Source organism: Balaenoptera musculus, chromosome 21 (assembly GCF_009873245.2).
Source record: "Balaenoptera musculus isolate JJ_BM4_2016_0621 chromosome 21, mBalMus1.pri.v3, whole genome shotgun sequence".
Lineage (NCBI taxonomy): Eukaryota > Metazoa > Chordata > Mammalia > Artiodactyla > Balaenopteridae > Balaenoptera > Balaenoptera musculus.
The window spans coordinates 13,031,030-13,175,208 of NC_045805.1; the positions used below are offsets into that span (position 1 = coordinate 13,031,030).

At 41.8% G+C, this 144,179-nt stretch overlaps 1 protein-coding gene across 3 annotated transcripts; it reads left to right on the forward strand.

Moving 5' to 3' along the window:
• The first annotated feature begins 9,188 nt into the window (after nt 1-9,188).
• On the forward strand, nt 9,189-115,926 carry STOX2 (storkhead box 2). Of its 3 annotated transcripts, XM_036838803.1 has the most exons (5): nt 9,189-9,374; nt 93,517-93,669; nt 102,161-104,426; nt 104,590-104,638; nt 109,482-109,609. In XM_036838803.1, the coding sequence occupies exons 1-4, from the start codon at nt 9,209-9,211 to the stop codon at nt 104,594-104,596; spliced, it is 2,592 nt and encodes an 863-aa protein (XP_036694698.1). In that variant the 5' UTR covers nt 9,189-9,208; the 3' UTR covers nt 104,597-104,638; nt 109,482-109,609. The 3 variants fall into 3 exon arrangements, with proteins under 3 accessions (XP_036694698.1, XP_036694696.1, XP_036694697.1); XM_036838801.1 differs by lacking the exon at nt 104,590-104,638 and having other exon boundaries at nt 109,482-115,926; XM_036838802.1 differs by lacking the exons at nt 9,189-9,374; nt 104,590-104,638 and adding an exon at nt 80,092-80,171 and having other exon boundaries at nt 109,482-115,926.
• The last annotated feature ends 28,253 nt before the right edge of the window (nt 115,927-144,179 follow it).

Consider the following 144,179-nt stretch of genomic DNA (forward strand, 5'->3'; position numbering starts at 1 on the left):
TGAGGGTCCACGAGGTGGGGGCCATTTCTGTGTGGCCCTGTGTGTGTTGTGTTTTACTTTTAGGATGTTACTCCTGATAAATGTTTGTCTGTGCTCAGTGAGTGGATTTACAGATCACATGATCTTCATGATTTTGTCATGAGATGAGGAATCATGAAATATCTTCTACCTCACAAAAGTCTACTGGTTCTCTCATGGCAAAATACTTCAAGGAATTGTTCAATGTGAAGATAAGGTATTTTTCTTCATAAAATGATGAGAGTTACAATTTTGCTGACCTTTTCTGACCACACCGAGACTGAGACCAGTCACTACAATCGGAGGAACCCACTGATGCTGTGATTTTCGCTCGTCTTTTGTGATTAGTCAATTATGAGCTGAACAAAGTTCATGGAGACACCACGTTCAGTTGTGCTGAAGTCTCGGGTGGTCCAGGAGGACCTGTGTTGCCTCTGCAGGTTGACAGTAGAAGCAAAGTCGCTCACTGTTGTCTACGCAGGGCAAGTCTGAGATGCATTTGGAAAATGGAAAGATTTACTTAATGAATTGTCACAACTGTCAATCATGTCAGTCAGGCAACTAAATTTCTCCTTTTTTCCCCTCAACTTGTGAAGAGGTGTGGTGACTCCAATGGACCATTGTTTCATTCTGAAGCATGTTGGCTTTCAGTGAGAAGGTCCACTATTCATCTCTTAGGGTTTGAGAAAAATATTAGGTCTTTCTAGAGGAAGCTTGCCCTCTGTGAGAGTGTGCCTAGTGGCTCCTGGCTTTGTAAATGCTGGCATTTCGGTGCTCCCTTTAATTCCCTGAAGCTTATGAGTATAACCGCAGGTCCTTCAAATGAACAAATATAGCTGCAACGCGTGCTAATGTGCGAAGACAGGTTTCTAGTATGAGGTAGATTGAAAGAGGCCACTGGATGTAGGGGCTGCACAGGGAGAACGTGGTGAAATGGGTTCCTTTAGTTGACTGAACAACTTGTTTAAAACTCTTATCCTTTTACTGAGAATATTTTAACCATTCTGAAGAGAGACGCGAAACCCTGACAAAAGAGCCTCATGGGTATTTTCTCAAAGAAGAGGGCAGTGGATATTACTATATCCGTGGCATATGCAGAAAGAAACAGATCCCGAGGTTTACCTCAGGTAACAAAGTTTGTTGAACAGGAGTCAGGTGCTTCACCATCAGTGTCAAAATCTTGTATCAGAGAAGATGGTTAAATATTTTTATGATTTCCAGCTGCATTCACATGTGAACCGAGGCTTCTCCGTGCAAGTTAACATAAGACTGAAACACATAATTGTCTTATTGTGCAGTCTGATTTTTGCCTTAAACTATTTAATATTGATTACTGATTACAAATTGCTTATTATCAAGTTTCAGTTTTGAATGGATGAACTTATTTTTAAGTATGTATTTAAACAAATAAATTAGATATTTGATTACATATATTTAATTTTAATTTTTAATATTCAAATTTTATAACAGTCTTACTTCACTGAATTTTTTAGGGTACCCTTTCTGTATCTTAGGCACATGACACTGGCTTTCTGTGTCTGGCCTCCCTCTCCTTCCCCAGTGCCTTGACTCAGGCCTTCAGGATATAGGAAGGCAGTAGAAACACAAGAATTTGGTGACGGATTGAGTGTAGTGACGGGCATGGGATGGATGGGAGGAGAGCAGTGAGAGACAGGAAGCAGTTGATGCATCCCAGGTCCTCGCTTTGGGAGATCGAATGTCTGGGAGTGCCGTTCGCCATGTCCAGAAATGTATTCCAAGAAGCCAGAGGTTGGGAGAACGCGGATGAAGATGGTTAATTGTGTGTAATGAGCAGCTTGAGTTTGATTGTCCACGGAGTATCCGGGCAAGATACTCACTTGGCAGTAGGAAATAAGGATTTGGAGATCAGGAGAGAGGTCTGATGGAGAGTTTTTGGAAATCAATCACTTCTAGGGGTTAAGACAGAGCAGTGTCTGTCTCGGTCTACCTGATATCAGCTTTTGTTTTCAAACATTAAAAAAGGCGAGGCTGTGTGCCCCACCGTGTGTGCGGGTGAAAGGGCCAGCTCACAGCAGCCTGTCTTCCAGCCCGTCCACACAAAGCCACTTCCTGACTGTGCCTTTGCTTCTCGGACTCTATTCTTTTTTATCTTTTAAATTGCATAAAATATACGTTAACATTTACTCCTTTAATTCTTTCTGTACAGTTCAGTGGCCTTAAGTACATTCACGTTGTTGTGCAACTATCACCACCATCCATCTCCAGAACTTCATCACCGTCCCAAACTGAAACGCGATACCCATTAAACCCTAACTCCCCCTCCCCTTCCCCTGGGCCCTGACAAGGGTGACTGTACTGTCTCTGAATTTGACTGCTCTAAGGACCTCATCTAAGAGGCGTCATGCAGTGTTTGTTCTTTCGTGTCTAGCCGATTTAGCATAAGACCTTCAAGATTCATCCATGTTGTAGCCTGTGTCAGAATTTCCTCACATCTGCTCTTCCCATTTGTTGACGGACTCAGGTTGTTTCTACCTTCTCTGGACTCCGTTCGTGACCCTGGGTAACTGCTCCAGTTTGAGCGGGGTGTGCTGGGCACCACTGAATGCTGCAGCTCTTGAATACACGCTAGCTGTGCCTGGGCGTTGTCTTCTTTCTTCTTTCCTAAACCCAGTTTGTGGATGCTCTGGATCTCAGCTGTTTAACTCAGTAGCACCCACGGTATGGTATCAGTGTTCCTTGCTGGGCCCCACTGGAATTCAGCTTGTTTTGTTATTTGACGCAAAGCAGGATGCGTAGGTGAACAAAAGGATCTAGACAGGATTCAGGTTTTTTAAGTGCCCCCCCCCCCGTTAGTGATCAAGCGTAATAATAAAAGTGGCTGTTTTTTTTCTTGGTGCCTTCCGCAGTGAAATGGAACATTTATATATTTACCTCAGATCTTCACTTTGAGAGCTTATCACCGTGACAATTGAAACAATGGAACTCAAAGATGAACTTTTCCCAGGCCCCCAGCAAAGCCGGGAATGCCTGCTCGCCTTGGCATCCCCGCGCCGCACCGCCCTCTATTACTCTGACTTCGCTTAGTCTGGCCTGGAGACGGATGCCATCACCCTGCCAGCCTGCTCCAGCCTCTCCGTCCTCCCAAACCCTCAGGCCCCCCTTGAGTTACTTCTCCTCGGTGGGTTCCTCCATCCCCAAATAATTGCTTCCTTTGGGAGTAGAATTCATTGACCACCATTATCATTATAGCCCTGTCGGCAGTGGGTTATAGGTGACGCTGTACCTGAGTGGAGAGACTAAGGGAAATTCAGCTTAGATTTTGATAGGGGTGCAAAGACCAATATATACTCAGTCTCATCATTCTTAGGACTTCTCCGAAACATGTTTTACGCCATGGATTTATCACCTCCCACCACCTGTCTAGATCTGTTTGCCAAAATGTGCTCCAGCAACAGGTGGTCCTATGATTAGAGCTTGATGAGCAGTTGGTTTTTTTGTTTGTTTTTTTTTTTTGGTAGATTTACAAGGTGCGTTTGCACATGAAAGGCTCTGAGAAGTCCAGCAGGCCTGTCTTAATGTTAACACATCTTCTGAATTTATAATGGAACCCTCTTTCCAAGTCACATTTGTTAATGTATCTCAGGACAAGGGTTCCCCAGAGCACATTGTTTATTGGGAGCTGCAGACCTGCATGCCAGCAGCGTGACCACCGCCCTGGCAACCACACTGGTGGTCCACATAAGAAGAGAGCATCTTCTAAGAAAGACAGTAAATGCTCAAGCTTTCTGATAAAATTATAACTAGCAGTTTGGAGCCTGGGCAAAGGAGGACAAAGATGTATCTACCAAGTACATGGTAAGCTACCTTATTAGCTGCTTTTGGAGGCCAAACTATCCCAGGTCATATGAATGTGCATACGTACATACATGCAAATATATGAGTGTATATATGCGTCACATAAGAAATACTCCCAATCTTCCAGCTCGAAAGCCTCTGAAAAAGCCCTCGTCCTTTTGGGACACATTCATTTCCAGATTCCATTTAGCTTCTTAACCTGGGCCACACAACTGCCCAATTTTAAGGTGTGTATATGTATTTTTTTTCACTAAAAGCACATTTGTCAAATGAAACTGTTAATATCTTTTGCAAATTATGTTTCAGGACGCAGCAGCAAGATAAATGACTGTCAGACTCAGAATTTTGATTTTTATTTAACAAATATTTTAATCACAAACTTCGATGCATATATCACAGACGTACGTAAATACATAAACACCTATTTCCTTTCTGCGGACTTAGCTCTCTTACCATACCAAAGTGGGGCTTTCTGTGCACAGCAAAGATCACTTACATTTAGGCCTTTAATGAATGTTCAGTATACCAGAGATACAAATTCAAAATATCAAATTTTCCTTGATTAGAGATACAAATGGGAAAATCAAATTTCCTTCAGTTTTTTTTTTTTTTTTTTTTTTTTTTATTTATGACTGTGTTGAGTCTTCGTTTCTGCACGTGCGAGGGCTTTCTGTAGTTGCGGCAAGTGGGGACCACTCTTCATCGCGGTGCGCGGGCCTCTCACCATCGCGGCCTCCCTTGTTGCGGAGCACAGGCTCCAGACGCGCAGGCTCAGTAATTGTGGCTCACGGGCCCAGCCGCTCCGCGGCATGTGGGATCTTCCCAGACCAGGGCTCGAACCCGTGTCCCCTGCATTGGCAGGCAGACTCCCAACCACTGCGCCACCAGGGAAGCCCTTCCTTCAGTTTTTAGATTCAATGTATTCAGTTTGTAAATTTGGTATTTTAAAAATAATAAAATTAAAACTGTAACTCTCAGGGGGCCTTTGAAAAACATTTGATCAACTCAGATTGAAGACTAAAGTCGTTTTACTCAATAATTAGCCCCATTTAGAAACACAGTTATGGAAAATTTCAAACCAGATTCTTCAGAGTTCTTAATCAGGCTTCATTAGTCATCACATCTGGGCCAGTTACTGTGAGCCACTGGACACAGCTATGAACAAAGCAGAACAATGAACTGCAATGAATAAAACAGAAAACATCCCTTGCCTTCATGGAGTTTACATACTGGTAACTACTAAATTCATTCAACTCTTGTAAATCTAATAAACCAAAGTTTTAAATGAGGAGCACGTCAAAGTCAAAATTCTTCTACCTTTCAACTTAAAATTACAAGTCTAAAATCAGTTACAGTTGACCTTTGAACGACACAGGTTTGAACTACCCATTTCCACTTAAACGTGGGTATTTTTCAATAGTAAATACCACATGGTCCATCCGTGGTTGATTGAATCAGAGGAACCGTGGATGGGATGGCTGCTATAAATTATACTTGAATTAACCTGGTTGTTCAAGGGCCAACTGTATACATTTGAATTAGAATCACAAAGCAAATGTGTGTCTAATTAGTATCTCTATCTGATGTGTAAATACCAAATGTACAAATTATTCTTAAGCCTGATTAAAAAATTACAAGTACTGTGAAAGTGATTTGCTGTATCATTTTGCTATTTAATTCTAAACTTTCCTACTAGGAAAAACTGGGATTACACAACTGAGCTTGCTTGATGGACAGTTCAAGATCCAGATACTTGATTGTCTCAAGTAGGTTGAGAGATTTGAAACTAGGACTAGGGACCTAGGGGTTGAGTATGACCAGAGTGAATCTTTCCATAGGACAGATGGACACACTGAGTCTGATTTTAACAGTGGCTGTAATAACGGGATTCCACTTTCTTTACATAGGGTTGGTTTCACAGTATGCTGTTTGCTAGATTCAAGTCTTACCTTCATAACTTCTTTTGATGTTGCCACTTAATTTGGATGGATAAATTACTTAACTGTCTCTACCTCTCCTACTTTACTATGTGATTCGATTCAGCTAACCCAGCCTATTTACCGCCAGATTCTTCTGTGTCTGGCTATTTGGCTTTGGCTCCAAGAGCATTCTGTTGTGTATGGACACTGGGTGATATCACTGCTCTGCAAAGGCCAGCATTCAGAGGCAGCTGAGTGGAGCTATAGCTCTCCTCCCAAAATATCCATCAACCCACCCCCATTCCTTCAGATGCACGATGAATATTTTCTCAGTTTTAAGTCAAGTGCGATTCAAATGTACAGTTTGGAAAAGTCCTGGATGACCCCTAAACAGAATCCCTCTTCTAAGCCCCTTTTATATAGAAATTCTAAAACTATCATTGCTTCTTTGCTTAAAACCCTTCAGTGGCTCCCATAATACAATAGAATACAAAACCCTTAACATGGCCTGCAAGTCCTTGCGTGATCCGGCTCTTGGCTTCATCCGTGATCTCATCACACGCCTTCCTCTTATGCTCCAATTCCAGCCACACTGGCCGCCTTTCACTTCTTCCAACAGAAGCCAAGATTCTTTCCCACCTCAGGGCCTTTGCATGCGCTGTTCCCACTTTCTGAAACATCACTCTCCCCACTCTTTACTTGGATGACTCCACATTCTGTAGGTCTCAGATTAACTGTCGTTTTTTCATAGAGGTGATTCTTCTTTGTAGACCTTAACACAATCCGTGCATTTATTTGCTTACTACCTAGACCGTAAGTTACGTGGGGCCATGTGTGTTGTTCTGTTTGCCCAGCACCCATCACAGCATATACTAGACAGTCAAAAATCATTTGCTAAATGAATAAGTATCACAGTTGTCACAGCAATCACCATTAGCCTTCAGTCGTAACCATTATAATCATTCATATAACCACTTTTGGCTCATGGGATGCAGGGTAATTGTTGAATTGGATTGAGATATGTAAATGTCACTATCTCATGCATTCATTAATACAATTATTTTTTATTACCTTTATGGTTCTTTACACATTTAGTCTTCTTTAGCTTCTAAAGCTGGAGGCTTTCTGTTCTTAGCAGTCCTCTTACAGTAAGAAGACATTTTAGCAAAATGTGCCTTTTGGGAGACTGTCCTTTTCTAACTTTGAAAAAATGTCACTGAATATTAGCTAACTGGTTTACGGTTAGTAATAAATTTTGATTAGTGTAAATACAAGGTGCTTAGTGATTTTTGTTTGTTTACCCCCGGTTTCCCGGGAGATAGATCAGTTACACTGGCCCCAGGTTACAGAGGGCAGCCCTGAGATATTGAATGGAAGTTCTAGATTCTATAATGTTTGTTGCTGAAACCTCGCCCAACTCTGTGTTGTTCTTCGAGAACCTTGCCCCCCCCCACCCCCCCACAAAGAATTAAAGCCTTGGAAGAGCACCAAATTGTGCTAAAACTCCTGAATCTTAACCAGTTAGAACCCAGTGTGGTTTTTTTGGGGGGGTTGTTTTTGCAGTATCAGCCTGAAAAAATCATAGCTTCATAAAGATTTCGTATCCCTGTCTCTGTACCTTGGCACCTGCGAATATGTAGAACAGCATAAAACATGATTTTGAACGTTGCATCGTCACAAATGGAAAAAAGCGCAAAGACGTAAGAAGAATCGGGTTTATTTTTGTTTACAACACCTAAGCGTTATTGGAAACCCAAACGAGAAGCCAAGCTGAAAAAACGGCCGCAGCGCAGCGCGGTCGGGGTTCTCCGCAGTGTGGCCGCGCGCCTTTAACTCGCGGTGACCTCCGCGTCCCGGCCCGGCATCCCGGGCCCGGCGCCTCGGCCGGGGCGGCGCATCGCCCCCTCCTCCCCTCCCGCGCCGCGCGCATTGTTGTCCTTTAGCGATTGGTTGTTGGACCAGAAACAGCTGTGCAGAGCCGAGCCGGGTAGTGGGGCTGTGGACTTGAATGCAGGTTAGCGGGCTGGTAGTGACTGACACCGGGGGCTCGGGGGACAGCGAGGAAGAGCCGGAGCCGCCCTCGTTGCGTTCTCCAGGCGGCGTGGACCAGGTGCCCGGGCGTTTGCGGCTGTCGGCGGAGCTGCGGGTGGCGCCCCCTCCCCCGGATCTAGCTGCCTCCGGGATTGGCGCAGGTGGGCAAGGCAGGGCACCGCAGACTGCCCTGTTCCCACCGAGCGGTTTCTCTCCCTTTCTGCAAGCGGGAGGCGCCATCCTAAAAATATGTAAATATCCGAGCGCGGACTCCTGGCTGGGGCACCAGCCAAGTCCCAGAGCCGCCGCAGGGTGTTTTACATGAAAATGAGAAGCCTGACAGGATCCGTGCTCTAACTTAAGGCAGCTCGGTGATTAGCATGAGGCTGAGCGGCTTCCCGGCTTCCTGTCCTTCAATAGCCATTCTGCGCGCTCGCGACTGAGCAGCGGTGCCGCCGTGCGGGGGGCGATCGGCGGGCTCCGCATCCTTGGCAGCCATGGCTCCCGTCGCCGCCGCGGCCAGTAAGTAGGAGCATGCCCGTGTAGGGGGGCACATGCGTGTCGGCGCGCGCGCGCACACGCACACACGCACGCACACCACCCTGAGCCTTGGAAGGAGGAAGATCGACGAGGCGCTGCAGTCGCGAGGACTCTTCCTGGATTCGGCAGGAGCCCGCCGCCGCAGCTGCTGACTGCAGAGCCTGCTCGGATCCTGTGCAAACGCGCCCCCCATCCGAGCCTCTGTAATGAAGACTGCCTCCCGAGGACTGCAGGGGAGGCAGAGCCCGCCCGCGCCCGGGACTGCGGGCCGCGCGGCTGAAAGGCCCAGGGGGACACGACTTGGACGCTGTCATCCCCACGCCTCGCTCTGAGCCGCCCGGTGCGGAGAGGGTCTGCCGCCGCCCCTCCGGCTTCCCGGGCGCCCGATCCCGGGTCACCCCCGGAGGCCTGGGCTTCCTCATTTGTTTGGGTCTTTTGTGCCGTGGCTCACAGTTGGCTAAGCACTCCTGCGCTGAATCGGGCCATTGTCTGCGCTCCCATTGCTTTCACGCTGCAAGTCTCGGCGCCCTCACCCCGCCCGCCCCCTCCCCGCCTCCTCCTGGCCGGGGAGCCTCCTAACGTGCCTTTCCCCCCAGGAATCTGGAAGCTATAAGCCGGCCGGATTGCAAATGAAGTGTAATGCATTGTGGGACGTGTGTAAAATCGGAGCCTTCGCCGTGGGGGGGTGTGGGGGCGTGGGGAGGGCCGGACCCGCCGCTGGCGGTGTAGACGCCGACGAGGAGGGGCTGGGAAAATGCGCGCAGAGTCCGCCCGGGTCGTGCCCGCCGTAGACGGATGAAGCCGCGCGCTGCGCCCCGGCGCTGAGGCCCCGAGGATCGGGGCAGCGGGTCGCCCTCCCCACCATGAAGAAGACCCGGAGCACAACCTTGCGGCGAGCCTGGCCTAGCTCGGATTTCTCGGACCGGGCCTCGGACCGCATGAGGTCCCGCAGCGAGAAGGACTACCGCCTGCACAAGCGCTTCCCCGCGGCCTTCGCGCCCCAGGCTTCGCGGGGCTACATGACATCAGGTTGGTAACCGCGTTCCTGCCCCCAGGCCGGGGCCGCGGGGCGTGCTGCGGGCGCCGCGGCCGGGGTGCTTCCCCGGGAGGACGGGCGGTGATGGATGCGATAAGTTATGGGGAAAGCAGGAAAAAAATTAGCTCACATCCACCATTTTGTACCTCCGCAAGATCCACAGCAGGCCCTCTCAATATGGGGTTGGAGAGCTATTAGTTAGGTGAAATCTGGGAGGGGGACGTGCCGGGCGTTTTGGCTGCACAGATAAATGACCGCCAGCTCGGGCGCCCAGCCTCCCTGAGCTTGTGGAAGAGCCTGCGTCCGCCGTTGCCCGCAGTATCGGGCTTGCTCGCTCCCGCATTGTGGCCAGTTATTATCCTAGTGGGTATTTCAACAGCCTTTCTTTCTTAAAAGGGAACAGGTTCCATGCACAGTTCTGGATGGTTTGAGTCAGGGAAGAGGTCTCAGGCTGGTCTGCTTGCACGCAGGGAACTGTGTTGCAGCTCATTGAATGCATTCGGTGGGGTAATGGTGTGTATGCGGATTGAAGGCTCACATGATTTTGTGTGGATTTAACATATGTTGCTTTGAATCAGGTTGTATGGAAAGAATGGAGGCTGTGTCATGTATTTGCATGTCAGACAGGAAGGACAAACAAAACGGTAAACGGGAATGAAGGATTTCATCTTAAAAGGCATAGAAGAATTTCTGAAGGCGCCAGTTAGTTCCCTTTGGAAATACAGCGGATGGCTTTGCTGTGTGACTTGGAAACCCAGGGATAAAATACTTGAAACGCTGAAGGAGGAAAATCCTGAAACTCTTCTCGTTGTTTTCTCCTTACTTACTGTTGACCACTTGTATGTAATGATGTGTAAGACACCAATTTTGGTTTGTTTGTTTTTCATTCTGAATGAATTCATTTTCTTCTAAACAAAATGTCATGGGAAAACCGAGATGATATTTGAAAACACATCCTATACCAAATCACTCTAAATCCTGGGAAGATTGCTTTAAGCTTGCAGTTGGTACTCAAAGTCTAGCTCTACTATCTTTCTCCTAAAACAGCAAGGTTTTTTTAAAAAAAAAAAAAAACTGGGACCGGTATCTCATGCTTTAAAAATGTCTTGTGAGCGCATTTCCGTGAGTATAAAACCTAAATAAAATAACCGTCTTTTTTACTGCAAAATCTGGTGACATAAGGATGTACTGTTTTGGCAGTAAGCCTCCCTTGATTTTCCCTGTCATGAAAAGCCAGATTTGTAAAGGAAGTGACAACTACAGTTTATACTTCAGTAATTGAAGTCAGTCACTGCTGTGGTCGCTTTATTCTTCAGGTTGGTGGCAGTAAATTTTGAAATACACCTAAATCCAAGTGTAACCTCAAAACACGTATGTCCATAAACCCATGTCTACACTGAGTGTTCAGATAATCTCAGGTTTCATATCCTTGGGGTTTGAATGTCTTCATTCCACACTGAATAGTTTCGCCTCTGTTTTGCCCCTCTTCAGGAATCAGTACTGATACCAAGAGTGAGGCTGTAGGAGGGCAGGTGGCCATAATGTCTTCAACAGACCTGCAAGACTCTGTAATGATTTCAGGCATGTTCCCATGGAGCCTGTTTTCACCTATCTTGTCATAGCATCATTATGGTCACATTTTTATTCTTTGCTAAAGAACTTCTCTGCTATTGCCAGTTTTTCAAGGCATTTTTGAGGGCTTGAGGTAGTAGCTTTTCATTTTCTTTGATTCTCTTATTTCTTGACTTGTAAATAGTAAGCTGGTCCTATGGGGATAGTGAAGGATCAGCTCTTTCAGGTTGGTGGTTGTCTGTGCAGATTTCATGTTAGGTTACTACTGAGAAAAGAAAACCAGAAGGTGGGGGAAGAAGAGCTGTGTTATTCATTCAGCATTTTATGGAGTCTGCCCCCACCGCAAGCAAAGTGCCTTGCGAGATTCTCATGGGGCTGCAGGGTTGGATATAATATGGTTTTGTCCAAGGATGGAAGCTGTTATTTAGTCTTTATTTTAATTATTAGCCAATATGTATAATAAAAAGGGTTGGGGCTCATGGAAGGATAAAATAAATATTAAGACAAACACCTACAATGAACACTGGGAGAGTAGGTGGAATCTTTCTCATACACATCTTTTTGGGGGAGATTGAGAGTAGCTTGTCAATTTCCTTTTCAAATATGGTTCCTTTCCAAATACCAGTGTTGATAGTAATAGATGGTATATTGAGGCACTTTGAGATCATTTGGGAGAAGTTGTCTTGCCCTTAACAAATGTAAGAAAGCCCACTTATATCAAGTTAGTGACTCTGGATACAAACAGAGCCTTTGTCACATAAAATGAAATAGAAAATGAAGCAGCTTAGAAACACATGAAGCTTTTCATACTTCTTCTTTCTGTTTGTCCAGTCGTTTTGCCATAATAGCTAATAGTATTTATCATACTTATTCTCAGTAAAAAGAGTTTTTTTTTTGTTGGGTTCAAAGGACAAGATAAGCTTCTTCAGAGAAATACTAAATGACTTAAGATAACTTCAGTTGAGACTGTTTTTAGAAATCCCCTCCAACAAATATTCCTTAAAAATATGGTGAAAGAGAAATCCCCTCCAACAAATATTCCTTAAAAATATGGTGAAAATCACTTTTTTTTTAAACTTTAGGAAAGGAGAGGTCCTTGGAAATTTGAATAGCTGTCCTTTTGATCTGGCCTACTATCGCACAGTAGGTATTTCAAGTTTAACTCTGTTTATTTAAGCCAAAATTATAGGCATTCCATAATCGCTTTCTAATGAGACAGAACCTTTTCAAACAGTCTTTTTTCACTAATAAGTAACTACCAGTTTGAAATGTGATTTATAGCAACAGGCTTGACATTTAGCCTTGGCTTTTTCACGTACCTTTGGGATAAACTACACTTAAGCTCAAGAGGTTAGAATAGACACATATCAAACTTAAAGAGATCCTACAAACGGACAGTTAGATAGAGAATTCTGAAACTTTAAATTTTGAAGACCATGCCTTATATGACTATTTAAGCCCCTGATTCATGCTACCAAATTGAAAATAATCCTAAGAATTCACAGGCCTCCTGGCAACCAGCAAGTTCACAGGCCATGAGATGAGTTCATTGTTCATCTTGAATATTAATTTCCCAAAGGTAGTTTCTGAGCAGAAGGGGGGAAAATCTTGCCTTTTGTTCAAATCAAGATGAATAATAAAATGTGCATCCATGAGCTGAATAAGAAAAGGGGTTAGGCCAAATGCACGTGGGATTATTCTTCCACAGTTTCTAAAAATTTCTAGAAATTATGATATTAATTAACTAGAGAGAAAAGAAAACTCCCCACAAAGAGGGAAATAGCTGTATAATCCTTAGGGCTTTATATATGAAAATATGCTCACCTACCTTCATGAAATGATTTTCAAGGCACCAAACCTTTGTTAATGAAGGTGTTAGAACCTTCTCTGTCAGGACCTTGTGAACTGTGACCTCTTTATACAAATGATGCTACTTCACTTTCCTCTCCCCAAGCCCTGGGGATGGCCGCTTCTTTATATTTCACATGGCATGCCACCAAGTTTGGGGACATTTCATTGATCAAGATTGGAAAGTGATTTTTTTTTCCCACTATAAAGGTCCTACGGAGCATGTGCATAAAAGGTGTCCCCTGTGAACGAGACATCCCCAAAGTCATGGTACTTTTAGATGGATGTTTGTCATTTTAAGGAACAATAAGGCAGACAGTTTTAAAGGATTTGAAAAGAAAGAAAACACAAGCTGCAAACTGACATCTTAAGAAAATATAAACCAGTTTTGTCTGCCGATCTAACTAACATAAATCAGCGGGGAGGAATGGCCAGGACGCCACCTTGATGAGTTATTAGTTTTCATTTTATAGAAACTAATTCTGGGGCACAGTGGATGGTGTGTCCCAGTTCCTTACGTTCTGTTATTTTGAGAGTTTTCTGGGAGCGGTGGATGGGCACCTGAGGTTCTAATCTGGGCCTGCCCCAAACCAGCTGTGTCCCTGGCGGGTAACATGACCTCTCCCCATCTGGAACGGGCCCTCCTGGCCCGCATTTCCATTACAGAATTGGGCTCCGCAGCGCCTCTGTAATGGGCAAGCCCAGGATTTCTCAGCACTTACACAGAAATCGTTAGAAATAACCTTTGCCCTTTCTGCTTATTGGAGTCATGTGCTTCCGTATGTGGGGTGTGTGAGAATAGCGCTCATTTTGCAATGGAGTCTTATTTCCTGTCATCCCCAGATGTTACATTAAGTGGCTGCATTAGGGCTTGTCCCGGTGACCAAACTATTGGGGGTGGGGGGGGCAGGGATGAAGCCCTGGCAGGTTCTGATCACATGCAAGTTTTCATAAACAGCATCCTGTTGCCTCCTTATACCTCCTTGCAGAGATACATTTCCAGCCTCGCTGCTCCAACTGTGCTTTAATTTGAAACTACCTGTGTTGACTTCTTTCATCAGGCCTGTGGAAGTGAGGAATATTACACTTGGTGGTGAATGACTTTATTCTTTATTTCCCAGGAGAACGTGAATGTGCTTACAAAAGGTCACCTCTCTTGGTATTTCAACATCTTTTACACTCTTGCGAACGTTTTTATTTGAAAAAAGGAATATGAGTATATTGTATAAAAACCTTAGCATTTTTACACCTCCAGAGCAATTGTGGCTTAAATTCTCTATAGCCCCAGAGAGTTAGGGCAATTCAGACAATTGTATGTTCTCTGGTACAAGATTGCTTATGCTGAGTGCAGATATAACCAAGGAGCAGAGTCTGGTTGGATCCTTGCCGGTGGGATCAGATGCCGACTTTTGCATCTAGGACAGGCTTTGTAGATCAGTCACAGAAACTGCGTGATGCCTGGTCTATCAGGTTTAGAGTAGAGTTTCTTGTCGTTCGTAAGACTATAGACTATAGTCAGTGCTAACTTAACCTTCACCACAGTAACATGGGAGAGAAATGACATGGGTAATTTTTTTTTAAGTAGATAGTAAACTTTTCCTTAAGTAGTTAATCCCCAGACTATTTTTATTTGACATCGGAATGCACAACCAGTTGGCCAGAAAATCCCATTGATTTCTACCACCTAAATATTTCTAAAATCTACCCCTCCCTTTTCATCTCTGTTGTTGAAATCCTTCTGTTCTATTACAGTGTCTTCCAAACTGACCATGTCCAATTCTTGCTCTACGTGTCCCCAGAGGGGTTTTGTTTTTTATTTTTTTAATGCCTCCTAAAACAAAACTGGTCATGTTACTTTCCAACTCTTTTCAATGTTTCTCATGCCTATGGATGAAGTCTGAGACCAAGGCTCTTCATGGCGTGACCTCCCCTGCTTTTCCCACCCTCCTTCCATTCCTCCCCCACCACCCTACACTGCAGGCTCTGGAAACTCTTTACCTTCTGCAATATCTTGTTGCCATTGTGTGCCTTTTGTGATTTATGTGACATCTCTGAGAGTGTGCTCCCCGTCTTTAAAGGTCTGATATTTAGCTAATATATAAGGCTCATCCTGTTTAGCCTTCCAGAACAAGCTCATACACCCCTTCTCTTTCTAGAGCGAATCACTCGTATGACAGTTGTTTTGTACTGGTGTTGCAACAACATGGTGACATTGTGTTGTACCTCGGGTTTACTAGCCAGTGAGTTCCTCACTTACAGTATGTGTTTTATTCACATCTCTATTTTGCCAGCAACCACAGAGCTTGACACCTATGAGGGACTCAGGAAATATTTATTGGATAAATGAATAAAACATGGCTTCTCTTAAAAAACTTGGTTGAAGAAATGTCTTGAACTCCTAATGTGAGTCATCCTTCTGTAACAGAAGATTCTACTCTTCAAGGACTTCCTATTGTGGTTGGTAGGACCAGCTCTCAATGAGTCGACCATTAGAAAGCAGGAAATACTGGAATATAATCAAGAGTTAAGTGGGGCTAGTTGATAGGGTTGGTGTACGTGGAATAGGAGTTTAGAGGAGAGATGTCAATAAAAAAGGCTGCCTGGAGGGAGGACTTACTTGCTTCTCGAAGGACTGGGTAGGATTTGAAGAGCAGAGAAGGAGGACTGGGGGAAGGTTGTAGAAGCAGTATGAACCAAGGCGTTCAGCTGGCAAGGAAAGCATCAGTGTGAAATTTGCCATACTGTAACTTTGGGATGTAACTAGAAATAACGTGTAGCTAGATCGGGGGGGCTCTTGAAATGTAGGTGGAGTTTATGGGGGTAGGAATCAGATTTGTGAGTTTGGGAGAGAAATAATGAAAGGAGCATCTTAGGAAGAGGTGTCTGGCCGTGGCTTACAGGATAGATGGAAGAGATGGGAGTTGGGAGGCTAGGAGACCAGCTGGGAGGTGGTTGAGGGAACAGAGGTGATCAAGCAGTAAGGTGATGAGGGACCACCCCAGAGCAGTGTTTCGCAACACTGCTAGGCATTAGCACACCACCCTTAAGAACTTGTAAACCATGTCCATATACTATCTGTGCTATTATTTACTTAATATTTTTCTTTAACTCTACCCACTTCTATATTTAAATGGATGAAAGAGAAAAATGTTTCATTTTATATGAAATTATGGGTTTCATTAGACAATTATTTTTCTAACCCCCATTACAGTTCATATATTACTATTTCAGTAAAAAATGATTCAACCAGGTGCCACCTGAAATGCCCTCACATACCTGAGTGGTACTCATGCCTCATAGTGAAAACCCGTATCCAAGGAAGGAGGGATGGGCATGAAGGGCAAAGGGAGCATCTATGAGGACCAAGGGCCTGGCTGTCCCTCTAAGTGACTGGGTTGAAGAGGGGAGAGAAAATCAAAGGTGAATCAGAGATTTTTTTTGGAAGACTGCAGTAAGTGACCAGGAGGCTGGGGGAAATGGAGCAGATGATGAGTTCCATGTTGGACGTAATGGTTTGGTTGTCCAAGCAGAGAGGTAGGCACTCACGTGACCGGTAGAGGCTCCAGGTATAGTTTGGGGGTCAACCACTTAGCAGTGTTAGTGAGAACACGGGAATAGTTTAGCTTTTGTACTTTATGTTCCGCTTCTTAGAGGGGAACAGGTGACTTGCTTATTTTTATTTCCAGCAGATGGAGGGTCAGTTGGATTCCATTAACATTGGGTCCTACTTAGGTTTCTGAAAACCTGGAGACTCAAGGTTAGGATTGCTTGGAGATCATCTGCTCTCTTTTCCTAAAAGTAAAGAGCTTTTTAATGCTTGGATGTTTTTGATTAGTGTTTGCATTTATCCAGAAGCTATTGTAGTGTTGATAAATGGGATGTGCTTTTGGTATCTCTAGTTCTGGTTTGAAAAGAGTTCAGAGCTATGCAAGCAGCAGCACAGAAGACTAGACCAGCTATGTAAATAATGTATATTTCAAACATCTGTCATATACCGATCTAGTTGAAAATTTATGGCTTAGGTAACTCATATACACAGTTAAAATCTCCATTTATCTTCCTGCTTAAATCCATGATGGCCCCTCCAGGCCAAGTTTTCTCTTTTTGAAGATAAAAGAGAAATATCTGGCAGGTGCCTGTGGGCATTACAGGTAGCAGGCCTTAAGCCTGACCGTCTCCTTCTGATGGCCACAGTTTCAGAGGGAGGAACCTTCTAGCTTTGTAATTAACACCCTCACCTCACCCCTACTGCAAGCTCCTGTCTAGTTGATTCCCCTAAGAGAGCTCATAGACCAATTTATTGCTTTCGGCACATCCAACTTTTGCTTTGAAGTCATTTATTTCGTTATTAGATGAAATGAAGGCCCCCGCAGCAATTGAGGTTCCGTGGATACTTGTCATTTTTTTTGGCTGTTCAGCATCTGAACCCCCTTCCCCTGTCTGTGTATTTCCCCACTGTTGTGGGTTGAACGTGTCCCCCCGAAAACCCCTGGTAACCTGAATATGACCTTATTTGGAAATAGGGACTTTGTAGATGGAATTAATACATGGTCGTACTAGAGTCGGGTGGGTCCTGAATGCAATGTGACTGATGACCTTATAAGAAGAAGAAAAGAGACACAGACACAGGGGAGACGTCCATGTGAGGATGGGGGTAGAGATTTGAGTGAGAGGTCTACAAGCCAAGGCAGTACAGGGATTGTTGGCAACTGCCAGAAGCCAGTGGAAAGGCATGGAAGGGATTCTCCCCCAGAACCTCCAGATGGAAACAATCCTGCTTCTGACTCTTGGCCTCCAGAGCTGTGAGAGAATAAATTTCTCTTGTTTTAAGCCACCCAGTGTGTGGTACTTTGTTTCAGCGTCTTAGGAAACCAGTACACTCACCTTATGGACCTTGCGGGGGGAGGCAGAACCTCATTTCTCTATGTGGATGCCGAACTTGGCCATGGAATTGCTGTCCTGGCCCGCCTGCCTCACGGTCATGGTTTCACCAATTACACACTGCTTTCCAGACTCTGCATCTGGTGCTTGTGGGGCAGGGTAGGGGGGCTCTGGGGCACGTTCCTTGGCTGGCAGTGGTGTGGCAGCAAGATGGCGTTCTGCAGGCAGCGTCTCGTGTGTGGCAGTGTGGGTGGGTGCCAGCTGCAGGGTTTGTGCTTGGCGTGGCTGCTGAGTTCCAAGCCTGGATCTCCAGGCCTCCCCGCAATCCTGAGTTACTCAATACTTTTCTGTAAATTCCTTTTTGGAGAGGCCGTGTAGCAGAGTGATTTAGAGCAGACATGTAGTCCAGATGGCTTCATAATCCAGCCTTTCCAGTACTGAGCGGGTAAATTTGGATAAATTACCTATTTATTCAGGGCCTCAGTTTCCTTACCTGCAAAATGGGAATAATAATTGTATGTATCTATGAGGTTTGGGGTGAATTATGTGAATTAATATACGTTAAGCACTGCATTGGTTTCCGTGCATAAGAATGGAAGAACCCCAAAGGAAGCAAATAGACTCTCAACAGGATCTCAAAGTTGTCACTTCAAAGTATGCTGTCAAGAATAAATTGCATATAAGCTACACAAGGAAGTATAGTTGAGTTTTACTTTGCAACCACGTTGGCTTCATTTTGTAAAAGCTTCCGGGGTCCTTGTTCCCATCTCTCCAATAACACCCAGTTTCCCTCTTCCTTGCATCTAGCTACTTAGTGTTTAAAACTCAGTTCCAGGGAATTCCCTGGTGGTCCAGTGGTTAGGACTCGGCGCTTTCACTGCCGAGGGCCGGGGTTCGATCCCTGGTTGGGGAACTAAGATCCCGCAAGCCGTACAGCGTGGCCAAAAATAAAATAAAATAAAATAATAAAATAAAACTCATCTCCAGTCTTAGCTCTCGAGGAAGCCTCTTTGGCCTGGCTTGTAATTATAGTGGGGCTTCCTGTGAACCTAATGAACTCATTTGAATTTTCATTTTGATTGGTTTTAAAATAATTGAAAGGAGTGTTTGGACCATCTTTCCCCCCCACACTTGCTAAGTGGTTATTTATAATGAAGGCAATGGACAGCTGTTGATTATCTTAAAAAAAATAAAAAGTTTTGAAAAGTCCGCTTAGCCGAGGACTTGAACATGCCCGGAAGAGCCGAACAATGAAGATGGTTGTAGTGTCAGGTGGATTTTTCCACATTTGTAATAGTGGCTTCTTAGGTTCATAAAGTGCCTTTATGTAGCGGCAGAGCTTTTTGATTTAGGGCTTTGATGTCAGACAGGACATCGGTGTCCTGGCACCCACCTGCTGCCTGTGTAATCTTGGCAATGTATCCTCTGTTTCTCATTTATAAAATGAGGATACAGTAGTATCTAATTTATAGTTGCTATGTGGATTAAATGAGCAAATGCATGTAAAATAATTAGCAGAGTGCCTGACGCATAGGAAGAACTTAGTACATTTTTGCTACTGTATTATTATTTCTTTGGGGACATAACTCTACGAGAATGACCCGCTCCTAAATATTTTACACCTGAGGCTGTAGAAGAAGGGAGATGACAGGCGACTTGTCCAGGGTCGGTTAGAGTTAAAAAAATCAGAGTTCAATCTGATTCTTATACTTTGGTCCTCATTTAATCACAAATCAAATATTCCATTACCTATTGATTTGGGTATGTGGTCTTCTAAGAAATCCACAGAATTATTCATTTACCTAAGTGGGCTCCCTTGTCCTGGAGTTTCCATCTTAGGAAGCGTGGTGGAGAATCATTGTATATTCAGTATTCCTGTGAGTTAGAAATCTAAGGGAACTTGGCTTCACCTAAAATCAGGGAAATGGTGCCCCATCTAATCAGAGATATTGATTTGGACTTTTCCAAATAAGGTAAAGAGAAAAAGCCTCTTCCAAGGTGATGGTTGAGCTGTGTGTATGCGTTTGCGTTCGCAATAAAAGGAGTATCGCAGAAACGCAACGTGGGGAAGGAAAGCTGGGAGGCTAAGGTACATCTTTCAAGGGCAGCCCAGTGCCTTCTCTCTTCCAAATCAAGTGCATGTTCCTCCCTTGGTGAGTTTTAGGTAGTAGTGATGGTCCCCCGGAATCTCAGGTCAGCACGTCCCCCTGGGTTGCGGAAAGGGAGAGCCGCACTTCGGGATCCGCTTTTCACGTGTTAAGGTTTCAGCAGCTTTCCTTCTAGCAGATGGTTTGGCAGCAGGGCTCGGGGCTCTGGGATGACAGCCTGAGCTGGGGGAGGAGAGAGGGTTTTCCCTCCTCCGAAGCTTTCAAAGCTGCCACCACCTCCGCTTCACCTCACTGTAGAGACAGACGCGCCGACCCTGGCCGGCCGGGATTTGGGAATCCAGAGCTTCCCGTCTTCAACACGTTGCCCCTCCCCAGTTCTCCCTGCCCGCAAGTCCAGGTAAAATAGCTCAAGAAGAACCTCAAGTATTGATATATTAAGTAGCTTGCCTTATATGGTTGCGGCCGACTAATTGAACTTCAAAAGCCTCCCCTAATTGTAGAGCCACGGTATGACAAAAGCCTTGGCTTTTGCTGGTAAAAGCATGGTTTTGGGAGATTGCAGATCTTGTTTTCCCGTATGTTGTACCCTGCTTGGCGTGGGTGGTTTCAACATGTGGAGAATTTCAAAGGACATTTGTTCAGGATGCCAAAGGCAGAGTACGTGATGGTGTACGGTCCTGAGCTAAAGGGCCAGAAATGGAGGTTTGCACTGTCAAGTGCCAGTGAAGCCGTGCAGAGTGTCACTGGGCTGGGGCTGTGCTGAGGGCCGAGGAGAGGTGTGGTTAATCCTTACACAGTGTTGTGTAGACAGGCCCTGGAAGGTTTCTGTTGAGCCTGGTGGTGGGAAGCCGGAGGTCAAAGGTCCTGGGCCATGAGCACAGCCTTCCTCTGTTGGTCTGAGGACATGCTTCCTATCAAGATAACAGAGTTCCCGTGTGCTCCTGAAATGCAGACATGAAGAGGGAGCCTTTTTACCCCCAGTTCACTTCCCCCACAAGGAAGGGAACCAGTGTCTGTTGAGCGTGTACTTGGTACCAGCCAGCGCGTGAGAATGACCTCATGTAGTCTCAGAACAACCATTAGTGGAGGCAGCCACTAATGAATATTTGAAGCATCACAGACGACAGCACTGAGATTTTATACGTGCATGCACACTCACACACACATATGCTTTAAATCTTGTATGTACTCGACTCTTAGTCTATATGCCACCTGTTGGTAAAATTAACTTCTTATTTTTATGTAAACATTAAATATTTTCTTTCACTACCCCAGTGGTTCATCTTGCACTTGCCCTAAGGAGCTCGCTTGAGAGGCCTGGCTTGTACTGAGAGGAAAGATTTCAGAGTTCCCTGCCTATTCTAACGAGTCTCGCCTCAAATATTTGTGTATGTGATCGGAAAAGAATCTCTACTCTGCCAGCTGATGTTCTGAGAGTTACCTTGCTTTGCCCAAAGAACAGTAGAGGCTCCTAAAACCTGACAGGGCGTTGGGGGGCGCGGGGGGCTATTGCTGGAGTAGTTCTGTGCTGCTGTTTCTTACCTTTCCTCTTCTTGTCACGCTGGAGGGGGTGTCTCATCCGTCCGCTGTGAGTTCCTCGCTGTCTTAATTGGCCCGGTGTTATCGGGAACTGTCCGTCCTGCAGTGAACACCCCTGATTCTTGGAGGAGATGAAATCGTTGGGATTGCACAATTCCTAGGCACAAAAGGCACCGGACAAGAACGTTTGAAACTTCAAATGGAAACAAGTCCCCCCACGTAAACATAATTTCATTCATTTGTAAACCATTTTCTTCTGCTGACTCATTCTCTTCTGTACTTTTTCTGTTAGGAAAAACTGAAGAAACATGCGATTTCGTGCCGTCTAACTTTTGCCATCTGTTGTAAGAGTTTACACTGAGCAGTCATTCTTCGCATCCCAATAGGCCAGGGTCCAAATAATGGAATAATTTGACAGTACCCAGCACAATAATTTAAAATAATGCTATCGGGGGTCAAAGAAGGAGGAGTTATATGGGTCTGAATGGTATAAGATAGGATTAAGTCCAAGGTAGTCAAGACAATAATAAACTAGGAATTTTGGTGGATATGACTTAAAAAAAGTATCGATGGTTAAAATTGAGTAAATGAACTATATCTTTGATAAGAGTCAGTTAACTGGTTTAGAACACATCAGATGTGTTTTATAAAATCTTCGATTTGGGGGAAAAGAAAAAAACTGTCCTTGTGATTTCCCCGTAGGAGGGTCACTGAGAAAGTCCTTTACAGTTTCTCCTAGTTTTTCAGTGGTCAAGGAGGGTGAGTTCAGTAACCCATGGCAACGGAATGAATGTGAATAATATGAATGCATAATCTCCACTTAGTACTTCTGCTAGTAGGAGGACTTGCAGAATTTAGCACCTGCATAATCCTTGGAGTATGTAATATTTAAAGTAATACAAATACAGGAGCAAACTCCCATTCTTTAGAATATTTAAGAACAGTCCCAAAGCTTTATGATATACTGTGTATTTTCAAAAAAACAAAAATTGCTTTTAGACACTACGTAATAGTTAAAAATTACATCTCTTCTTAACCCACCCCCCATCTTATGGCTAGTTAACTAGTGAACGCTAAAATTCTCTATATACTAGACTTTAAAATACCAAACAAATATAACACAGAGTTGTCAGCTCTTAAATTAAAAGATGTAATTTATGGTTTCTCTGTATTTTTAACTTTAGAATCAAGGCACCAAAATAAACTCACAGAACAGAAAAGGTCAAATTTACTTGTATTCAATTTCCTAGGATTAGAATTTCTTAATATTTGTGTAACTATTGTTTTAACTTCTTGTTGCCAAGAAGGCAATCTGGGAGAGATTTGATTAGTAAACCGCTTCCTTAAAGAAAAGGGTTTTAACACTATGCAGTAAATTAAATGTATGGAAATTACATTCATCTGAGCTAGAACTTTCACAAATTCACTGTGCTCTGCTGCTGCGGGGAGATGACCCCTCAGGTACAAGAATATTTAACTCTATAGGCTCATTCTTAGTCATGTATTTTTTTAATCTTGTTTTTTCCACTGTGGTAAGATGCACATAACACAAAATTCACCATCTTAATCATTTTTCAGTGTGTAGTTCAGTGGCATTAACTACATTCATGTTGTTGGGCAACCAGCATCACCGCCATGCATCTCCAGAGCTCTTTTCATCTTGCACAAGTGAAACTCTGCGCCCATCGAACAATAACTCCCCGTTCCCTCCTCCCCCAGCCCCCAGCGACCACCATTCTATTTTTTGTCTCTGTGAATTTGACTACACTAGGTACCTCACATAAGCAGAATCATACTGTATTTGTCCTTTTGTGACTGGATTATTTCACTTAGCATCATGTCCTCAAGATTCATCCACGTTGTAGCATGTGTCAGAATTTCCTTCCTTTTAAAAGCTGACTAATATTTCATTGCACTGGTGGACTACATTTTGTTTATCCATCAGTTCATGGACACTTGAGTTTGTGAATTGTGAATAATGCTGCTATGGATATTGGTGTATACAAATATCTGTTCAGTTCCTGCTTTCAGTTCCTTTGGATGTATACCCAAAAGTGGAATTGCTGGATAACGTGATAATTTTATGTTTAATTTTTTGAGGACTCATCACGCTGTTTTCCACAGCAGTTGCATCATTTTACATTCTCACCAACAGTGCATAAGAGTTCTGATTTCTCCACATCCTTGCCAACACTTGTTCTCTGTTTTTTGTTTTCTCTTCTCTTCTTTTCCCTCCCTCCCTTCCTTTCTTCCTTCCTTCCGGCCATCCTAATGGATGTGAGATAGTCTTAGTCATGGAGTTTAGGAGGTGTAGATATTCATAGCTTCACTGGGCTCCAGACGCTCTTTCTTTTTGGGAAAGTGAAAGGAAATTGGAATGATCTCTGTGTAGTTGTCTCTCACACAGAGAAACAGGATGAGTGTTGGAGGCTTTCTTTATAGGAAGGTCTCAACCCCCTGGTTAATAAGCACAGTGGAAGGTAAAGGGTGAGCTAATACAACAAAAGGGTTCCTGTTTTTTATGTTTTTTATTTGAATACAGTGTTCTTATTTTTTCCCCCAAATGAGAGACAGACTTCACTATGGGTGAAGTTAACCACTAATTCAAATGCTATTCCTGTTTGCAGCATGTGACAGGAGACCCTGCTGTGAGATGTAAAGATGTGAGCCCTTCCCCTCGGGTTGCTTAAAACCTAGTTGAGAGCCTGGCATCTCCTTGGTGGGAAGCTGCAGAAAGCAAATGTGGGACTTGCGAAAAGTCACAAGTTCCCTCTAGGAGCTAATGAGAGGGCAGCATGAAGTTGTGGTGCATTTGGCAGTATCGGCCCTGAGTTGCTACTGTCCTTGCCTTCTAGATATCCTCACCTGATGCAGCCACGGCAGGAACAGTCTGTGTAGACTGAGGCTCCCAGACACCGCCTGTGGACCAGCGTTGAGCTGGTTCCTTCTGCAGAATCATCCAGGGAGCTTGTTAAGCGGATACACGTCTTGGCCTCATTCCTCCAGTATTCAGATTTGTAGGTGTGAGATGAGGTCCAGAGTTCTGTGTTTTTAAAAACCTCCCTAGGCAGTTCTGATGGACAGTTAGGTGTGGTAACCACTGAGGTTGCATTCCTCGCCCAGGACAGTGGGCCTTTCTGCTCATTCATTGACTTATTCACGTACTTCCTCTCAAGTATAACAAACACTACCCAGTGCTTGTGTGAGGGCCTGAACACGTGGACTTGGCTTTAGAGAATGACCATCAGTTTTTGCCTTCGCGAAGCCCACAGTTCCCTGGAGACACCTGGGAAGCAGTGGCAGGATGCTGTAACACAAGGTGGTGGAGCTGAGTCAGGGGTGCTGGGGCCCCGCAAAGCAGGAGCGCCTAATGGAAACCTAGGACCCAGGAAAGGACTTCAGGAGAGCTGCACTCAGCCCTGAGTCCCCTTAAAGCTTTGGTGGAAGTCAGCCACTCGGGGAGTGCAGCTGGGAGGAGAGAGGCTGAAGAGAGGAGGCTTCACGCAGGCAAACCTCTCCCTTCGGAGGCTAGTTGGGGGTGGTAGGAGATGACGGCAAATGGGAGTAGAGGCCACGATCTGGAAGGATCTTAAATTTCAAACTGAGGAGCTGTAGTTTCATTCTGAAGATAATGAGTCACAGAATTATTTTGGGGATGCTGGGATTTGCATCAGAGAGAGATCATCCCGGCTCAGGGGGGAGGATGGACTGAGGGACCTAGAGGAAGAAGTTGATGGGAGGAGAGTGGATACAGGTATGCTCATGAGGGTAACAGGGTTAGAATACTGAGGAACCTCAGGCTGATGGCGTCTGTCTCCTTCTGGAAGCGGGAAGTCGGCCATTGGCTATGAGAGGTGGAGGAAGTGATGGGCGAGATGGTGAAGAGTTATAATAGCTGTGTTGGTACTGGAAGAGGGACGTGTTGGGTGGACTGATGAGCAGCTTGAAGAGGCCACCTGAGGCCGAAGACCATGAATTTGTGATGGCATTTAGTTTTAAAGTTAATTTAATTTGATTGAGTGTATTTTCATGACTAGTGTTCTTTAATCTGAGTGCAGAAGTGGAAAAACCAGATATTCGGATTTTTCTAGGCTTGGCACTTTGCCAAGGAGAAGGATCAAGAGTGATAAAGAAGTTGATCCTTCTCTCCCTTTGAGTGAAGCTGGAGCCAACGTGTCATTTGGAGGTGTGGTCTTGATGGTGTTCAGGAAGGTGATCCGTGGATTCTGCTTTATCTTCTGGATAGTTGTCTGATGATGGTATTCTAAATACTCAAAAGGTGAACTCAAATTAGGCAGAAATACGATAGGCAAAAATTTGAATCTTGTTCTCAAGCTAAGTTGTCCAAAACTCACTTTTAAAGTTGTTTCAAGAATAACTGAGGGCTTCCCTGGTGGCGCAGTGGTTGAGAATCTGCCTGCTAATGCAGGGGACACGGGTTCGAGCCCTGGTCTGGGAAGATCCCACATGCCACGGAGCAGCTGGGCCCGTGAGCCACAATTACTGAGCCTGCGCGTCTGGAGCCTGTGCCCCGCAACGGGAGGGGCCGCGATAGTGAGAGGCCCGCGCACCGCGATGAAGAGCGGTCCCCGCACCGCGATGAAGAGTGGCCCCCACTTGCCGCAACTAGAGAAAGCCCTCGCGCGAACCGAAGACCCAGCACAGCCAAAAATAAATAAATAAATAAAAATTAAAAAAAAAAAAAAAAAAAAGAATAACTGAAATCTGAGTATGGTATCACTAGGAATTTTTTCTTAAGAACCGTTGGTGTTCTTTTCTAGCTCTAGTCAAGAAAAATTGATCATCTAATTAGGCCTTTGTCAGATGGAACTTGCCATGTATATAATGTTCCACACTAGACAATGTAATAAATATAACTAGGACTAGAATTGCACTAATTTGGGATAATTAGGAGGAAAACTTGTCTAAATAAGTGAAAGACTTAAATTTTATAGAATGTTTAATGAAATGGAGTCATTACTTTCATGTCCTTAGGCTATCTAACGAATGGATAAATTATTTATAATTAGCATATCAATTGTTGCCATATAAGAGATTGCTCCTTTAGTATTTGAAAGCAGGTTATTTTTCCCTTCTTCAGAAATTATATGGTCCCTTGAAACCTTATTTATGCCACTTATTTGTACAAACTAAAGATGACCTTCAGCCTAACTCTATTCCATAATCCCCAAATTCCAAATTTGTAGATTTCAAATTAAAATGAAATTTTGTCTTATGGGAGGATGAGATAATTTTGCATCCTTAAAGACATCTTTGGTCTTTTGCTTTCTTTTTAAAAAGAAATATTTCTTTTTATTTTTTTTTAACATCTTTATTAGAGTATAATTGCTTTACAATGATGTGTTAGTTTCTGCTGTATAACAAAGTGAATCAGCTATACATAAACATATATCCCCATATCTCCTCCCTTTTATGTCTCCCTCACAGAAGTTCTAAAAATTCATAAATAGTACATCAAAATACATAATACATACATATGACATAAATAGATGTTCAAGATTAATTATTCAAGATAAATTTTAAAAAATAAAATTAAAAAAGTGATATCCAAATAAAAATAAATAAACAATAAAAGTTAAAAATAAGTAAAACAAAAATGTTAAGTAAATAAATATCGCAGAAGAAATAAATAATAAACATATTGTTTTCCCTAAAGAATACTTTAGAATTCGTGATGATAATGTCCTTCATTTATTGAGGGCCTCTTAGATGCCAATTATATTCTTTCATTTAATACGACGACCCATCCTATGAGGTTGGTACTATTATTATGTCAATTTACTGATGAGGAATCTGGGGTTGAACGTTTCACGGCTGATAAGCGTCCAAGCTAAGTTTCGAATCCAGATCTAAGTTTTCTTAGTAAAAACCTTTCCTATGTTATCCTCCACCTTACAGTTAGAATAAAGAAAATGATGTTTTTAACCAGATCTGTAAGAGAATTAGGAGACGGAAACTGGGCAGTGAGTAAAATGTCAGCGTACTATGAACCGAAAGGGGAAAAGTGGTGTTAGTGCAAAAGTGGCCGCGTGGCATGAGGACCAGAACAGCACATCATGAGGAGTATTATTCATTTGACCTTGATCTTTTTTTTTTTTTCTGGCCAGTTATCGATTCTTTGCACACTGGACTTTTCAGTTTTTCTGAATGTAGAGTTGGCATCAGGTACTGGCTCCGGGCCCAGGTTTGGGGGAAGCTGCCCGGCTTTGCACATAGCCCCTGTGCAGCCTGGCCTCTCGGTGCCCCATGTGTAACATGGGGTCGTAATAGCACCTACTCATTGAATTGTTCTGAGGATTAAATGCCTTAATACATGTAAAACCTTGAGAGTAGCGCCCGGCATGTAATTTGTGCTCAGTCATAGTTAATAGTTATTATTATTAATAATAAATATATGGTCTGCGTATAGCAATAAGGAGCTTTGGGTCTCTAAAAAGGGGTCATCTATTTCTTAGAACTATACCCTTTTTCTTAGAGGTAGGAAAGGCTTCACTGCCTTGCTAGAATCCTGCTGACCCGTGGGGAGCAGTGTAACATAGTGGGTCTAGAATAGATTGGCTTTGCAGGATAGATGTGGTGCTTTTTCCAGTACATGTGTTACTGATCTGGAAGCAGCAACTAGGACTTAATAGTCACGAGGTTGCCAGCTGACATTTTTGACAAGAGGCAGGAGGGGGCGTGTGCACTGGTGCCACATCCTATTTCATTGCCTTGTTTTGCCCTTTCTGGGACTTACCCAAGACGGTGAGGAGCTGCCATCAGTCTGTTCTCTCTGCTCCCTTTGGAGAGACCCTCCCTCCTCTCTGCAGGTGAGTGAGCAGACCCCCCAGCAGGCCACGGGCTTCCCTCCACGTCGCTTAGAATCTCACTGGCCTCTGTGCCCCTCCCTGCTGTTGACGACGGTCTCACAGAGGCTGTGATGGGGCCGGCGTGGCGGTCATGGTCCTCCACAGAGAAGACGCAGTTGCAGGTGTGCTCCCAGTTGGCTAGAGGCCCTACGGAGCCGCGGTGCATTATTTCAGTGCTTCTGTTCTGCATTGTTTGCTGACCGGCTCTGTGGCAGCTTCTTTCTCCTAGATTCGTTTTCAGTTCAGGACATCTGTCTTAAGTGCATTTGTTTCTTTTACCTCGGTTAGGAAGGGGAGCAGCTCTGACCATGGGACGCTTTTGTGTCTGGTGTTGTCTCCTGTTCATCGCTGCGTCTTCCCAGAGGCGGCCACTAAATGCTCATAGCCCCAGTTGCTGCTTTTATTTGCAGAAGAGAAGCTTCTTGGGGTGAAAAACAACAGTAATAAAACACATTCACATAAGGTTACTTCAGTGCCTAAAGGAGTTTGTATTTTGCCCTAAGACCCTTGAGAATACTATGGGGAGGAAAGCCTTGTGTTCAGAGACTTAGTAGAGATTTCAGTTATTAATGGGTGATCGGGAAGGAGGTCTAGATTAAACTTGTAATTTTGCTCAGCACAAACTTTACTCATGTGTCCTGTCGATGTGGATGTGGGCCACTAACACCATGATGACCACTAAGCCTGTCACCAGCATCCAGCCCCCTGGGGCTCTTTGGTTCTATTCTCAAAGTTTCTGAGACAAGAGGGAATTAAAAACTTGGCTTCCTTTTGGAAATGGTCCTGAAAAGAACCCCAGCCACTACTTTTGGTGATAGGAATTAGGAGGAAATGAAGATGTCTGAGAAAGCTATAGTTCTTATCCAGAGAAAAACAAGCTTTGGATAAAGTGTAAAATACAGAATTTGGTGATGGTTTGGATCTGTGATGTAACTTAAGGCCAGAAAAAATAACTCCTATAACCATCTCGAGAGTGTACTCAGATGAATATATTTTAATTGCTGTCTTCAGTTTCATACACACAATCTTTGAAGACATAAAGAAGTAACTTAACGTTTTTAGTTACTGGAAAAATTACATGGAGTATAGTCATATTCAAAAATGTAGAGATTTGCTGAAGTCTTCGGACCTATTCATTACTAACGATTAGTTTCTTTTGTACAGCATATAGGGTGAGACCAAAAGACTATAGAACTGTACCCTGTATATCAAGTAACTAGCTATAATTAAATTCAATACTTCGTGCTATTTTTTGATTCTGTGGTGACATTTGCCTTCCCTCGAAAAACCCAGTACGTATTTAGATACAAATGTTTTAGGAATTCAAGGAAAAGAATGGCCCTTGGTCTGGTGGGTTTAGAAGAAGTACGTATTCTCTCCTTATACAACATTAAGTGCAAATATGTTGGGCCATTACCTATCTGAGCGTAACTTTGAGGTGGAATTTCTATCGATAACCGATTGTTGCGTATATTTCAAGTATACTAAGTGAGACTGAGAAAGTGATGGAATCTCTGGTCATAGTCACACCTGGTTCTTCTGAGTCTTTTGGAAGCATTAAAACCAAATGAACAAAGAGGCTCTTTCTAAGGATTCATAACTCTCACTTCACCGCCCTCATGTACTCCAGAAAAGGCCATTTAGCAGTGCTGGATGATGGAGGGCCGAGACATTGATGAGCTTCTAGTGAAATGCATTTCTGAGATAACAACACCTGTCTTGTTTGCATTATGGCCACTGATTATTTTTGTACATCTATTACAACTAATTATCCTAGCTACATAACTTTTGTTTTTAAGAAGGAAATTGGTTTTCAGTATTCATTTTTAAAGCTTAATAGAATAATAGAAGCTATATTTCTTTCCTTTTTCTTTTTTTGGAGGAGGAAGCTATATGTTTTTATGCCATCCATCAGTATTTCTGAAAACCTGGTTCAAATATTGACCCAGATCTACAATGTTTTCTTTCTTTCTTGCATGATAATCCAAGAAACATTTGTGGCTTCTATGGATGTCTTCAATTCAGAGAGCCTGGGCTAAAGCCACAATAGAATTTTCTGTTGGGGGATAATGAAAGTGTCTTTATTAGGATCAAAATAGCCTTTAAAATATTCAATCTAGAAACTAGAGTTTGTTGTTGAAGTGACTGTATTAAAACCAAACCCTAGCTTGTTGAGTAACTTTTTCTTTTAATTTCCTAAAAGATCTTCATTTATCATCTACTACCATATACTCCTTAGGAAGCTACCTTATTCCTGGTACTCTTCTCTTGATTTATTCAATGATCTAGTGTCTATATACAAGCAATATTTTAGGTGCCAGGAGTCTAAGAATGGTAAAAGACACAGGCTCCTGTTCTCATAGAGTCCGCAGACTATTGGGAAAGAAAGGAACTGAAAGAAATTCACTATTCCTTGGAAGGTAGTGTCCAAGGTAAGGAGAAGCAGGTACTGAGTCTGAACAGTCAGACAAATCAGAAGGGCATTGTACGATACAATTTATCATCCAAACTGGAATGCTTGGGCCAGGGAAAGGGGCACTATTAATAAATACACCAGAATAGCAGGCAGAAGCTGCAACTCTCCCATGAGACACATGGTTACCCTACTTATAGAGTTAAGGAATTTGCATGTTATTCAAGAGGCAGTCAACAAAGAGCCACGGAAGGCTTTGAATCTAGAAAGTGATGTAGTAAAACTTTGATTTGTGGAAGGCCAAAGGGGAGGCGTGGAGACCAAGTAAGGGCTGTTCCGGGGACCCAGGCCTGAGAAGGTGACCACTGGGAGCTTATGGTGACAGCAGAGAGGCAGAGTGGTGGCCAGACCTCAGATGTACTTCGGAGACCCAACCGACAGATCTTGGTGATGGATCGGATGCGGCAGCTGAGCAGGAAGGGGGGAGTCGAGGGTGGCCCCCAGGTTTCTGGGGAAGAGAGTGACGTCATTTGCTGAGATGGCAGTGGTGAGGAGCAGGGTTGGGGTAGGGGCGTTGGTGAGTTCCATTTTGGATGTGTTGTGTTTGAGGCACTTATGCAGATGGACAAGTAGAGATGTTTGATAGACATTTTTTCTCTTATACATTAACCTGAAAATCAGCCTGCCTAACATACTAATATTGTTACGTATGGTTTTGATTCCCCATCAAGACCTTGAGCCCATAGATTCGCCTTGTTTTACTCAAGGAATCGTGTCAATCTGCAATAATCTCTTCCCCATTTTGAGCCTTGGGAGAAGTAGTATGGCTAAGTATGGCTGGTCCTGTGGAAGCAACTTAAAGTTGACTATGAAAAGAGGAGCCCAGCTTCCTACAGCAGCGGTGTTTCTCAATTGCCTGTCAGAACTGTGGAAGATGTGGGTGTTTCTGCAGCTTTAGACTTAAAGAAACGTCCCACATGAGAGCTCCTCATTTGAACAATATTTATAGCCTTTTGCAGAATACTACTTCAAAAATACCTAGTATTTACAAAGCACTCATTCTAAACAGCTTGCCTATATTTTTCCATATATCCTTAGAACATACATGTGAGTTTGGCAAGAGGCAGATACACACTCTAAGTGGCAATGAAAAATATAAACATGACAATGCTTTCTGAATGTTTTCTTGGTTAATGTTTATATTATCCTAGTATGTACATTTTTAATGGGCGTCAATATAAAGGTTTCTCCTTAAGCTCGTGGAAGATTTCAGAAGCAGAATATCTGTTCTGCATGCAACATGTATTTGAATTTGTGGACAGAACTATCATACCTTTCCCCAATGTATTTTATTTTATTTATTTTTTATTTATTTTTTACTTTTATTTATTTTTGGCTGCGTTGGGTCTTTGTTGCCGCACTCGGGCTTTCTCTAGTTGTGGTGAGTGGGGGCTACTCTTCGTTGTGGTGCGTGGGCTTCTCATTGCAGTGGCTTCTCTTGTTGCGGAGCACGGGCTCTAGGCACGCAGGCTTCAGTAGTTGTGGCTCGTGGGCTCTAGAGCGCAGGCTCAGTAGTTGTGGCGCACAGGCTTAGTTGCTCCGCGGCATGTGGGATCTTCCCGGACCAGGGCTCGAACCCGTGTCTCCTGCATTGGCAGGCGGATTCTTAACCACTGCGCCACCAGGGAAGCCCTCCCCAATGTATTTTAAATGATAGTGATTAATTTTAAATTTGATACTGTACATTTAGCAAAAGACATAATTGGGGATGGTTTCTTAAGCATGTTTAATCTTACTGAAATTAAAGTGATTACATAAAAATCTATTTTAAAAAAGGGGGAGTCTTATGTCATTGTACCCAACTTGGGTATTCCTAATGATTTCAGTTTTGAACATGGTAATTAAAAATGTAGTATCTCCTCTTTGGAAAAGCATTTATTATTTATTTACACCCCAACTCATTCTCCCTCCCCCAAAAGGATTTGAAATGTCTTAGGGAGATATTTAATGTAATATGATTTTTAAAATTTAATAAACGGAAAAATTGACAAAGGGAGAAAGAATAAAAGTAGAAAAGTAAACTGAAGGTAGGGTGTCTTAATTCACAAAAAGAGGATATAGTTGCTGGAAGCGACAAGAAAGTCAAACCTGATTCCATCCTATTTAAAGATTAAATATAAATACCAAATGTAAAACAGATAGCTAGGGGGAAGTAGCTGCAAGGCACAGGGAGATCAGCTCGGTGCTTTGTGACCACCTAGAGGGGCGGGATAGGGAGGGTGGGAGGGAGACGCAAGAGGGAGGAGAGATGGGAATATATGTATATGTACAGCTGATTCACTTTGTTATACAGCAGAAACTAACACACACACCATTGTAAAGCAATTATACTCCAATAAAGATTTAAAAAATAATAATAATAAATATGATATTTAACAGAACAATCACTGCCCCTCCCTCCTGAATGCCCTGCCCCATCCCCATTCTCTTAAATCAGGATCAGACTTATTCGGCATTTTGATCTAAGTGTATAATCATCGTTCATTTTCCTATAGTCTATCTTTCATTTCTGTCTCCTTTCCTGACTTATCTAGTTATACAGCAGTTAGTGACAGAATTAATTAAAACAACTATCCAGATTCTTTTATTCAACAGTTCCTTAATTTAGAGCAGTAGTTTTCAACTCTCTTAGCCTCCACAGACCTCCTTTTTTTGGTACAATAAATACTTTGGTGATGCTTCTTTTCCTACCCAGAAATATCATCTTACCTACATACATAACTTCAAAAGAATAGATTTGTTACCTAATTGTAAAATAAGTGGGGATGAGAAGAAGGTAATTTATAATACAATAATGTTTTGTTAATTACAAAAAAAAGCAAACAATTTTTTTTAATGTGTAAATGCTTGGAGAGGGCCACACTGGAAGCTCTGATGAAGTTGTCACATGCCTGGCTCTGTCCGGGGAGTCACCACAAGTGCAAAGGCAGCTGATCCAGCTGTGCTGCACACGTGGCTGAAACCATAATCGCCATGGCCGTTGTGGACACAGTGTTCTGAAATGAGGACTAACTCAAGGCGACATTTCCAACAAAGCAGGGTTTGTTCCACGTCCACTTATAATCCTAGAAAATTCAGCGTTTATTAAAACTGCGTGAAACAGTGTTGTGTTAACACGTAGAATGGAGTTCTAAGTGCAAGTAATTACACATAAATATTTCACACAGTGGATGGTCCCGCAGGACACTGGGAGGTACACGCAGGAACACGTGTTCTGAGGGTCTGCCCTGTGCACGGCAGAACGTCCAGCATCCCGGGAAGCTCGAACACCGAAACACAGTGACACTCTCTCAAGCCTGGTGGCAGACAAAATGCCCTCGCAAATGTCCCAGACTTCTCTCATGGGTCTCACCCTGCTGAAGGAGAAGCAGAGGAAGATGAAGAAAGGCAATTACAAGTTCGTGTTTAGGGCTGTCTCTCCGTTAGGCCTGGAATGTAGCATTTGGGGATCAACTCCCTAGAGAATTGTAGGAGTGACTACATCTGTCTACCTGTTCCAGAAAAAATAGAAGGGATATTGAGGTGAGAGGCACAAAAGGTGGGGTGAGCAGTCAGAGGCAGGGCATAGGAAGGGCAGAACAGTTTGGTAGGTCAGGGAAGTCAAACCAAACCGAATCCCCAGCACTTGGTAGCTGCGCGATCTGGAAAAATCCTTTCAAACTCTCTTAGCCTCTTTCTTCACCTGCACAAGCACTTATGCCTCATTTATAGGGTTGATATGGGAATTAATGGGATGATAATATATTACGGTAATTGACATCGTGCCTGGGACCCAGCTTGTCCTTAAGATCTGCTGGTTTCCTCTGCCCCCTTCTCCTCCAGAGATTTATAATAATGCTGTTTGCCTTTCCGGGCAGGGGGGCAGGGGGGATGTACGAGTAATCTTTCGCTGCAGTTTTTTCTAGGTGCTTAATTTTTAAGTTCTTAATTTTTAAGGTAGAAAACCTGATAGATGGTGCATGATATACCCTGAAGCATCCTGAATTTTGGTTGAAACGGACCCTCTGCATTTTAGATGTGGATTTTACACTTCAAAACATATCTTGGAGAAGAAAAAGGTTATTTTTAAATCACAAAAGAAATACTTTGCCGTAGGAACTTCAAACATTACCCTTGTAAATAAACTGAAACCTGAAATCTTCATCACCCCAATGAGACTTCCCAAAGGTGGCTAACTACTATAATAGAATTTAAACTTAAGTTACTCCTTCAGTATTCCTCCTGGTTTTGGCAAAGCCTGCTCTTCCTTCTGGAGTCTTTCTGTGCCGTGTTTGTGAAACTTTCTTACCTGTCCTGTTGAAGCCGTGCTGGTATAAAATGTCACTCTGATCCCTTCAGCCCAGCTCTTCTGTGTCTATAGGGCTGTAATTGATGTATTTCTCATTGTATTTCTCCTGTAAGGGTTTTGCATACTTGTTTTCTTTCACAGTGGATCATGAGTTTATTGAGTGAACGGTTTTATTCTAGTGTACTAAGTTATTTCACTTTATTGTAAGCCCTTAGGGTGGTGGTGGTGTTTTTGCATAAGAAAGTTGTTCAAAAATGGAAAATACAGACCAAAACGTTGAAATTGTGATTACTCAGGAATATTCTGTAGGCAGAACTGTGTCAGAAGACCATAAGTGAAAAAACTAGATTGTGAGAAACCAAGAACTTTTTTTGAGTACATTTAATCATAAATAAGTTTATTTAAAGGAGAAATGCCAGGTGCATGGATCTCTTTGATATCTAGAATTTCCAGCCTGCTTGTATTCCTAGAGGTACCCTATAAACGATTGGTGCTACATGACCTTCGGTCTTATTTCAAACTTCATGCAGTATTATCTGTAGTAAACACTTATATGTGTCCTGTAAATGCTGTGTCACCTTATTTCCATTATAACTAATGATTGAAAAGAGTTTTATAAGAATGAACAATCCTTAAATGTAATTTTGTGACCGCAGGATTGATGCTTTTAGGTATGATGAGTTGTCTTTACAAAGGCATTATCTTATTAATTTTAACCAACTCTGAAATAGGCATCATAAGTAAGGAGGGAAATAATCGTGACATTATCTTGAATTTACACGTGCATATATTTTTATGGACTCCAAGTATTGCATGGGTGTCTGATGCACAGTTAAAGCATCCCTTGATGGGGACTGTGGTGATTTCTGTTCCATTTAACGGACATTCACTGGGCTTTTCTTTCCCTGGGTCATGCCCTGCCGAAGAGAAATCTTAGTAACATACAAAGAAAATCCCAAGCGCATTGAAACTGGTTAATGTGCATGATGGTTCAGTTGAGATAAAAACCTGTCATTTAAAAAAAAATTATTAACCCAGAATTCTCCTAGTTAATTTCAGTTCCCCATTTAGACATAGCTTTCTTGAAAGGCTGTAATAAATTCTTCATCTGACTTGAAGGAGAGAATTTACAGTGGAGAGAAAACTGTGTCTTCTTGCCTTACTTCAGTGCACGGGGAAGCCATAAGCCCCTTCCTTTATTTGCTTGGGGATGTCAGCATTGGTTTGAGAGCTACTCAGAGTGGGGTTGGCAGATAGGTCCAGGAGGACTTACATTCACAAACTGAGAGTAAGCATGTCAGTTATACCTCAATAAAGCTAAATTTTTTTATTTTAAAAAGAAATACTCTTCTTTTGAAGGCAGAGCTAGAAATTTTGTTAATCAAGGTAATCTGAAACATAATCTTGCCTTTTGCCATATACGTAAGTTTTTATACCTTAGTTTGTGAGATACACGCCTGGAAGACTATGTGATAAAAATATAAAAATATCCATTACCTCCAAAAGTTTCCTCCTGTCCTTTTTATTTACTGTCATTGTGTGTGTGTGTGTGAGATAAGAACACAACATAGGATCTACCCTGTTGGCAAATTTTAAGTATACAGTACAGTGTAGTTAATACTGTGGGTATTATTCTGTTCCACGGGTGTACACTTATCTCCAAAGTTATCAAGTTGTGTACATTAAACATGTACAGCCGTTTGTATGTCAATCATACCTCAGTAAAGTGGTTTAAAATATATTTTCAAAAATCGAGAGCAGCATCTAAAAGCTGATAGCAGTTTGATGTTTCGGCGACATCCAAGCACGTTATTAGCAGCCTGTCTCATGAGTCAGGCATGGTGTGAATTGCAGATGGTGTGTCCTCACTGGGACACCTCATTTTAAGATTAGCTTCTCTAACCCAAAAGGCTATAAAATCTGGAAACCATTTATTTCATTGGTAGATGATTTAAACCTAGCTCTAACTTTACTGGATAAATTGTTGGCATCGACTACTGATGGAGGATTAAAGATGAGTTTTGAAAATACGGCATCTCTGGCTTTGAGTAAAAGTTAAAAAAAAAAATCCCAAGCGTGCTGAATTGTTTTAAAATTTCCATTCCCACTAACGTACCTTTTGTGAGACTGGTTTCTCTACTATGACTGTTATTAAAACAAAAAGTTTTAATAACATTTTAGAGAAGCGTTTTAGAGACGCATTATCTCCCCCAAGTAGCACTGCCATCCATCCAGTTTAGATTAGAAAATTAACAAGCAAGCAGCAAGCTCATTTGTCACATTAAAAACTTTATAGATACACTTACTTTGTTCAGGGGGTGTGTGTAGACATTTAATATGGGGAATACTATTTCTTCCATAAATTTTGTTTCATCACAATTACAGAAAGACAGAGAATTACAAGTATAGTAGCATTTCTCTAAATTAATTGTCTATGAACACACTTTCAGCAATGTGCAATATTTGTAAGTCTTTTTTTCCTGTGATTTATTTGTTCTGACTATACTTATTGAAATGTAATTTTATGTCTGCGTATAATGATAAAAATTTGGGAAAAAAAGAAAAAATTTGGGATTGCTTTTTTTGTCTTTCATTTCATTTTTCCCCAGAAATTCATTTTTATTATATTTTGCAAAAATATCCTTTGCCACAGATAGTTTGAGAAGTGCTGGTATAATGAATCCATCTGAAGTTGAAGAAACAAGCAGACGTTTGGTTTGTAAGCTCATCTTAGAAACACTCCTTTATCTGCCAATCTTAGAAACACTCCTTTATCTAGGCGCTTCTGGTGAATGCTTGTACATTGTGATTTTCCTGTGACATGCAGGGTCCTCATCATTTTTTCTATTCTTTTAAAAGAAAGAGTGTTTTCTTTCCATTTAATTTCCCATCACTTTGTTTACAGTAGAATTTGTTTTATTACCAAAGTTTGCTCTTTCAACTGCTGTGGCTTCTGTGTGATAACTTTGGTCTCTAAAACTCATTATGACCTTGGAGACCACACTCTGCCTAATTTTAGGATGATTGTTTTGAAATGTATTTTAGATTTTTTTCTAGCCTTGAACAGTAACACCAGTTGTTCCATTATATTAGCTCTGATTTAAAATGCTCTTTTAATAGGCTACTCATAAATTTTTCAAAGGAGAGCCATGTGATAAAATTGGTCAGAGTCAGCTCCTTGGTACATACAGGGTAGAAGACTGCTTTTGGATTTTAGGCCCAAGGTACCAAACTTAATCATTTGGTACCTTGGGCCAAAGGATGGTGTATTGGTTTCCTAGGGTTGCTATAGCAACGTACCATAAACTGGGTGGCTCATGACCACAGAAATGTATTCTCTCACAGTTCTGGAGGCCAGAAGTCTGAAACCAAGGTGTTGTCAGGGCCTCACTCCTTCCTAAGACTCTAAGGGGTGAATCTTTCTTTGCCTCTTCCAGCTTCTGGTGGCTTCAGGCTGTCCTTGTCTTGTGACTCCAATCTCTGCCTCTGTCTTCACACCGCCTCTCCTCTTCTCTGTATCTTCTCTTCTGTCTCTTGTAAGGACACTTGTCATTGGATTTAGGGCCCACCCAGCTAATCCAGGATGATCTGCTCAAGATACTTAATCATATCTACAAAGACCTTTTTCTAAATAAGGACACAATCACTTGTTCTGGGGGTTGAGATTGAGATATATCCTTTTGGGGGCCACCACTCAATCCACTACAGATGATAACAGCTTTTTAAATAATTACTGAGCATCTCTTGAGTGTCATATCTAATGTGCCATAGTATTTGCTAGAGGGATGTGAGCTGTGGTAGAATGAAGGTGGCCGATTTTGGGGTAGACAGTCCTGGATTGGGGTTTGGGTTCTAGTGTTCTAGCTCTGTGACCTGAGGACATGTTTCTTAGTTTCTTTGCACCTCACCTTCCTCATCTGCAAAATGACATGGTGAGGAGACGTGATATTCCTGAAAATTCTGAACAGTGTGATAGATATGTCAGGGGTGATCATAATGAACAGTGTTCCCTTATTTGAAGATGCACATTTTTATCATTTCAAAATCAAGGTGCCCCTTGAAATCAACCACTGGTTCCCTGACTTTGTGGATTCATGGTGCCTTTCGTGCCTCAGTAATGTTTTTATGGCACTCTTGTGGCCAAAGAAATACCTCGTTGTTGTGTTTACTAATTAGTTAGGTCCAAATGACTAAAGAAGTGTTTAAACGATGTCCTAACAACAACTCCAGTAACTTCCTAAGGAGACGTGCGCACACGCCGGGCACTGCACGACTTCTCAAACCTGGGAATGAGATTGGTCATTGTCACCCTTATTCATACTCGTACCGATTTGTGCACAATACTGTACTGCCTTTTATCAGAGCCACCACCCAAAAGCCAGCTCCTTGGAGATGTTGCCTTCAGCGGGACTGTAGCACAACCTAATCTGAAACTCTAAGATAACCCCAGCTGGTTGTTGGCATGATGTCCGACAGAGGTCAAGTCACGTTTTCTAATTTGGTGATACTAAATTTACTCCCTAATCAGCGATGTAAAAGCCTGACTTTAAGAATGTCCTAGTCCTCATTATCCTATGTAATTGACATACTATATTTTATTCTAAACGTAAATTGCCTTTTCTAAATGTCCGACCCCATTTATTTTAATGCTTCAAAATTTTGTTTTCTATTTCCTGCATAAAATAATTGTTCAGTAAATGCGTGTTGATAAATACCATGTCAAAGAAACGAGTTTTCATTCAGGCTAACACCAAGATGAAACATTCAGGAGACACAGAGCTTGGTATTTTGGTTTGTTTTATTTTTGATCTACTATGGCTAACTACCCAGCCATTTTTTAGGAAGCAAACTCTGATCTAGCTTCTTTTACTTAGCCCAGAGATAAGGATGGTGAGTTAGTAAAAAAGCATTGGTCACCTTTAGTTTATATTTTCATGAACCAAACCCGTTACTCTAGGAGATGACCGTCCTGAACTCTGGGTTCAGTGTACAGATGGAGTCTTTGAGTAATATGCATTTGTTCATAATACTCATTCTCACCCATTCTTCTGGTTCTCCTCCTACTCCTCAATTCTTTCATTCATTCAAAAAATATTTCTTGAGCACCCCAGTATTTGTGTACTGGGGATCTGTACCGACTAAGCCTCCTGAGCATGTGGTGATAAGCAAGATGGATATCACGCGATACATTTAAAGTACTTAGCACAGCGCCTGGCACATAGGAAGTCACCAGCAAATGGTAGATGGAATTCATATTAATACTATTAAGTTTATGTCTTATGCATTAAAAAGCTCTACCAGGGCTTCCCTGGTGGCGCAGTGGTTGAGAATCTGCCTGCCAGTGCAGGGGACACGGGTTCGAGCCCTGGTCTGGGAAGATCCCACATGCTGCGGAGCAACTAGGCCCGTGAGCCACAATTACTGAGCCTGCGCGTCTGGAGCCTGTGCTCCGCAACAAGAGAGGCCGCGACGGTGAGAGGCCCGCGCACTGCGATGAAGACTGGCCCCCGCTCGCCGCAACTGGAGAAAGCCCTCGCGCAGAAATGAAGACCCAACACAGCCAAAAATAAATAAATAAATAAATAAATAACCAAATTTAAAAAAAAAAAAAAAAAGCTCTACCAGAGGGAACACAGGGATGACATACAAATCAATAGATTGTGAATTTTTTATTGTAAACTTTGGCTGGAGAGAGAGTGGGAGACTACTCTGTGAGAAGAGCCGTGATGGTCCCCCTGTTGACATTTGTCATATCATCATGCCTGGCAACTGACTGTTGCTCGTCAGTTATTAGATTGCACATGTGTTGAAGGATCTGTCCTCAACCCATTAAAAAATATGTATGGTCCTCAGGGGTATTTAGTACATCAAAAGTGTTTAAAACCCTCAAGGATTAGTAAGTAATTAGCCTTCATCCCTAATGTGTAAACAGCAGAGGAATCTTTGATTTTGGCTCAGTCAATGTAATTTTGATGTTAACAGATCAGCAGCCAACAGTTAAATAAACTTTGACATTGAGGGTAGACAAGCACAGCCCAATTTATTGTTGGTCGATCAACCAGCTAATTTCCTTTTAGTTTAGACATCTGTAAAGCACTTTTCTCATGCATTTATGATACACATATATGCAAATCTTCTTGCTTAAAAAAACAAAACATAAACAAAAATCCTTAGATAATTATAGAGCACTCATGACTCACCCCATTGCACCAGACTTCAAGTCTTAGATCTGGTCTCAAGCGTTCACTGAAGGATCACTAAGAGGCTTCTGATTCTTCTGAGCTCATACCTATGTGATACTTACGCTTCCTTCTTTCATTTTTATAACCTATATACAAAAACCTCTAGTTCTCCAGCTCCCCTTCAATTATATTTTTCCTTTTTTTAAAAATAAATTTATTTATTTTATTTTATAAAATAATTAAAGACCCAGGCTGCGTTGGGTCTTTGTTGCTGCGCGCGGGCTTTCTCTAGTTGGGGCGAGCAGGGGCTACTCTTCGTTGTGGTGCACAGGCTTCTCATTGCGGTCGCTTCTCTTATTGTGGAGCACGGGCTCTAGGCGCACGGGCTTCAGTAGTTGTGGCTCGCGGGCTCTAGAGTGCAGGCTCAGTAGTTGTGGCGCATGGGCTTAGTTGCTCCACGGCGTGTGGGATCTTCCCGGACCAGGACTCGAACCTGTGTCCCCTGCATTGGCAGGCGGATTCTTAACCACTGCGCCACCAGCGAAGCCCCTCTTCCTTTTCTTAAAAAAGTAATTCCATATTGCATAATATATATTGGTAAGATGACTTTTCAGGACCTCTGAAAAGAGAAGAAATAAAGTTCTTTGTTTGTAAAACATGGGCCAACTACTGTTTCAACTTGAGAAAACAGATGACAGTCAAAACCTTTGTAGAACTGCAAGGCTAGTACAGGTTCAAATGGAGAGATAGGTGACAGTTATAACGATTTTCTCTATCATGTGGGTTTTAAAAAACATCTTTTTTTTTTAAGAATTTAATTTTGAAAGCATTTCTTATTGACCTGAAGTTAGTTATTAACACTATCCTAGTCATCAAGAAATAGGCCTCTGTCTTTGTATTGCTGTTTAGTATTACAGGTCAGTTCATCTAATTGCTGGGGCTTTGAATTCCAATTCTGGCAGTAGTGAGTTAAAACTTTTCTAGAAAAACATGTGAATCTGGGATGCAGTCAGCTTTCAGAGTGGCATACAAAAGAAACGAAGAGATTCCGAATTTAATAAGGTTCACTATTCCAGATGGAAGTCTAGGCTGGAAGAGAACACTGATCCTTCGTTACTAAACACATTTAATCATTTAACTACATTAATTGTTGGTATAGGATGTTATGGGGCAATGACCTTGTGTTTGCAAAGTTGACAAGCCAGGAACACTGTCTTGAAGAGCTGGACCAGTAACTAAGTTATTCAGTTGATAAACTTAGCTAAAGCAGGGAGTCATTTTTTAAAAATCTGAAATATTTTATTTTAACTGAAAATACCTTTTTTGATGTAGGGCCAAGGACTCTCCTTTTCATATAAGTTTGCACAGTTTTTCTTGAATAAATCATCCCCATAATACACCATCTATGATTTCCAGTTTGGGTTTCTGTAAGGAAGGATGAAAATGAGTTAATTAGCGAAACTGGGTAATAGAGAGTTCAGCATAATCATCTGTCAACTTTTGAGTGTTTGGAATTTTCTGTGTTAAAAATGTTTTTAGAATAAAAATATAAAGAAATAAAGTGATCAAGAATTTAAAACATATGAGGAGAAATGGAAATGCAGAAATCATTCTTGAGTTTTATGATAGTTTAATATTCTACCCAGGAGATCCACTGTACTGCAGCTACTACTGAGCATTGACCTAAGTGCTCTGGATTCAAAGATGTCTACAAATCGGTGCCCCTCTTGAGAACCCATGGTTTGGTGTACAGAAGACAGACATGTAAACCCCCACAAATTATCAGTACATTACAGTGTCATAAATGCTCTAACAGAGTACATATATACAGAGAGGAGAGAACTAACCCTTCCTGGGAAGCTGGGACATACATCACCAAATAGGTGACAATAATAAGCCAGAAAAAAATAGTAGTTATTTATGAGTTCATTCCTATTGCAATGTGAGCGTCTTGGCCAGATTGTGCATAATGCAGATGGGAGCTCCCCTACCTCTCTTATCCTGGAAAATATGAGCATCAGTGCTGAACTGGAATAGTTCATGTGGTACTGATACGTGAGTCTTCCAATCTCCAGCGAAGACTCAAATACTGTGTTAAGGTGATCTCATGCATGCTCATTATACAGCATGCATTTATTATTTAAAAATTTATTTATTATTGAGATGTAATTGGCATAAAACATTATATTAGTTTCAGGTGCACAACATAATAATTTGATATTTGTATCTATTGGGAAATGATCCCCAGAAGCCTAGTTAACATTGGTCACCACACAGTTACAATTTTTTTTTCTTGTGATGAGGACTTTTAAGATCTACTCTCTTAGCAACTTTCAAATATGCAATATTATTAACTCTAGTCACCATGCTGTACATTATATCCCATGACTTATTTATTTTATAGCTGTAGCTTTTGTACCTTTTGACCCCTTTCAGCCATTTTGCACCCCCCCCCCCCCCGCAAGCTTTGGCAACCACCAGTCTGTTCTCTGCATCTATGAGGTTGGGGTTTTTTGTTTTTTTTTAGATTCCGTATATAAGTGAGATTATATGGTGTTTGTCTCTCTCTATTTGACTTACTTCACTCAGCATCTTAGTGACCTCAAGATCCATCCATGTTGTCAAAAATGGCAAGATTTCATTCTTTTTTATAGCTGAGCAATATTCTATTGTGTACATATACCACAACTTCTTTATCCATTTGTCTGTCATTAGGCACTTAGGTTGTTTCTATATCTTGGCTATTGTAAATAATGCTGCAATGAACATAGGGGTGCATATATCTTTTTGAATTAATGTTTTTATATTCTTTGGATAAATTCCCAGGAGTGGAATTGCTGGATCATATGGTAGTTCAATTTTTAATTTTTTGAGGAACCTCTGTACGATTTTCCATAGCGGCTGCACCAATTTACATTCCCACCAACTGTGCATCAGGGTCCCCTTTTCTCCACACCCTCACCAACACTTCTTGTTTCTTGTCTTTTTGATGCTGGCCATTCTGACAGGTGTGAAGTGATATCTCCCTGTGGTTTTCATTTGCATCTCCCTCATGATGAGTGAGGTTGAGCATCTCATGCATTTAAAATATGAGTGAAAAAGTCATTTAAGTATAAATTCTCTATTGGCATTTGAGCACCAGGATGTCTACTAGTAAAGAATTGTTTAGAAGAACTTATTTATTCACAAATTATGGAACTGCTCTATTATAAACCTATCTTTCATTCAGTCAGCAGATACTTATCTAATATCTACCTTGTCCGGACCTTGTACTAGATACTGGACACATCAACAAAGAAGATAGACACAGTTACAGGACAACATACAATATGATACCATTTAACTAGCCTCTTATTATGCTCCCAAAAGTACCGGATATCGTTTGTGCATACATTTACCTATGGAAAAGTGTTTTAAATGTACTGGGAGGATTGACATCAAGTTCATGAGAGTGCTTGCCTCTGGGTATGGAGACAATGAATGCATCATCATTACCTGAAAGATTTCATTTCTTCTATAGAAAAAATTGACAAAAATGGGAAAAAATGACAAAATTTCAACAATTGCCAATTTGAGGTCGTGGCTCTGCAGGTGTTTATTACTTCAAAAATTTCTTTGTATTTTAAAAATTTCTCCAACAAGGGAAAACACAGGAGAATCCCAGTTGCAGAATTTGGGGGATGGAGATGGGAGAGACAGAGCTCCTTTTAGCAGAGGACAGAGCTGTGATAGGACAGCCATTCGTTGGTGAGAAAGCAAGGTGACTTATTATTTATTGATTGTAGCATGATTTCTTTCTTTCTTTCGACCAAAAAGTAATTTTGTCCTTTAGATTTTAGAGGTCATTTCCAGGTTGCATGTGTATTTTGAACAAAAGTTAGTAGCGCTCACCTTGGTTCTGATGGGGGCAAGGTGCTCTTGAGTGCCTGTAGAAGTGCACCTAGAAATGGGACCCCTGGCGTTTCTCGGGAGAAAAAGTTTTGTGAAGACAAAAAGGTTTGATTTTCTTGGAAGATTATAAATGATGCAGAGGGTTGAGGGAAACCATGTACAGTTAAGTTGTTTTACATCCCTGAAGCCAGAGCACGCCGTTTTAGTGGCGAATCAGGGGCTCTGTAGTTTAGGGTCTAAGACTTTTGGAAATGATCCCTTGTCCTTGTTCAGTACATTCTTTCATCTTTGGTTTGTTTTGCTAGGACGCATCATCTCTCTCCTTGCTAAGAACCGTAGTCCTCTTATCCTTCTTTTAGAATGTATTTCTTTATGCTCTTTAAGAAGCTTCGCTCATGAAATGCGTAATGTTCTAAATCTGAATAATACATTTTGAATGTAGCTACATAGCTCCCTTAGGACTCCAGTTTTTTAAATGGAACAATTTAAAATATTTTCTATGCAAATGGGCACTCAGGGTGAAAGTGATTTTGGTAAGAATACAGTCATATTTTCTAGGTATAACTGGTCTGGTTCTAAAACAAATGCGAGGTATTTGCTGAATTCGAGGTCACAAATGCTTTTTAATTGTTTCAAATGACCTCTCAGTGTTTAATAAAAGAGCAGGATAGCCTAGAGGTTGAAATCATAGGCTTGGTGTCAGACTGACTTGATTTCAAGTTCTGCGTCCAGCATTTATTTGCTGTGTGACGTCAGGCAAATTACCCTTCCTTGCCCTGAATTTGCTCATTTGTAAAATGGCTGTCGTAAGAATAAGTACTTCAGAGATTATTGTGGTGAGGCTTAAGTGGGATTATGTATATGAAAAGTGCCAAGCACAGAGCAAGAAAGTAATAGTGAATCATACTTAACTGTTGGTCTCAGCATTTCCTGGTGTGTTAATTGTGTAGTTTGTGAGGCGGGTCTCTCTTTTGCTTCTCATATGATGCACATACCCAGATGTGCCGTATTGTTTCAGCCCTTTGGTTATGGTACACAGAATTCCACTCTTCCACCAGCTGTATACGTTATTTACTCTCTTTGTGCTTCCGTCTCCCTATCTGTAAAAAGTGACAATAATGGGACCACCTGACTGGGTTGTCATGAGGATGAAATAAAGTAATAGTTGCCTTACTGTTTAGCACTCAATACATTTGCTGTTTTTGGCGTTATACTCTTTTCTTTCCTTGAAATGCCTTTTCCCCTTAGTCCTTCCTGAAGCCTCCTTGGTGGTCACCGTCTCTGTTGCATGTTTTAGGGTTCTCCCAAGCAGAGCTTAATGTTCCCTCTTGTGTGTCCCAACACCATTTTGTACATACGAATATTATAGCACTTGGTGCATCGAATTATAATCAGTTGGCTTTTTACTTGATTCTGTGCTCTCCTAAGTTGTTATAACAAGACTCTGTTGTAACGAGCTTCTATTTAAGAGTAAAATAGATGGCGATGCTTGTCAAGTATAAGGAACCTTATTTTCTTTCAAAAGTAAAAGCTAGTAGATAGACGACTTTTACGTTGCGTATTTATTATTTGTCCTTAAACTGATGTGTAGCATTTCAAAATGGGCAGGTGGAGTGTTTTCCAATTTAGATTCACATCACTGTTAGCTTAACACATAATTTGGGGAATAATCACTAAGCAGGGACTCAGGGGTTGGTTCCCAGGGCTGTTGCTCTAGGGACCGTGTAGCCTTTGGATAAGCTATTAACTTATTAAAGCTTTATTTTTAAAATCGAGATAATGAGACCTAACTTACTGGGTTGCTGTTAGGATTAAATGAGAGCTGATGTACAGTCCTGCTCCTGGGTCTTAGGCGGTACTCAGTACATCTTAGATCCTTTCTTCTCCTTGCTCCCAGTTTATCCACTGCTGCAATAAGATACCCATCCTTAAAAATGAAGAGAAAAATAATATAAGTGATATCTGCTACCTCAGGTTCCGCGCATAGTAGCGTTCTTGTTTTGGTAATATTTTGAGTGTCCTAATGGGGAAATTGAAGTTACTGGTGTCGGAGCTGCGGAAGCAGTGTCATGTCCTCAGTCCCCACCAGACGTGAAGGTCAGGCACCAAAGGAAAAAGGAGAGATGTAACATACAGGCAGAGAAGGGGAGCTCAGAAATGACCCCAAGTCATAAAAACTCAGGAGCCAAATGACTAAACAAATACTCAAGCAAGTTTTAAAAGAATTACAGTATTCTCTAAATGTGGGAATTGAGAGTTATCACTTGCCTTCTGTTCTCCCGTGTCTTTTTTTTTTTTTTTCTTTATTTTTGGCTGCGTTTTGGTCTTCGTGTCTGTGCGAGGGCTTTCTCCAGTTGCGGCGAGCGGGGGCCACTCTTCATCGCAGTGCGCGGGCCTCTCACTATCGCGGCCTCTCTTGTTGCGGAGCACAGGCTCCAGACGCGCAGGCTCAGTAGTTGTGGCTCACTGGCTCCAGACGCGCAGGCTCAGTAGTTGTAGCTCACGGGCCTAGTTGCTCCGCGGCATGTGGGATCTTCCCAGACCAGGGCTCGAAGCCGTGTCCCCTGCATTGGCAGGCGGATTCTCAACCACTGCGCCACCAGGGAAGCCCTCTCCCGTGTCTTTAATTTCAAGAAGCTGCCATTACAGTCCTAACATTTCGGATTTGAGACTTTCTCTACTTTCTTTGTTTTAATATCAGTTCATTTCAGATTTTCACCAAATATTTTTATAACTTTAAATCATATTTCTTTATTGAGTTCTTGTTGTTGTTTCAGGCTGGGAGGGTCTTATAAATCTAGAAATGTATCCAGATTATACTCTATGTTTTGTGCTTTCACGTGTGCTTCATTTTATTCAGCATTTACGTTCTACCTCTGGCCATGTCACCTTTCCCCAGTTCTCTCCCGTTGTGTACCTACCTCCAGGGGGTTTAAGGTCTCCCAGAGATAGTTAATAACTTAAAAATCATAAAATTTTCATTGCGGGCCTGCTCTTCTCACGATTGTCCAGGATTTTTATTCTATTTGATCAGCGTGCTAACTGCACGACACGTATTAAATTACGTCGTTACTTCCTAGAAAGGGTAGCCGAAGCTGAAATTCTTTTAGTTTTGATTTCTCCAGGTAGACTAAAACACTTAAAAATTAATTCATTCCTATACTCAGCTCACATTTATTGTGGGCCTGGCAGAGGTCTAGATGCTGGGCATTTATCTGAGGTGAGCAGAGGCCTCATGGACCTACAGTTTAGCAGGACAGACAGACAGAATGGAGCATGAAGGACACTCAGCAGGCTGATAGGAGATGGAGAAGCAGGAACGCTGACCCCGGCAGGGTGCTGGGATGGAGAGTGTCCGGTGCGGAGGCCAGTGTGGCTGGAGGTCCTGACGGGATGCTTGGTGGCTGGGTGGGGAGAAGACTCTGAGGGCGACGGGACATCGCTGGCCGCCCTCATCGGGCCAGTGGCCTCGTGAGGCCGACTTGGTAGACGATCCCGCTGCTCTGCAGAGATGGAAGGGCAGCCAGCTAGATGGTTGGGAGTGCGACCTGGTATACAAGACCCCCAGGGAGCTTACAGAGAGCTGGGGACTCCAGATAAGTAAAGGGACAGCCGTGGAGAGCCTAGAAAGGACTGGTTTCAGGAGCTCGGAGCTCTGCAGGAGCACAGGCCCGGAGGAGAGCGTGGCCGCCACGAGATGCTGGCTGGCATCCTGGCACGACGCACCCGACACCCCGCGTTGAAGAAGTTTTGAGTTTTAGTAGGAAGAGCGAAGGGGAGCAGTTGAAAGGCATGTCAGGGGAGTGACATGACCACACTGAGACACGTTAGAAAGTCCGGTGTGGAGAAAGGGTCTGGGGCGACAGGCCAGGGAAGAGGGGCGAGACCCAGAAGGCAAAATCCCATCACTGCCTCTTCGCTGAGATTCCCATCAGTGACTTACAGGAGGACAGTCTCTCATCCAATTTTTTAAAAAGTAGGTGATGGACCATTTTCACTGTCCAGTGCTTTTCCTCTAACCCTTTTTAGTTCTTATACGTGAAAGCAGTTTTGTTTTCTGTGAGATGAACAACGCTGGATTTCCAGCCTCTTTCTCAGAAAACTTCAGCACTGAGAATGTATTTATGAGTTTTCTCAAAAGACAAGAGAGGGAGTGAATGTAAAATAATCCAAGTCATGCATATTTCAAAACAGGAAAACTGCTGCAGAACCCACATGGACCTTTTTTTCTGTTTCATACCTCACCTTTAACAATACCTGTGTTCCAGAGACTTTCCAAGTTTCTTTCCCCTCTACAGCTTTTAATTTATTTTTTTGCAACATGAAAGTTACAAATAAGTGACGTGAAGACCAGTATACTCTTCACCTAGATTTACCAATTGTTAACATTTTGCCACATTTGTTCTATCTATCCATCCATCCAGCTATTATGTAGCTACCTTATATACCATTAGAGAGTAGTTATGACACTTATCCATAAATGCTTTCATTTCCCAAGAACCAAGATGTTCTTTTTCATAACGAAACTAGAATTACCAAATTCAGAAAGTGGATCATTGCTATAATACTATTATCTAGTGTACAGTTCATATTTAAATGTTTCCTATTATCCCAATAATGTTCTCTCTAGCTGTTTCTTATCTTATTTTTAAACTCCAAGCTCTAATCAATCATTGCATGTGATATTTAGTTGTATGTCTCCAGTCTTTTAATCTAGATGAGCTTTCTAGTTTCCTCTTGGCTTTTATGACGTTAACCTTTTTGAACGTTACAGGCTGATGGTGTTCCTGAGTATTCCTCAATTTGAAGTTTGTCTGATTATTTCTTTATGATTAGATTTAAACACCTTTTGGGGGCAAGAATACTTCATAGGTTGTGCTGTGTTTTTCAGTGTGTGGCATTAGGAGGCATGGTGGCTCTTTGTGTCATTGGTGATGCCAAATTTGATCATTTGGTTGCAGTGGTTTCCCCATTGTTGGGGAAAGCGTGGCCTTCCCATTGTTTTTTTCCCTTTGTAATTAAAAAGTAATTTATTCCCTCAGAATGGGAGAAAATATTTGCAAATGAAGCAACTGACAAAGGATTAATCTCCAAAATTTACAAGCCGCTCATGCAGCTCAATATCAAAAAAACAAACAACCCAATCCAAAAATGGGCAGAAGACCTAAATAGACATTTCTCCAAAGAAGATATACAGATTGCCAACAAACACATGAAAGAATGCTCAACATCATTAATCATTAGAGAAATGCAAATCAAAACTACAATGAGATATCATCTCACACCAGTCAGAATGGCCATCATCAAAAAATCTACAAACAATAAATGCTGGAGAGGGTGTGGAGAAAAGGGAACCCTCTTGCACTGTTGGTGGGAATGTAAATTGATACAGCCGCTATGGAGAACAGTATGGAGGTTCCTTAAAAAACTAAAGATAGAACTACCATACGACCCAGCAATCCCACTACTGGGCATATACCCTGAGAAAACCATAATTCAAAAAGAGTCATGTACCAAAATGTTCATTGCAGCTCTGTTTACAATAGCCAGGACATGGAAGCAACCAAAGTGTCCATCGACAGATGAATGAATAAAGAAGATGTGGCACATATATACAATGGAATATTACTCAGCCATAAAAAGAAACGAAATTGAGTTATTTGTAGTGAGGTGGATGGACCTAGAGTCTGTCACACAGAATGAAGTAAGTCGGAAAGAGAAAAACAAATACCGTATGCTAACACATATATATGGAATCTATAAAAAAAAAATGGTCTTGAAGAACCTAGGGGCAAGATGGGAATAAAGACGCAGACCTACTAGAGAATGGACTTGAGGATACGGGGAGGGAGAAGGGTAAGCTGGGAGAAAGTGAGAGAGTGGCATGGACATATATACACTACCAAACGTAAAATAGATAGCTAGTGGGAAGCAGCCGCATAGCACAGGGAGATCAGCTCGGGGCTTTGTGACCACCTAGAGGGGTGGGATAGGGAGGATGGGAGGGAGGGAGACACAAGAGGGAAGAGATATGGGGACATATGTTTATGTATAACTGATTCACTTTGTTATAAAGCAGAAACTAACACACCATTGTAAAGCAATTATACTCCAATAAAGATGTCAAAAAAATAATTTATTTGTTGATATTCTGAGACTATGTGAATCTCCAACAATGTTTTACCCTATGGTTTTGCCATGCATCGATAATTCTTCCTTGTATTACTTTTATTACAATGGTGGTGACAGATGCGAATTCTGGTTCTATAATTTCTTCTAAAGCTATGAATTGGCATTCACTTGTTTCAAAAAAAGCACTCTCCTTTTCTGCACACTCTGTAATTTTTTGCTTGTTTTTTATCACAATGAACTCATGGATTTTTTTTTTTTAATTCAATGTGTTGTAGTCTTTTGCATACATGCTATTTGATGCTTAACTTGTTCCCAATTTAGCTGTGGAAACCCTTTCAGTCTCGTCACTGAGTCACTTGAGGTGTCTCCATCAGTTTTGGGGCCTTTTTGTTGCTTTCTGGCACAAAAAGATGTTCCTGGTGCACTTAAGCATTTCCTGCCTCAGACCCAGAGTCAGTCGTTTCTCTAAGGAAACCTTTTTTCTTTTAGTGGGGAACAGTATTTAGAACCCAAGATCATGAAGACTAAATGTGCTCATTGCTACTGGGGTAACATTGCTTCTAGGGATTTTCAGTGGACAGAGCTGGGGGAAAGCTACACACATACATATTACACACATGCATACATCACAGAGCTCTTTCTCTCCTTTCCCCAGTGTATATTTGTGTACTCCTTCTCCCACAGTATATTTACAAATTTTCTCAGTCTCACCGTACACACAAAGTTGTTTCAGAATCACGACACCCACACCACCATCCGTGGTTCGCTTTTCCTCTTATATTATATTTAAACTTTCTTCACTCTCTTAACTCAGCTACCTCTCATCCATCTGCTTGTCCAACTTCCAGAATTATTTGAGGGTTTCATCTGCTTTCATCTTCTCTCTCATTCTCTTCTTTTATATTCCTCTTACTGTCATTTCAGAGGGAATTGGGAGCTACTGTTGACAGTCTACCATGTTTAACCCAGAGCCTCATCATAGATATTTCCATCTGTTGGTTACATGGAGTCAGAAGACAGAGAGAAAGGAAACAATATTTACCTTTGATACCCGAAATGGCCATGCCAATCACCTCTCCTTCAATTTCACAGCTGATATTCTTCCCATAGCCCTCCCAGACAAATTAGAATTCTCTGTGGCTTCCTTGATGTTTCCATTTCTAACCATCTCAGTGGGTGGGACTTCTTTTCCGTGGTAATTGCTGGTAGACCTGAAAATTCAGAGATGTGGGTAATACTGGAGAGGAGATGCCCTGCCTGTCTGATTCTGTATTTTCATTGTGCTTGTGGGCTGAATGTTACCAGTCGGGCAGCCCTGGATGACTTCAGACAGAGAAATGAGTAGACCTACCTGACAGGAAGCAAAAAAACAAGCTGCCTACCCAGGCCTGATTTTGATATCTTGATTTTCCCATTGAATTGAAATGAGGGCCGACTTTTCCTATAAACTATAACACTGGGGTTTTCAAAACCACTTTCATGTTCGTTATCTCTGCTTCTTGACAGTGAACGTAGGTTCACATTTTAATGTTCTTTCTACTATGTTAAGTGGAGCACTGAAATAGCAAGAGAAATTTTGACCTTAGAATTCTAAGAATGCCTTTGGTATCAACTCCAGTCATGAGGTGTAACTAGAAATAGAAGGGGAGTTTTTAAAAGGCCATCTCAGTGAGGCAACCATCATCTCTGAAAGAGTTTGGAAGGCTTAAATTATTTCTCTGAGCTGTGGTAAACAAAAGCTGGCATTTTTCTTTCCATGGGTTTTCAACTGCAGAGCTGCTGTTTTTATCCTGCTCCAGCAGTGGTACAGTTTGGTGGTCAAATATAAAACATATGGCGGGTTCACAGACATGCTTTATGCTGAGAACCTCTTCTGGCACTTGCCATATTGGCAGTTTTTACAGGATCTTTTCCTCTGTGCTTTATTTATTTATTTACTCTGCTTGCATTGTGGAATTATGGGTAAAAGGCTGCTTTAAATCGGAATCAAAATTTTAAAAAAATATTTAAAGAACATTTTTGACCAAGAACATAGCGAACATTTCAACATAAATCATCTTTGCCGAATTGGCTTGTCTATTTCAAAACAGGAAGACCATCCTTCTCAACGTTCACGGTGTGGTTTTGCTTTGCTGCAGACTAGGTTTAGCGACAAATTCCATCTGGCTGAAGCTACATGCAGTCTGTCTATTGATTGGTTATATTGGGACTTCATGGGAGTGTCCTTCAAATCGCTTTTCCCAGCATTTTTAAAAGCTCCGTTGGGGGCAGAGAAAAAAAAGAGAGAGAGAAAAGAAAAAAGGACCCTGCATTGTTTCAGTTTGCGTCCAACATGCAAAAACATAGTCCTAAATTTTTAATTAGCTAAGTGAGTGGTGAAAAGGGAAAGTAATATAACAAGCCTCCGTGAGCAGCTGGGATGTGTTGCCATGACGACAAGTTCAGCAGGCTGCCAGCGAGCATGTCAATGGGTAATATTGGGAGAGGGCTTTGAAACAGTGCCTGCTAGCCACAATGTGATTGGTCACGCCTCTGTTGTCTTTGTGTGAACCAGGGGATGCTGGGTAAGACCTACAGTGAATGCTCAGCTTGTCTCAAGGCTGCAATGAGGTAATGCTTCTGAATCTTTGGGGATTATGAGCTCCTGCCTCCAAAAGACTGCAGTCTCGAGTGTTTTCATTCCTATTTGCATTAATTACTGACTATAACATGTTAAGAAGTTTTACGGCTGCTTTTATTCATTCTTTTATATGTGCATGTGTGTATTATAGATAACACGTGTGTATGTTGCATATAGAATCTCAAGCGTATTCTAAAAAAAGAGATCACCCTCCATATTAGTCATTCTTAGAGTCAACATTTCTTTTGATTGCTGGCATCAGTGGCAGTATCTATTGATGGATAAATGATGTATTAAAGTGCATTTATGTTGGGTAAGCAAACTTGTTCATTTCTACAGAATATTTTGGCGTTGATTACTTTCGGAAGTCTTTTATTTATAAGTCTTTTAATAGATATAAAGGGGGTTATAAAGAGTGTTGGTTTTGCTTGGTCAGGAGGTGTAGTTCATTTTAGATTCCTTGAAATTGACCGATTTATATCCTAATATTGATCTTATATAGTTTTTTGGTTTTTGTTTTTTTCTACTAATTAAACATAGTATCTGACTGTTCCACAGTTACATGCTGAATAATGGTTTGACAGTTGAAACTTAAAGCTCTAAAGGGGAACTGTATTTACAGATGCAGAGATCTCGAAGTGTTTATGGCTGGCTTGTGAAGCAAATACATTAAGGTGCTGATGTGACAGAGACACATGAGCTAAAATTCTAAGCCCTAACTCTGGTCCTCAATAATACCGTGACTTGGATTCTCTCCAGGGTTTTTTTCAGGTGGCTAGAGACTGTTTTATCACATTCGTAAACAGTAACCTAGTGCCCTGGAAAGGTTAGGGCAGCATCTCCAAATGCTGTAGGTATAATCAGGGGGAAGCTGAGTGGATGACCCGGTCCGTCTTGTCACAGATGCAAAGGAGGGGAACTGGTTTCTGGACAGAGCTCATCGAGCTGTGCGTATTGCGACCCTGTTGTATTTACCGCACAAAGAGTTCATAAAAATTTATAAGCCTTTAAATGGATTTTTAAAAAGAGTAAAAACCTTAACGGTAACAAATGGTTTCTGCTGCTCCTGCATAATGCAGTGAACTCTGCCAGCTACCTTGCTTTATTTGAGGTCAGGCCACGGGCATGTGGTTGAAACCGGATGAGTCTCCAGCACACCATCACAATTCACGGAATCCGAGGCCAGGCAGCAGGAGTCAGAATCTGGTCTTGTTGCAAACCACGCTTTCTTTATTCTTTGAAAGAATTTAAAGCCTGCTTTCACTTTACTCCTCTGGATGTTTTCTGTTTATAAGTAAAGTAAACAAAGACTTATAAACAGAGCCAAGGATAAATAAATGTGATAATATATCTAGGTTTTAAATAATTGGGTTCAAAATACTTGTGGCACCAATAGGATCTTGGGTTGTGACTTTTCACCAACATGTTGATACTGTCTAGTGGCTCAAATGCCCGAGCCAAACAGCCTGCATTTACTCCATAAATAGGGAGGCCTTGGAAGGAGGCCAGAGTCCTTTGTCTAAAACAAAGCAGGATGCAGTGATCCTGTGAAGCATGCGAGAAAAATCCACCTGTTGATAAGACAGGCACTTTTTCTCTAAGAGAAATTTGATGTTCTGTTACCTTCATTTCTTTGGTGATAAGTTACTAATGTAGCTTCAAATCTCAGGCATGCCTTGCTAATTGAAACAGTTTTCAGATTCATTAATGAGTCAGAGTTTTCATAGAATTGGATACCCTGTAATACAGTCCAGTTGTTACTGGCAAGATTTGTTACCTTTGCTGTCTTGCAGGCTGTAAGAGAGTCCTAATTTAAAACTTGGAAATCATATTTATTCATCCTTATGAGAAGGCATCTTTCTTTTGTGTGATTCCATGCTAACTTGTTTCCCTTCACCAAGTAGTAAAATTCGAATCTCTTTTATTTCGGGGATTTAGTGTGTCTCTGTGGGTCAGATTATGATATTGCAAAATCTTCATTATTAAGTCACTTTAGAGCATTTTACATGCAAAATTAACATCTTAAAGATGAAATGAAAAGTCAAGAAAGTTGCCGTTTAATTTACTACTTCACAAGCTTTTTACGAGTTTGGAAGCCCTCTTGAAGAGGAGGAATGGCAAGTTCCAACTAGCGTGAGTCATTATATCCTGTGACAGGCTCCACAGTAAATGACTTCTGATGGATGCGAAGCCTGATGCTTAGAGATTAATGGCAGATACAGTATTGCAGGGCCTCCCTTGCATCAATAATATTATCAAATGAAGCTACTTGCTTAGCAAAGGGCTTTGCTCAAAAGTGACATGTGATTGATACTACTGATGGTTTGTAAAGTTTTCAAAAATATGACCCTCTGGGCAAATCTAGAGGGGAAAATATGCTTTTAGATAATTTGAGGGATTTAAGAGATTAAAAAATACTTTTCTTTAAAAATTCACCCTTTATCACAAGCCCACCATATTTAGAAAATGGGGTTTATTGAGCAGTGGAAACAAAAGTTTTTGCAGGAAAAGCAAAACTTTAAAAGATGGAGAATGAAATTAGGGGCTGTGGAAGGTAGGCTATCAGAAGTCTTAAGGCTTTGGAATTAGACAAAATCCTAATTGTTCTACATTCCTTTAGTGTGACTTTTGGTCACTTATCCTTTCTAAGTTGATCCTTCTCCCTTGACCCCCAGTCACAAAAGTCACTGCCTCCCAGGGGTGGGAGTGAGGGGGACCCATGTACACTCCCAGATCTTTATTCTAAAGGAAGTTCTTTCAGATGGAAACATGAGGAGGGTAATAACTCTTATCCTCAACTGAAAAAAAATGTTGTCTCTGTTCTCATGGACTTTATTATGACATCAAAAAGTTTCATTTGTATAACCCTTAACTTCATTAATCAAGTGCTATTAAAATAATTGTTATAAGTGGCACAACTTCTTGTAATAGGGAACTTAGTGTTACATGTTGATTTCCTTTAGAAATGTTGTATTCTTTCTAATATGATAAAAATAAAACCTTAGCAATTCACAGCATGCTAATTCAGCATGTTAATAATTGAAACAGCGACTAGTATGAAATGTACTTCTCCTCCATTCAAGAAGAGAGGGTTTTCTAGTTGAGTTAACAGCACTGGAAATTACACAAGGGAGAGTATCTGCTTTAGGAAATAAACTTTTCAAGTCACATCAGTTCTTCAGATGGATTATTAATATTCAAATGTCATGCTTAGAAAGGACTACTTTTCAGGTCTTTATGATGTAGAATCTCCTTTATTATGGTGTAATTTACCCATTTGTGTGGTTTTAATATGTCAAATCCTTTTATATTTGGAACTATTATTGTTTAGATTGACTACATGGTAAAGTTGTATGTAATATATAATGTCATGTACTGGAATAGCGGTTGCTGATTTTATCAATTACTGCATGTTTATCTTGGCATCCCTGAGTTGATCATTTACTTGGAGGTGGACAGTACCACGTCTTTATTTTCCTTCTGTTGCTCATGGTACCTCACCTAGTGCTAAGTATAAAACAGGTGCTGATACATGTATCTTATCAGGCTGCTAAAAAAAAATGGTGGGTTTTTATGTGGAAAAGTGACTCTTGACCTCAGACACAGGAAATGGAAGGGATCTCTGAAATCTTACCTATACTGCCAGTTGAATTTCCTTATCATCAAATAGTTTCTCATCTCTACCTAGTTCCTCCTTCAGTCAACATACAAATCTTATGTTCTTGAAATTTGAAATTTCAGCAAGAAAGGAAATATTGTGGTTGAATTAAATGTAAACAATTATACCGTGTGTGTGAATCTTTTAGCCATTCATTGCTCTTGTAAGCTTCAGCACTTTCTTGGTAAGAGGGGATGTGGGGTGGTGACGAGTGTAGAGGTTTGGAATACTGATCAGAACCCCATTTGAATCCTGGATGTACCACTTACTTACTAGGAGACATAGAACAGATTACTTAGTCTTAGCTCTTTAAATGAGGATTATCCCTACATCACAGGGTTGTATTGATTACGGTTACCTGCATAAAGCACCTGATATATAGTACCTGCCATATAGTAGCTGCTCAATAAACGCCAGTGCTCTTTATCTCCTGTTGGCATTTAATTGCTCCCGTGACCAAATTCTTCTAGCCTTCCTGAGATATTTTTCCTGCTGGGATAGGAGAAAAACGATTTGTTCTTCAACTCTGATATGTTATTCTAGAGGGATATCTATCTGATACGATAAGAAAATTTTAATCAGTTGTGTTTATGTAACATCTTTGGTTTTATCTACTTGAAATTAGGGATGTCATTGATATCAACGTATTTAGAGTATTTGATATTGATTACCTCCCTATGTTCAAGTGGATGAAAGCAGGCATATTAGATAAATACAGGAGTATCAGACAGGAAGAGTATTCTGGTAGTCATGCTTAGAGTGGGTGGAAGAAACCAGCAGGAGGGTTTTCTGGTGGTCCAACAAGGCAGAAATCTGGCTAACAGCAAAGCAGAAGAGAAGGAACAGATTTAGAGACATCCAGATGGTGAGTAGACTGGCTTTATTGACTCTTTATACGATGGAGTAGGGCAGACGGTCAATGAAGAGAAAACAGGAATCTTCCATTCACGGTGTGTCTACCTCGATGATAGTGCTATAATCCAGACTAGGAGATACCAGAGGTAGCAGGATTTATGGGAAAGATCACAAATTCTGTTTTGGACATGTTGAGTTTGAGGCACTGGGGACATGCAGATGGAGTTGTCTGTTAAGGACAGAGGAGAGAGAGATGAGTCGGGAGGTCAGGGAGAGTTTCAGGACCAGAGAGGGAGAGTTGGCCCCCATCACGTCTATAGAGCTGAGAGTTACAACCGGGATGGTGGATGGGAGCGCCTCTGATGGGGATTTAGCAGGGCAGAGAGGAGGGTGAAGGTTGGAGCCCTGGCAAGAACTCCTTTCTAGAAGGAGCCAAAGGAAACTCAGACCCAAGATGTGAATTTAGAATCCAGATTTCCTTTTAATGATTTACACATGACTGGTTTCCCCAAAGAAATTGATAAGTCAGCTGTTTGGAACTGAAAAGCCAAAGCTGGAACGAACCACAGTCATCTAAGTCAACTCTTCTGCATTTGACTGACAGACTGATGGGTCTCCCGAGTCCATCGGAGACCCTGCCGTTTCATCACGCTGCACCCTTCCAGGAACTCACTTTCTCCAGAAGCTGTGCTCAGCGGTGGTTATGTACTCGGGCCAAACCACACAATTCAGTTCATGAAATAAAAGGACTACAGATGTCTGTGGAGAATAGAAGACACTAAACACTAAAACAGAAACATAGAATTAAAAATAGTTGTTAGGCATCTTCAAAGTGAATGCATAAATAAGTTTATAATTCGAGGGACTGATCTAGGACACGTGTGGAAATTGCAGCTTAATCTAAGTATTTTGAGACCTATTAAAAGAAGCATATTGTTCCTTTGTCAAATTTTACTTAAAACCTTTTCCCTTTCCCTTGATATAACTCCATCAATATCATAGTTATTATGATCATCTGTTATTAAACCTGTTTATTGACTGGGACCCTAGGAGTTACCTAACTCTCCTGGATTTCATGTATAACATGGAGATAATAGTATTTATTTCATAAGGTTCTTGTGACAAATAAATGAAATGGCATATTACAGCCCCCTTGATAATGCTTGGTACATACAGGCACTCAATAAAGTGTAGATACTGTTATTAATAGGAGGAGGGAAGGGAGAAAAATTCTGAAGTAGTAGGTGGGCATTAGAAGTGAGAGGAAAGTGGTTAAAGATGATTGGGGTGTATGCACACAAGTGAAAAAGCTTATAGTGGGTACCATTATCAGAAAAGTGTAAACGGTGCAAGAGGAGGAAAGGGGAACTGATAGTATTTGGTTGTCCTTAAGGATGAATGAAGGACGGTGGGAAAGACACTGGAACATACACTGGCCACCCAGGGGGTTGACCATAGCTTGACAGTTGGATATTTGGGTCCCAAGGTGTACCTCACTTAGATAACTTGTTGATTGCCCTGTGCTCCAATTGTCTTGCTGGTTTTGTTTTAGTTTTCTGAAGTCAGACATAGTTGGCTTCTAGGATGTAGTGAAAATGGTGATACTAAGACGGAAAGTAGTGAGAATCCTGTATTGGATTCAAAAGATCATCAGCTCTGGATTATGAAAAATAGAGTGCTAAAAAAGTAGAGAACATTAAAACTTACACACCGGTGACTTAGAAATGTTAATCTTGGAAACTGAAAGATGAAAGTCCAGTTTTTTAAAAGCAGAGAAAGACTAACATGAAGAAGTCAAAGCTTAAGGGAAAACAATGAGGCAATCTAGTAAGAAAAAAGTGATTAGTACATGCTGATTAAGTAGCTGAAAATCATGCCTTTTATGAATCAAGAAGATATCAGCGTCAGTAACACTTTGCTTTCAAAATGCCGGGCCTCACAAATGGGGTGTGGGATGGCTGTGTGTTAGGACTGTCAATTTAGGATTGTCAACACCTATATCCTTCCTCCCGTCAATCTGAAATCTAATCTGATGGTTCTCACAGAGACCAAAAGCATTTCAGTAAGATTTGCGTAGACCAACTTGAGATCACCGACTTTTAGTTCTGGCAAGAAACTACTTTTTAAAAAAAATACCGTCTATTATCATCATAAAAGAGAAGACATTTAACATGAAAAGCGAGGACATCTCACACGTACATATACACACGAACACACACACGCAAACAAGAGGAAAGAACAGCATGGTAAAAGGCAGCTTTCAATCAAGTAAAGTTATCTGTATGAACAATTTTCCATGGCGTCCTAATTTTTCCTTCTTTTTATTGTGAACTGGTGACATCATCGTCCAGTCAAGCACAGAAGTAGGGCCAGAATTTGGAAAGTACTGGTCCAGCCGTCTGGACCACCCACCTCCCAGGTGACCAGCCCAGGACAGCTCGGGAGACAGAAATCCTGCCACTTCCACTCCTGCAAGCCCAGTGCTGAAAAGACTAACAGTTTTTCCGGACCACTTTGTGCCCCAAAGCTGATTTATCAAAAGGAGCTTTGTTGCCAGGGAATTTTTCTTTCTTTCTTTCTTTCTTGAGACTAGGTTGGGTTGGTGGGGGGAGGAAGGGAGTAGAAAGGATAAAAGGTAAATAGTATAATACAAGAAGGTGAAATTTTAAATACTTGCAAAAGTACATACATCTTTACGCTATAGCAGCAAGAATATGTTAGATTCTAACATAAAGTAATAGTATATAGTATCACAATGGGAATGGTGTCGTCATCAGTTGTTTGGTCTTAAAACAAGCATTTTCTGGGGTGTGGAACTTTAAGTAGAGGACAGTTTTGCTATTCCTATGAGAATTGACTCCCTTATTTCAAAATATGAATGTGGTAGACATGCTGATTTTTAAAACTTAACAAACATTTACTAATCTGAACAGATTATTAAGAGAACAGTCTCTTTCATCAGTGTTTGTGGTACTTGAAAAAGACATTAGCAGAAAAACAAAAGGACGATAAAAATTTGAAAACTTGATATGGCAGTGATTGGATCAGCAAGGAAAAGAACAAAAGTTAAAATGTGGAAGAAAAAAATGTACCGTGATTCTTCTTTGTAAAGGAGCATACAGATAACTTTTGCTGATAAATTTTATAAATTTAGAATTATGTTATATCAACAGTTCAGAAACACTTAACTTTTAAAAAGGAGTTTGATTTGTACTTATTCCTGGTATATTGACTCTGGTGTTATAATGTGCAGGCTTTGCAGTTTTTAGATGGTAAATGTACATCCCTGGTGTTATGGAAACTATTGATCTAGGGCTACAGATTTAAATAAACCTTATGAAAGAGCTCATCAGTCACCCATTCCCGTCTCTATATAGACTGTGCACGCTGCTCTTTGCCCAGATATGAGAAAATACTTTATACATCCTTCCCAGCTCTCTCGTTCTCTCTCTATAACTCTGTGTGTGTGTGTGTGTGTGTGTGTGTGTGTGTGTGTGTAGTTTCAGCTGAATTTTCTATCCTGAGTTTGACTTAGAAATCAGATTCTACTCACTTTATAATTTCTCATTGTTTCAGTAAACGATGGTGTTGAATGTCGCATTTCAGACGTTGCCAGTGGCCTTCGTGCCCTGAATACCTCTCAGAGGTGTCCCCACCGATAACTCGGTTTCGACGATTCCCCAGGCCCAGGGCGGGCAGTGGGAGCTGTGCTTTCTCAGGTGGCTGGGGGAGCTCCTCTGGGCGCCGCACTGCTCGGGGCCCCATTCCCCACCCCAGGTCACATCATGTCCCCCACCTCACCTGAGTCTGCCCTGCAAGGGTCACGGGGCGATCACGCAGAAGGAAGGACAGTCACCACATTCGCTTAAGGAAGATGTCGTGGTGACTCCCACTCGCAACGTGGGGGCCTCCACGTGAAGCAGTTTGAGCTGAGTGGCCTTCATCCCTTCCTCATTTTCCCCACCCAAGCCCTGCTGCCAGTAGCCAGAATTAAAATCCTCATTGGACTGAGCAGGAAAGTCTATCCACTCTACATAAACCTCGTCCAACAAATGTACTCATGCTGCAGATGGGACTTCGAGCTTCCACTCAGGAACAGAGTAGATTGTATATATACCTTGCCCGCTCATCATGCGATCCACTAACAATTCCTGTTCAATGGTGCCTTTGGCGGCCCCGTTATGACGAAACTGCTGTAGCTACGTCATACTGTGTGATAGGCACAATCTGACATGTGATGTGAACACTGCCTTCATAGAGCTCTTTTTAATGGAACCATCGGGTGGCATCCCCCAGTGAGGAGGCCATTAGACTTTAGGGGTCAACTTATTTATGGCTGGGGGTATAATTGTTGGGAGGTAACGTTGGAGAGTTTTGCTTTTGGTGCAGTTTTGTGAGTGGATAGAGGACAGAAGCTACTCAGGCTCAGATATGAACCAATTTGAGGGACACGCCTCTGGGGACCACAAGTGCCAACAGTGTGAAGTAAAAGTAGGAGGACTGGACATACTTGAGTAAAAATCTCAGTGTGTCTCAGTTGTAATGGCCTCAGCCAAGGCTGCGGGGGGAGTCTTTGAAGCACCCATTGCTTCTCTCTGTGAGGCGTAGATGAAAGAGGGAGGGTCAGAGAGGCAAGCTGGGCAGGCAGTAATTACATCTGTTGCTAATGATCTGGTTTGTGTGTTGCGTGCATGCCTCATTTCTCCTGGTCCCTCTGACACTGATAACAAAGCTCATTAGTCCTCGTGCCAGAGCATGGACTTGGCGAACGAGAGAACAGCACCACGTCAGTCACTTTAGCTTCTCATTAGTGAGTCTAAAGCAAATGTTATGCCAAAGAGGCCAGGACCAAAAAAAGGAGGTAAATTCTAGTTAACATGTCTGTCTACTATTTTCACAGAGGTGGGCAGGGGGAGTTGTTTGGTATGTTGGCAAATAGATGAACTGAAATGATACCTTTTTGAGGCTGAACGTTTTAAAAAGAACTCAATTAAATACATCCTAAAATAAAAGTAAGTCTCTATAAAAGGAAAACAAAGACCAACGTTAACGTATTTGCTTCTATTATTAACTGCGCGTATTTATCATTTATTTATTATTACGGTTATTTAAACAATGAAAAGTAATTACAGCACAAAGAAGAGTCCAATTCTGAGCAGGATGGGATAAGTACCCTCCACCCTGGCTTTCCCACTGACTGTAGCAGGAGCCCTGGACAGAAGACGTGGAGCAGCCCTGAGGACTCTGAAAAGTACGTGGTAGCAGGCCGCTTGGGGAAGGAGATGAGAATTGGAAGTACCACCAAACTGGTTGTGAGTTTCCTGTGTCCCCCTCTCTAGTATCACGTGGCATAGAGGTAGCCCAGAGCCCAGTAGGACACACTGATATGGACAAAAGATCTTCAGGATCAAAGTCCTCACTTTCTGGCCTGAGGACCAGGAGAAGGAACTCCTATGTTCAGAGTGAATTTTTCCTCTTTTTTCATTCTCTCCTGTCCAACCTGCAGTCAGTCCTGCAGAGGCAGCAGCAGGAGGTGCTGGGCAGTCATCTAAGACTGTGCAGGTAGGGGAATCCCTCTCTCTGTTGAGAGGAACTGTAGTCCCAGGAGTGTGAGGTGAATTCCCATTGCTTTCTTCCTCTCTCTGTCCTCCCACCACTTGGCACCAGACTGAGATACAGTTGCTGAAAGTACGCAGCTGAGCAAGGAAACTACAGCCCCAGGCTCTGGCAGAAGGGCCATGAAAGGGGGGCCCCAGGCAACTGGAAAGTGTTGGGACGATCACACAGAGGAGGGAGCTTGGGAGAGCTATCACGTAAAATAAGGTATGAACTCCGGCTCGCTTCGGATCTGTGCGTGTGTGGATCTGACCCTAAGTAGCATTCCAAACGCTTTGAGAGCTGAAATGTGAACTAGACCACCACAGGGTTCTCAGATTGACCACTGGATGGCACATGGGACAGATCCAAATAACATTGCACAAGCTTTGAGCGCACTGACATTCACATCACGCCTGACAGAAGGCGATTTGGAAATGGCAGTTGGAACTTAACCAAGTGAATCACCTTCTTAAAATGAAAAAAAAAAATCAACATCTTCCTTAGGATTTAAAGACTCAGTTTCATAACACAATCATTAATATTACTCAAAATTCCTCAATGTATGAAGGAGGAGGATAACCTCAATTTGTATGGGGACAGATAGTCAACAGTTGCCGATGCTGAGGTGTCACATGCTGGATTTATTAGACAGGCTTTAAATCAACGATTATAATTATGGTCCAAGAACTGTGGATAAACACTCTTGAAAAGAATGGGAAGGTAGAGTGGAAAGGAATAGAGGGTATAAAGTAGAACCAAGGTAGGGTTTTTGAACTGAAATATGTAATAACCCAAATTAAACATTTACAGATGGGCTCAATAACTGAATGGAGATAATAGAAAAGTCAGTGGAGTTGGAGATAGATCAATAGAAATTATCCAATCTCAACAACAGAGAATAAAAGATTGAAAAAAAAACAAAAACAAAAACCCAGAGCCTCACGGTGTGTGGGTCAATACCAAAGATGTCTAACATTTGTGTCATTAAAGTTCTAGTGTGATTTGAAAAAATGTTTAAGGAAATAATGACCAGAAAGTTCCTAAATTTGGTAAAAGACATAAACTTTCAGATTCAAGAAGCCCAGCAAATCCTAATCAAGATAAACGGAAAGAAATCTATGCTCAGATACGTTGTAAACTGTTGAAAACTAAAAAGAGAAAAATCTTAAAAGCATTTAGAGAAAAACAACGTATAATAGAACAACAAGTGGAAAAGACTGCAGATTTGTCATTAGAAACCACAAAGCCCAGAATGAAGTATTTTTAAATATCCAGTGAATATATCCTTCAGATAAGAAGGTGAAATAATGACATTTTCAGATAAAAGAAAACAAAAAGGGCTTCCCTGGTGGCGCAGTGGTTGAGAATCTGCCTGCCAATGCAGGGGACACAGGTTCGAGCCCTGGTCCGGGAAGATCCCACATGCCGTGGAGCGACTAGGCCCGTGAGCCACAATTGCTGAGCCTGCACGTTTGGAGCCTGTGCTCCGCAACAAGAGAGGCCGTGAAGTGAGAGGCCCGCGCACCATGATGAAGAGTGGCCCCCACTTGCCGCAACTAGAGAAAACCCTCACACAGAAACGAAGACCCAACACAGCCATAAATAAATAAATAAATAAATAAATAAAATAAAGCAAATAATTTTTTAAAAAAAAGAAAGTCCTTGAGGCGATTGGTTCAAGATGGCAGAGTAGAAGGACACGAGCTCACTCCCTCTTGCGAGAGCACCGGAATCACAACTAACTGCTGAACAGTCATCAATAGGAAGGCACTGGAACTCACCAAAAATGATACCCCACATCCAAAGACAAAGGAGAAGCCACAATGAGACGGTAGGAGGGGCGCAATCACAGTAAAAATCAAATCCCATAACTGCTGGGTGGGTGACTCACACACTGGAGAACACTTATACCACAGAAGTCCCCCACTGGAGTGAAGGCTCTGAGCCTCACATCAGGCTTTCCAACCTGGGGGTCTGGCAGTGGGAGGAGGAATTCCTAGAGAATCAGACTTCGAAGGCTAGTGGGATTTGATTGCAGGACTTTGACAGGAAAACAGAGATTCCACTCTTGGAGGGCACACACAAAGTAGTATGCACATCGGGACCGAGGGGAAAGAGCAGTGACCCCATAGGAGACTGAACCAGACCTACCTGCTAGTGTTGGAGAGTCTCCTGCAGAGGCGGGAGGTGGCTGTGGCTCACCGTGAGGACAAGGACACTGGCAGCAGAAGTACTGGGAAGTACTCCTTGGCGTGAGCCCTCCCAGAGTCTGCCATTAGCCCCACCAAAGAGCCCATAGGCTTCAGGGCTGGGTCGTCTCAGGCCAAACAACCAGCAGGGAGGGAACCCAGCCCCACCCATCAACAGTCAAGTGGATTAAAGTTTTACTGAGCTCTGCCCACCAGAGCAGCACACAGCTCTACCCACCACCAGTCCCTCCCATCAAGAACTTGCACAAGCCTCTTAGATAGCCTCACCCACCAGAGGGCAGACAGCAGAAGCAAGAAGAACTACAATCCTGCAGCGTGTGGAACAAAAACCACATTCACAGAAAGATAGACAAGATGAAAAGGCACAGGGCTATGTACCAGATGAAGGAACAAGATAAAACCCTAGAAAAACAACTAAATGAAGTGGAGATAGGAAACCTTCCAGAAAAAGAATTCAGAATGATGATAGTGAAGATGATCCAAGACCTCGGCAAAAGAATGGAAACAAAGATCGAGAAGATGCAAGAAATGTTTAACAAAGACCTAGAAGAATTAAAGAACAAAGACCTAGAAGAATTAAAGAACAAACAAACAGAGATGAACAATACAATAACTGAAATGAAAACTACACTAGAAGGAATCAATAGCAGAATAACTGAGGCAGAAGAACGGATAAGTGACCTGGAAGACAGAATGGTGGAATTCACTGCTGCGGAACAGAATAAAGAAAAAAGAATGAAAAAAAATGAAGACAGCCTAAGAAACCTCTGGGACAACATTAAACGCAGCAACATTCGCATTATAAAGGTCACAGAAGGAGAAGAGAGAGAGAAAGGACCCAAGAAAATATCTGAAGAGATTACAGTCAAAAACGTCTCTAACATGGGAAAGGAAATAGCCACCCAAGTCTGGGAAGTGCAGAGAGTCCCAGGCAGGATAAACCCAAGGAGAAACATGCCAAGACACATAGTAATCAAACTGACAAAAATTAAAGACAAAGAAAAATTATTGAAAACAACAAGGGAAAAACGGCAAATAACATACAAGGGAACTCCCATAAGGTTAACAGCTGATTTCTCAGCAGAAACTCTGCAAGCCAGAAGGGAGTGGCATGATATATTTAAAGTGATGAAAGGGAAGAACCTACAACCAAGATTACTCTACCTGGCAAGGATCTCATTCAGATTCAGTGGAGAAATCAAAGGCTTTACAGACAAGCAAAAGCTAAGAGAATTCAGCACCACCAAACCAGCTCTACAACAAATGCTAAAGGAACTTCTCTAAGTGGGAAACACAAGAGAGGAAAAGGACCTACAAAAACAAACACATAACAATTAAGAAAATGGTCACAGGAACGTACATATCGATAATTGCCTTAAATGTGAATGGATTAAATGCTCCAACCAAAAGAAACAGGCTCGCTGAATGGATACAAAAACAAGACCCATATATATGCTGTCTACAAGAGACCCACTTCAGACCTAGGGACACATACAGACTGAAAGTGAGGGGATGGAAAAAGATATTCCATGCAAATGGAAATCAAAAGAAAGCTGGAGTAGCAATACTCATATCAGATAAAATAGACTTTAAAATAAAGGATGTTACAAGAGACAAGGAAGGACACTACATAATGATCCAGGGATCAATCCAAGAAGAAGATATAACAATTATAAATTCATATGCACCCAACATAGGAACACCTCAATATATAAGGCAACTGCTAACAGCTATAAAAGAGGAAATCGAGAGCAACACAATAATAGTGGGGGGTTTTAATACCTCACTTACACCAATGGACAGATCATCCAAACAGAAAATTAATAAGGAAATACAGCTTTAAATGACACAATAGACCAGATAGATTTAATTCATATTTATAGGACATTCCATCCAAAAACAGCAGATTACACTTTCTTCTCAAGTGCACACAGAACATTCTCCAGGATAGATCACATCTTGGGTCACAAATAAAGCCTCAGTAAATTTAAGAAAATTGAAATCATATCAAACATCTTTTCTGACCAAAACGCTATGAGATTAGAAATCAATTACCGGGAAAAAAATGTAAAAAACACAAACACATGGAGGCTGAACAATACGTTACTAAATAACCAAGAGATCACTGAAGATATCAAAGAGGAAATCAAAAAATACCTAGAGACAAATTACAATGAAAACATGACGATCCAAAACCTATGGGATGCAGCAAAAGGAGTTCTAAGAGAGAAGTTTATAGCAATACAAGCCTACCTCAAGAAACAAGAAAAATCTCAAATAAACAATCTAACCTTACACCTAAAGGAACTAGAGAAAGAAGAACAAACAAAACCCAGAGTTAGTAGAAGGAAAGAAATCATAAAGATCAGAGCAGAAAGAAATGAAATAGAAACAAAGAAAACAGTAGCAAAGATCAATAAAACTAAAAGCTGGTTCTTTGAGAAGATAAACAAAATTGATAAAGCTTTAGCCAGACTCATCAAGATGAGAGGGAGAGGACTCAAATCAATAAAATTAGAAATGAAAAAGGAGAAGTTACAACAGACACCGCAGAAATACAAAGCATCCTAAGAGACTACTACAAGCAACTCTATGCCAATAAAATGGACAGCCTGGAAGAAATGGACAAATTCTTAGAAAGGTATAACCTTCCAAGACTGAACCAGGAAGAAATAGAAAATATGAACAGACCAATCACAAGTAATGAAATTGAAACTGATTAAAAATCTTCCAACAAACAAAAGTCCAGGACCAGATGGCTTCACAGGTGAATTCTATCAAACATTTAGAGAAGAGCTAACCCCCATCCTTCTCAAACTCTTCCAAAAAATTGCAGAGGAAGGAACACTCCCAAACTCATTCTATGAGGCCACCATCACCCTGATACCAAAACCAGACAAAGATACTACAAAAAAAGAAAATCACAGACCAATATCACTGATGAATATAGATGCAAAAATCCTCAACAAAATACTAGCAAACAGAATCCAACAACACATTAAAAGGATCATACATCATGATCAAGTGGGATTTATCCGAGGGATGCAAGGATTCTTCAATATACACAAATCAATGTGATACACCATATTAACAAACTGAATAATAAAAACGATATGACCATCTCAATAGATGCAGAAAAAGTTTTTGACAAAATTCAACACCCATTTCTGATAAAAACTCTCCAGAAAGTGGGCATAGAGGGAACCTACCTCAACATAATAAAGGCCATATATGACAAACCCACAGCAAACATCATTCTCAATGGTGAAAAACTGAAAGCATTTCCTCTAAGATCAGGAACAAGACAAGGATGTCCACTCCTGCCACTATTATTCAACATAGTTTTGGAAGTCCTAGCCATGGCAATCAGAGAAGAAAAAGAAATAAAAGGAATAAAAATTGGAAAAGAAGAAGTAAAACTGTCACTGTTTGCAGATGACATGATACTATACATAGAGAATCCTAAAGATGCCACCAGAAAACTACTAGAGCTAATCAATGAATTTGGTAAAGTTGCAGGATGCAAAATTAATGCACGGAAATCTCTTGCATTCCTATACACTAACAAGGAAAGATCAGAAAGAGAAATTAAGGAAACAATCCCATTCACCATTGCAACAAAAAGAATAAAATGCCTAGGAATAAACCTACCTAGGGAGACAAAAGACCTGTATGCAGAAAACTATAAGACAGTGATGAAAGAAATTAAAGATGATACAAACAGATATACCATGTCCTTGGATTGGAAGAATCAATATTGTGAAAATGACTATGCTACCCAAAGCAATCTACAGATTCAATGCAATCCCTATCAAATTACCAATGGCATTTTTTATGGAACTAAAACAAAAAATCTTAAAATTTGTATGGAGACACAAAAGACCCCAAATAGCCAAAGCAGTCTTGAGGGAAAAAAACAGAGCTGGAGGAATCAGATTCCCTGACTTCAAACTATACTACAAAGCTACAGTCATCAAGACAATATGGTACTGGCACAAAAACAGAAATATAGATCAATGGAACACGATAGAAAGCCCAGAGGTAAACCCACAGACCTATGGTCAACTAATCTATGACAAAGGAGGCAAGAATATACAATGGAGAAAAGACAGTCTCTTCAATAAGTGATGCTGGGAAAACTGGACAGCTACACGTAAAAGAATGAAATTAGAACACTCCCTAACACCATACACAAAAATAAACTCAAAATGGATTAGAGACCTAAATGTAAGACTGAATACTATAAAACTCTTAGAGGAAAACATAGGAAGAACACTCTTTGACAAAAATCACAGCAAGATCTTTTTTGATCCACCTCCTAGAGTAATGGAAATAAAAACAAAAATAAACAAATGGGACCTAATGAAACTTCAAAGCTTTTGCACAGCAAAGGAAACCATAAACAAGACGAAAAGACAACCCTCAGAATGGGAGAAAATATTTGTAAACAAATCAACGGACAAAGGATCAATCTCCAAAATATATAAACAGCTCATGCAACTCAATATTAAAAAAGCAAACAACCCAATCAAAAAATGGGCAGAAGACCTAAATAGACATTTCTCCAAAGAAGACATACAGATGGCCAAGAAGCACATGAAAAGCTGCTCAACATCACTAATTATTAGAGAAATGCAAATCAAAACTACAATGAGGTATCACCTCACACCAGTTAGAATGGGCATCATCAGAAAATCTACAAACAACAAATGCTGGAGAGGGTGTGGAGAAAATGGAACCCTCTTGCACTGTTGGTGGGAATGTAAATTGATACAGCCACTATGGAGAACAGTATGGAGGTTCCTTAAAAAAGTAAAAATAGAATTACCATATGACCCAGCAATCCCGCTACTGGGCATATACCCAGAGAAAACCATAATTCAAAAAGAAACATGCACCCCAATGTTCATTGTAGCACTATTTACAATAGCCAGGTCATGGAAGCAACCTAAATGCCCATTGACAGATGAATGGATAAAGAAGTGGTACATATATACAATGGAATATTACTCAGCCATAAAAAGGAACAAAATTGGGTCATTTGTATGGACGTGGATGGATCTAGAAACTGTCATACAGAGTGAATGAAGTAAGTCAGAAAGAGAAAAACAAATATCGTATATTAACATATATATGTGGAACCTAGAAAGATGGTACAGATGAACTGGTTTGCAGGGCAGAAATAGAGACACAGATGTAAAGAACAGACGTATGGACACCAAGGGGGGAAAGTGGCGAGGGGGTGATGGGATGAATTGGGAGATTGGGATTGACATGTATACACTGATGTGTATAAAATTGATGACTAATAAGAACCTGTTGTATAAAAAATAAATAACATAAAATTCAAAAAAAAAAAAAATAGGGGTTCCCTGGATGGTGTGTGTTACCAATCAGCCTTCTGAAAGACAACAAAGAGAAAATCGCAGTTATCCAGAGGGTGAAGCATTTTACCTGGAGCCTTCTTGGGAGAAAGAAGTGGATTGACCCCATAAAAATTAGTGAAGAATTCTCTGAGCAGTAGTCCTGGTATTCCAAACATCCTTCTATCGATATCACCTACCTGGAGGAGGAGTACAAAATTCTAGGCAAGCATGCAATCCCCACTGCAGCAAGAAAAGGACTGGAAAGGACCTCAGAATGTCTGATTTAAGGGGCAAATATTTTAAATGACATTAAAAAATTTTTTCTAATTAAAGAAGTAACACATATTCAGTACAGAAATGTTAGGAAATTTGGAAAAAATCTCAAATCTGGTCAGCTGTAATCTCACCAACCAAAAGATAAACGCTTTTTGTGTTTGCAAATTTCCAACCAGTATTTTTCCTGATTATGTTTAAAACTAAGATGTGTGAGGGCTTCCCTGGTGGCGCAGTGATTAAGAATCCGCCTGCCAATGCAGGGGACACGGGTTCGAGCCCTGATCTGGGAAGATCCCACATGCCACGGAGCAACTAAGCCCGTGCACTACAACTACTGAGCCTGCACTCTAGAGCCCGGGAGCCACAACTACTGAGCCCGTGTGCCACAGCTACTGAAGCCCGTGTGCCTAGAGCCCGTGCTCCACAGCAAGAGAAGCCACCGCAATGAGAAGCCCGCACACCGCAACGAAGAGTAGCCCCCCTCTAGCCACAACTAGAGAAAGCCCACGTGCAGCAACGGAGACCCAACACAGCCAAAAATAAAATAAATAAAAAATAAATTTTAAAAAAAAGTCCTTGATTTTGCTTATGTTAATTTTTAAAATTATGTTTTAAAAATTATGGGTTTTCATGGTCAAAGTGAATGATACCTGATAGTCTTGTGATTGCTTCTCAGTGAACCAGATCGTACTGATCAGTAGAACTTTCTGAAATGATGGAAATGTTCTCTATGTGCTGTGTCCAATATGGTGACTACTAGTGCCATGTAGCTAATGAACACTTGAAATAGAGGAACTAAACTTTTAATTTCGTTTAAATTAAGTAACCACATGTGGCCAGTAGCTACTGTATTACACTGAGCAAATATATTGTATAATCACTGTGATCCCAGGCAACAAAGAAATTCTCTTATTTTCATCTATTCATTATAGAGAGATAAAAGCAAAATATGACTGGCTTGTAGTTTTTGACATCAGGATTTTATGATTTTTTCCCTAGCTTTATAAACACTTTATTAATAAAGGTGTATGATCTAAATTCTATAAGACGATTTGTGGAGGTAACCCTGAGGATTGACGTCAGCAAAAGAAGTTAGTGGATACGGAGAAGTGTGTGATAATGAACCCAAATAATGTTTTGTTTTCAGTCAACAAATATTTGATCATTTTAGGGGCTGAAACCACTCTTTGGGGTACTGAAGATACAGTGAACCCTGTTCTCATTCTGGGAGTAGGGATAGAGTAGCCATTAGTTGCAGTCAGACCAGGGTGTATTGAAATGTCAGGAAAGCAGTCCATGGAAAGACTCAACTTCTCTGAAGCGTGTGTTGGTTTAGTGGCTCACGCCTTTTGACAGATTCTATGGGAGCCTGTAGGAAATATGAATATAACCCAGTACGCCGAGTTCAGCTTCATGATGGAAAGATTTGGCCGGTATTTCTTTACTTTCCAGTCCATCTGGACTTAGTTTCAGTCATTTTTCCCCTCTTATTCATAGTTTTCTTGGGAAAGTATTGTGATACCTTCTTTTCATGTGTGTTTACTTTTCATTCCTTAGTTAATTGGAAGCACCTTGAGGTCAGAGGTTAGCTCTGGAGATATGTCTCCTTTGAAAAAATATGGCAGCCTTTGCAACTTCCATATTTTTTTCCCCGATTCCATCTTACAGAGGAGGAATGCAACCCACAGAGAGCATAACTTGGTCATAATTAAATAAGCCAGTGATAAAGTAATTCAGTTTCTCAGCTCTTTGACCTTCTAAATAATTCCAGCTAAAAGAGCTCTAGGACCCAATAATGGTGTATCTTTAAAGCAACTGAAATACTGATGATAACTTTGAAAGCTAATTGGGAAATACCTCTTTCAGGTGTATTTTCAGATGTAGCTGTTGGTTCTCAAATTGACAGCATATTTGCCTCCAGGGACCGGGGCCCTATACTGCAGGTTTCTACAGCCTCAAGATCAACGTGAAGGTCTTTCCAGAGGGTCAGTTCACTTGTAAATTTTGGAAAGTAATGTTGAATGTTGTTCAATGGATACAATTTTTAAAAATTTTATTATTAAGACAAAAGCGATATGTTAGAGAGTATAATACAGAGCTTGTATGAATTTCAGGGAGACTTCCAAACAGAATCTTTTTTTTCTGTGTATTGCAAACTTCTCTGGGCATCCCTTCACTATCCTGTGCAATGGAAAATACTGAGTAGAAATGTCTGAGATACATTCAGGTGTGTTGGAAATGAATAGTCCACAAATCCAAATGCTGTTGTAATAAAATCATAATTGAGAAGGGTAACCTCTCATTTCCCCACACTTTTCCATAGTTTTCTTACCACTTGATATCAAAACATGACAATTTAAACTCTGTCTTTTAAACTGAAAACTCACAGGCTCTCCGTTTTTCTCACTTTCATCTTTTTCCTTCCTTGCCTTCTTTGGACATTGATTAGAAGAACTGAGGGCAGAGAAATAATCTATCCCACAGTGTAGTATGGAGAATTGCACATCTGCCTCCTTAATTTATTGTATTGTATCCAAAGTGCATCGGCGAAGCCTTAGAGTTTAATTTTCTTTGAATCAATTGTACAGGGTGTTGTGGAGTAGTGGTGAGATGTCTGCACTGAGAATCAGGAGGTCTGGATGCTAATTCTAGCTTTGCTACTAACTCTGTGTTACCTTGGGCAAGTCATCTTCCCCACTTGGCCCCTAGGATTATCTTCAGTCACATGATAATATACTAGATGACTTTCTGTCTCCTCCAGCTCGAAAATGCTATTCTGTGTTCCTAATCCTATGAGAATTGACCGATCCAAAGATGTTTGAAAATTTTATTAAGTTACGTAGAATAGCCATGCTCTTCAGTTTGTGTTCACACTGATGCTCTGTAACACTTGGGATACCAAGTGTATTTGTTCTTTAAATATTTAGTTTCCTTGCCTATACCGTGCTGCATCAAATCCAACTTAATCGAAATTGTTTCTTCCACCGTAATAAAAATGCACATAACTCAGTAAACCCTGGGCTATAAAGGCCTTGAAATCTTTGGAGCTTTCTGTTTTTGAAACGACTTTCACTGAAGTTTTAATTTGTGCCTTTTCCCCAGCTTTTTTGCAACCAGGAAAGTCTGATCTGTTATGGGTGCCCAAGAATTTTTGTTTAGAGGGTTTCGTCTCTTCCCTTTATTTGTCAATTTGAACTAATGTTTTACCCTGGGCACTTCTCCAAATGTCAGACTATCACCATAGCACGGACAGTTGGATAGATTCTGGGCAAGTTGTGTTAGGTGTACATGGTACTTCTAGAAATGCATTTCTGATTTTCATGCTGGAAATTTTGGACAGTCCCTTCGTGAAACAGGAAAGTACCTCATATCTCTGGGCCTCTCTCTGTTCCTTGTTTAAGCCCTCTTTGCATCTCATTTGGTCTCTCACAATAATTGGCTCTTCCCTTGTCTCAGTAATTAATTATCTTCTCTCTTTGGATGCATCCCATACCCCATTGCCAGAGTAACCTAAACTTTCAGCGTTAGTAGCACCACTCCCCTGTAAAAGCTTTTAATGCCTTTCTCCTAGAATTTCGTGTTCTTCAAAATCTTATCTCGCCTGACTTACTCTTTGGCTTCATCTCTACCCATCTCCTTCGTGACTCCACACTAGCCACGCCAGATAGACCCTCAGCCATGCTCCGAAACCTCCTGGACTCTCTACTCCACATCAGCACTGCTCCACTGCCTGGAAAGACATCTCCAACTTTTCTCTTCCTCCCCCTTTCCTTACCCATCTTTGGGGTCCCTTAACTGCTGCCTTGTTCCTGAAACGCTGCCCAGTTCTCGCCATGCTTCCTTGCCATCTTTCTCTTGTATGAGAAATAACCATCTTTCGCTGTTCTCCTGGCACTCTGTCCCTCTTTGCCTTGAATGACTCAGATGTTGATGCAAAACTGTGAGGACAGGAGCTGTAACTTCTTCATCCTTGTACTGACCTCAGCGACAAGCAGAGTCTTCCACGTTGTGTTTAATAAACGTTGGTCGAGTTGAACTACATTGAATTAGGGTAGGTTTAATATAATATTGCTACAGGCTAGGATTTTTTTTTCTTCCCTATTGGTACAGTTTTGCAAAGGGAAGAGAGTCCTGGCATCACAGACTTCTTTCTCCATGGTGATGGGAGGTGGAGAAGACCCCGGGGGGGAGCAACGTCTGACCATGCCGTCAACATAGCTTCCCTTTAATGAGCTGCCGTCAGCTTATAAATACTTGTTTTTAGAGATTGTGGGGTTCACATAGGGGTAATGCTTCTTAGGGAGGAGATTGATTAAGGCTATAACAAATAAGTGAAATTTATTGCAAATATCAGGTGGGTCATTTTCTTATTCGTTCAAAGACGGATTCGTTCTTAATCGGATCTTAGGACACCTCTTCTTGCCTCCTCTCCTCTACTCCCCGCTATGAACCCTCTTCTCCTGCCTCATGCGCCTCCCATCCGTACTTCCATACCTTGGTTCATACTTCTTCTCTCCAGGTCATTCATTCATTCAGCACAAATTTATTTATTGCCTGCCGGTGGCTAAGCACCCTTCCAGAATGTATGAACAGACTTGTGCTTGCCAAGGGGGAGTGGGGGTGAGGGAGGGATGGATGGGGAGTTTAGGATTAGCAGATGTACACTATTATGTATAGGATGGATAAACAACAAAGTCCTACTATATAGCACAGGGAACTATATTCAGTATCCTGTGATAAACCATGATGGAAAAGAATATAAAAAAGAATGTCTATATGTGTATAACTGAGTCACTTTGCTGCACAGCAGAGATTGGTACAACATTGTAAATCAACTCTACTTCAATTTAAAAAAAGAATGCATCTGTAAACAATAGAGCGTGCAAAAATCCTTCTCTTCATGGAGCTCACGCTCTAACTGATGGAACGCCCTTTCCCTGTTGTCCAGATGCTAGGACGAGCTTGTCCTGCCTGGAAGCCATTCCTGACTGCTTCAACCTGCTTCAGGTTCTTTCTTCTGCATTTTTAGGGGCACCTGTTACCTCTTCCTCCCTTTTGACAGACATTGTCTTGTATTCTTGGTGCTTTTTATGTGTGAATATCTTATCTCCTCGAGTTCATTAGAAGCTTCTTGAGAGTGAAGACCATGTCATTTGTTCATGAAAAAGTTTGTGTACCCATGTATATACCCTGCCTTATGTACACTATCTTAAGTATTTGCAGTTAGGCCCCTAATAGATATCTTTCATTGATTTGAGGACATTTCATGGCTCTCTGTTTTATTAAGTACAGTCGCCCTAAGACCGTGCTATACCATTAGTCATCAAAGCGTTTTTTAAAGATCCTGTGTGACTGTGTCACTACTGGTGCTGCCACTTAATCCTCTGCCAAGGAACCAGTCCCATGCCAAGCGCAGCCTCTGCCTACACCTCACCAGCCTAGGAGATCACCTCTGCGATATTCTATGTGAGGTTCATAAGTCTTGACTGTAACACTGGCACTATTATTCAGAGGAGCAAAAGGTACCAGGCAGAGGAGGAGGACTGCTAATTATGTCTGTAGTTGATTCTTGTGTTCATCTCTCCATCAGAGACTGGCATCTAAGACATCAGAGTGCCTTGATTTCTTGCCTTTATTTCTGAGTTGAGGCTAATGAGTGTCCGTCATAAAACTCATCTCCTTATTAGTAGGACTGCAAAAGGAGGTTATGGCTTTGGCGGGTCAGTTGCACCCGCCTTTGCATGGCCATTCGATGACAGTCCGTGGCTGAGGCTGGAACACGCTCTGTTAGGGGCTAGAGAACTGAGCAAAGGCACCTGCTTCCAGCCTGGGAGCCTCACCTTACTGGCCTCATGTGCTGACAGAGGGAATTGGCTTCCATTTAAAGGTAAAAGTTGAGGAATGGAGTTCTGGTTTTTTTTAATTTTGTTTCCAGTGGCTATAGTCGACAGGTAGACCTCTGAGGCCTCCTGCCCCAGGTTCAAATCTTGCCTCTGCCACTTAACCAGTTGTGGAAGCTTGAGGAGGGCAATTAATTTCTTTTTAAAATGGTGCTAATAACAGTACTTACCTTAGTGGGTCCTTGTAAAGCTTGGATGAGTTTTTATAGGCGGGCATAGTAGGCCCACATAGAGATGGAAACATACACGCTTGGATATTAGAAAATATTTATCCACTTACTTAACCTTTTCTATGTCATAGAGGAAACTTGAGTTTTTAGCTGTCGAGAGGTGGTCCAGTGACCTAGAGCTGCTTCCCTAGATGCTCTTAGACTGCCAGAGGTCAAGATATCTCGATTTAGATCTTAACTTTTATATAGTACATCATTTCCTTCTTAAGGTGCAGGGTTTATTTATTGGGCATGCCTTCGGACCTTAGAGCGATCAGACTACGCCTAAGAAGAACGGGCTGAGTTAGGTGGATTTCGGTGGATTTATAATGACTACCAACATAAACAAGCTCAGAGAGTGTTGAGCAAAGGTGAGCTGTCTCGGGAGGAGGCCCTGGCGCTGGGCCGCAGACTGAGTCATTGTCACGGCGGGGAGCTCAGGTGCCGTATCCAAGGAGAGGAATTAATGCATTGGAAGGCAACATCACAACCAGACCGTTTTGATAAGACGACTATGGCATAATTGATGACGTTTTCTTTCTTTTTTTTTAATTGCATAAATGAGACCTGATGTAATCGCAGATAATGTGAAAAAGTTCTCTAGGGGTTGAAAGTGTGACAACAGCCAAAAGCCTACCACTGTCTTAGACCAGGTGAATATAGAGTCTAGAGCGGGGGAGGCGATGGTGCCATGGGGAGACACAGTTAGAGTCTATCTCGTTCTTCATATGACATTTTTAGAGGGAGTTTGATATGCCCGAGCGGGAGCAAAGGCGAGGAACCAGGAAGGCAGAGGATTTGGAAAGTGTCAGGTGGTAGAAGGAGCTGAAGAAGCTTTATTTAATCATGTTGCGATGGAACGTACCAGCGGATCCATAAATGCACATAGACTTACCCACGGTGTCCCAGGCTGTGGGCAGCTAGAGAAGAGACGGCTTAGAATGCAGGCACGGGATTATTATTTGTAGCCATCAGATGAGTTATCAGACAGAAGAAGGTTCTACGTTGTTTAGCTTTCTGAGGGCAGAATGGGAACCACCGTGTGGGGTTCCAGGACTCAGCTGGCGGGGGATGCCTTCACCGGAGGATGTGCCTGGCTTGGACGAGGCCCGAGCTCTGAGGGAAGAGGTCCTTGAAGACGGGCTAAATCACAGGTGCGAAGACACCGTGTGATTCTGGTGGAGCTTTAGCCTGGCAACCCTTCTAACTCAGAGATTCGGGATAGTCTTGCTGAGCAATGCATTACATTTTTGTACTTCCCAGCTGCAGTCTCATCCTAGACTTCATCTTTATTGTTGGTTAGCTACTGTATTCACGGGGATGTGGGAGAATTTGCTCTGCAGACATCCTCAGCTACCCAAATCTACTTCATTTCGGAGTAGGGGATAATTTATCGGTATCTCTTTGGTTCCTGAGTGGAGCTAGTGAGAGGTGCCTGCTTGGGTATTATTTTGTTTGGGGGAGTTTGGGCAGAATTATTACCAACACAACAGCATTCATGTCCTTCTTAATTATTCTTTTCCTCTCAGACTCCATTTTTTTGTGGTCTTAACGGGATGGTTGATATTCCTCTTCTCCTCTCCTCTCTCCCAACTCCCACCCCTTTTCCGTCTCGAGCCATTTCTGTGTCGTTTCTTGTACTGTAAACAGAGATGAATCATTTTCTCTACGGTTCTGTCGAAATAAGTTCCTCTGTGTGTCCGTGTGTCCGTGGGTGTGGAAATACAATGTGTACACGTGCCTATGCATGAGTGATTCAGCGTGGGGCTCATCAAGCGTGTGGTGCAGTACAAACAGTGCAGTGAAAAGGATGCTTTTGCACAGATCTGGAATGGCTTTTTTGTGCCTTACCGATCTGAGGCACAGAAATTCTAAAAAAGAAAAGAGAAAAAGCAGAGGAAGCAGCAATGTAAAAGGAACCCTATGCATCATCCCACCCCCCTCCCCGCCGTGGTTTCCGTGGTGTTGGGAGCTCAGGGGCACCTCACGGGGAGAACGAGCTCTTGACATAGTGACCTCATTCCCCATGCCGCCCTTCTCCTGGCAGAAGCCGTGCTGGCTCCCGGGCTGTCTCTGCTGCAAGGCGGCCGGCACTGCGTTGGGAATGATGCGACCCAGGCTTGCAAGGACTTGCCCGGCAACTGGAATTTATGACAAATAGCTCGCTGCAGCTAAACTTTGATCCAGGGTACAGTCGAACCGCCTTTTACACACAGGAGGGAGACACGTCCTTCTCTGCAATGAAAAGCCAGCCTTAAAAAAAAAAGAAAGAAAAAACAAAAGAGCACATGTGTCAGGTTTATAATTATGAACTGGTGAGTATATGATGCCGGATCATTGTTAATGTGTGTGTGTGTTTTCTCCAAGCATCTGGAGGTATTTGCCCTTTTCCCTGTTTTCATGATGAAAAGATCTGAGTTGGTGCTCAATGCATGGGAGGGGGCCTGGGCTCCTTGGAGAGGAGGATGTGCCCCTGGTAGCCCGGGGCCTGGGGTGCATTCCCAGCCCAGAGTCTCCGCATTGCACAGACAAAGGAGCCCATACCGACAACCAGAGGCTGTAGCTTTTCTTGGAGTGATGACTCATTTCAGCTCACAAAGGATTCTGGGCAGGGTAATGAGAAGTCAGGTTGGCTGATCCGTCCCTATGACTTCACTTTGCAGAGAACAAGGCAGAAGAGGAGTGACACTGCAGATTCCCAAGGCACTGCAGTGGGATATTGGCTCAGGACCAGTGGCCATGATAGATGGGACTAGGCATGGGACGGGATGCCAGCTGTTCCAGGCAAATAGGAGGAAAGAATGGGAAAGAGGATTTTTTCCCTCTAAAGTCATTACCAGCAAAGTCCATTCATAAAGCTTTTTAAAGGTGCTTTTTGCCAGCTTTTGAGCTGAACTTGTATCAGTATCTCCAGCCCTGAATTGTCAGAAGAGCTGAGAGTTCTGGGACTCATTTTTTTTTTCCAAGTAGACGTACCAAGGTAAAGTACCAGATTCCTGTTGGGTGCGACGTGCCCTCAGTAGCCAATCTGAAATGCTCATTTAGGATATTATGACTTGAAAGTTTACTCTTTTTCTTATTCCAGATTCTAGGACGTCCGTTTCTGTTACTGGCTCTTTCTTGTGCCTGAATACTACCCCCTAGCGTGCACCAGGCTTTAGCGCCAAAGCTACCTGGGGGATGGAGCCAGTCCAGAAAGGGTCAGGTAGGTCTCCCCTGCTTTTCTTTCAAGAGTTGTTGTGTGCAAAGAAATATGGTAAAATGTATCCATATTGTGTATGGATATGGATACAAATGTATGGTAATCAACCCCCTCAATAAGGGTGCCCTGTCCTCTGAAACATGGTCTTGCTGTGATAATCCCTCCGCAGCCTCAATCTTAGGCAGTAGAAGTGCTTCATGGAGGTGCCCACCAGATGCAACCTCGCCAGCATGATTCATGTCACAGCCTCACATCAGAAACTAGAGTCAGCTGTAGGAGGTGCAAATAGGAAATAATTAAACTGCTCCAGATTTCCATCAGCTGTAATATCTCTTTCACTCCTCTGATGGAGGCATTCAGTAAATATTATTTGAAATTTTTTCTTCTCAATATAGTCCCTAAATTTGTGTGTTATTTGGCCTGTTAACCTACATGCAATGCACTAAAATCCAAGAAAGCCTGCTTTATATGCTCAGGGACTGCTTCCAACATCAGACAGAGGTTGCTATTAACTGCTGAGGAAGTAAGCATATTTCATCATAGTCCGTTGTAGGATCCAGATGATTACAGAGCTGTTTTCTTACAACATCCATGGGCTTTTCACACAAAAGCTTTTTTTTTCTTTTTAAATAGTGAGGTGGTAAAATTTGGTTCTCAAATGTACATTATATGCTACGTTTCCAAAGTGAAACTTGGCAAATCTGAAAGCATGGTTTTACGACTTCATCAAATTTATGGTTTTAGCGCTTTCCATTAAAAAAATATTTCTGAGAATGTTAAATGCATTTGTAATAATAATTAGAACATTTTAGAATAATGCAAACCGTACGTTGGACAGGCCTCTCAAACATCTCTTTTTTTTTTTTAAAGTCAGCACTCAGTTTTTTTGGTTTTTTTTAATTTTTATTTATTTATTTATATATTTTTGGCTGTGTTGGGTCTTCGTTTCTGTGCGTGGGCTTTCTCTAGTTGCGGCGAGCGGGGGCCACTCTTCATCGCGGTGCGCGGGCCTCTCACCATCGAGGCCTCTCTTGTTGCGGAGCACAGGCTCCAGACGCGCAGGCTCAGTAATTGTGGCTCACGGGCCTAGTTGCTCCGCGGCATGTGGGATCTTCCCAGACCAGGGCTCGAACCCGTGTCCCCTGCATTGGCAGGCAGACTCTCAACCACTGCGCCACCAGGAAAGTCCCTCAAACATCTCTTTTCTCTTTGCTCTCATATCCACCCCCATAGCTCACCTTTTCACCGAAGGAAAGAATGCTTGTTTCCTTTCTTCATTGTAAAGATGTGTCTTCTTTGTGCCTAGTACTTGACATTTTCAAAGCAAAGTTGAGGATGTTGAGTCAGTTTCAAAGGATGTTTGATCACATCATATCATGTTGAGAATATAATGTCCCCACACCCATCAGTTCTACTCATCCTTAAATACCTTATTCAGAATCTCCCTCCCACAGAAGGGCTTTCTCTGATACTCCAGCAGGAGGTCATTTCTTAGTCCTGTTATAGAATTAACTTCTCTAGATAGACAGATAGATAGATATAATTAGACCAAATTCCTATTATAGGAATTATAGGAGTTAATTTGCTAGCCATTCAAGTATTTTCTTCTTACATCACTTCTAAGGACATTTTAAACAGTAATTTGAACATACTATAATTGCTTATATTTCTACACATTTATATCATGTTTCCCCACCTAAATTATAAGCTCACTGAAGGCAAGGATCAAGATTTGTGCCTTTCTCTACAATTCCCATCTCCTAGCAGTTCTCTACACATGGAAAGCACTCAACAAAGAGTTGATTAAGAAGAAAGGCAGTGCAAAAAGCATTAATTTGTCACAGAGGGTGCGAATGATCTATTTGTTCATTTAAATAGTCTTCCCCGGGTAGACTAATGCTGGGGTAGACCTCAAGAGTTAAGTATGTAACTCTAGAAATGATGCTTGTTCTTACCTTGAGATATGATTACAGATAGTGCCTTACACTGCTTATAAAGGATTGTTGTTGTTAAGAACAGATGTGAAGGTGAGTCCCTTAAATATGGACACTGATTATGGTTTATTTGAATAGGAAGAATAATATTATTGGACAAGCCATCCTTAAGTAAGGAATATGCAAAATTCTGAAGTTTTGTGTGGAAGTCACTCTTCTGAATCCTACAGGATGTTTTCCTTAGAAGAGATAACCATAATGACTTTTTGCCTCCCAGGTTCCATCAGAAATTATTTCGCTCCTAGCATCACTGATCTTTAGCACTAAGAGCATTATACTTAGGTGCTGAGTTTCCTTTCCCTTTCCCAGGTAAAAGATTGGCCCAGACAAAATCTTAAAATAGGCCAACTTTATATACTTGTGACTCTCTATCCAAACAATTTCCCATCTTCTGTTCTTCTCTCTCCAAAGTCCCTACGTAATGCATGTTTCCCATTCCCTTCCAGCCCAATAATACATCCCAAATGCTGTATGTTTATAAATATATCTTTTAACTTTTCTGCCTCCCAGGCAAAATATTCCATTCACTCAGTGCCCATGCTCACAGATAAGAATCAAGAGGTGAGCAATCTGATTAAACTAATTCATACTAGTGTGAGATAGACCACTACCCTCCTAGCCTTTCCATGCCTTAGATGATTTTTAAAGGCTTTTTTTTTAAAGATCAAATGATTTTCCTCTTAGTAGAAATTCAAACACTGTAAAAGAGTAAGTTGAATAAATTTAGATAGGCTTGGGGACAATAATTTTAATACTAACTACTTATTAAATATCTATTAGGTGTCAGGGACCATGTCAGCACTTAATCCCCTCAATAACTCTACAAGGTGAACATCACTGTGTACACCTTACAAAAGAAGACAGTGAGACTCAAAAAATGAATTAATTTGCTCCAAATCACACAGCTAATGCGGAGCAGAACTGGGCTCTGAACTTAAAGTTTTGGCTTACAAAGTCCACGGCCTCTACCACTGTCTTGTAATGCCAGACTTTGGCGAGAAAAGTTACTTCCGGTACAGTGAGTTGGGAGTTTTTTCTGTGTGTGTGTCTGTCTGGCCTTTTGTACTCTTTCATCCCTGGGTACTTGTCTATAGTTCTGTCAATGACAGCTTGAACGGATGGTAGGTGTTCCTTCATTGGGGATTTGGTGGCAGTCATTCTGTACGATTTGGTTGTAATTTGGGAACTATCAACGTATATATTTGAACTGTATTTAATTAGGCCTTCTGGTTCTATTACAACTGTATTTTACAGAAATTGGTTACAGTGTAGTTGGGACCTAAACAGATGAAGCAAAGAAAACAAAGGTTAAGAATCAGCTGTGGTGAGTCTAACTTAAGAGTGGAAGAGAGTGACCCTGGATATTTTACACTGATTTATGGAACTATAGTTGAGAAATATCATCAAAAGAATTTGGAGCATCTGATATGTCTCTGGTGTTAGGCTAGGTTCTGATACAGAATGGAGAAGGAAGAGAAGTATGTGATAGTTTAAAATAGGGCTTTAGATTCTGTCCTACATGATGAGCTTATAATGAAGAAAAAGAAGACGCTCTATTGCACAGGACTCTTGTTAGCCAATGCCTTACAGAATTGCATGACATCTGAGAGCTCTTATTACCTGTTGTCATCTAGGACAGGTATTTCATCATGATTTTATCGCTGGTGGTAAATGGCCTTCACTTAGCCCTGGATGAGGGACTAGGGAGCAAGGAGGCTGCTGTTGATGGGAAACATCTCGGCGGTTAGCAGGGTCTTACCTTGCCTCGTCTATATGTGTAGTACCTATTTACTCAACAACATTTGAGTGCCCGATGTGTGAATGTTTTATTCCATAGTGCCTAACATACACCCCACTCGGGTTATAATGTGGAGACTTCTTAGCAAAGGTTTGAATTATGGAAACGGATAATTGGCCCGATGGCTCATATTTTCATTGTGACTTTTCAGCTACAAATCTGTTGCAGCAGCGGAATGGTCCAGAAGTGTTCGATGTCTATGATTAGAGAGATGTCTGTTATCATCCTTGGTGATGGTGAAGACAGCTCCTAACCTACGGAGTTCTCACTTCTCCCTGTCCATTGGTTGCCTTCTCTATCTGATTCTCCACCCTTTGTGACTTGCATCTCTGCTTATCCTATGACAGTGTTTCATCAGTAGTCAAATCTCAGTAGCAAGAGTAGTAGCTAATATGACTAATGAAAGCTTGTAGCCTGGGGAAGATAATGGGTTTCTTCTGTAAACCAATGAACCAGTTGATTTGTCATTACACCTAGTGCATCTCTGCATTAGACAGGCTGCTAAGCAGATTCACGTGATACGGTGGACGTTAACCCGTGTGTGTGTGTGTGTGTGTGTGTGTGTGTGTGTGTGTGTGTGTGTGTGTATCTGCCATCTGCCACCATGACCACTCTTATTTAACTCTCATTAGAAGTTTCTTAGTAAGTCATAGCTAATAGACACCATTAACTGTAGTATTATTAATGAGAGCCTCTTATTTACATTTTCTTTTGAATTAAAACAATTTATCTAAATAAGCTTAGGACTTAGACCTTCTTTAAGAGAACTCCATCAAGTGTTGAAATAAAGCACCAGGGAGCTTTAGAAAAGCTGTTAGAGAGTTTCTAAATTTTCCAAAAAATTTTTTTATTGTCAACTTTACTGCCATCGACGATTGCAATGAAGACTCAGCCTTAAATTTCTGAGATCAGTGGCATTTAAGCCAGACATACAGTAAACTGGTAAAAATGCCTTTTTCAATGCCGGGTGCCTTTTAAATATCAGACACAAACATTTGAAAGTCAAGTATAATAATTTGGTTTCAAGGGAAAGCTGCTTAAAATGAAGCAGCCTGTGAGTTGATGGGGGTCATGTGTTCTGCCCTCCTGTAAGGGTATTTCGGTCTGCAAGAGGGTGTATAGGAAGGGGATGTGTGTTTTTTTAGAACAGCTTTTTAAAAAAGAACCGTCTGTTAAAAGAACCAAAAACAACACCTATACATAAAATCGGGGTTAATAAATTGAACTAAATTGTAAAACACAAGATTCGTCTGATGTTCTGCCTCCGAGAAACTGTTCACTTAACCTCAGAGAGCTTATGATTTCCCCAGGCCCAAGGGTATTGAAGATAAAACTTGGCACATTCGTCGTTCTATGAATACTTTGTTGAAAGGAATAGACCTGTATTATCACTGTGCCCACTGTACATTTTACAGGCATGTTTGACCATTTTTATGAGTCACGGTATATACTGCATGTGGTAGTTTTACTGGCATCTATAATTTTAACTTTAGTGTTAATTTTGGCAGTCCAGAGAACAAAAACAAGCACACTTTGGTCCTGAGTTACTTTGAGTTAGAAAAGAGTAAATTATGAAGCCTTTATTACAAGGGAAAAAATTAATAGCCAATCTATTTTGCTATCCTTTTTAAAATTACAGCCTACTTTTTCCGGTTGGATGAGCATTAAACTAGTTTTCTCCAGCAAGACGGAAATAGAGGTAGACAGCAGTACTATATTATGCTTTTATGCCAGAATTCTGCTGCATTGATATAGAATCAAAGAATTTGAGAGTCTGAAGCAATCTTTGAAATTATGTCATCCAAACCCTCATCTACAGACACAGAGTGGTAATTATATTTTGTTATAAGAGACTGGGCACTTATCAAACGATCTCTTGAATGCCTTTTTACATTGGCAGTTTCCCAATGATAAATTAGTACAGTTTCAGAACTACATTTGTAAGTAGGTTGCTTTGGTTCATGAACTTTGTTAGGGTCAAAGGTAACTCTTCAATCCAGAATACAGAGTGAATTGACATTTACGATGGAAAACAGTATGTAAAAATAAAGAACAAAACAGGATGATTCAAACGGAATGCTGGTACTTGGGGAAAAAAAGATTATTTAAAGAAGGCTAAGATAGAAGATGAACTTTGGGGAACTTTCAAGGTTGTATTATAGTTTATTGTGATGTGATCCACCTGGAAAAATTACAGCTTCCCTTTTCGTATTTGATGGGTATGAAGATGGATACTTTAAGATGAAAGGAAATAGATTTATGTTTGTCTTTCTGGTAGGTATCTTTTGGAAAGCTATGGGTATCATCTGGGAAGGGGTGAACGTAGGTTGTCATGGAAGTCACATCTTCTTAGTTGTGTCCCTCCCCTGCCCCGCCCTCCATGCATATGCAAAGGTTGGGGAGCACAGAGAATCTAAATTAGTGACTGGGGAAAATGGCATTCATAGAGGACTGAGCTTTATTATAGTTCTTACTTTTTTTTTTCCTACAAAAAGAACCAAGATAGGAACAATTTTGGAACTCGAGTGCCCAGAGGTTTGGGGTATCTAAGAGGCACTCAAATAAATTTCTTGAAAGGATGAATTATGTGAGAGAGAATTTTTTGAAAGAATTCCAACTAAAGTAACTGGCCAGAAGTTGGAAGGGAGAGTAGATAGAGGGGGTTAAATAGTAAAAATGCATGGGCATGATAAAGATATTTCTGAGGTGGAAGTCACCATCTGTAGAAGATAAAAGACAGAGGAAGTCGGCACATGCATGATATCTGCTTCTTGTCCCAGACCCTCCTTCTCAGTTGCCTGGCGGTGGTAATAGTCACCAGTTTGTTCCCCACAGTTGCACAAGAGTGATTTTCTAACACAAACGTGTCATGTAATTCCCCTGTATAAACATACACAGGGTTCCCATCAGCATAAAGGGTAAGAGCTCAGCCTTCTGGTCTACCAGGAGACTACATTTCTCTCCATCTTACCCCCAGCCTGCTCCAGATGTGCCAGAATAGGCCCTCAGCATCCCCAGCTCAGCATGCTGCGCCGTGCCCTGCACACGCTCACTCCCGCCTCTGGTACAGCGGCTGCATCCTTCACTTGTTGGTTCCTTAAGTAGGTCTGATATGAGATCCAAAGAAAATCATTGTAAACTTGAATAAGATGTTGTGTTGTGTTGATCGATACCTATAATTCCTTTTATATAGATCTTAAATGCATGTCTTAACCCTCACTCAATGTATAATTATTTTTCTGTGGTAACTGCTATGTTTTGGGCAAAATTAATAGGGAGAGTCTTAGAAATTTCATGGTTAAATATATTTGGTCTCATTAAATTCTGTGTTTGTTTTGCAATTATTTAGCAACATATATGAATAAAATCACAACTCTTTGAATACCCTGAGCAATTCCTTGGATTCTGATGTTGTAAATGGATATTCATTCATTCAGCAAACAAGTACTGGGTGTCTGGTATGAGCTCTGCATTATTCTAGGCACTGAGAATGTAGGAATGTGGGGTTCACGTTTCCTTCTGTCATGGAGCTTCTATTCTAGTGGGTGAGACAGACGGTGTACCAGTATACACGTACACACATTCAGAGAGTGAAGACAGTGACTTGGAAGGACCCTGGTACCAATTCCAGTAGGGGGGGCTCCCCACTCCACCAGCAATTCTCTGACACCAGCTGGGTGTCCTACAATTCATCCCAATTCCAACACCATCTACCTGGAAAGCATCAGATCCCATGGGTTAAGGGCTCAGTCCACAGGAGTGCCCTCACCCCACCCCGCCCCTGACCACAGATGCCACTCGCAAGCCCAGATTGTCACCTGTGTTCTGAAAGACTGGTGATAGATTGGAGGCTCCCACCACCCCCTCCTTGGGTTCAGTTACTTTGCTAGAGCGGCTTACGGGGAGAAACACTTTACTTACTAGTGTGCCAGTGTACTATAAAAGAATACAAGTCAGGAAGAGCCAGGTGGAAGAGATGCATGGGGCAAGGAATAGGGAGAGGGCACGGAGCTTCCATGCCCTCCCAGGGTGCACCGCCCTCCCCAATCTCCACGTATTCAGCAACCTTGGAAGCTCTCCGAACCCCACCCTGTGGGTTTTTATGGAGACTTCATTACATAAGCGTGCTTGGTTACATCATGGGCCGTTGAGGATTGATTCAACCTCCAGCCGCTCTCCTCTCCCCGGCGGAGGTCAGGGGGCGGGGCTGAAGGTTCCAACCCTGTAACCACGTGGTTGGTTCTCCTGGCTATGAGTCCCCATCCTTAGGTGCGGGTCCAAAAGTCACCTCACTGATGTAACAAAGATACCTTGATCTCTCTCACCACTTAGGAAATTCCAAGGGTTTTAGGAGCTCTGTGCCAGACATGGGGATGAAGACCAAACATATATTTCTTATTATAAACCGTCGTATCCAGTAACATGAGAGAGAGTGCGCTGTGGTTTTAGGACAGCATTAGATCGGGTGCCTGGGCAGGGCTTCCCGAGGAGGCCCTGTTTAAATGGAGGCCCAGAGGAGGAGAAGCGGCCCGTCCTGCAGAGATCTGCGTGAGGAACATCCCAGGCAGGGGCTCAACACAGGCAAAGGCTCTGAGTGGGGAAAAAGCTTGGTGAGTGCAAAGAACAGAGGAGGTTTTGAGCATGCTGTAGGGAGGAGCGGGCGAGGGGTCGGGGGATGGTCCCGGAGGTGGGCAGACAGGCTCAGGCCAGCGCAGACCTGGCAGGTAGGTCCGATCTCCTAGGCGCAGTCGGCAGTCACTGTAGGATTTCATGCAGGGAAGCGGCGTGTTTTACGCTTTTCTAAGAAGACTGCTCTGTGGAGAAGGGAGTGTTGGGTAGGAGAGAGGGCTGGGAGGCATCAAGCCATTGTCATGGGCCAGGTGAGGGGGGACAGTGGCCTGGGGTAGGGGTCGCGTGGCAGATGGAGTGGAGGGAAGAGACCCAGGAAGCATGAGGGTGTAGAGCAGACAGGATGGCCGGTGGGGTGGAACGGGAGCGAGAAGTGATTTATCTTAGTGCAGTATAAAAACGAGAGAACGTGGAGATGGTCACTTAGAGCATCCGAATTCCGTTTGGTTCTCTCTCCTGAGTTAAATGTTATTCCACATATTCAGTATTATAGTGAAACTGAGCTTTTTCAATACCAATGCGTTTCAGAGACACTGAAAGCTTACTTGCCTCTTACAGTTGGCTGCAATGACTGAAAACAAATTAACTTAGAAGATCAGTAAACGTTTGATATTTGTTAGTTAAACTAAACAAAGAATTTCAGCTAAAAGCATAAGGACAAGCATTGCCCTCGACTCGTTAATTTTGCTAATAGTCTTTCCTTTTTTACAGAAAGCTCAAGTTCCCTATAACCTATACAAAATGAGAAAATAGACCTGCATTATTTTAAAAAATCCTATTTAGTATTTTTGTATCTTTAGTCTTCTGAGAAGTCCATAAATATGATAGGCAAATTCTAGAAGGTGTTACCCTCCCAAATGATGCACAGGTCCAAAGGTACTGGAACGTGCTTTGATCTTCCCCCCCCACCCCCGCTCCGCCCTTGTTAGCTGACCCCATTGTCCTTTTCATCTGACTTATAAAATTATTCCAGGGACTTCCCTGGAGGTCCAGTGGTTAAGATGCCGTTCTTCCCAGCCGCATAGCACAGGGAGATCAGCTCGTTGCTTTGTGACCACCTAGAGGGGTGGGATAGGGAGGGTGGGAGGGAGACGCAAGAGAGAGGAGATACAGGGATATATGTATATGTATAGCTGATTCACTTTGTTATACAGCAGAAACTAACACACCACTGTAAAGCAATTATACTCCAATAAAGAAGTTTAAAAAAAAAAAAAATGCCGTGCTTCCACTGCAGGGGGCATGGGTTCCATCCCTGGTCGGGGAACTAAGATCCCACATGCCGCGTGGCATGGCCAAAAAATTCCGGGTGACTTTGAAGTCCATGTAACCAACCTAGCAATTCTTAAGAAACCTGCCTCACTGCGGCTCATCCTCTCCTGTAGAAGGTGGAGGGACAGAGAAGGACCCACAGGAGAGATCTTTAGAGCGGCTGTGGCTGAGCCACGCGGCCACCATGGGGAGGGGAGATTTGAACATGAGTAGCTCCAAACACACCCCTCTACTGCATCTTACCACCACCATTAGTTCATCCTTTACACAGAAGCCTTTAGAATATGGTTGTGTTTGAATGAAGGGTACAACAGTTTTTCAAAGATTTAAATACACTCTTCTAGGCAGTAGCAAGCTTGCCTACTGAGATGGTCACAATCCACATAATTCTGTCATTTTTGAGTCACCAACATGAACTGAGCTTCACCAGCCAGTGAGTGAAACTCACATCCTCAGCAACAGCCCAAAATTCCGTGTTCCAGCTTCTGCCCTCTGCTACCCCAACAAATATTTGCAAGCATCTCTCGGAGGTCTATCTCTTTATGAGACTTACATCCCTCAGGCCCCGGCAGTCCGTGGGTTCTAAGTTAGGTCAGTTCCTGGTTTCTGCTGTTCTGGATTTGTGTATTTCCCCCCTCTCTCTGGCTGTTGAGGAAGTGTCTCCCTCTTGCCATACCCATCGTACGGAGAAGGGAGCCACAGCAGAGCTGATTGGAGCCCCGAGGGATGCAGGAAAGAGGGGAGCGTTGGACTGAGCTGGGCTTGGGGCTGAGGGGGGTCAGGCTTCAACCTTTGACACTGGGGTCCTGCGGCCCCGTCTGGTGCACCTGTTAGACTTCCCCCCTCACCTGTCGGTTTTCATTCCCAGGTGCTGTTGCCTGGTTTTATCCATCAAGCCATTTCCCATCCATTCCATCAAAGCAGGGTTCACGTTCTTTCCCAAAGGGCCTCAGGATTCCCCCATCAGACTAGGAGTTGTGGCTGGAGGCAGCAGGCTGGTCCGCCCCAGGGCACCCAGACACCTGCCTGGAGGGTGTTGCTTCATGCCACAGGTCGGCCCAAGTCCGGTTCTGGTTAGTCACGGTGATTTATAACAAGAGTGAAATCACACTTGGAAACAAGAGGAGAGATTATGTAAATCCATGCGGGAAAGAAGCTTAGAAGCTCACGGGTTTTCTACTCTGCTGATGGTTTCACCCCCTTCCTGAATGGCCTTTCTCAAGTGAAACCTTACAGAACCCCAAGGAGGAAACAGGTAGCACCCAGATGTCAGGAGCAGATTTCCCTGCCCTCCCACCCCTCTCTCTGCTGGGGGCACCCCTCCCTGCCCCCAGAAGCCTCTCTGGGGAATGCTAGGGATCCTTCCTTGGAACATGACTTGAAAATCACCACACCGTGACGCCAAGATCGCAGAAAGGAAGGCAGTTATGTGCATTGAATGTTGCCGTCCGTCTCCCCAAGAGCCATGTCTGCCCCTGGCTTCTGGGTCTGCAGCCTCCCCCCACCTGCATTGGCTCTTTCAGATGCAAACGTGTGCAGGATGCCAGAGCCCTCCTGGGTGGTAAGATCGTCCTCCACGTGGCCATCGGAGTCCTCTTCTTGAAACTCATATCTGACCTTGTCATTCCTTAAATTCCTTCTCTGGCGCACCATCCTTCATAGAATGAAGGCCTTGGGCACTCAGCTCTTTGCTAATAATAGTCGCTATATACCTGCCCCCCTTCTCTGCTGCTCCCCAGAAAATACCCCTGTGCCCCACAGCCACCCGGCACACTCCCACTTCCACACCGGATTCAGGCTGCACGACCCTGGTAAAACCTCCTCTCACTTCCTGGTTCTAAACTCCATCCTCACCTCCAGGCGGTGTACATCACTCTACCCGCTCTGCCCCAGAGTTTATTTTTCAGCCTTCTCTGGTGCATGATGAACGTTAGTCTGTCTCCTCCGCTTAAATGGAAACTCCTTGAGGGCAGAGATGTTGGTGGGAGGGGGCTTATTCACTTTGCCAAGTGACTCCCAAGCCCCCAGCAGATGCCTGGGGCAAAGGGCACCCAGCGTTTGAATGAATGAATCCTCAAGTTCCCACAAGTGTATTTGTCGAGATATGAATGATAGTTATTAAACAAATCAGCTCCGAGTTAATAAAAGCAGAGATCATTTGAAGAGGCTCCGTTGTTGCAAGCCTTTCAGTAGCAAGTCTATTTAAACGAGATCTCAGGTGGGTTTTTTTTGGGTTTTTTTTTTTTGTTTTTTTTTTTATTTGGCTGTGTTGGGTCTTCGTTTCTGTGCGAGGGCTTTCTCTAGTTGCGGCGAGCGGGGACCACTCTTCATCGCGGTGCGCGGGCCTCTCACCGTCGCGGCCTCTCTTGCCGCGGAGCACAGGCTCCAGACGCGCAGGCTCAGTAGTTGTGGCTCAGGGGCCTAGTTGCTCCGCGGCATGTGGGATCTTCCCAGACCGGGGCTCGAACCCGTGTCCCCTGCATTGGCAGGCAGATTCTCAACCACTGCGCCACCAAGGAAGCCCGAGATCTCAGGTTTTAAACGCAAGTCTTCTTTGTGGAAGCAATTGAAGCTTCCGCCGTTCTGTGCACGTCTTTCCACCTGAGTGGACGTGGCTGTAACGCACCTCAGTGTTGAGGGTTGATTGTATTCATTGCACAAGGAACAGGTGAGAGTCACGGGAGGGGCGCGTGTGTGTGGAGGTGTGTGTGTGACAAGTGGCTGGGTCTTAATGAACCACTTACTTGAAAATTGTCTTTCTACAGGTGATGTGTCACCAATCAGTATGTCTCCCATCAGTCAATCTCAGTTTATCCCACTCGGGGAAATCCTTTGCTTGGCCATCTCCGCAATGAACTCGGCAAGAAAACCTGTCACCCAAGAAGCACTGATGGAGCACCTGACCACCTGTTTCCCAGGTAACAAGAAAAGAATGAGGCACTTCCCAAATGGATGTGTGCTCTAGCTGCCCTGGGACTTCCTATGGACAGTTCATCCCATGTTTAAGTTCAATAGGAAAAGAAAAATCTTTGACAAAACTGACCAGTAACTTTTCTTAGTTCTGTAATTAAAAACCAAGGCACTAGGGTCACTTCAAAAATAATTTGCCTTCTTCAGCTGTAATAGTTTTTAATTGGCACTGAGGGAAAGAAATTAAATCAGAATCCTTGAAGAATTCTGTGAAAAACTACCACAATTCCATTTAACCTTTACAACACAACCTTCTTAAAGTCCGTGAACATCTTCATTCATGGGACTGGGTCAGAAACAACTGAAAATTTGAGTCCTAAGGGATTCAGCTACAAAGAGAGTAACGTCAAAAATAAACATTATCTTGCATGCTCATGTCATGGCCTGATGAGTTTTAAGAGTATGCTATTTGATAAATTAAACTGACCTTATTTTAAAAGAAAAAAATTAAATAAAATGGTTCTTTTTCCTTTTAAAATTTTTTTAATTTTTAAATTTTTTTATTGGAGTATAGTTAATTTACAATGTTGTGTTAGTTTCAAGTGTACAGCAAAGTGATTCTATATATATATATATATATTCTTTTTCAGATTATTTTCCCTTATAGGTTATTATCCTATATTGAGTGTAGTTTCCTGTGCTATACAGCAGGTCACTGTTGTTTACCTATTTTTTATATTGTAGTGTGTACATGTTAATCCCAAACTCATAATTTATCTCTGCCACCACCCCCCCCCCACCGCTGCTATCCCCTTCAGTAACCATAAGTTTGTTTTCTATGTCTTTGAGTCTGTTTCTGTTTTGTAAATAAGTTCATTTGTATCCTTTTTTTCGATTCCACATATAAGTAATATTGATATACATATATCTGTCTTTCTCTGTCTGACTTATTTCAGCTAGTATGATAAACTCTAGGTCCATCCATGTTGCTGCAAATGGCATTATTTCATTCTTTTTAACGGCTGAGTAATATTCTATTGGGGGGAGAAAATACACACACACACACACACACACACACACACACACCCCACATCTTATTTATCCATTCATCTGTTGATGGACACTTAGGTTGTTTTCACATCTTGGCTATTGTAAATAGTGCTGCTGTGGCCACTGGGGTGCATGTATCTTTCAAGTTAGAATTTTCTCCAGATATATGCCCAGGAGTGGGATTGCAGGATCGTCTTTTTCTCTTAAGTATTATAAAAAGGAGATAATAGCCCAGCCGCTGTATGAATAGTGTCTGACGCCTCCAGCGCTAGAAGATGGTAGGAGTGGTGATAAGCCAAGGAATTCTCATGTCCTGTCTCAAGAGAAGCAGCCCACTACTCAGCTCCAGTGCATTGTATCTGCTCCCCCCAAAAATATAGAACCCTGCCAGAGTTGCCAAATCTTCTAATTTTTTAAGACAATCTGGAAATAGTTTTATGTGAAATCTATAAATTTCCTTAAATAATGGCAATTTGCATGTATGTGTGTATTTTAACATGTGTATGCTGACGACATACAAGTCGAATAAAACACATTATTGGGCCATCAGTTTGCCAACTTGGCCTGATCTCAACCCATACCTAGCTTGAAACAGAGCTTACGTTAAAAATGAGCGACAAACACTTGACATATTTTTCATTCGACCTAGAAGAGACCTTAAGCCTCAGTAAAATGGGCTGTTGGCTGTATTTGTTAGCTTTTGCTACACAAATGCTGGGTAACAGTTACAGAACATCAGTGACATATGACAATGCACATTTATTTAGCTCGTGGGTCTGTGGGTTCTCCACGAGTCAGCTGGTCCAGGCTGGACCTTGCCAGGTGACTGTTCCACCTGTACTCCGTCCTCTTTGGAGAAGGGGACCTATTCTGCTTGTTGGGGTGGCAGAGACCCAAGAGAGCAAGTCCAGGGGCTCTGGGGCTCTTCAGACCTCTGGTCATGCCACGCCCACTAACATTTCATTGACCAAAGCAAACCTGGCCAAACTCAAAGTCAAGGTGTAGGGAAATGCAGCCCACCCATGGGGAGGTGGCAGAGGGACTACTTTTAAATAGTCACCCACCGTGTTGAGTCTCCCCACTTTTCCTCTTGTCCCAAAGGAACTTTATATTTCTCTCCCAGTGATTTTTTTCCTCCTTTTGGGGTTTTCTAATTATGACTTTTGAACAACACGGGTTAGAACTGTGCAAGTCCATTTATCCATGAATTTTTTTCAGTAAATCTAGTATCTGTATTTTCCTTTCATAGGTCTTTAAATTAACTAAGGGTAAGGGAATGTTTGTGTTCAATTAGAGATCACAATATGTGGAATCAAAACCAGACTATCTCAGCTTCCTGCCCTTGGGTGAGTCATTTATCAATTCCTCTGTTTTTGAGGCAGAGATAGCAGTACCCGGATTTTTGACCACGAGGTGGGGTCGGTGCCCCTAACCCCTGCATTGTTCAAGTGTCAACTGTAATATGTTTTGAAATTACATGTACTCTTTAAAAGCTCTGACATGAGTCCACCCCTTCAACCTATTGATTATCTTAAATTTTCTAACATTTTATTATCTCTGAATATTCTTCACTGTCTGTCTTTCTCTGTTAACTTCCAGGCAACTCCTTTTCCGTTCAATAGTAAGATAAGAGAATCCCAGGTGAGATTACTTAAGGGGACAAATGTGTTCATGAACTAATGCTCTTGTGAAGGAAGGCTGTTCTTTTTGGCCTTTTACCTGGGTAGCCTCTGCTGACATCAAACATCCCAGAGAGCCCATAGCTTTTCCAAACTTGGTTACATATCTCCCATTACGGGGCCATAAAATAGAGAACAGAGGGTTTCCCTGGTGGTGCAGTGGTTAAGAATCCGCCTGCCAATGCAGGGGACACGGGTTCGAGCCCTGGTCTGGGAAGATACCACATGCCGTGGAGCAACTAAGCCCATGCCCCATGACTACTGAGCCTGCGCTCTAGAGCCCATGAGCCACAACTACTGAAGCCTGCAAGCCACAACTACTGAAGCCCACGCGCCTAGAGTCTGTGCTCCACAACAAGAGAAGCCACCACAATGAGAGGCCCATGCACCACAACGAAAAGCAGCCCCCACTCGCTGCAACTAGAGAAAGCCTGCGCACAGCAACGAAGACCCAACACAGCCAAAAATAAATAAAATAAAATAAATTAATTTTAAAAAAATAGAGAACAGAAAGAACACAGAGCGAGTATGTAATAGGTAATTGTGGGTCACTGCCAGACAGCTGCTAACAGTATCACTAAGTTGGAATATTTTGTAGAGAAATCCATAGAACAACTCTTTGCTTTATGGTAAGTGACCCTAAATCCCAAGGCCTTGCATTCAGATGGACCAAGAGGAGCTAACTTAACCTTTTTCATATGATGATTTATTGGTCAACCCTAGAAGTTTGCAAGGACACCATAGAAACCTGAGTCTAGGGCAGGGCTTGGCAGACTATGGCCTGCAGGCTGTGTGTGGCCCTCCACTTGTTTTTGTAAATAAAGTTTTATTGGAACACAGCCACACCTGTTTGTTTATATATAGTTTTTGGCTCCTTAGGCTACAGTTACAGAGTTGAATAGTGGCAACTGGGAGATCATATGGCTCATCAAGCCTGAAATAGTTATTACTATCTGGCTCTTTACAGAAAAACTTTGCCAACCACCGGTTTAGGGCAAGGTGGTAATTATTTAAAACTTTGTTCAGCAGTAGCTCTGTATTTTAAACTACTATTTCCTGAAATGAAGTTTTGTTTCTTGCCTGCCTTCCTTCTTTTCTTCTTTTCTTATCTCTCTTCCTCCTTTTTTCTTTTTTCCTTTGATTTTTCTGCTTTTCTTTTGCTATCATTTAAGTTACTTCAGAACAGAACAATTCAGAAAACTTAATACTGTTCAAATTCTGTTTGAAAAATGTATTTCAGTGCAATTCTAAAACTTTGGAGGGATTCAAATATCATTTTTTGTTTTGTTTTTTAAAGGTAACACTATTTACTTTTTATTATTTTACTACTTAAAAATAAAGTTTTGAAGTCTAACTGAATATTATTAAAACATTCAAACTCTTATTTTTAATGCATATGTTATAAATAGAAAGAATAGTCTAGATTTTGACCTCTTCCTGTTTTGGACATCCATATTCTAAAGAAACTTTTTATTAAAAAGTCTTCTGGTAAAAATGTCTGATATGCTGATACTTAAACCTTTTTATCATCTTTCTATATTGGTTAAATTTTTGAAAACAACTTTTATATACCAGTTCACATTATAGAAATAAGAATATTTTTAAAAGGTTTGAAAAGAATAATTACTGCTTCTCACCTTTCTAAATAGGTCCTCATACTATTATATATGGAATGGATAAACAACAAGGTTCTACTATATGGCACAAGGAACTGTACTCAGTATCCTGTGATAAACCATAATGGAAAAGAATATAAAAAAGAATGTATATATGTATAACTGAATCACTTTACTGTACAGCAGAAAGCAGCACAGCATTGTAAATCAACTATACTTCAATTAAAAATAAATAAATTTTAAAAATAAATAAATAGGTCCTCATCCATCCAGAGTGATCATTTAAATTGGACTACTACTTGTTAAGTTATTACACCTGGATCTTCCCGGAAGGAAAGCTGACCCTCAGGGGAATAGAATTAGACCTATAAGTCTGCTTATGGGCTTGAAGTTGACTTTCAAGTTCGCTGGAGACTAACATTATCTATACTGTGTTCTGTCTCCAGTTCATCCCTTTACATCGCTTCCTACTGAATTCCTCTCAGCCAATGTCCTTCACAAACACGAAGAAATCATCTGAAGAAACCCATTAAGTTTTCAGTCTAAAATGCTTACCATACAGAACATGTACATATGTGCTCTGTTCCAACAATTGTCAGATTTGCAAGATTAAAGTGGTATATAAGTCTAAATAACCTCCCATTGGCATGCAGTATATTGAAATATCTGTTTTTGCTTTGAGAGATGTAAAGGTGTAGGAAAGGAGAGAGGTCAGATTCCAGCCCTATTTGAGTGTAAAGCTTACCTTTGCTCTTTACGCTATCGAAATCCAAACTCATGATGAACTTTGGGACTAGAATCTGGAAGTGATGGAATATGCAAACCTTGACAATCTCTATCACAGCCATCCCTTATTCAGGTGAGCCCTACAGATTTCTAGTGGAATCCTGGGTTCCACAGACAATTGAAGATACCAGTCATTATACTGGGGCTTAATAATAAAATAATAATCATAAATATCAGTGACTTTCAGGTAAAGCTTTGAAAACTCACAGGTAGGGGTATGGAAAATGGATTGGACAAGGAATGTTTCTAGTTTGTTTTTTCAAATTAAACATTATTTGATTGGTACACTTGAAAATCCAAGACATCAAAACTTTAAATGTAAATTCTCTCTGGAAACTCTTTCTTATTCCTTCATTTGGGAACACTCAGAGAGCTTATTCTTACTGGTAAGTAAACATGATTGCATTGTAGTCATGATTCCATATAGTTTTGTGAGTTTTCTAAGATGAGCACTTGGTTGGCCTCCAATCAGCAAATTCTATAAAACAGTGAAATTTTTGTTTTATCGTAATAGGTATTTTATGAATAACTCTTCAGCTTTCCTTTTTTATAGCAGCGTAGTAAACCAGTCAATCATGAATTCTTCTAAATGAGCCTTACCATTTTTTGAAAAATTTCTGTGTGACTAGTGCCCCCTGAGGTTGTTCAGCAGAAGCAGAACAGTTAGTAGGGTTACTAGCAGGGGCGTAGAAGCTTCTTTTAAGTTGCTCCTCTTATGTGCAAGCATTTTCTTTATTATGTTGGCTCTCACGAATTGCAGATATATAGCTTGGGTTGTATCACTAATTCAATTGGAACTCATTTTTGTTTTGTACAGAAACAACCTTAAATTTTTTAAAAAAATTTGTTATTTACCAGCCTTAAAAACCAACATACATTTGCATACATTGCTCAAGAGTAGAACCTTAGACAAAAAGGAAACCATGCAGCTCAAAAATTAAATAATTATATTAAACAATACATCATTCAGAAGCAGTGTTATCTTTTCTGCCTTGATCACAATGGGTGCCCTCTGAAGAGGGTAACAAAAATGGGTATGTAACTTACTCATACATGGACTCTCTCCCCTTGAGAACTGCAGGCCATTTCTAGTGTTTTTGTATTTCACTTTCATAGTTTTGGAAGGATTGGGGGAGCCTAAACTTCTCAGCTTACCCAGCTGTTCTAGGCTGTTACACAATGTTCTTTGAAGGTAATAGGGGTTTCCATGGATCCTGACCCAAAGTTGAGACTACTGATACCTAACATTTATGAGTGCTCACTGTGTCAGGCACTGCTCTTCATACACTAAACTCATTTAAACTCACAACAACCCTCTGAAGGTAGGTACTATTATTGTCCACATTTTGATGACAGTCAGTAGAGGCTCAGAGAGGTTAAGCAAGTTGCCTAAGGTGATACCAGCTGTAGTAGTTCTCTAAAACAGTCATAACAAAGTACAGGTGGCTTGTCTTACAGTTCTGGATGCTACAAGTCCCAAATCAAAGTATCAGCAGAGTTGGTTGGTTTCTTCTGAGGGCTGTGAGGGGAGAATCTGTCCCAGACTCTCCCCTTGGCTAGTAGTTAGCTGCCTTCTACCAGGGTCTCTTCACATTGTCTTTTCTCTGTGATGTCTCTATGTCCAAATTTCCCCTTGTCATAGTGGCTTAGGGCTCACTCTAATGACCTCATTTTAACTTGATTATCTCTATAAAGACCACATGTCTAAATAAGGTCACATTCTGGGGTACTGGGGTTTAGGACTTAAACATATGAATGGGGCAGGGCGCGCTTTCAGTCTCCACTGAAATTGCCATTTTTGTGGGTCAGACACAGTTGAATATTGCCAGGATGATTCAACCTGACCTATTTCCAAATGACATCATTCAGGTCAGTCTTAGAAATATTACCACCCTTGATTTGCCTGGCACTGAGGAAGGGAGAATACTAAAGAAATAAAGTAAATGAACTACAGCCTAGAGAATTTATAGTCTCTTAAGAATGTATGTTCTTAATTATCTCAAAGTAGACAATGCTTAAACGTGCACACAAAACCTTTTGAAAAAAATATCAGTCCCTGTACAAAGGAATATCTGTGATTTTTTTCTGGAATTTCTATTCTAGCAGAGACAGCAGTTTGGGACTCAGTGACCAGATAGATGTAGAGCCTCTAAGCTTTCACTGGTGTATTTATTAGAGCTCTCTGGTTATGAATTTAAGAAACCACCTTCATCCTGCTGGCTTATGCCAACAAGGAGGAAGTTCTCCCCTGAATTTCACCAATCACTTTCAAATTTGAAGGTGATGATTTCAAAATTGGAGAGTACATCCTAAACAATGGTCAATTCTAGTTGCCCTTTGATATAATTTATAAAATTAAGTTTATTAAGTAAACTTAATCTTAAAATGAGTGTATGGAGTAACCTCAAGTGTACATGGTAGCCTCTATGTATTTTAGATTTGTTTTTCAATACCAAGATGGCTATTTCAACCCTGTTTCCCTAGTTGCTTTTATTGAAAAAGTCTTTTTTGTAAATTTATATCATACTGAAAACGTTTTTTCTTCATTTAAAAATATTCTGTCTTTGGAAATTCCCTGGCAGTCCAGTGGTTAGGACTCAGTGCTTCCACTGCAGGGGGCACGGGTTCAATCTCTGGTTGGGGAACTAAGATCCCACATGCCGGGAGGCCAAAAAAAAAATTCTGTCTTCAACGATTCCGTTCAGTAAAGGTTTTTAACAACAGTAGCCACCTAACCCCGTCTATCATCCATGTCTCTCTTCACAGCCTTTGTATTTTCCTGTTCTGTTGGTACTAATATTCCATAAGAGTTATCAGAGAAAACTAGGATTCACACTAAACTCAATGAACACCTGTGAATCCCGCTTAGTTTCTGTATGATACTACTTAGAGGCTTGCAAAATTAGTAGGATTCTGTTTTAGTCCGTTCAGGCTGCTGTAACAAAATACCAGAGACTGGGTGTCTGAAACAACAGACGTTTATTTCTCACAATTCTGGGGGCGGGGAAGTCCAAGATCAAGGCACCTGCAGACTTGGTGTCCGGTGAGAGCCCCCTTCCTGTTTCGCAGACAGCCATACCCTGAAGTCACACAGAGAGAGAGAGAGAGAGAGAGAGAGAGAGAGAGAGGGCTTAGTCTCTTCCTCTTCTCATAACGCCACGTCACAGAGGCTGCACGCTCATGACCTCATCCAAACCTCATCTCCTCCCAAACACCCCACGTCCTATTACTGTCACATTGGGGTTCGGGGCTTGAACATGGGGATCGGGTTGCTGGGGGGACCATTCAGTCCAGAGCATACTTGGAAAACTCCGGAATCAACAACACGTCCCCTCTTCATTCTCACGAGTGTGTCCTTTGGGTTTCAGGTGTTCCCACCCCAAGCCAAGAAATTCTCCGGCACACGCTGAACACGCTGGTCCGGGAGCGGAAGATCTACCCAACTCCAGATGGATACTTCATCGTAACCCCACAGACTTATTTCATAACTCCTTCCCTCATAAGAACTAACAGTAAATGGTACCATTTGGATGAGAGGATACCTGACAGGTCTCAGTGTACCTCTCCCCAGCCCGGGACCATCACGCCCTCTGCCTCAGGCTGCGTCAGGGAAAGAACGTTGCCCAGGAACCACTGCGACTCTTGCCACTGCTGCAGGGAAGATGTGCACGGCGTGCACGCGGCCACCCTGCAGAGGAAGCCCGTCAAGGACTGCAAAGACCCGTACTGCCCTCCTTCCCTCTGCCAGGTGCCACCCACTGAAAAGAGCAAAAGTACTGTCAACTTTTCGTATAAGACGGAAACTCTCTCCAAACCTAAAGATGGTGAAAAGCAGTCCAAAAAATTCGGGCTCAAGTTATTCCGGCTCAGTTTTAAAAAAGACAAGACCAAACAGCTAGCCAATTTTTCCGCCCAGTTTCCTCCCGAAGAGTGGCCCCTGCGAGATGAGGACACGCCGACTACTATCCCTCGGGAGGTGGAGATGGAGATCATTAGGCGTATTAACCCGGACTTGACCGTGGAAAATGTCATGAGGCACACTGCACTAATGAAGAAACTTGAAGAAGAGAAAGCACATAGGAGTAAAGCCGGGTCCTCCGCCCATCACAGCGGAAGAAGTAAAAAGAGTCGGACTCATCGCAAGTCCCACGGAAAGTCTCGGTCGCACAGCAAGACACGAGTGTCCAAAGGAGACCCGTCAGATGGTTCCCATCTGGACATCCCGGCTGAAAGAGAGTATGACTTTTGCGATCCTCTTACCAGGGCTCCCCGGGAAGGCTGCTTCATCATCGAACACAAAGGTGATAACTTCATCATGCATAGCAATGCGAACGTGATTGAGTCTCATTTCCCCATGACTCCAGAATGGGACGTGTCTGGGGAACTGGCCAAAAGGAGAACTGAGATGCCTTTTCCTGAGCCTTCCAGGGGAAGCTCCCACTCAAAAGTGCACCGAAGCCACAGCCATACCCAGGACCGAAGGTCCAGGAATGAGAGATCCAACAAGGCCAAGGAGAGGTCCAGATCCATGGATAACTCCAAAGGTCCTCTGGGTGCTTCTTCTCTGGGGATGCCTGAAGACCTGGCTGAAGGCTGTAGCCAAGATGACCAGACCCCCAGCCAATCCTACATTGACGACAGTACTTTAAGGCCTGCACAGACTGTCAGTCATCAAAGGGCTCACATTTCGTCCACAAGCTACAAAGAGGTGTGTATTCCAGAAATAGTCAGTGGCAGCAAGGAACCTCCCAGTGCTTGCAGCCTCTTGGAGCCAGGCAAACCGCCTGAGGGTTTGCCATCCTTTGGTGAACTCAACTCTTGTCCAACAAAAACAGCTGCAGATGACTATTTCCAGTGTAACACCTCCAGCGAGACGGTGCTCACGGCACCGTCACCTCTGGGAAAGAACAAAGAGGACCATGACACTCTGACCGTGGCGGAAGGGGTGAAAAAGCTGCCTCTGTCGGACAGGCAGGCCCCACATCCCTCCAGGGAGCCTGTAGGACACAAGGAGGAGTCGCCAAAGGGGCCGGGCGGGGTCCCAGCGGCTTCGGGCGCTGTGGCCGAAGGGATTGCCAATGGACGCCTCATCCAGCATCACAGTGCCGAGCCCAGCAGCCTGGACAAGAGGAAAGAGATATTCAGCAAAGACACACTGTTCAAACCTCTTCACAGCACCTTGTCTGTAAACAGCTATCACAAATCAAGCCTGTCCATCCTCAAATCTCACCCGAAGACACCTGCGGACACACTGCCAGGCCGATGTGAGAAACTGGAGCCGTCCCTAGGGACCTCGGCTGCACAAGCCATGCCAGCTTCCCAGCGTCAGCAGGAGTCAGTGGGGAACCAGGAGGCCTCTTTCGACTATTACAATGTCTCTGATGACGATGAGTCTGAGGAAGGGGCAAACAAGAACACAGAGGAGGAGAAAAACAGAGACGACGTGGGCACCATGCAGTGGCTCCTGGAAAGGGAGAAGGAAAGAGACTTGCAGAGGAAATTTGAGAAGAACCTCACCCTGCTTGCCCCAAAGGAAACCGACAGCAGCAGCAGCCAGAGGGCCACCCATTCAGCGCGCCTGGACAGCATGGACAGCAGCAGTATCACGGTGGACAGTGGATTCAACTCCCCACGGTAGGAAGAGGCATCTCTCTGCACACACATACACCTACTGGGGCCTGGGGCTTTATATAGATAACTCGGAAGGTTTCTGATTTCACGGTCTCAGTTCTGTGAATGAGGGTTAAGAGTTGTGTGAGTTGTGTTGTTAACAGCCTGTTTCTGACTTCTTTTTCAGGAATTGAAACAAATGTTTCTGCAGCTGTAGAGATCACCAATCTGGACTGGTGGGTTGGCTCCTTCCCATCCAATCTAAGACCAACATTTCCCAGTATTTTTCCTTCGATGTTTATATTGCCACCATGCTGATAAAGGAAGGGTTTTTTAAAGGTCCTTCAAACATAGTAACTTTTTGAGTAGAATGAGTAGTCAGTGTGGAGGTGGGAGGTAGGGGTTGGGAATAACTTGATTGACTCAAGGATGGGGAGTCCTTCTAATGAGAATACAATAGCCAATTTCAAAACCTTTCCAGTGGATCTAGAAGCTTGTTACTATTTTAATCCAGACTTTTTATGCCGCCCTCACCCCTTGCTCTCATACACCTTTCTCTCACCACTCAAAAGTCTGCAGACACATGGAACCTGTTCCTGTTACATAAAGATTAGGGGCCTGTGCTCCATTAGTTCAAAGCATGTGCCAGCACTTTTCTTTCTCCTCCTGCAGAACTAACACCATTTAGGCATGCTGATCGTGGTGCCTTCTTTTTAGTAGGTGCTGGTAATTCAGCAGAGGTTGACAGCTAAGAGTGTACAGTGCCCAATGGCCACGTCCAATGCAGTGAAGTGGTTCAGGGGTTTAGAAAACAAAAGGGAGTCTATGCAACTTTCCTTTTTTCTCCTTAATTCTTCCTTCTCTTCCAAGAGCAACTTGGGACCTGATTCTGCTTCTAAATTCTACTCCAGATTGGTGACTCTGAGATGCAGAAATAACACTGAGAGATTGACATCTCCCATTAGTTGTGATTCCCAACTTTTTACAATATTTATTATTTTAACAAGTCCGAGATATGATTATGTAGTTCATATTTTTATTTTAATTATTAAGAATTAAAATTAGTTATGTTGTAATCATTTCACTCTATCTATGGATAATATGGGGACAGAGCATCCCAAAATCAGAGTTGGGAATCGTTATTCTGTTTGTCCCTTATTAGGCCTTTGTTATTTCTTAAAGGGCTAGTTCTTTTTATTATTATTACTAATTTTTTTTTTTTTTTTATTGTCGTGTAACCTTCTTTTCCAAGTTAACACATGTGTGGAAGTCTAATGTCTAAACAAACCACAGAGATGGCACTCTGGTTAAAGTGGAGACCAGGAGCCCCAGATCTCCTCTGCCCATCCCTCAAGGACCCTAAGAGACTTCAGGGGGCCATGGCACTCAGTCTGAAAACTACTGGCCTATTAAGTGACTTTTCTAAGATGTAATTTTTGCTAAATATTTTTTAATCCCAAATCGAATCTAAACCAATTATTTTATATATTCTTTTCTCTCTACTTCCCTCTTCTACTCTTGTTTTTCCTCTTGATTTCCTAGTAGGGATACCAGATAAGCATAACTGAAAGTCTGCCATTGATGGTAGAAGTTCAGTACCATCGCTTATGGAAGGTGTGGGTCATTTGCCTGGACGTTATGCTCCACTGTTTCTTATTATATAGCCTCTCCCTGCCTGATGCTTCTCCGCACCAGTTTCCAGCAATTCATTTGGCCCTCTTGGCCTATGGACCTCCACGGAGGGAAAACCGCAATACTCCAGAGATAGCTGCTAAGGAGACCTTGAGAGTAGTTTAGTGGGTTCTAACTCAAAACCTTACCACTGCATAATATTGAAAGTTTTTTGTTTGGGAACAAGTAAAAAGAAATGTTGTTCATGTAATCATTGAACCAATCTCTCCACAGAATATATTTTATTATCTCTAAATTTGGAGTACAGAATATGGAATTTATGAATGGGATTATTTCTTGAACTAAGCTTATTTGCATTGCTTTAATAATGTACTCAAGGTCAAATGTGTTGCCCTGGTAGAAGAAAAAGGTCTTCCTAAGGAGACAGTCTTCACCCAGGAGCTATGTACCTGCCCACTGTTATTAGGTAGAATTTTCTCTACAGAAATAGGTAGATCACCCATAAATTTCATGCAGTTAGAGAATCTACAGAACAATTCCTAATTTTACCCCTTTCATAATTAATATCCTTTGGTTAGAAGCTGGGTGACAAACTTATTTTCTATATCTATTTTTAAACTACTTTAAAATTGTATTTTATCTTATTTGAAGTATTTCCCTATACTTCAATAAATTCACTAATTTACCTTTCTGATGTATGAGGATGGTCTGCGAAGGAGAATATTTGAGTTACAGGGAGTTTAATTCTCCAGCCTGAGGAGTATTTTAGCCATATAGTATTATCACGCTGACACCTCTCCACCACTGCAAGATACAGGAATCTTAAGTGGGCCGTTTATTCAGATTTTTCAGTAAACAATTGACAAAGCAATTAAGATCTAACCTCCTCCCCACCGCCAAAAAATAAAAGAAAAATCAAAATCAAAACAGATGATATTCATACTCTCAGTCTTCAGTGTTGGCTCAGAGGTCATGTTCAGCCGCGTTTCCAAAATTCTTTAGTCCCTCTTGTTGGGAACCAAAGGGCACTGAGAGAAGGAAACAAGGCAGAAACTTAAACTATGCTGTGAGGTCTAATATTGCAAATGAAAACTCCTAATATGCAAAGCCTGCCTGCTATTCCAAATCTGAGGCCAAAAACCGGTTGATAAACACAATATGAAAACCAGAGGGATTCAGGCTGCCAGGGATGTGTCTGCATAGTGTACTGTGCCGTCCAAGTGTGGGTCCAAGGGCAACGTGTGCAGGAAGAGGAGCAGCAGGGCCTCTTGGTTCAGTTTTTCTGCCTATAAATTCCTGAGATTTTATTTTTAATGTTGTACTCCATTAGTTCTCTTTTAAAAAGTAAGAAATTTTAAATTTGAGGTCTGTCGTTACTGCTAACCTTCCATCTCCATTAACTGTTTCACCATCATATCCACAGCCTTCCATATGACTGTCACACATTGTACTCAGTGTCACAGCAATAATGAGATATATCCTTTGGAGACACTGGAATGCTGTATGTATTTATCACTATTAATATGTTGGCCGTGGTCAAGGGTGGTCTGAGTACAGGTAGCTCCTACCTTAGACCATCTGTTGCGATGATGTGTGTTGATGGTGCCTGGCACAGTGCCTGGCATACAGTAGGGTCTTGATAAATTAAACTCCCGCCTCAAAAGCTGGTTTAAAAGTGGATCCCTGAGACCTCAAAATGCATTTTCCCATAGAAAAAAATGGCATTAGTCGTGTATAGATTCCCAAGCCTACCCACAGTGGCTGCTTAATTCATCAGATGCCAGATGTGCCACAGAAATAGCTTATGTTTGTCTAGCTTTTTGGTGTACAGATTCTTCATTATTGCTTATTTCTTCTTCTGAGTCACTCAGTGAGTAGGTGTGACACATAACTCGCCCTATTTTAAAGATGAGGAAGTCAAATGCCATAAAAAGTTATTATTGTGATTAAGAATGAAACTGAAGGAACGTGCCATGACCTCTTTGAGGTTCTACATGTTTATTGCCCTTCTTCCTTCCTCCACCTGACCCTCAGTTGTAGTCCTGGAAAAGCTCTGATGAATTTTCTTAGAGGAGGTGTAAAGCAGGTAAGTAGGTAAGTCTAGCACTTTCCATTGCTTTAGTGATCGTGTTTTGGAGTATTCTTTAGGCATGCCCAGATTTACGATAAGCCTCATGAGAGAACTTAACTTCTATGAATGTATTAACCTTCCAGAGGTGCCCTCTGCAGTCAGGAAGGGTCCAGTTGTCTTTTTTGGTAGTCAGTGAACAAAATTCCTTTTAAACAATTAACTCTTGGCTTTTTGATGAGAAGCAAACTTAAGGCCACAAGGGGGTTAGGATGAAATAACCTGTCAGGAATGGCTGCCAAGGTATAATGTTCAGACAAAATTGCTATCAGTTTAGGATGGGAATGAAAGTGAGCTGGTGAGGACGTCCACTATGTAGTTTGACCTTAAATCAGTGATGGGGACCAACATGTAGAATATTTTACACACCTTGAATCTATCCAGTAAAGTGGATGTTTTGAGCATCATTATGGTTTCTTCCACCTCTTTGTAAGCTGATGTTTCTTATGACCATTTTGAGGACCTTGAACATGAAACCCATTCAGTTCTGATCACAGGCCAAGTAATCTTATTTCTGCTATTGCCCTACACATTTGACATGTTAAATGTTATAAACCTCTTGGAACAATAAAATAGCTTCAAGTATTTCTAAATTAGAAAAACTAAAAGTGAAATCGAAATACTAAAGCCTTTAAATCACCTCTGTTCTATAAGAATCCTTTAAAAACTAAAATATTTCTACCAAATCAATGTAAACAGGGAAAATCTAAGATTCCTTATCTGAAAATAGAATGTATTTTTTTACTATAATGTTATATGTTTGAAACAGAGGTATGAAGTGTTTAGAAAGAATTTTCTTCCCATCAGTGTGGCATACTGGCTAGTGGCCTGCTTGAAGTTCACCGCCAAAGTCAAAAATCTGCTAATCAAGAATGAAAACAAAATCATTAGGGTAAAATTATGGAGTTTATTCAGGAGCAGTTCTATCAATGAGTTTCAAGCCTGAAATGAAATCATTACCTATGTATATTTACGAAGACTATTCTTTTTTAAAAATGAACGCAATAGCCATCTATCACATCAAATCTTGAAGGTGTTTCCTTGAGTGTGAAAGGCAAGGGAAGACATTTATTTAGCTGTATAAAAACCCTTTATTCAGTATGCTGCTGATTATAACCTGTCTTGTGAAAGCTGCCGAAGTCCAAGTTGGAGGAGCATATGTGAATAATCAGTATGAGATGGTATATACGTGACACGATGAACCGTCAGAGGAAATCCATTAACTGCATCATTTGTTCTTCCTCTAGGGCTCAATATATAATAATTTATGTTCCAAACCAAACCAAACAAAACCAAACAAAACCTTTTTACTCTTTTAGCACTCGGGAGAGCCTGGCTTCCAACACATCAAGCATTGTTGAAAGTAACCGTCGTCAGAACCCTACCTGGAGCCCGGCCCATGGTGGAGCTGGCGCAGCCTTCAATTTCCGAGCAAGTACGGACAGCCCCACAAATGAAGCTGAGAAATTACAGAAACCTTCCAGCTGCTTGCAAGCTTCTGTTACTAGTGTGTGATAGTCATTCTGCCTCAGATCTCCTGTCTCATTCGATACAGCCAAGTTTACGACACTGGGACTGATGTTTACATCTTTGGAAAGACAAGCATCTCAACGGCAGTTTTTGTGTTGACTTAAACTGTGCTGCTAAGTAGGCTAGGGCAAACAACAACAACAACAAAATCTTTATTTCAGAGTATTGCTTTTCACATTTATGGCTCTGTAGCAACAAGAATAGCATAGGGGTGATATGTATACTTTTGCTTCACTAATTGTAACTGAGCACACATAGGAAAGTCTAGACACTGTCAGTGTAATATGCATTTTCGATGTCATGCAGTTGCCAAGTCCATTCTAAAATGCCACAGATGCGTGTTGCTCCCAGTCTGTGACCAAATGGTGCCACAGAACTGATCCTTGACACTTCCAAAAACAAAAAACAAAACAAAAAAAACTAAGCCTCCACAAAATGTCAAATGCAAGGGTCTACCTTGAGGGAAATCAATGCCAAACTGACTAAAAGGGACCCCAGCCCTTTGTGTGTGAATTGTTTAGGCCCCAGTCATTTTGCACTGTGAGTTTTCGTGACAAGATTTTGCAGGAGCCCATGGAAGTGTGTCAGAAGGGGTCGTGATCTAAATACTGGGAGTATTTGTTTTCAGGATTTTGTTTTTAAGTGTCACGGATGCTTGTCTGATTTTTTTAACCTTCCATAATCACAAACAGGAATATAGGCCTTTGAATCTGAAATGGACAAAGGAAGGGTCTCCCAGCCTGGCTGGGGCACAACACTAAGTGATGGGAGAGGTAATGGGGACTTGTAAAGGTGTTCATCAGATACTGAAGGAAGATCATTTCCTCCTTGTGATACTTAACGGTGATGCTATCTTACTATAATAGATATGATAATTTGTTTAAAATCAAAATGTTCTTTGTGATACAAATGAAGACTACGGCCTGGGGACGTTATTCTTTCTAATGGAAGGACATAAATCTATTTTATGTAGTTTTAAATAGAATGCCTAAATTAGGCTGTGGGAGATAATTTTTAGTGGTTATAGGAGAGAGCAAATTTAGGGGGAGTTGAACTTCAGGCCTTTTATTCCTGGGAAGATATCTATAGAGAAAACTTTAAAATACTTTTTGATTAGAAATATACATGTGCCCATGTAATTAACAACAGAATGTGATCATTCTGCAAGTGTGGTGTAATCCTAACTTGCATGCCCCTAAAATTTATTAGAATAACAATTATGCATACATGAACTATGCCAGAGTAATGTTTACAGATACTTCGTAACCAATTTCAGGAGGCATTTTTAGGTAGATGTATAGTTTTTAGCCCAACTTATTTCAGAATGGTTTGTTAATATTTTGCTTTGGTTTACAATATGTCATGTTGAATACAAAGAAGGTTCTCAGCAGCAAAGGGATTACAAATAATCAAGATTCAGCCTTCTAGGAAAGAGGCACCTCAAAGTTCCCATGTCTTATTTTATGAGAACCATGGAATAAATCTATAGATAATGGAAAATTATTCACAAAAGGGTTACATGTGACACAAGTAAATGGTCTGACAAAAAGTTTTATTTAGTTAAGTGGCATGTGATGTTTGGAGCCATATACCGTAAAATATATATCCAAATATTTTCACCTCAGATTTCAAGAATTGGCATAGAATCTGTGAAACACTTCTGCTTCGGTATTAGGTTGAATCACTAGCCATCTGTTTGAAGAGTGGAGTCATATACACAGTTGAACTGTTTCTTGAAACATTTGGATCCTTCCTCATGCTTTTTCAGATATCTGGAAGTTGCATTGGGTCAAACTGGACTCATCAAGTTTAGTATAGATCCCTTTTTTTGTGCTTATAGTGAAACGTGAGCACGTTTCTTGGCAAACTCCCACACCTTTAAGATGCTTAAGTCAATTGGCTTTCAGTCTCATGCCTTATTTCCTCCAAGGCATGCCTTGATTGCTCAGAAATGCACTCTTCTCTCACTGCTTAAATTTGTCTGTGAGGAATGATAACTTATCAAATAGACTATATACAGAGTCTGTTTCCTTGGGGAGTTGTATGCCACACAATTACCAAATTCGTCTAAATTCTTTTTTTTCCGCAAAACCCTGCCCTCCAGCATCTGTCATATTATCAGTTCATAAATAATAGAACCATTGAAACAATACATCAGCCTCTAGCTGATCCTCCTAAAGTAGCCATTATAATAATCAAATACTGTGTGAACAGGAAAGGAAAGCATTACCTTTAAGAGAAGCTTTAAAATATGAATTTATCAATATTTCACAAGAAATAGGTTTACAGAAGACATTGGAATAAAATGTGTACCACTCTTTGCCTGATGCTATGAGGTACATGATTAAAAAAAAAATATCCCTTAGACCAGCAGCCATTAGCATAGAAATGATGGATTTCAAAGAGGATATGATGTGAGCAGACGTTCCATGTAGAAATATGCCCGTCTGAATTGAATGGGGATTCTCGAACGGGGGAGAAGTGGTGGCGGGAAGCACATTACAAATATGACCCTAGATGGTCTGCAGTGATGTTCTCAGTGACCCACTCCAAGCTTTGCCAGCATCCTTTTCCTCCAGGAAACGATAGCTTTGTGGCCCATGGCTGCTTATCTAGACTTCACTTAGAGTTTATCAACTGAAAGGTTTACAAAACTGAATCTGGTTGAATCTCTGTGTAGTGTTCAACTTTAAAGGGTCAACCCATCTGTCGGCATTTTGCACACGTATGTATTATTATGATACAGCATATTACTTTATGGTAATTTTTATTTTTACATATAACTACCTCCATAAATTTGATGAAGCGGCAGCAGTGCGTTCAAGTGTATTGTTCGGAAAAGCAAAGTTGAAAACTTTCTTAACCATTAGGCCATGGCGTTCTGTGTGTGTGTCAGTGATTGCCTATGTGGACTTGTGACTGTTTCATTGCCATGGTTTTTCTCTGACGGCATTATTTCACTCTCAGCTGTAAACCTGTCTCTCTTCTTCCCCACAAAAGCACACTTGAATTTGTTATGAATGAAAAGGAAGTTTAAATTTCTTGTCTCCCCTGCCCCGGCTCCTGCCCCCAGCCCCGGACCTCATTCCTGCTACGAGTTCTCTCCGGCGAAGAGCCAATTGATAAACATAATTTAGCAAGCTATTTACTCCTATAAAATCTGATTTGAATTCTAGGTTTTCGGTCACAAGACACACCAGAAATTTGGACTGCCAACTTTGAAGCACTTTGGGCCTCTCTGCCTTCACTACTTGCATGCTACCATATCGAGCTCAGATTTCATTTGAATTAAAAGAGCTGTGCTTTGTATCCACAACTTCTGTTCCATAATTCGTATTTCATTTTATATATTTTGCACATCTCAGGGGACCTTCGTAAGCATGTGAAAAGGGGGAGGGGTCCATCAAAAAAAGGAAACAAATAAGAAGAGCAGAAAGAGGGCTAGCTGGATAAAAGTAACAAATGACTGCTTCTCCAATGTTGTGAAGTTCAAGTTCAGGAAGCATCCATTGAAAGTTAATCTGGAGTCACAACAATCTGAACACCAGCTGTTCCCCAGTCTCCCTTTTTCATAACCCAACCAGCATTTCTAAAATATAAATTTAAATTATATTGCAGTCACCATGGGGAGAAAAAAAAAAAAAAAACCTGTTCAGCGGTAACAAAAGCATTGTTTGTTTTTTAGGTTGGCACAGCTTTGTAAAATTCTACCCAGGATAAACCACTTATCACCACAAAGTGTACTTGAAAATAAAGTTTTCAACTCAAATGAAAGGCATATTGCTCACAGTACAATAGTGATCTTGCTTTGAAAAGTCTTACAATTTATAACATGGGCAGTATTTGGAGCTTGATTAAAAACCAACAACAACCTATGAGGACTTCACAAACTCATTCTGGGATCTCAAAGTGCTTCCAAAGCATTCGGATTCACAATTAACAAAGCAGGCCATATTTGTCATACCCATACTTGAAATGAATAAACAGAAGGAGTGACATAAGATTACCCAGAAACACAGTGGCAGCTATCAGTGATCTATTTTCTATCTGTTTGATAGACCATCATGAGAAATCACGAAATACAATGCTATTTTTCTGATGTGTGCTAATAAAGTCAAAGAAAACGAATACAACTTGATACTTTTGTCCATTTTCATTTAAAAAGTTCAGGGTGTTGGGAATTTTACAGAAATCCACCCAAATGCTATTGTGGTCCAAGGTAGATCTGGACATACACCCTTGTTTACAGTTTCATATTGGGCTTCTCTAAATCCTGTGCTAAAATACTGTCTTTCAGGAACACGACTGCTCCTGGCAGTGGAAGGTGCTGAAACAGAAATTTTCATTAAAAACGTTATCAAGCACTCTCCACAGTGCTTCTTAGCACAACTAAAATTCAGTACACTATATTGAGCCCTACTTTGAAGAATCTGGATCTCCCAGGGCAGCTGATCTAGTTCTAAGCGTTTTTTCTCAAATTATGAGATAAAAGATCCTGGTCGGGGACCTTCTCCGTTTATCACAGGCCAGTCACAGAACCATCTATCAGCGCGCTGTCAGGTGACAGTGGACCCCCGCAGAAGTGATCCCTTCCTTCCCCCTCCTCCCCAGCCCCCCCGGCCCCTCCCACATATACTCTTCTGTTGAGCAAATTTCTGCACACGTTGAGGGTTTGAGGAAGCTAGAACACAGGAAAAATGAACGCAAAAGCCACGGAAGACATTGCTTTGCTCTGGGTTAGTAAAATATGGGCAGGAAAGAGATTACTATCAGTCTGATCTTTGCCAAATAAGATAGAAGAATCAGCCATCGCTCTGTCAACTCTCTCGGAAGGTTTTACAGTATTAAGGACATCCAATATTTTGCCATAGATTTTTATTTGGGAGACATTTCATAAGTTACATCTATGAGAAAGTTCGTTATTAAATTGCCCGGTGTGTTGGAAATAGACATTAGCGTCTCCCTGATGGAGTTAATCTCTGCGTCTTTTACAGCAGCACCCCAGGGAGGGATTCCCCAGCCAATGCTCCTCTCACACAGAATCCTGTGTTCTTACACTTGTTCTAGGACTTACAGTTGCTGATTTGCAAGGTTCAGAATTCTACAAGGCACAAGGGGAACTAAACCTTCTTCTGATGATTGTATATTTATGATCAGTTACAGGGCCTTGTCTGCTCGTTGCTGGCTTCAAATGTGAACACACACACACACACACACGCCCTGCCAGCCAGGGAAAGGGGCTTTCCCAGGTGAGGCAGCAATGACTCTGGAAGCCAGGGTAAGGCTAAGAGCTTGGTTGGTCCACGTCCGGCTGCCTCCCTCCCTATCCAGAGGCTGGTTTTGGCATGCCTATTCCCTTGCGCCCACCAAAAAGAGCTACCAAATCTGAGATCTGAGGTCTCCTCCAACACGAATCCTTTGCAGTTACAGGAAATTCATCTTGATGTACACACTCACAGCTCCTTGCTTCCGAGGTCCACCCTCCCTGCCTCCTTCCCATCCCCCCACTTACATACCGATACACCGCCATTGTTTCCACATTGGAAGGGCAAAGCAGTGTGTGGTATTGTGCACACAAGGATGGGTTAGGACTAAAGCTGCCCTAGGGTCACCTTCATGTAAGTATTGACAGCTACAAATTAAGGTCCTTAGCGTAGTTGACATAGATACAACTTTCTAGAAGAGAATTAAATTTCAACGTTAAGATTAAAGGGATCATAATTCTGCAGGTATCTTTCTCTGAGTGACTGAATGTGACTATTGCATTAGGGTAAATGAATTAAGAAGTGCAAGTGGGATTTACTGTATGTTAGAAAGGAGTTTTGCAGCCAAGACTGCCTTGAATAAAATGTGTTTGCACTGAAAAAAAAATTTTTAAATTACTTGGTCTCTGGTTGCTGTAAAGGTCATCCAAGATGGATGTTCTGTTTATATTGTATAGTATTTCATATGAAATAATTACAGTTCATGAAATGTCTTCCCTAATGTTACTGATTTATAACAGCACATTTGTAACATGGTTTTTATCGTGTCAGTGTACCATATTGTAAATGATGATTACTTGTCATGCTTAGTATAATAACTTAAAAGAAAAAAAAGCACAGGGATTTTTGTAAGTCTATATTTGAAAGTCCCTCCATATGGTAATATTGTGTTCATGTTTATGTAGTGTTGTGTGAAATATCCATTTTGGATTGTGTTACTTTTTAAGATATTAAATAACATTTGGTTATATGTCTAAGTGGATTTTTTTTTTTTTTTTAGTACTTGAGAGAAAATACCTTACACGAGACCACTTTATTTCTCTCCTCAATGAATATGATGTCATAACAAATTTTTATTGCACAATCTTGGTTATTAGAGCTTTTGAATTAAAACAACTGAAAATGGAAATTTCTGATCAAAATTTTTCGAGGAATGTTGAAAAATCCCATTTTTAGCTAGTTATTCAAATTTGAGACTGAGTGAGGCTTATGGATGCATATAGTTTTCTAAATGAAATTATAATGTGGTTGGTTTTTTTGTTTTGTTTTGTTATCACTCATATCACAACTTCTACCCCCAAATAAATGTGATCCCCTCTCCAGAACATACTCAGAGGCTATTCACATCTTCCAGTGAGGCCCTTGCACAAGTTTGGAGTGCTTCCATGTTTAATTGCCCTCAGAGTCTATTCTGCACTGCTTTGACTCTCCCCAGTGGTGGCGAGAGTCACCACTGTCCTGGGAGAATGGACCTGATTTTTTCAAACCAAAAGTAATCTGCTGTCAAGCAAATGATTAAGCTAGGAAACAACATTATTGGTCAAAAACAGTATGGAGCTGTAAAGTTGAGCCTAATTATCTTGTAAAGGCAATACCCAAAGCAGGCTTCCCAAAATGTTTTGAAGTGTCATAACAGTGTCATTTGGGTAAGTGTGGAAAACCCAAGGTGACTACTTTGAAGGACAAGCCTTATTTTAGTTATGTTAAGTTTGTATGTATTTTAAACTGTCTCAATACAGACACTTCATTTTTTTCAAGCATGGAGCTAGGAAAAACAAGAATACTGGAAGTACATTGTGAGTTTTATGCTAGGACCAAAAGCCTCTGTGCTGGAGGAAAGGTAATTGTCTGTTCCTTTGAGAACCTTCCAGTGAGCTGCACACATGAAGGAAATGTAGTGACTCACTAAGAAGCTGGAAGGCAGGATTCTGACTCCTTTGCAAGAATGGTCACAGTTCATAAAAATCTTTTCTTTCCAAAGGAAATGGTATGGTTTTAACTTATTTTTAAGTGTTTGGAGTGGTTGGGGGTTTTTTCCTCTGTAAAGAAAATCCAAGCAGAGTCCTCGGTATTTGCCATCTCTGTTGTTACAGCTGTGAAATCGAGAGCCACTGAATAATAAAGTTATTCACCTGACTTTAATAATTTATTTAACTGTGAAATCTTATCCCTACTACTGGAATACTTGGATTTAGTGATATTCCCCCTCTTTGGGTTCCGTGGCTCCAGATTTTTCCTGTAAAGCAAATAGCTAGTCATCTAACACATGGAATAAGTGTGTGTGATTAATGTTCACAGAGCCTACCTAACACACCGTGCAGGAATTTCAAGAAAGATTCAAGAAAAATCAAGAAAAATTCAAGGCACCTGCACGCAAGATAGGCTGGGTAGGGTCTGGGGTGGATCTTCTTAGAAGCGTTGCATTAGAAGTATGATGGTAAGAGGGGGAGGGAGGTGCAATGTGTTAGATAAGAGAAGTAAGGCCAGAGGTGTTAGTTTGGAAATTCAAAGGGCAAAACTGAACTACTGATGTTCAGTGAAGAGCAGATTCTCTCTTCCTCAGTCAGATCTAGGACTAGTGTCTGTGGCTCAACTGGATTGGACGTGCCAGCCTGGGCTTGTCTAGGTGACCGTGTACATGGGTTACTTAGGCAGCCCCCAAAGTCCTCAAACACGTGCCTCCCAGGCCACCTCACGTCCCCCTTGTTTCTCTTCCTTCCTTGTTATAAAGTTCCGGACATCATTTTTCTTTTCTATTGCCTTGGGTTTATTTCACTTTATTACTCTTTTCTCTATATAAAACTAAGAATTTTTGTTTGTTGTTATGCTTTCTTGTCTATTAATGTTTGAACTCATTCCTGATCTCAATTTTTTATATAATAATGTAGTATATAATAATATAGAATAGAATATATAGACTATAACACTAATTATATTAATAATAACTATTATCTTATGTTAATATAAGACATATGTTAATATAATTAGTATAATATTGTATATTATTGTATATCTTGCACACAATTGTATATAACTTGTATATATTATATTAGATATAATAATGTAAAAGTTATGTACATAGTAATTTTGTATATAACTACAATTGATTACTAGCACTTTAAATTTCACATTTATAGTGCCTTACACTCCTTGTATCCAAAGACTACTGTCTTTCCTCAAACTCATTTCCACTCACCTTTGCACCAAGAGTCTTTTGTTCTCCAGCACTTAGATATAAATCTACTACCAGCTGATTCATCAAAGGCCTGAGAAATCACCAGAAACTTTCAGAGATATAAATAGATAGATGATAGATAGATAGATGCTATAGATAGATGATAGATGATTGGATGGATGGATGGATGATAGATGATCAGTAGATAGACGATTAGATGGATGGGTAGATAGACGATTAGGCAGATGAATGGATGAATAGATAGATGATAGATAGATGATTAAATAGATACATACATAGATATTGCATTAGACCAAAGATCTCTGTATTTTTTATAGTCTGTAAATGGCAACAAAACAAAAGGAGATGTCATGCAGAAAGATAGAGTGTGACTCCGTTTTAATGATGTATTGAGAATTTGTTACCTTGGGAAATTATTTTTATTTATATTTATTTTTGGCTGTGTTGGGTCTTCGTTTCTGTGCGAGGGCTTTCTCTAGTTGCAGCAAGCGGGGGCCACTCTTCATCGCGGTGCGCGGGCCTCTCACTATCGCGGCCTCTCTTGTTGCGGAGCACAGGCTCCAGACGCGCAGGCTCAGTAGTTGTGGCTCACGGGCCTAGTTGCTCCGCGGCATGTGGGATCTTCCCAGACCAGGGCTCGAACCCGTGTCCCCTGCACTGGCAGGCAGATTCTCAACCACTGCTCCACCAGGGAAGCCCGGGAAATTATTTTTGAACCCTCTTGTATCTGTGCTTCAAGCCAGCATCTGCCATTCTTTACTGTATCTTATATTGCGGGGGGAAATTCCCCCTGAAAGGCGCCTTCTTTAACATCAATAACAGCTCAGTGGTTCTAGCATTAGAATGTCATTCTTGAATATCTTCCACAATCACGACATTTCCCCTTTTGCTCTCCCATCAGACTGCAAAGGTAGCAATTGGTGTCACCTACACAGTCCAGCTTCATATTGCTTGTCATTGTTGACAAGACGTGTGACAGATTAACAAATCTTAAATGGACTGGAAAAGACAAGGGTTTTTTTCTCTTTCGTCCCTTCATATGTTTTTGATGGCAGTTCGTGGGACATCTGTGTTGAATGTCAAAGGATCGATATTCAGACTAGGAAGGTTTCAAGATTCTCAGGGATAGAGAGATGACCTTGGAAACAGAAGATGCCATTTCCAGTTGTTTCCCTTCCGTGTCTCCTGTCTTTAAAAGGGATCTAATTAGATGGATGGGGGCGGGGGGGGCTCCATCTGGCCGCATAAGAAGTCAGCCAAACGGGCACAATAGAGCTTATCTTTTGCAATTGACTTTTGCTCTAGCCAATTGATAGAACTACCAATACTTTGAGAGAATTCCCTAAAGACTTCAGCAGTCAGAATATTTTGTAGCTAGCTTATTGAGAGCAAAGCACTTCCACTGCATTTTTTAAATATTTAAAAACATTCTTTACTTATTTATTATTATTTTTGGCCGCACCGTGGAGCATGCAGGATCTTAGTCACCTGACCAGGGATTGAACCCATGCCCCCTGCAGTGGAAGCACAGAGTCAACCACTGGACCACTGGGGAGGTCCCTCCATTGCATTTTTAAACAAACATTTTATTACAGTTTTAGGATTACAGAATTATTGTGACCACAGTACAGAGAATTCCTGTATACTCCATTACCAGTTTCCCTTATTATTAATATCTTGCTTCAGGATGGTACAATGGTCATAATTAATGAACCAATACTGATACATTATTAGGTAAAGCAATACTTTATTCAGATTTCCTCAGTTTGTCCCTACTGTCACTTTTCTGTTCCAGGAGGCTGTCTAGGACACCACATTATATTCGGTCATTATGTTGCCTTAGTCTCCTGTGGTCTGAGGGAGTTTCTTAGACTTTGTTTTTGGTGACCTTGACGGTTTTGAGGAGTACTGGTCAGGAATTTTGTACAATGGCTCTCAATTTGGGTACGTCTTTTCTTAAGATTAGGCTGGGGTTATATGTTATGGGGAGGGGGCTCACAGAGGTAAAGTGTCGTTGTCATCATATATCAAGAATGCATATTATCAGTGTGACTCAGCACTGTTGATGCGAATGTTGATCACCTGGCTTCAGGTAATGTGAGGTCTCTTCACTGCAGTTACTCTTTTTCTTTGTTTTCATACTGGCCTCTCTAGAAGAAAGTCACTAAGCACAGCTCACACTTAAGGAGCTCCATCTCTTGAAGGGCAAGTATCTAAATAGATTATGTGAAATTCTGTGCAGGAGATTTGTCTCTTCCCCATTTATTTATACAATAATTTATTCACATCACTGTACGCTCACAGATACTTATTTTGTGTTTTGAATTATAGCCCATTACTACTTTATTTATGTTATGCCTCAATTTTTCCAGCTTTTGCTATTGTTTGCTCCTCTGGTGGGCTTCTGTATCCCTTTGGCATACCCCCATCATTGTGGTTGTCTGTTCGTTTGTTGAGCATGTCCTAACTTCCTGACACTAGGCTCATTTTGTATATCCCACTCCAGTCTCAGAATCAGTCACTTCTCCAAGGAACCCTAGTTTCTTTTATTGAAAGATGATATTAGAAACCAAGATCTAGGTGGTCGGTGTGCCCACCAGTACCGGAGAGCCATAATTTCTAAGCCCTCTCAACTGATAGAACAAGGAGACACCTGCGTGCATACTAACCTGTGTACATGTACCTGTCTATAAATATTTCCAGATGGAACATCTGTATCTCTAGTAAGCTGAATGTGAGTTCATACTGTTGTATCCAGCTCGAATCCATTACTGCATAGACCATTCTGCCTCCCCCCACCCCGCTAATATATAACCTCCACTCCAGCAGTGAGAATCCTGGCTCCCACCATCGCCATCCGTTCTCTTAATTGTTCAGTTGCAGTGTATGTGTATAATAGTTCATCCATTGCATTTTATAAAACTGATTAGATAAATATGGATAAACATGAAAGTGGAAAAAATGGAAAGTTTCCTCAACTTATCCTTACTTAATATGACAGTACTGTGAAGATCATAAACTTATTAATGGGCTTAGTAGGTCCTAATGGGATTGCGCTAAAGAATTTTAAGGGTGAGAGGGGAAAGGGTCATGCTTAATATTATTTAATATGCCTCTTTCCTTATGTCACACTGTCAGTACTTGGAAAGAAAGTGTTATGTTGACTTAATAGCAATATCCATATGCTTGTTGATAAGACACTACTTTCTTCTCCCTACTTCCAGTCTCACATATCTGAATTGTAACCATATTTCAAGGTCCAGATCAAATGCCTTCTCTATCACAAGGCCTCTCTGAACATCCCTTCCCACTTCCATGTCCTGACAAGAGTATGGCCTCTTTCCCACTCTTGCAGTAAATTTATCATTTCCAACCCTGTGTTCCCAATTTTTGTCTTCAAGTCAAAGCCTCGGACTCCCGCCAAAAACCATGACCTCAGCTAAACAATTTATGGCACTTTCATACTACTTATTGGATTTCCTGAGGTTGGGGGAGGACCTTCTCCTGTGATTGTTTCTTGGTGGCCCTTATGAGCTTGGAAATCTTCGGCAGGCTGGGCTGTGCAAGAAATGGGCTCGGTGAGATGGCTTCAAGCAGGATTTCAACAACCTTGGGACTTTGCTCGTGTCTGCTTCTGACCTAAGTTGCCTTCCAGAGATGGGCTTACTAGCTGTCGCTGCTGCTTTGCCTCGGTGCGTCTTCCCTTTCACAAAAGAACACCAGTAACGAGGGCATGGCTTTTGAAGTGTCAGAAAGTTGTTCAAAGATTTAAAGCTAACGGGAAGCTTTAGTCCCTTCTTCCAAGGGCATCCCCATCCGTTGCTCTTGGGCTGTGACTCGGGAGCCATTGAATGAACCACTGGCATGTGAAAGGGGCAAAGGTCACTCAGTGGAATGTGGGGAGTCCTTTTGCGGGGGAATAAGAGGCTGCTGGTGAGGGGTGGGTCTTCCCCAAAGTGGTGGGGTTGTTTGTGGCCACGGACACAGTATGTTTCCTTTTAACCGTATCTCAGATCTAAAGACAGCTGACTATTGTTTATGCAAACAATCCACAGAAGTATAACAGAAAATTTGCGTTCTCGATTTCAGGGGTTTTCTCTCCTATCTTAGCCACGTGTTTTTCTTTCTGTTTCTTGTCATTTCTTCCCCGAACCCCCTGCTCCTTCTCTTTTTGCATCTGTGAGATCTTGACTACAGCTAATTTTTCATTTTAATATGCTCATTTCTCTCCCCTCCACCCCATCACATACTTTTAAAACAAGTCCTTGATTTTCATTTCTTGATGATTTTTGTCATATCTGCCTACAAGAGTGTCCCCAGATGTGACTAACTCATTTTGTAGTGGTGACTATTTTAAAAGCCTAACCAGGGAGTTCTAACAAAGCCCTTGCTATTACTCCCAAATACTCAAATTAGCTAAGAAAAAATGTTAAGCCTTGCTCTGGGTTGACTTTATACCAAATTCCCCTCAAGCTCTAGTTCAGCCGTGGTGCTGGGGATTGGCATATTCGGCAGGTGTGCTGGAGCCGTGTTATTCTCTGTGGCACCAGGGTTCAGAAATGGTGATGTGGGTCCTACCCTGGGGTATGGTTGTGGGTCAAGGTGACTTCAATGATGACACAGTCTAGTTCCCTCGGGGAGATTTTGCAGGTAACTTGAATAGAGTCTTCTAATTCCACTCTTCTTAAAAGTCTTGCCTCTATGAAATCCACCTCTTAATTTTAGTTTTCCGTATATTCCAATTTTTCTACAGTAAGCGTATGTTACTTTAAAGTCAGAATACTGTTTATGAAAACATAAAATGTTTAAGAATACAGTTAACCAAAGAAACATCATAAATTGTGAGTGAGGTGCATCCTGTGTTTGAATCCTCCCTGGGCAACTAAGTCTTTCCTTTCCCCAGAGTACTTTCTGGACATTTCACCTCTGATGGGGCTAGACTCTGAAGCTTGCAGATTTCTCTTGAGTATAAAAAGACTTCTTAATTTTTCAAGTTGCAGATCTATGTGCTTCCTGCTTTCCAGAGCAAAAACAATCTCCTGGTCCCAAAAAAATGCAATCCAGAATTTCTTCAGAGGAGGTAGGATTAAGAGGGGGAAAATCCAGGATTAAAGGTAAGGACTGTTTCTTCTTTTAAGGGCGGAGTAAGAGCCATCATGTAGGGAAGACAAATGAATCATGTGGACCCAGTATAAGCTGGTGCTTGATTCTTTTTCCTTAGTCATTACTTTCGTATTTGAATATTCTTCCCAAATGATCTGTCACAACTAACTCATTTGCCCTCAGAATCTAAGTGAGAATCTTCAGATACTTCCTACTGTACCTGGAAATCTAGTGCTTGTCAATTCATGTTGCACTTAATCAATTCTTATCATTATTTGTAATAAATATATCTCAACTATAGACTTTAAAAAATATCACCCCAAAAAGGTAGTCCATGAAAGCAGATGCATTTTTAAAATTTAGGGCCCTGTAGTTGTAGACTAGGTTTTGCAAAGCTAGATAAATACATGAGGTTTAAATTGTTTTCTTTCAGTTTTATTGAGATACAGTTGACATACAGCACTATGTAAGTTTAAGGTGTACGTAAATAAGGATTTGACTTACATACATCATGTAGTAATTCCCACAAAAAGATTAGTGAACATCCATTATCTCATATAGATATAAGATTAAAGAAATAGAAAAAATTTTTTTCCTTGTGTTGAGAACTCAGGATTTGCTCTCTTTGCAACTTTCATATATAGCTGACAGCAGTGTTAATTCTATTTATCACGCTGTACGTGACATCCCTAGTACTTATTCGTCTTATAACTGGCAGTTTGTACCTTTTAATATGCTCATTTCTCTCCCCTCCACCCCATCACACACTTTTAAAACAAGTCCTTGATTTTGATTTCTTGATGATCTTTGTCGTCTCTGCCTACAAGAGTGTCCCCAGATGTGACTAACTCATTTTGTAGCGGTGACTATTTTAGAAGCCTAACCAGGGAGTTCTAACAAAATCCTTGCCTATTAATCCCAAATACTAAAAATCAGCTAAGAAAAAATTTTAAGCCTTGCTCTGGGTTGACTTTATACCAAATTCCCCTCAAGCTCTATCTAGTTCAGCTGCGGTGTTGGGGATTGGCATATTTGGCAGGCATGCTGGAGCCGTGTTATTCTCTGTGGCACCAGGGTTCAGAAATGGTACCTTTTGACAGGGACAAACTGCCTTCATCCACTGAGGTTTAAATTTGATCATACCCTGTGTACTGCTTGTCTAAGTTCAGAAGTTAATAATACACTGTTTGCAGAAGGAACCTAAGTCAAAAGAAAGATTTATGCAAGTATATATGCATGTATTATAATATCATTTGAATATTCATTTTGATTCAATGGCTATTTTAAGTAGCAAACGTTCAGTGCTTTCCTTCTGACTGCTAGGTTCTAGGGACACAAAGTAAAATGACTTGGTTATTGTCTTCTAGGGGATTCAGAGGAGAGGTCAGCCCCTCACCTGGAAAAGCAGCAATGCAACCAAGGTGCAAAATGCAAGTGGTAGCAGGGAAAGCACACCTGCCTGGAGCAGCTCCAGCTTCCAGAAACATCCCACCTGCTCACCAACTGTGGGGCTCCGCAGGCAGCCTCACGCATCTGCCCGCTAAGGCTCCGTGTTACGGTCTGTTACAAAAACGGGGAGGGACTCTGCCTTCCCCGGCTCACAGTGACATCTTTGAGGACTTCATGAGACCCATGAGAACACATTGGGTAAGATATCAAAAATCCAGTACTGGGCGGGTTTTGGGGGAGACAGTGTACTGTTGTGGCAGAGGTATTCTTACAGGGATTTAAGCTGGACCTTTAAAGGAGGCAAGAACAAAGGGGTCTGAAGAGTATTCCAGGCCTGGATAACAAAGGCTTAAAAGCAGGAGCGGCAAAGATACCTTTGCAAGACAGTATCTTTAGACTTCACGTTTGTCATCATAAATGTTGCGAGTGTATATGGGGTGGGAGAGAGGAGAGTTAACATTACGTAGAGATTTCCTAACACCACCTTGCTACGGAACATTAAAAGTGACCGTGGGAAGATGCCACGCTGGAAGGTTGTCACACGCTAGCGCTGGATGCCTGCGCCTGCAGGTGGATCCGGCCCCCGCCCCCCATTTTCAATTATCGTCTTAAATCTAACTTCCTCCGGGAGGGCCTTTGTCTTAGTCCATGCCCTGTAGTCATGTCAACACTCTCATGTTCTTTGCTTTTCTTCCTCTTTCCCTGGACACGTTGTGTGCCCCCAGTTGGATTATAGAGCCCTTGTAGTTGGGAAGGTTTTCTAACCATGCCACCTCACAGAGCTTGGCAGAGTGCTGGGCTCCAGGTTGGTGCCAACGTGTGATGCTAATAAGATGTCTGCGTGTGTTAACATGGTCACTGATTCTGACCCACTCGCAGTTCTATTGGTAGGTTTCAAAGTGTCATTCACAAAGGAGTACACTTGCACTTGGGTAGAGAAAAAGCCAAATGTATTTATAAGACTTCTACTAAAATACCTGTAATTTTGTGCTATGTTACCATACCATAGTCATTAATGTAAAGAGGCCATGGTCTTACTGTATTTGATGCTTGATTTGAAGTGGTTCAATACCAAATTTGATTCTGAACCCAAAATACATGTCTAATTATGTTACTCCCCTGCTTAAATCCTCTCTGTGATCAAAATTAGGTTAATCAGATCCAACTCTGTACTAGGGCTTGTGAGGTCCCTCCTGACCTGGTCCCCACCCTTATGTCTCTACCCTCGCCTCCCATCATTGGGTGCTCCAGCCAGAACCTTCCCCCAGGCTTCTTGCTGCCTCCTGATCATTTCAAAGCCTAGGGTATAGAACTGGAACAGTCTTTCCTGCTCTCACCGCCCCATCAGAGCAGGCATTCACTACTCCATCTTGAGCTTTCACTGACCGGGACAGCTAGAAGTTTGTGCCCGCTTGCAGAGCCCGGAGAATGGGTTCTTCTATGGGCTCCCTTGGCCCTGGCACTTACGCTCAAGAGTTGGGGATTACTTCTCGTCACAGCCTAGGTTCCCCGGGATGTGGGCTCTGAGATGAAGATTTTTCCAGGAGGAGATGCTCTTAGGATGGGTCCCCATGGGGAAGGAGAAGAGGAAAGAAACAAGCCTGACCAAGGAGAAGTTGGTCTGTGTCAGCGCTTGTCAGCTGAAGACTACCAGGCACACACCTGGAGTCCCACAAGGTGAGTCTGTGCCTCGTGGCAGGGACGGAGGACACACACCGCAGAGAACCATGGGCCTCTCAGTAAAAGAGTGTTAGAGAGAACCAAGTATAGGATTTGGGCTTCAGTGGGCTGATGTGGGAGAAGATGGGAGGTCCACTCCAGATTGGATGCAGCCAGTCCAATCCACACAGAGAAGTGGGAGCACTCCTATGATGGGGTGTTTCAGTAAATCTTATCTCTTGGGATAAATCTGTAATTGGTGAACAAGTAGCAGTCACTCATTCTAGCCGAGAAGGGGTTGGGGGAGAATTTGTTTTTTTTTTTTTAAGTGGGACCGTGGCCTTGCCTTTATGTTTAAACGAAATCATGACGAGGCCTTGCTTTTCCTATTTCATCATAGTCTCAGAGTATCTCCTTTGAGGTGGTATCCGGTGAGCTTGCTGACGTCCAAAAGAAGAATAAGGTGTCCTAGCTGTGGGCGCCGGGCCAGCTCCTGATTATCGGGCGCTGGTGTTTTTCTTCTGTCGCAGTTGTGAGGCCAGCTCATCAGAGCCCTCCGCTGACCCCTGGAGGAGGCTCCGACCCGGGAAGACCCCACAGAGTGGACTCCTGATGGGGCAACGGAGTCAGGCCTTCTGTTCCCCCAGTTGTCGGTCAGTGGATACAGGCTGCTCCCGGGAAAGAAGGGCCTCCCGGGCAAGGCGGTCTTTTCAGCCCAGACAATTCCGGAAGGGAGGTCCAGCTGAGGCCTGACTCATGGCAACACTCCCAGCGGCTCAGACCTTCGTTCCGGAGGTGGGTGGGGTGACGCATCCCAGCGGCCACTCAGTCTTTTCTCCATTTGACGGTAAGTTCCATGACGACCAGGGCTGAGACCCTCTTGACCTTCATTGTACCTGCAAAGCCTAACACAGTGCCTGGCCCAGGCTAGGTCCTCCATAAATATCTTCAATTATGCACGTCATAGGGTCTTGAGTTTCTGCCTAAGTGTTTTACTCCTGGTCTTCTAGTGAAACCTCTTCTTTCCAATGGACGGCTCATTTCCTGTGGACTGTTCGTGCAGCCTCCAGAATGTCTAGAGCGATGGTTCTCAGTGAATGGGTTGGGAGGGCATGGCGTGAATTAGTTGCTGGAGAAACTTTTTCAAAGTACATATGCTTGACCCCCAAGAAGACTCAGGATGCTGATTCAGCAAGTTTGGAGTGGTACCCAGGCAGGAGTATTTTGGAAAAAACTTCCTAAGATTGAATTTGTTTCCTTCATCACCTGCCCCTTCCCCCTAAAGAAGAAGTAGCTTTAAGTTTGGCTGTGATTTCTTAAAATGACCTTCAAGAATCAGGGAACTTTTTTTCACCTTTTTTTTCTGCTTCCTTAGACATAATTCTTTTTTTTTTTAATTATTGAAGTATAGTTGATTTATAATATTATGTTAGTTGCCGGTGCACAGCAGAGTGATTCAGTATTTTTGCAGATTATGCTCCACTATAGGTTATTAGAAGATCATGGCTATAGTTCCCTGTGCTGTACAGTGTATCCTGTTGCTTATCTGTTTTATATATAGTAGTTTGTATCTGTTAATCTCATACCCCCAACTTGTCCCTCCCTCTTTCCCTCTCCTCTTTGGTAACCACAAAATAATACAAACGAATGTATATGCAAAACATAGTTCTAAAAAGCCAAACACGAAATTATGTCACTGCCAAGCTGAAGAGCGTTCTACAGAGACATTTTCTACGACCACTAACATTTTCCAAGGACAGGAAATCCTTTAAAAAATTCCTTCCTACAAGTAAAAGAATCCTATTTAAACTGAAAGCCTCATCTTCAGGTATCCTAATGACCATCTGGAGATGTTAAGGTTTCTACTACATGTGAAGAACATGCCTGCTGTTGGCATATCCTCTTCACCAACACAGACCCCTGGAGCCATCGCTTCTGGATTCAATGTCACATTCACCCTTTTAAATATGCATCTATAGAAGAGAGTGCCACACCCAAGGCTGCCCCTTGGCCGACATGAGAAGCAGGTGAATTTGTCTTGAGTTCCTATTCCCTGCTCATCACTTCTTTTCTACAGCCCTATCTCTCGGATACAGGAGGAAAGCCAGTAACTATCTAGAAAAGTTCTCTTTTCCAAAGGTATTCGTGTTATAAAAGAATCTACCATAGGAGGATGCTGGCGGGCACAGCCCGCTGCCTAATTTCACAAGAGTCTGTTTGTGTGTCTTTCTGCCCCGTTGGTCTGTAATGAGCTTCTGGAGGGGAAGGCCTGTGCCTTACTCATCATTGTTTTTTCTGTGCTGACACAGACATAGATGTTTATGAATGAATGAATACACGAGTGAATGAAGGAATGCATGCATGAGAGTGGCAGAGGGAATGTAGGCACTTTGGGTAAGGTGACCTGGGACAGAACCTCAGATCCATAATGGTCACCTGGAACTCATTTTATTCTGTTTTGTTTCAAAGAGTGGCTAGCTAAATGAAGAGCCTATGAAATAAAGGTCCATTCTTTCAAGAAGTTTCTAAGCAAAAACTTGTGGCTCTGTTCCTGACATATTCTTGGGGCGGGGGTGGGGGGGCATTCTTATCAGTATTCCTAGGGAACCATTATTATCAGTAATTTTTTAAACAAAAACACTGATATTTGAAAAATATTTGAGATGATAGAACATATTTATATATTTGAAAAATAACGAGTAAAATTAGAATTAAGCTTATAATACAAATCTCTCCTGAACCATCACTAACCTTGTCGTTGAACCACTGACCCCCTTGTACCACATGACCACTGCATTGTACTTGGCCGGAAAGATTCCAGCACACAAGTATGTATTCACACATACAAACAATAGTGGTGCCATATCACACAAATAGTGTGAGGAATGGGAGAGCCATTCATAGGCGGGGAACAGATAAACATTTGGAATATCTGGTCTGTTATGCCTCACTGATGTTAATTTTTTTTAATTAAAAATGAATATATGTTTATTATAGGAAATCTGAAAATTACAAGAAAGCAGAAAAGAAGCAAATGAGAATTACGCATTGTCATATCACCCAAAGATGATCACAAGCATTATACAGTATGTATTTCTTTTTAACATTTTTACGATATCTTTAAACAAAATTGGGACCACATAGTCCAAACTATTTTTGTTAACCTGCTTTTTTCCCCATAGTTATCATGAACATTTCTCATGACTTTAAATGTTCTTCTGCCATATTCCTCTAAATGGCTGCATAATGGGTCTTTCCTTGAATCATTTTCCTTCTGTTTCTCATTGTCGGACTTTTCTTTAAACATTTTCCTGATGTTGCAATTTTTAGGCTGCAATATACATCCTTGAAGAAATCTGAATGTTTCCTGAAATTAGAATTCCTAGGTCAAAAGCTATATGCATGTTTAAGGCTTTTAAAATATATTGTCAAATTACCATTCCCAATTTGTTGAGTCCAATTACACTCCCTCCAGATGTTATAATAAAATTTATTTTCTAACATATTTAAAGGTCAGTTTCATTTTGGTATTTTTTGCAACTGTATCCATTCCTTTACCATCTGTATTCAAGGGTTAGGTTCTGGTGTATAATCTGGGGAATTATTCTGCCTATTGACTGAGTCTTTAGCAGGCAAGGGTATCACACATCTCCTAATTAAGTTTTAATAAAATAGTATTAGGATAACGGATTTCTTGACTTTTTCACCTTTAGAAGTACACCATGGGAAACTGAGTTAGTCATTTCTTATAAATATCTTGAGAAAAAGGAACTCTTTTGCTTATATATCTTTTCCATCTAGATGGCCAGCAACAGCATATTCCAATTCAGAATCGTTCCCCCTTCGTCATTCTCAAGTACAAAGCACAGTGCAAGTATGATTAGGTCTCCAGCTTGGTAGGAAAACATTTCCAATACAACCCAGATATTTTCAGCCTGTTTGTACAGGCTGAATGAAAGCATTTCTAATTCCCGCAAGGATGCCACCTCTCATTACGTTTTTCATTTGAGTCCAGAGTGAAAGCTGCATGGAAACTACTTGACAGTATTCTTCTCTATCCGGAACATTAGACTCCCAAGATACAACATGTTTTCAGAATTATTATTCCCTTATAATGAAGAAACTCAAGGATACTTCAACCTGGAGGAGCTTTTTATTTGACATCTTTCTTTCAAGGTAACAGCTCTGCTGCGGTTTGTTTAGCATGCACCCGCTTATTAGTGGTAGCTTTTTGTGAAAACACGCTTATCAAGAAAAGGATGATATATAGCGAAGAGCAGCTGCTCCAAATCACAAACTATTCATAAATAGCTTCCCACCCCCGCCCTGAGTGAGGCCCTCTGTTCTCAAGTTATAACAGTCAGCAGAAAATGAAAACCCTGTAGGATGATAAAGAGGTGAAAAAATATTTCTCCCTAGTGTTTCAAATGTTGTCTTGTAATGCCGTGCACTTTCACTGAACCAGAAATTGTCTGTAATAAAAGAACATTGGGGGAAAATGTTTAGATTCTCATTGAATGCTAGAACTTAGAAGGAATGCTCTGCTTTTACTGTTAAAGATTAATAGCTGAGCATATGTCATAAGCATCAATAAAATGAGAGTTTCTGGTCTCGAGCCCCCGAGAAACAGTTACAATTTTTAACACATAAAAGCTGGAGACCTTTTTTCCCTAATTTAAAATAACAGTCAAATTGGCAATAAGCAAATGATTGCTTTTAAAAAATTCTATAACTCCTATAAATATTTCGTTTTTTAAGTCATCAAAAAGAAAAGAGCACTTCTTTCAGCTGTCTTTTGACTTAAAACCATCTTATCTATATATCCAGGGAACAAAGACTACTGTTTCTGGCAAGTATGCTGATATCTTTCCTGGTTATTAGTCATCTGTTTATATGTTATATCAACCATACTCCTACATGTACTCTGAACTTGGAGTTTCCTTCCTTATGAAAGGAAATCAAGGCATCGCAGAAATCATTTCAGAATTGTCCCAAGATCTGTTGAGGTTGAAGTGAATTCTAAATGGTCAGCCGTGACGGCAAATTCATTGTCATCTCTGGACTCTGATTTTCTTCTTGAACCAGCTTGTTTCCGCTAGAGGTGAATTGAATGTCAGCTTTCCTGTAGGTTACTCTTTTCAAGCTATTAGTAATCATCAATATCTACAGAAAAGAATCACAGTTGTAAATGGCTTGACTGAGTCTAGAAAACGCCACTTTGTTCTTACCCTAGCTGACTAAAGTCTCAAAAGTCCTTGAACTTTTATTGTTTCTTTCCAGTGTATGCATAAAACCAAGAATGTGAGCTGGTTTTCCTCAGTCTGAGTCTTCCCTAGAACAGGTGCGGCTTGTGCTTATCTGGATAGGGAGAGTCCTGAGGACTCCCACATTGACATTGCAATGAAAACTTTCCCTCAAATCTCTAAATTCTCTCATCTGGCACAATAAATTAGAAAAGCCTGCTGTTCCCTTTGGTAGGCTTATGGAGTGCCCCCATGTTAGATGAACATCCAGAAATCATCTCTTCTCTGGTGGAGCAGAGGCAGATGATGAGTCCCAGATGTTTCTGCAAGACTGTCATTCCCAGACATAATAGACGACATCAGGGAAAGAGCTGTGTGCTTTCTTTTTCTCTCTTCCTCTCTTTTTTCCTTCTTTCATCTCCTCCTCCCTTCTTCTTCACTCCCTCCCTCTCTCTCTTACACACACACACACACACACACACACACACACATCTTTTTCTTTCTTTTCTAAAGGATTCAGAGGGTTTGAGGCTTAATAACCTCACCTGATGGATAACTTGCCCCACATTTCAGTAATCACAGCTGGCACTAAGGGCGAAAGGACTTCGGGTTGTCTGGAGATAGTTCAGATGCAGCAAACTTGGACCTCACATAGGAGTGCGGAGGGGACTGTGGGGTGAACAGCGTCGCAGGGCAGTGGCTGGCTGGCCATTTCGAGCCTTCCTCATGGCTGTGCCTCCTGCATTTCTACTTCCTCAGAGCTCTGGTTGAGTCCTTCCTACTTTCTTTATCCCTTGTTGCCTTAAAATCCTAGGGAAAACTGCCAGGTCCCTAGAAAATTTCAGTAAGTCTCCAGCTGCCTTAAGGAAAGTGAGCTAGGTAATAAATGAACCTCCCTTATTTCCCCAGTATTATGCCGGCCCTTCTCCTAGATTAGAGATGATGCCTTTCAAGATGCATTCAGCAACCTGATTTCACAGATGAGGAGGTCTAGGATTCATGAAAGCACGGTGGGCCTGACTTACGGCCCAAAGCTAATAAGACTGTGAACCCAGGCTACAAATCCAAACCTGTCTAACTTTAAAGCATGTGTGCAGGGGCCTGTGGCTCTTAAGTGCTCCCAGCTCGGCGGATTGCAGACTGTCATCAGCATGACGTCACCGAACCCCGCGGAGTTGGCAGAAGCGCTCATTCTGCCCTTGGGGGCCGCGGCTGGAGCTCAGCGCTCGCTGCCGGTGCCGCTGCAGCATCGGATTCCTCCTCCTGATGTGGGGGAAGATCGTGGACGGGACCGAGGTGAAGCGTAGGGCTTTCTTGTGGCCACGGAGTTTATCAAATGCTTCTCTAAGTGCAGAGCTCTTTTATTGCTCTCAAGCTTCATCCACCTGGGATGAGTGGAGTTTATCTTTCTCAAATTACGGCGTTTCCCAGAGTAGAGCAGAACAGAGAGGAAAGCCAGTGCCACGCCAGAGCGCTTCCTGCAACGCTTTCACGAGAGTAGACTTGCTTCATAACCTTAAAAATGTGTCAACACTGTTTTCCTAGCCTGTGGTTTCCGATCTAACTGGACGAGTATTCGTGGTGCCTGGAGGTTTATGCGCACCTGTACTTGGATGGAACCTCCCGAGGACCCGGGCTCCGAGCGGGGAGGAGGAGTTAGAAAGATTCTCCTTTCCCCTCTTTCCTGCGCTCCATGACTTAGTCAATCAGAGTCTGTTGGGTAGAAGGTAAATTGAGACTTTGACTCCCTTTGTTGCTGATGAAAGCAAGGAGCATTTCAGAGCTTGGAAAGACTGAGCCAAGCCCTTGTTCCATCCACGACCTGCATCCAGAATTCTCCCTTACCGCGTGTGCCTGCATCCGATGTCCTCAGAGCCAGCCCTGGAAGCTAGATATCTTACCTAACTCAGCACTGCTAATTATTTTGGTCACACTATCAGGATAGTGTAAGATGGCTGGCATCCTCTCCTTTCCAAGAAGAGGCGATTTGGACTCGGAGGTCGAGTGCTTTGTGCACAATAACACACGGCAGAGTCCGGAATCAAATCCCTGCCAATCTCACCCCAAAGCCTAGGTTTCTCAGTGGTACCAAGCTGCCGCCTGTACTTCCGGGTCAGCGGAAAGTATCATTGTGCCTTCTGTTTATGTGACTCAGTCAGTTACGAAGATCATGATTCCACTGTCTTTGGTGTGTAGCAGGCCAAACCAGGCTCGCAAAGGGTCGCAGCAGAACCCGTCCACAGGCTAACCACAGTGTTGCTTACAGAAGACAGACTTCAGAGCAAGATAAATTCCACAAAGCGCCTTGTTTCTGTGAAGCCAAGCCATGAGGAAGTTCCTTTTTAAAACTTTTTTCCTGTTTATAACATTACACAATCAGTGAAAGAAATCTAGGAAAGTACAAGGGAAAAGATAAAAACCACTTATAATAACATTACGGTATACCCGGTTTTAATATTACTATTTGTACATATATATGTATATATGCATATACATATATATCTTTTAATAAGTATATAATGTATTAATATAGCTTATATATTTAATAGATGCATAATATATAATATATTGTATATATAAAATATATATCTTTTAATAAAATTAGATTAGTGTTTTATATATATATGGCTGGGGTTTCTTTTTTATTTTTTTAATTAATTTATTTATTTATTTTGGGGTGTGTTGGGTCTTCGTTTCTGTGCGAGGGCTTTCTCCAGTTCCGGCGAGCGGGGGCCACTCTTCATCGCGGTGTGCGGGCCTCTCACTGTCCTGGCCTCTCTTGTTGCGGTAGCACAGGCTCCAGACGCGCAGGCTCAGTAGTTGTGGCTCACGGGCCTTGTCGCTCTGCGGCATGTGGGATCTTCCCAGACCAGGGCTCGAACCCATGTCCCCTGCATTAGCAGGCAGATTCTCAGCCACTGCACCACCAGGGAAGCCCTGGGGTTTCTTTTAACCATGACATTGCCTCTGACCATATGGCCAGCCATTAGCCACTCCATGGATCAATTCAGGGTCTTACTCTAGGCCATCTCCCCTTACAGGCAAAGTACTGCCCATGGGAGGATTTCCTTTCCCCCATGTCCAGGGCTGCCCCTAAGTGGGGCTACAACGACTGATAGCCCACTTTGGGCTGGTGCTGGCATCTGGTCCAGGGCCATCTAAGTCTGGCTTGAATTGCTGTCTTTCTTCATCACTTGGTCATTGGGAATTTGCCATGAGGCCATGGGTACCGGCCGAGGCTTGCCAGTGTGGCCAGGGCAGGCATGCTGGCTTGCTCCTGGGCCTAATTTCTGCCTTCAGGAGCAGTTAGGCATCAACCTGTGTATATCGCCTTTCTGGAATGCTTGAGCACTTCTTGAAATTTCCAATTCTATGGCCAGGTGGACCAGATAACACCAGTTCATGAATGGCAAGTATCAGGTGTCTGGTCACCTGGTGGATCATAGTGAGTTGTCCCCCCAGCACCAGGGTCTAATGACAAGCCGGGAGCTGTTACCTCCCAAAAGGAGACGAGTTATTTGTTGGAGCCTAGCTTTAATCATAAATCTTAAGGTCCTTTATTTTTGATCTCCACTGAAGCTTGAGATAGGCTCCAAACATGTCCTGTCCATCAGCTGGTGAATGGATATGGTGTATTCATACAATGGAATGTTATTCAGCCATAAAAAGAACGAAGTACCAATATATGCTACAAAGTGGATGAACCTTGAAAGCATTATGCCAAGTGAAAGAAGCCAGACACAAGAGACCACATATTGTATGATTCCATTTATATGAAATATCCAGAATAGGCAAGTCCATAGAGACAGAAAGCAGAAAAGTGGCTGCTGGAGCTGGGAGAAGGTGGGAATGAGGTGGGGAGGGGGCATGACTGCTTCCTGGGCATGGGGTTTCCTTTTGGAGTGATAAAAAAGTACTGAAATGATTCAATAGGTAGAGGTGATGGTTGCACAACATTGTCAATATACCAAACACCACTGTATAATGGTTAAAAAGGTGAATTTTATATTACGTGCATTTTACCGCAATTTTTAAAAATTCACAAAATTACATATGAGATTTCTTTTTGTAAACAGCCTTTTATTTATCCTGGCGTTTTAAGTTATTATTATTTTTTGCATACCTTTTCTTTACTATGTCCTCAAGCTTTTCAAATGTTCTGTAACAGTAGGTATTTCTCTTGTGCCCAGTGTTTTCCAGGAAATCCCCCTTTCACAGCACTGATTCTCCTGCTGTAAGCTTGCTTACTTTCTCTGCAGACTTGTTACACGGAAATTTCCTTGACCTACCTCCATCTGTACTTTGCCTGAACGTCTGTTTCCCCTCACCTTTTATTTTCCTGTTCTTTGCTTAATTTAAGCATATCTTCAAGTAATTGCAGATTGTCCCATCTGGAAATGACTATAATCCACCCTCAAAACTGATTATTTGCCTAGGTTAAGTATATTTTTCCCTCTACTTTTTCCTAGGCTGCAGTGTTGCTTCTGTTTTCTGATATTTTGTACGTTACTTGATTTTTCTCCCAAGAAGTTATTAGATTCTTCTTATTATCCATAGTATTCTGAAATTTCATTATGATGTGCTTGGATACAAGTCTTTTTTCATACATCCATTTGTTCATTTATTAAAGTGGGCTCTTTAAATGTGGAGACTGATTTTTCAACTCAGAAATTTTTCTGTATTATATCTTTGCTAATTTTCACTCCATTTTCTCTAGTCTCTCTTCCCAAAATCCCTATTTGTTAGATGTAAGACCTCATGTATATTTCTCTTAGTTTCTTATAGTTTCTCTTACACCATGTCTTTGTCAGTTTTATTTTTTAGGAGATTTCCTTGACCTCTTCCTCCAATTACACTACTGATTTATTTCATCTTGGCTCCACACTTTTAATTTGTAATAGTTTTCAACTTATTTCATACCCATTCCTTTATCAAAACATCCTGCTTTCATTTTATAGATACAATGTAATTCTTCAATGTCTTTGGGAATGCCAAAGTTGTATGTTTATTTAGTTCTTTCCCTATTTTCCACATTATCCTTTCCTTCTGGGATCACATTTTCAATCTGTTTATCATGAACTCTCTTTTTTATGCTTTTTATTGCTCCCAGGTTGTCCATTCATATTTAAGAGTAAGATTCTAAAAGTAGGTTGAGAAATTTATTTATTGGGATAAGGTTGGGTTTTTGTTTTATTTTGTTTTGTTTTGTTTTTTTAGGTCCATCAGTCAGGAAGGCAGCTGTTATGCTGGGAGCCCATCAAAAGCCAGAATGTGGAGGTCTTTTGAGGAGAGGGTGGCTATTTCATTTTCCAAAAAAGAAACTATGATTCTTCAGCTTTGGAATGCTTAGGTTAATAGTATTCTATGTAATAGGCTGGGATGTTGATTGCTTAATTTACTGATCTTTAAAGAAGCCACATGTTTGCGGCCTCAAGTTTCACCCCTCTTTTGCCATTCTGAAGTCTCCAGTTCCTAAGCCCCAGAGGAGTCCTGCTGGGCATGCCATCTCTCCCTCCCTTTGATCCAAATTCCCACAGGTAGGCACTTGCTGCTTCTTCCTCCTCCTTGCCTGCTCCATCCATCACTTTCCATGGGCTTTCTGCCTCACAGAATTTGGTGGAAATCCCTCATCTGCACATAGCCCCTCTCCAGTCTCTTTGACACTGCAGGTTAATATATTTTTAATCTTTTATTATCTTTACGTTATAGGGAGTCCCAAGAGAGAAGATGTTTTTTTTTTCTTTTCTTTTTGCTGTGGATTTAACCTGTCAATTTATTAATTTCTCTCAACTGCAAAATGATCATTTCTAAAGTCACTTATAATTTTTAAATTCTGTTATAAATCTCTTCCCTACTTATGAGTTTACCTTATATCCCAAAAGCCTGTGCTTCACCACGTTTCATCGTCTCCCTCAGACTTAAAGTTGAGTGAGTGAATAATTTCACTTTTTTTTTTTCTAAAGGGACTGATTTATTTTTACCTAATCCAGGATCGCCCTAGAGTTGCTTTGGAGAAGCATTAACCATTATGTAACAACTCCCCTCTCTCACCTGGGTCAGCCTGCACAGAGTTACTCATATGAAAGTAGCTTGAAAGCAACTCAGTATCTGCATTTAGGAGTGTTTGCCCTTGTGATTTGCAGTTTAGGTCTTACGTTCAAAATGTCTCCGATTTTCTCTGTCAATGGCATCTTAATATGTGTAGCACGTCTCTCCTAATTTTCAGTCCTATGAGACTTTTGTTATACTCGAGTTTCTGCTGTTCTGGACAAAGACCGCCTATCATTCTGAAATTTCCTTTGGCATTTTCCCAAAGTGAATTTTGACCATACCACTGACACTGTATTGAAGTCAGATGATTCCACATTTGGTGAAAACCTGTCTGGATATTTTGTGTGATGCAGAAAGACAGAAGTTTTATTTTTGCTTTGCTTTATTTTTGGTTCTGTTGATCTATATAATTTAAAACCAAGTTAAACTAATAAAGTGTATATCTAACAAAAAATTTCTTCGTGATGCAATAATATTGACAGGAAAAATAGCTAACACTTAGCTCTTGTTACATGCCAGGCAGGCACTGTTCTGGAGAATTTGTGTTAATTCCTTTAATCTTCAAACGACCACGTATTATTACGTTGTACAGATGAGGAAAGGGAAGCCAGGTACAAACCCAGGCTGTTGGGCTCCAGAAGGACATTTTTGTGGGACGTTGTTTTCTTTTAGAAATTGTCCAGAAAATACCTGGTCCTAAGGAAGAGACATGAATCCTGGAGTTATTTTGGTGGAGAAACAGGAGGAAGAGGTGAATAATTATCTCAGAAATCAGACAATGATACACTTGTTTGTTAGGAATTGTAAAAGCTCTGTTCAAAAAAACCAGATAGAGGAACCACCAGAGCAGAATATCCAAAGAGACTAAGCCTTCTTAGTTTTAGAAGCAACACCCTCATATAAAAGTCCTCCATATCCTACATTCAATACCACTTGTTGATGTATTATTGAAAAGTGTTGAAAAGATTTTGTACCCGAATTCACTTATCTTCTCACTCATTCAAATATTTTTTATTCAGTTTTATATATATATATATATATATATATATATATATATATATACACACACACACACACACACATTGTTTTTTAAAATATCCTTTTCCATTATGGTTTAACACAGCAGCAGTATTCACAGTAACCAAGACATGGAAACAACCTCAATGTCCATCGACAGATGAATGCATAAAGCTGATGTGGTATATATATACAATGGAATACTACTCGGCTGTAAAAAAAAGAATGAAATAATGCCATCTGCAGCAACATGGATGCAACTAAAGATTATCATCCTAAGTGAAGTAAGTCATTCCACAAATATTTACCAAGCACCGCCTGTGTGGCCGATGTCAGTCTAGGAGGCAGTGATGCATTTGGGAACAAACACAGAGCTGACCTCAAGCAGGTTGTAGGCAGGTGGGGCAGCACCAGCAATAAACATCCGAAACGGATGGCGTGCTGGAGGGTGCCATGGAAGGAAGGAAGAGGAGCCCAGGGCAAGGGAGATTTGGAATCCCCAGAGAGGGGACAGGTTTCCAAATGGTGGCTGGGATAAGCCTTTTAGAGAAGGTTAGATTTGAGCTTAGACTTGAAGGAGGTCAGGGCGTTAGGCTTCCTCTATCTAGGGGAAGGCTGTTCCCAGCGGAGGGAATTGCTAAAGCAAGAGCACCCAACACGTTGGAAAAACAGCAAGGAGGCCCCCGAGACTGGGCAAGGGGGAGAGAGGAACCCCAAGAGGGAGCAGGGAGCCAGAATGCTGCGGGCTTTGTAGGTTGTTTGGGGGCCTTGGCTTTTACTCTGAGTGAACTGGAAAAGCATGACAGGGTTTGACATGGTCTAACTGAGATTTACAAAGACTGTGCTGGCTGCTGTGTTGAGAAGAGATTACAGAGAGAGAGACAAGACTTGGGTCAAAGAGATTGTTAGGAGACCAGCGCAGTCACCAGGCTGGAGGTAACGGGGACTCTACCATTGCAGGGGAGGAGGTGAGAAGTGTTCAGATATGAATGTGTTTTGAAGTTGGAGCCGGAAGGATTTCCTTATATTGGATTTGGGTTGAGAGAAAACTCAGGACCCAGGATTGGACCCCCTGGTTTTTGACTTGAGCGACTGACATGGCTGCTATGAGGACGAAGGGGAAGGTTGTGGGTGGAGCAGGTTTGGAGGTTTGTACCTGTTGAGGTTGACACGTCAGGTAGACATCTGAATGTCAAACAGGCCGTTAGATTATACAGGTGTGGCGTTTGGAAGGGAAGTATGGGCTAGAAATATAAATCGCTCCCATGAATACTTGTCTACAAGTAATTCATCTAGTTTACAATTGGGCATAATTTTTATATTCGGAGCACTTAGGAATTTATATAAAGTGAGAACCTTTAAAATCTATAAACTATCTCAAGTAAATAAAATAATTATAGATTCTAAGTTTAATAATCATATGGACATAATATGTTTTATAAATATTTTATAAATATCCCCAAAATTCATATGTTGAAGTTCTAACCCCCAGTATCTCAGAATGTGACTGTGTTTAGAGATGGGCCTTTAAAGAGGTAATTAAGGTAAAATGAAGGTATGGGGTGGGCCTTAATCCAATATGATTGGCGTCCTTCTAAGAAGAGATTAGGACACAAACACATGTGCAGGGAAGCACATATGAAAACACAAGGAGAAGACGGCCATCTACAAGCCAGGGAGAGAGGCCTCAGAAGAAGCCAACCCTGTCGACACCTTGATCTGAGACTTCTAGCTTCCAGAATGGTGAGAAAATAAATTTCTCTGTTAAATACCCAATCTGTGTTTCTTTATTATGTATTAGTAAAATAATACAATAGATATCTAATTGAATTTGAAATAATTTTGTAGTTTCATTTTCGTATTTTTATGGCAGTTAATTTTTTCTTTTTTTAAATTTCACAGCATTTTGTAAGCACTGAATCTGGGCATTGAGCCTGAGGCTGAAATGGCACTGGGGGTGTGATCAAGACAGAGAAGGCTTTAAGAGAAGGCTTGGAAGTTTAGACTTCCCTCAGAAGAGGATGGACTTTCCTGGTTTTTGATGTGTATCTGTAGGGATGAAACCTTGGTGTTTTCTTTATTTTCAAGTTCTGTCTTTTCACTCTTTTCCTGTCTGGGTGTTGCCTTTCACAGGGAGAGCAGCGGAAACAATTACTTTTTAACTCCTGTCAGAATAAGGCTTTATTAGCATATGTATCTTGCCAAAGGCTAGGAGAGTCATTGTAATTTAATATAGTTTATTACCCAGAATCTGGTGTGTACTGTGTGTCGATTTAAATTTGTTAGTGGGCAAGATATTGTGAAAACAGTTGTTAGGAGATTTAACTTAGTGCAATTAAAAGCCAGGCAGTTGGGGTGCAGCATGTTTCTGCCTGTTCATTACTCACAGGTAAACAGATGAGTCACTCGGTAATGTGCTAAATATCATCATCTGATCAGTGTTGTAGAGCCATGAAAGAGAATATGGTCAGCTGGGATCCGTGCCCGGAATTGGCCTTGCAAAGATATGAGGGTCCGGAAAACTGGCCCTGAGCTGCTGGTGACATCGGATATTCCTTGAAGGGAGGATAAAATGAAACATTCTCATTCACTCTCAGAGATAAGGCTTAGAACGGAACCAGCTGGTGGAGATAGCACTCACCAGTGGGAGTCTCAGCTCCCTGCGGGCCAGGAGTGAAGCACCCAGTAGTAGCTTCCAGAACATTCCCTGGAGCGCAGCACACAGAAAGCCTTGACTATGTTGGCTAAATAAATAGATCTGATTTTTTTCTTAGGAGTGAGTTTTGTTAGGAGGTAGGGGGAAAGAGCCTAGAATGTAAGATCACCACTTTCCTAGTAAAACTAACGTCCTAATGAAAATTAAATAAATCCAGAACTGAGAATGAGAATCCAAAATCCAGAATCAAGGGTTAGAGCCAGGAGGAGAATCTCTAGGTGGAGAGGGACCCCCGGGCTCCCTTCTTTGTAAAGGTTTCACTTCTGCTGGGGTTCTCTTATGTCACTGGGCTCTGCTGCCGCCCCGGCCCCAGGGGTGTACGTACTTGAAAGTTCTTGCCCAAGCCTGGGCACCACTGCCTTCTCCGTGTTCCCGTTAATACAGCTACAGCGGACTGGGCCCTTCAAACAGGGTTCTAGAAGGTGAAGCAGATGAAAAAGAAAACACTGTACATGTGAACATTGAAACAGGCTTACTTTCAAAGGCTGAGCTCATTCCTTTCCATCTCCAAAGACCTGGCACAAACCGGGTCAGCCCGTCTGCGTTGCTGAGTCCCAGCTCTTGGCTTACCTTCCGAGAACATACTCACCCATCAAGATCGTGGCCCTGAAAACCAGGGTCCCTTTCTTTGTCCTATCTGAGGCTCTCCCTCCAAATTCCAGGTTCAGATTTGAGGCTCCCTCCCCTGATGACTGACCCGCAGCCCCTGTTACTCTTTCTCCAGTGAGCCCTCCATCCTTAGAAGCAGAGAGGGGCCCTGTGCAGCACAAGGCACCGGCATCAGCACCACAAGCCAGAGTAGCATTGAAGGGCATCTATCAAACACAGCCAAGGGAGGACCTGCCAGCTCTGTTCCATGTCACACGCAGACCCCAACACATTTGGAGGTAGAGAGGAAAGAAAACAGCTCAGTGACAGACAGCTGTGGCCACCCAAGAAACTGGCTTTGCCTACTTTACAGTTCAACCCCCGGCCTGCTCTGCGTTTATGATATTTGAGCTGGTAACCTGAGGATTGAAGCGGAGAGATTGTGTCTTTAAAGTGGTCTCAGGAATGTCAAAAACAAGTAGCAACTCCGTTTTGATGGTTTTTCGCAGGGAGTAGGCAGCCTGGCCTCCAGTGCCACAACCTCCACGTGTCCTTGTGTCCCGAGTCAGGTTCCCCTTCCTGGGAAGGAGAAGGCTGTCTCCAGAGAGCAGGTGGGTCCACTTCTTTCTTTCCTAGTTGGGATCTTGGATGTAAAGCTCTCAAAACTATACTGGCCTCTCACACCTGTCATTCCCGCAGCCGGTTTGTGGGTTTTCCTGGGCCTTTCTGGAGCTGTCATTGGCTAACAGATGACAAATGGTTTCATGTTATAATCTCCCCTCCACCAACTTTTCCATCAGCACGACACCCACCTTTGTAATGGGCCCCAACTTGCCGTTGTCCAAACATGAGCTACTGAACTGAAAACTCAACTTTATGATTTAGTGCACAGGGTGTTTTTTTTTTCCTAAGAAATTTATCTGATCTTGGCCAGGTTTTAGTTTGTCATTATGCTGCATGTAATATTCTTAGATTAATCTTCCTTCTCACTCTCTTAGCTTTGGTTTACATTAAGTCATACCTTGTTCAAAAATACTTTATTTCTTCATATTCTGAATACTAATATTTCAGATAGACATGGACAATCTCTTTGAAATGGGTCAGAGAGTCTTTATTTGGCCAGGTAAGGGGTTGAGGAGAAATATCTTCCTGTCATATGTAAGATATAGAAAGTGCTTCTCTGAGTTTTAGTTTAGTTTTGTTTTTTTTAAAGGATGACTTGGGCTATACTTGAGACTTCTTGAGAGTTTGAGTCCGTCTTAGGATAGATCTTGGTTTTCTCGTCATCTGGCACTTTTATCTTTTACTACTTCCTGTCTCAATTTTATTCGGTGCAGGGCAAAAAAAAATGTCACAAAACTTTAACACAAAAACATTAGTCAGAGATGAACTCTTTGTTCTTCGCCAAAACCTAGGAGAGAAGGGAGGTTCATTATTTGGATTTTTCTCCTTTTTCTTCCTATTAAGAGCTCTTCTCTGGAAACAGCTCAAGACCACTGACTCTCCTTAATCCCACCTGTCTTTGAATCTTTGTGACTTTTAGTCTAAATAAAGTAAATGTCCTTGAATTTCAGTTCAGTTTCTAAATGGGGAAACCATGTGCAAAGTCCCTCTGCGGGGCTTTTTGGTATTTTAAACTTTTGTTCTCTCCTAGATGATGACAGTTCCTCAGTGAGTCTTGACAATAATTTCTAAATTAGCCTTGTCTGAACTTGTGCTTGGTAATCTCAGGTATTTAATTGTGAGTGTCACAGATTCCTAGCATTTCCAGTGCAGGTGTCAGATTTAAAAAGACAGTTTGACATCCTCGTTGCGTGGGTCATTTTAGTCATTTTCCACACCAGGAGTAAGGTAATTAATATTGTCCCCTCATTGCAGGGCTGGGGTAGTGACTTTGTAAATGTGACACTTCCATATATGGGCTGTGATGCACGTTCTACCGGCTATTTATCTAATGTGGGACCACAGAGGGTACCATGCTTAGAGAGCCATACCGTGGAAGGCAATGAGATAATTCTATCAAGAAGCGGGACAGCCAAAGCTAATACACAGTCCTGTCTGCTGAAATGTTTATGTTGCATAGTTCTTGAAAAGTGAACGGAAACCATGCTTTTAAGTTGGATTAAGGGAGATTGTGTTCTGGGAGAAATCAGATGCGCAGTGTTTCAAGGAGAAGAGTTTGGAGCTTAGAGTCAGATTTG

What these genes read in the sequence shown, in the direction of transcription:
- STOX2 (XM_036838801.1), top strand. Translation starts at nt 9,209, where the DNA reads ATGAAGAAGACCCGGAGCACAACCTTGCGGCGAGCCTGGCCTAGCTCG. An exon ending in GCGGGGCTACATGACATCAG is followed by an intron (nt 9,375 to 93,516) that starts GTTGGTAACCGC and finishes GTCTTTCTACAG; the next exon opens with GTGATGTGTCACCAATCAGT. An exon ending in AGTGGATTCAACTCCCCACG is followed by an intron (nt 104,427 to 109,481) that starts GTAGGAAGAGGC and finishes TTACTCTTTTAG; the next exon opens with CACTCGGGAGAGCCTGGCTT.